Here is a 139,097-nt window from a genome sequence, read left to right on the forward strand (position 1 = left end):
ATGGTTGCCGCAAGCCTGGGGGCTGATATTATCCCCATTCCCAGTCAGGGAAGCTCGGCTCGGAAAGGGTAAGTGTACTGCTGGGGTCAGGGGGTCAACAAGTGGTGGACACTGGTCTTCTCAAGGGAATTGCATGTCACCCGTGACCGTCCCATTCTTTAATTTGTGCAAAGAGGGGTGAGGAAGAGTTCGCGGTAGGGTCTGTATATCATCAGAAATACAGGTGTGTGGACATCTCTGAGATTTGCCTGGAAGCATCCCTGGCTGCTTCTGGGGACTTCTGTCTGCACCCTTCATAATGCTTCCCAAGGGAGCCTCCAGGTTCTCTCAGGGCCCTGCTGAGGGCTGCAGTTGGCTGGTCTGGGAGTGGGTCAGGGATTCAAGGAATTCATCTGGGAATGCTGGTTTCCTTCTTTCTCTGGAAGTGTGCAAGTCAGCTGGCTGTGGTCAGTAATGAGGAGAAAGCCGGTATGCAGTGGGAGAGGGGGCGGGGGACAGAAGCAAAGCAGGAATGAGAAGAAGCTGGAAGGGCTTAGTGGGGTTTGCATGCCGGCTTCCAGTTGACCCAGAGATCCTACCCCATTCTTCCACTTCCTGCAGCCGGGTGGCAGTGTGACATGGCCCCCACCATCCCACACCACCCCACTCCAACTTTCCACGTAAGCCAGTCAGGCGAGCTGTGTCCAGGGAGCGAGAGTATCTTAATCCATAGAACAGAAAGGAAAATATTCAGTCCGTCTATTTCTCCCTGTCTACACACAGAGCTCAGTTTCCAGCTGTTTGAGATACAGATGGATGAAACGGCCTCCAGTGCAGAATAGGGATAAGATAACCCAACTTGTGGGATGGCTGTGAGGGTTGCCTGATGGAACAAATACGAAATACCAGGCCCCACACACTTTCTCATGATACAATGGATACCAGCCCTCTATCTGATAAGATGTTTGCAAATATCTTCTCCCATTCTGTAGGCTGCCTTTTGGTTTTGTTGATTGTTTCCTTTGCTGTGCAAAAGCTTTTGGGTGTCCTTGGTAGGAAGTGGCCATGGATGACATCTAAGGTGTCTTCAGACTGCACACCTCCTGATCTGGAAGGAGGCACTGAAGGATGGGCAGAATTTGGACGCGTTAGATGGGAGAGAAGTGGGCTTTCCACCAACAAGTGGCTGAGTCTTGGGGGTCAGGCCAGAGAGAGACGAGGGCTTGGAACATCTGAGAACACTGAGGAGCCTGACTGTTTATCAGAAGATCAGGTTGGGTAGGTGGGGTTGCTGACCCCCCAGGTCCTGGCCGCCAAGAAGGGAGCCCTGGCTGGAAGCCGTAGGGCAGGGATGCTCAGAAGGGATGTGGGGCCACTGGGCTTTGGGGAAGACTAGCCTGAGAGCTGTCAGACTCCCAGGGACCACCAGATAAAGAAAGAGTTGCTGGAGGCCCTGTGCTGAGGAGTCTGGTGGGCTTAGAAGACTTAGGGGATCCAATGGATTCTGCTCTATTCATAGGATTTGTCAACCTTGCAAGAACCCTATGCCTTTCTTTGGCCTGCCCTTCTGAATCTGCGGACCCCCTGCTCCATGGAGTGCAGTCCCTCACTCCTTGCCTTCCATCCCAGAGTCCAGTGTGTCCCTGGGGAGCTGCAGGGAGGAATGAGAGCTGCTTTGGCTTTGAGACACCATCAGGCAGGTCCATCCCATTTTGTGCCAGTCCTGGGAAGACCTCTAGTGCCCTCTCTCCCTCCCCCATCACAGGGCTAGGGGAGGCTCTGGTGCTCTGGCTGGGCAGTGCCTGGTGGCAGCCAGAGGCAAATCTCCCCCAATGGCTGGATTATATCCGTGTTTGCAGGCCTGGCTGTGGCCTTCTGCCTGGACTTGAGGGCCTGACCAGGGTTTGGAGCCCTGCGTGTGCGGTACAAGGTGGCAGAGATGGGGAGAGCTTGGGAACTTTTTCCACTCACCCCAAACTGGGGAGCTCTCCTGTGCTAGGCTGGTGGGCACTGGGCCAGCTCCTGGTCATCTCAGCCAATGAGAAACTTGTAGCTGGGAAGCAAGTTGGGCCAGGAAGAGAGAGAGAGAGAGAGAGAGGCAAAAGGTGGACCAGACTTACGGGCGGGACAGTGGCACATGGCGGTTTGGAGGACAGTAACGGGGGAAGGAGCACTACAGACAGGGGCAGAGCCTCCGTGGGGCTAGAGAAGAGAGACAAGGAGGAAGAGAGGCAAGGTCTGGCCTGTCCCCTCCTCCCCCGCCCCAGGCCTCTTGTTGTTGCTGAGCTGTTGCAGAGGCCTGTGTGATTTACATCGCGGGTGTGTCCCGAGCACCTGCTGAGCTATGATGACAGACTGTCCAATTTGAACTCCGTTGGACTGGGTAGCCTCCAAAGCTGCTGCAAATAGCTCTGACCTCAGCCATCGGCACGCCAGCCCCACCACTGGCCTCAGGGCTAAGGCTCCAGCCGTCATCACCACCACCAGCAGCGTCTCACTACCCCCATGGAATTACCAGCATCTTAGGTACTGGCCCCATCATTCCCGGCCACCCGATCAGCCTCCCACAAGGTTTGGGGGAGCTGGGAACCAGGACTTGAGTCAGACCTCCGAGGGCATCACCTATGCACCAGTGATTCTCAACAATTTGGGCCCCTAAGGGGACATTGGGCAATGCCTGGAAACGTTGTTGGTTCACAACATTTGGACTGCTGGTGGCACCCCTGGGTAGAGGCCAGAGATGGTGCTAAACATCTCAACAGCACGGAGCAGCCCCCGGACAAGGAATCATACGTTCCCAGATGGCAACAGTACGGAGGCTGAGAAACCCATCTCTGGAGGCCCTGTGATCTTCTGTGGACCTGACTCTGGCCCTCATCCCGAACTGTCACATCATGCTTCCGTTCCTGGACAAGAAGAAATCCTCACCAGTGCATCTTAATGGAAACCCCTATTATTCACACTTCTCGGCCCCCACAGCTTGCATTCAAAAGTGCAGAAGATGAAAAGTCCTCTGTGGCCACCATCGAGAAGGAAGACACACAGGGGCGCCTGGGTGGCTCAGTCAGTGAAGCGGCTGCCGTCAGCCCAAGTCATGATCCTGGAATCGAGCCCTGCGTCAGGCCCCCTGCTCCATGCGGAGCCTGTTTCCCCTTCACTCTGCCCCTCTTCCCCCGTGTGCTCTCTTTCTGTCTCAAATAAATAAATTGGAAAAAATAAAAAAAAAGAAGGAAAACACCCAGAAACAACTGATAGGCGGAGCACAGGTGCACCTGGGATTGAAGTCAGGCTTTCGCCTGGGGCCGGGAGGCAGGGACTGGGCTAGAACCCGGGGGTATAAAGGCAGAAGGAGAGCTCAGGCCTCCACTTGGTGCAATAGCCCAGCCTGGAGCAGCCCTTCCTCTGTGGCCAGTTGGGAACCGGCATCATGGAGTGGATGGTGGTGGCCTTGGTCAGCTTCCAGCTCTTGGAGGCGGCAGTTGTCAAGTGAGTCTGGGGCCTGGCTGCCGTAGCAGGAGTTCGGGCAGGAGTCGGGAGCCCTGTGAGGGGTAACCTGGCCAGGGGCCGCCCCACCAGGCTCCACTCCGGAGTTTCTGCTGGGACAGGGAGGGCTTCCTGAGCAGGTGTAAGCCGGGGACTCATAGGTCGGACGAGCTACAGCTTTGCCCTCATGAAATGTCTGTAACTGAACCAAAGGAGAGTTTGTCTACCAGAAGCCCTGTAAGGCAATAAGAAACGTGACCCCGAGCTTTTGCCATGAAGCAAGATCGGTGTGGTGCTGCCCGGGAGCGTGGGGAGCTAATGCTCAAAAGTCCCGAATGCGCTGATGGTTTGCAAGTGAGGGTTTTTAAGGGGAAATAATCAGAGACAAGGGGCTTGAGGTTGTGGATTCTTCTGAAAGGTCAGGGATTGGGTCAACCTCACGACTGAATGACTTGTCTTTCTGGCACTGGTCTGGTTTCTTTCTTTCTTTTTCTTTTTTATTTGTAAAGATTTTATCTATTTGTTAGAGGGAGATAGAGAGAGTGAGAGAGAGCACAAGCTGGGGGAGAAGCAGGCAGAGGGAGAAGGAGGCTCCCTGCCAAGCAAGGAGCCCTATGTGGGACTCGATCTCAGGACCCCGGGATCACGACCTGAGCTGAAGGCAGACGCTTAACCAGCTGAGCCACCCAGGTGCCCCTGGTTTGTCTGGTTTCATCAGCTGTGACTGGGTGGCCCTCTCCTTCCCTGCTCGGAATCCGCTAAACACCCCAGCAATGTGTGTCAGTGATGCTGTCTTTGTTAGCAAAAGCTGGGGCCACACACTTTGTGATTGTGCAGGCTAATTCATTTCTTACTCTCTTGGGCTTCCTTTTCATTATCTTAAGCAAAGCATCCTGGTGTGTTCCCCATAATCCTTCACTACAGGCTACATGCCTTGCTGAAGACTTAATCTGCTGGTGGGCGCACTTCCAGGCAAAGGAAAAAGCGCAGCTGCTTCCCCATCTGATGAGAAAAGATGGACCTGGGACAGAGTCGGGGTGATTGCTGTCCAAACAGACACTGAACGGCAGGTGTGCTTTCTTCCGCAGAAAGGAACGATGATTTCTGGATAGATAGACGTTTGCTAAAAACTCCCTTAAGGCCCATGATTTATTTAGCAGATGGCACAGGCATGTAAGCAGAGACAGCAGGAACGTAACGTGCACTCGCAGAGATGTCAGGAGAAAGGGAGCGAGGAGGCGTGGCTCCCAGGACCTGGGAGGGCGCCTGGCCTGCACACGGCTGCCCGTCTCACCCATGAAGACCGATGCCTCTGCTGAAGACAAGGCTCCTCGAAGAAACCTGTGTGTGATACGCAAGTTCTGGGGAAGCGGCGAGCCCGAACAACCATCAGTCTTCAAAGCTCAACGTGAATGGGTTCCGTGCAGAATGGGGAGCGAATGCGGGGTCTTGAGGGAATGGGGAATCAGGTGGGGAAAGAAATGCAAGGAGCAGGACTTCTGGAGTCCGGAATGAGCCTGGGTGGACCCACAGAGACCCCTGAGGCGATGGCAGCAAGCAGGTCTTGGAGGAGGAGAACCCGAGGGAGACGGGGGCAGAAGTGCAGACTTCATCAGTTCCAATTCCAGGGCGGGTCTGGGCTCCAGAACACCCAGGCCAACTTCCACTGCGCCTGCGTCGGGAGAAGAGCAGTGACCGGCCCCAGGCCAGACAATTCGAGGCAAGGGCAGACACAGGATCCTTTCTTCTGAGTCCCAGTCTAGTGCTGTCTCCCATACCCATACTGTGTCTCAGTCATCCAGGACCAGGTGCCCGAGGGCCACCACCAGAGGGGACTGGGGTGAACTCTGCTATCTCTGAAATCTTTCTTAAAATGCATATCTCCTGGGCCACCTGGCTGGATGACTCGGTAGAGCACGTGACCGTTGATCTTGGGGTGCTGAGTTCAAGCCCTACACTGGATGTAGAGCTTACATAAAGACAATGCATATATCCTGCCAGGGCTAATGGCCAAAGTCCTCCTTCTCTTCCAGGGAAGGAATTTATGGGATATCTGAGAGCAAAGGGCCAGGAGAGGATGTGGACCCTCGAGATGGGATGTGGGCATGTATTGGGGAAGGTTTTTGTTTTCTGAATCGTGGATCAAGTCCTGCGAAGAGCTTTGAAGAGAGGGAGAGGGAAAGAGAGAGGCAGAGGGAGAAAGAAACAAAGGAAGAGACCTAGGGAAAGAGACATGGAGACAGAGAGAAAGGGAGGGAGCTGAGACCAGAGCAGGAGCGAGAGGGAGACACACACAGAGACACAGTGATAGGCACAGGAGACACGGGGGCTGGGGCCTGAGGGATGCAGTTGGAGGTGGCGCGGCAGGGAGGGATGGAGGAACCAGGACTGTCAGAGGTGCTGTAGGAAGGAGGGAGGGTCCTGCCCTGACGCCAGGCCTCCTTCAGAGTCCCCCTGAGGAAATTAGAGCCTATCTGTGCAACCATGAAGGAGAAGGGCTTACTGGGGGAGTTCCTGAGGACCCACAAGAATGACCCTGCCCAGAAGTACCACGTTGGCGACCTCGGCATGGTCTACGAACCCCTGGCCTATCTAGATGTAAGTCCTGACCCTCCGTGGGGGTTCCCTCTCCTTGGGGCCAAAGACTGAGGCTGGACTCCCGGGGGTGTGCCGTGCTATCTCTCTGTACCCTCCCACCTGGCGCCTGCGTCCTGCTCCCTTCTCTCACACCTGTCAGCCCCCACTGAGGGTCTGTGTGTTCTGGGCAAGTACGGAAGATAGGCTTGGGCCTCTTCCTCTGTGGCAGGTTGTAGAGCAAAGGCTCTGTCCAAGCAGGAGGCTGGGCCTGAGGGTCTCTGTATCCCTCCAGAGCTAACAGCCTGCCCCATGGCCCCCCAGAGTCTGTACCTTGGAGAAATCGCCATCGGGACCCCACCGCAGAACTTTCTGGTCCTTTTTGATACCGGATCCTCCAGCCTGTGGGTGCCCTCGGTCCAGTGCCAGAGCCAGGCCTGTGGTAAGTGCAGGGCTCGCTAGGGAGAGTGGTTGGCAAGGGAGGGTGCGGACCGCCTTGGGGGAAGGGGCAAGCGTGGCAGGGATGGTGGGGCCTGGGGGCTTCAATCCTGAGAGTCAGGGACTTGGCCAGGGTCAAGGGGCATGTGCAAGACCAAAGGAAGAGGCTGGCCCTAGGCCTGGGTGGTCTGTTTGTCTTCCCTCTCACCAACACATGCTCCTTCACCTGCTCCAGTCTGCCCTCTGCCCTCCGGCTCCATCCATGCCACTCTGCTCTGCTCCATTCTGTTCCCTGCAGACGACACCATTCCATCTCACCAAAGTCGACAACAGTCTTTCCATGTCACTCCACTCCGCTGCTTACTAAGTTCTCAGCGCGTGTCTCCTAGACGCAGGGGAGAACAATGCAAGAGCTGGTCCCTGTCTTGTAGCCGTATTTGTAGAAAGGCCAAGTTCCTCTCCTTAATGCTGCCTTGGTCCCTGCCAGAGCCTGGGGGTTTGGGTCCTGACACTTCTAATCCAAAGGGTCCCTCACTGGCCACGTCCAGGTTTTTGACAGTGTGAGGGTGGAGGGAACGCAGGGATTCCCTGGAAGTTCATTTGTTCCCACAGCTGATGAGTGATTTCTCAGGAGGGGATCTGCAAGGAGGGGGCAGGGAAACAGAGAAGGATTCTAGGCCACCTACCTACCAAGGGTCACGGTCAAAGAACAACGCAAGATTCTGCAAGTCAGAGGGGGCTTTGAGGCCAAGCCTGGCCACCCTCACATGGGCCTTCCTGTGCTCCCTGAACCCTGAGACCATGTGTCCTGGGATGCTGGGGTCCCAGGATGGGAGCACAGGCTGGGACTCGGGGGGCAGCCCTCTGCCTGCTGGCCTGTCTCCCCAAACTCTCCTTCCGCTGTAGCCACTCACTCCCGCTTCAACCCCAATGCGTCCTCAACTTACTCCGGCCACGGGCAGACCTTCTCCGTGCAGTATGGCAGCGGCAGCCTCCGTGGCGTCTACGGCTATGACACTCTGAGGGTGAGCCGGGCTGCAGGCCACTCTGTGCCCCAGGATGTGGGAGTTGTCCCCGGGACTCTGACTTGGCCTGGAAGCTCTCAGACCTGAGTCTGATGGGAGTTTAGCCCGAGAACCTGAGAATACAGAGAAAACCTAGTGCTCTACTGAGTACAAACCAGCCGATGAGTACACCAAGTGCCCCTCCATGCCGTCCCCTTCCCACACTGAGCGCCCCCGATGAAGGGGATGACCTAGTCCTTTAGTGAAGGAGCTTAAACTGGGGGAGGGGGGTCAGGGAGAGGAAGATGGTGGAGGGGGGCTGCAGCAGCAGCCAGAGAAGGCCACTTGAGAGAAAACTTGGCTCTTGCAAGATGTGTCAAGAAGGCAAGGGGCAGGTGGTGGGTTTATGGACATTGGGGAGGGTATGTGCTACGGTGAGTGCTGTGAAGTGTGTAAACCTGGTGATTCACAGACCTGTACCCCTGGGGCTAATAATACATTACATATTTATAAAAAAAAGAAGGCAAGGGGCAGGGGTGAGGGAGGGATGAACAAGGGAGCCTCGAGGGTCTTTTGGGGGAGGGTATGGGGAGATGAGTGGAGTTCCACTTGTCATCTCCCATCCCCTGTGTCCCTTCCAGGTCCAGAGCGCTCAGGTCCCCAACCAGCAGTTTGGCCTTAGTGAGCACGAGCCAAGTCCCTATTTCCTCCAGCTTAAGTTTGATGGCATCATGGGCCTGGCCTACCCAGCCCTGGCAGAGGGTAGGAGCGCCACGGCTCTGCAGGGCCTGCTGCAGGCTGGCCTCCTCTCCAGCCCGGTCTTCAGCTTCTACCTGGGCAGGTAAGATACTGCTTGGAGGGGTTCCTGAGCTCCCAGGCAACTCCCCCCATCCTCCCCAGACCCCAGACAAGTGAGCTCAATGCTTTGGGGGTCGGGGGCTTCCCGTCAGGCATTTGGCTTCAGCTCCTACTGTGTCTAGGACTTTCCTCCTGGGCTGTCCTCTCCTGTCCAATTGTCCCCCTGTCCACATCCTTTCCCTCATCTCTGTGTCTGTCCCCAGCCCACTCAGACTTTGCATTTCGTCACCAGTTCAGAATCTTTCCCTCTTCTGGGTGAACTTAGCTTTGAGTAGGCTGCTCATTCTGGATACCTCTTGGATTTACCTCCTGCCCAGAGCTGCAGTTAGCTCACTGCCTTCTGGACACTTCTTTTGTGTACAATCTATTGCTTCATCTCCTTTGATGTATTGTTCTCTCCAGGTCCTGGAGTCTTCTGGTCAAGGTTCATCATTTGCCCCTAATAGGGTGTTTTTCTCACCAAAAACACAAGCCATGCAGCCGCTTAGTGTGGGTGCCCGGGAGCCAGGTGGTGGGGGTGGAGTGAGTGGCCTGTGGGGGACTTTCTTTCCTCTCCAGAGTTAGCCAGCCACCTTCTGGAGATAGTCAGCATCTACTCTCTCACCTTAATCTCCTGAGTCTGACTATCAACAGTGTTACCCTGCTCCTAATGCTGCTGACTTAGTCTCACCTCTGATTACAATTCATTCTGAGTTTCTCCCTTAGGAGCTCTGCCCAATTCCACACTCAGGGTCGGCTCCCAGGGGAGGCTGAAAGGAGCAGGGAATATCCTTCTCTCCTCTTTGCCAAGGCCCTACCTCCTTCCAGTCCCAGAAGAAAAATGATAAGTGGGGCTCAGGGTGAGACTCCCAGTGACATACGACACTAGTAGCAAGAACTGGAAGAGAGAGAAGAAGGGTGTGTGGGATGGGGCGGGGGCCACACAACCAGCAGCTTCCCCAGAGGCCCTGCTTCTGGAACCAGAGGCATTGGGAATTCTGAGGGGCTCAGCCTGGAGCTGCAGTGATAAAGGGGGATACAACTCCTTCCCTAAGCAGACCTAGTGTGAGGGGGAGACACAGTGTTGTCCTTGGGGGCCCAGTCTGAGGGAGGAGACACAGCCCTGCCCCCAGGGAGCCCCAGTCTGAGGGGGAGACACAGCCCTGACTCAGGGAGCCCTAGTGTGAGGGAGGGAGACACAGTCCTGCTCAGGGAGCCCCAGTCTGACGAAGGGAGGCACAGCCTTGCCCTCAGGGACCCCAGTCTGAGGGGAGACATAGACCTGCCCTCAGGGACCCTAGTCTGAGGGGAGACACAGCCATGCTCTTAGGGACCCCCAGCCTGCAGCCAGGGCAGGACCTCTATTTCCCTTTGAGGATGAATGTTCAACAGGAAATCTTTTCTATAGCGATTTCCCTGATTCACACTTCCCTTTCCCTTCTGCAGAGGTATGAGCTCTCAGAATGGAGCAGTTCTCATATTTGGAGGGATAGACCACAGCCTGCACAGTGGACCGATCTACTGGGCCCCCGTCACCCAGGAGTGCTACTGGCAGATTGGCATTGAGGAGTGAGTCTGTGCTGGAGCTTGAGGACCTGGCAGGCTTCGGGCATTTCATGTTATGCACCCACAGACACACACACTCTCTCTCTCTCTCACTCACACACACACACACAGGTAGGTACTGCTAAGAGGTACACATAGGAGACCCCTGAAGGCTTCCCCCACAAAGCCACAGCTATCCTCTGCTGGAGACTGAAGGCCCAGCTCAGCCTGGAAAAGTGGGTGAGGTGGGCACAATATAAATGGGGTAGGTCTGGAATCTCAAACATTCTAAACCCTGTGGTTCAACACTATGTGCTTACTAATTGGAAACTATGATGTATTGGGGGGGGGATTAATGTGGTCATAGTACTTAAACCGTTCAGGGACACTGGCTTCCAGTGTTTCTAGAACCTTCCTTGGAACTTTAAATAACAACGTTCTGTGGCCATTTAGGTGGCCTTGAATAGACTCTGAATGGTGTGAGGCAGGGGGATGGTTGGAAGGACCTCTGCAGAGTCCTTACCTCCAGGTATACCACGATTCTGTGGCTGTGGCTGTTTGTCCCTTGGGGGTGGGGGAAAGCCCACTTCCTAGATGCCCTGAGCTGGAGGTGCTGAAGGCGTTCATCTCCTCACCATTCAGGTTCCTCATTGGTGGCCATGCCACGGGCTGGTGCTCCCAGGGCTGCCAGGCCATTGTGGACACAGGCACATCTCCGCTCACTGTACCCCAGCAGTACCTGAGCGCCCTTCTGCAGGCTACAGGGGCCCAGGCCAACCAGTACGGACAGGTGTGTCTAGTGGAGGCATCCTCCTTCTTTCGGAGAGGCCCCCTGGGAGGCATTTATGATTCTTTTGGGAATAGCCCCACTCTTGGCCTCCATGCTCCTAGCTGTCCCAAAGCCCTGGAGGTGGGTGGGGGGGCGGCCTGGGAGGACTGGGGCTGGGGGCTGGGTCTTGAGCTGGGAGGGTAATGGGTGGCTACTATTGGGGCAGAATTTCCTTGGAGCTTCAGCCCTTCCAAAGTAATGGGTTAAACACTTTCCAGGCTTTGGAGTAAGATCAAACTAACTGGACTGTGGGGCCAGGCAGGGCCCCAGCGGGATCCAGGGCACTGAGGGGTGGGGGTTGGCAGGTCCTCTTAGGTGGGCGATGTGGCACCTGGGGCCTTGCTCCTCTCTGCAGTTTACTGTGGACTGTAACAACATCCAGAACCTGCCCACCTTGACCTTCCTCATCAGTGGTGTGCATTTCTCCCTGCCCTACCACTCCTACATCTTCACAGTGAGTCTGTAGGGACGCGACGGCTGTGAGGAGGGGCCGGGGGCCCGAGATACCGGGTCTCCTCACCACGTGCCATCCTCCAGCTCTTCGTGAGCCCCGCTTAATTTTCTGCCTTCACTGGTTCCAAACCCCTACGCTGGCACGAGGCCACGAAACAGAAGTGCCATCTGTTATTGATTACTATTACTAATGAGTGTGGAGAGGCGCTGGGGTATGGGTTGTGTACTCACTAGGTTAAGCCCTATGGGAAGCATTTTGCCTACACCATCCCACTGAACTGTCAGACCATTTGAGGAAGAGGGTGCTAATTTCTATTTTACAAGTGAAAACTTGGAGGTCCAGAGAGGTTAAGAAACAGACGCAAGGCTACCCAACTAGTCGGGGTGAAACTCAGGTTGGCAGCTGAGCTGGTCTGGCTTCAGGGCTTCGCCAGCAGGCTGACCTCCTCCAGATGGGGAGCAAAAGGGAGGCGGGTGGGAACTTGGGGAGAGGAGACTGCAGACGGTCACCACAGCCTGCTTCCACCCCTTGCAGAAATCCCTCCTACTCTGGGGCTCAGCTGGCCTGTGAGCCCCCAAAGGTCACAAGCCTGGCTCCCTCATTTATGCATTTCGCACTCCTGGCCTGGGGCTTAGGGCTGAGCAGGGCCCGGTCCATGGGTGAGCCAAGGAACGAGCGCTGCCCTTCCGTGTTGTGCAGGGAAATGGCGTTTGCACCATTGGGGTCCAGGCCACCTACCTGCCCTCCAGCAGTGGCCAGTCCCTGTGGATCCTCGGGGGCGTCTTCCTCAGGTCCTACTATTCCATCTTCGACATTGGCAACAACAGGGTGGGCTTTGCTGCTGCTGCCTAGACTCAGCGCCTAGACGCCTGGCTTCCTTCTTCCTCTCCACCCCCGGCCCTGCAGGCGCTACTTCTCTGGAATCAGCCTTCTTTCTCTGGCTTCGGGGCTTTCTGTCCTAATAAATAGTTCTTCTGCATGTTGGTCAGCATGTTGTTTTTTGAGGGCCGATGTGGCCTGTAAGGCAGCTCCTGGTCACAGGAATGGGAGGGAAGACGGATTCAGGGGAAGATGTGCTTCTACTGGACCTGTTCTCCCTCAGGGGCTAAGAGTTTTGTGGGGGTGGGGAGGGGTGTCACTGAGGTTCTAAGAGAGATGGGGCATAAGGTAGGGCTTGGGGAGGGGCCCCGGACCCCTCAGAGCTTGGAGTCTCTCCACAACTTCTCTCTACTCATGGTAATGACATTGAGGCAGGCATTCCTTTGTGACGCGCCAAGGGGCCCTATTACCACAACCCAAAATGCTCTCCTGACCTAATGGACCAAAGGACCGGCAGAACCACCCCAGACAAGCCCACTAGCACTGTGACGAGGGCTCCCATCCTCCCACCACCCAGGCCTTCATCTCCTCACCTGTGATCAAGCTTGCACTGGGAGCTTCTGAGAAATGCTAGATGCCCACGTACACGTGTGACAGTCATGGCTCCTTCCGGAAGGGGGGTGATGCTCCCAGAACCTATTTCCAGAAGGGCTTCAAAAGGTCTGGGCTGAGTGAAACTGATCACATTTTCACCTAGAATCCTCTGCCCCCGGGGGGAGGAAGCTAGGACTGATGAGGCTTGAGGAGGGGTATTACTGGAAAAACATAATGGGAGGGTTGTAGGCTCCTTGTACACATTTCTTTCATCCCATCCTTCACTAGGCTGACCCCAACCTTGCTCCTTATGTGCAGTGGCAGGGGTGAAAGACAAGATCTAAGTCCAGCACTCCATTCCAAAACACGAAGGAAACTGAGGTTTGCCACGTAGTACTTTCTATAGCAACAGCCCACCATCTGGGACCCTACTACATTTTTCCTAGACTCTGGATAAGACAGCATGCTGCACGCCTCTCCTTGGGGTCAGAGAAACCACGGGGTGTATCATAGTGAGCTGTAGTTCGTGACATCTCTGAGTAAGAAGCAAAAAACAAACAAACAAACAAAAAAAAACAACCTTGCAGAAGAGGCAGAAACGAAGTGGAACTTAAGTTCCAAGTCAAAAAGCCATGGCCACGTACACAAGCCAGGGCCCACAGAGTGGGACTACAAATCCCGGCGTTCCTGGCGGAGCCGATGGGAGGGACTACATTTCCCCGCGGGCGCCGCGGTAGGCCCGCGAGGGGCGGGGCGGGGCGGGGCGGACCGCGGGGCGTGTGCTGCCCTCTGCCGGGCTCGGCGGGAAGTGGGTGCGGATTGACAGGGGGAGCCCCGGCGCCCGGCGCGGGGCTTGGTGACAGCAGAGGCGGCGGCCGCGGGCTGGACCTAGGGAGCGGCGGCGGTGGCGCCGACGGCAGCTGGAAGGGCGGACGGGGCGGGCCTCCCTGGTGGCGCGGAGCCGGAGGAGTCCGGGAGGGGGCGGCAGGCGCAGCTCGCGGGCCGGACACCTGAACTTGGGACAAGTTGCCAGAGCCGCGGGGCACAGGCGGCGGACGGATTGACCTTCAGAGCTAGGTGAGCGGGACCGGGGTGCACAGAGGGCCCGGAACCCCGGACCCGGGCTTCCCCGCCCCCATTGTGGGTGCGGGAGACAGGTGGGTGGATGGGGGTGCCGGCTGAAGAGGGGACAGGGAGTGTGTGTGCCGCGCCAACACCAGCTCTGCGGTCCGTCTAGTCCGGGACTCTCCGCACATGGCCGGAGCGAAGCTTTCTACGGAGCCCGGGAGCCCCTCCGGCCCCTCACTGCAGGCCCGGGCTGGGGGCGGCTTCTCCGCGACCTTATGTAACCAGGCGGGAGGGGCCGGGGCGGGCATGGGCCTTCCCGACTCGGGAGCTGGGAGTCGAAGGGGCGGGAGGCGTGGGAGTGAACTTGCAACAAGTTTGAGGGACGTGTGGGCCTTGCGCCTACTCCTTCTCCACCGGAGGCGGCTGGGGCGGGTGGTACGGGGGAGGGCGCCGGAGGCCCGGGAGGTGTGCGGGGGCCGAGTTCGCCCCGGCCAGGCCCAACCTGGATGGTCCCGGGGAGTGGGAGGGCCGGGACGGCGCCACGCCCCCGGGGCTGGGCTGCTGGAGCGGGGCGGGTGGAAGTACCATCCCTCCCTCCCTTCCCGTCTCTTCCTCCCCCTCGGTGTCTTAAGAAGCGGCTAGTCCCCTAGTATCCTGAGCTCAGTCTTCTTCTCCCCTTTGCATTAACTCCGCGACCTCTGGGAACCCCAACCCCAGAGCTCACGCTTCGCGCGCTCCTCTTTCTGCTCCCCGGAGCTCCCAGCCATCTGCCCCAAGTACCCCCACCTTCTTGGTCCAGAATCCCGGAAAACACGCCCCCTTCCCCTTATTCCAGGAGTTCGTACCGCCCAACCCCTTGACGTCCCTCCCTCGAAATCCTCGCGGGGTCTCCTCCCCACCTCCCCAAACCCGGGTGGGCCACAGGGGCATAGCGCGTGCACTTCCCTCCTCGAAGAGAGCGGGTTGATGCCAGCTTTGTCCCCGCCCCTCGGCCCCTTCCCGGCCCGGGGTTCTGGCTTCACGCACCGCTGCCTGGAGCTGCTCCGGTTTGCGCGAGCAGGTTCGCGCCGCAGCAGCCTGGCGCGCCCCAACCCCGCGCCCGCGGGGAAGGAGGGAGGGCTCCCGGGGCGGGGCTCCTCTGCACGCGCGCCCGCAGTGTCCCCAGCTTCCCCTCCCCGTTCCCTGGCGGCCGCTCACTGCGGAGTCCTTCCCACCCCAGTCCACTCCAGCCGGGATTCTCTCGCCTGTCTGTTCCGGGGACGGTTCGGCTCTGTTTCTGGTCTGGACTTGAGCGCAGTTGCCTCCTTTGGCATTACGCCCGCAGGAAGTGTCCGTGAATTAAAACCGCGCAGCCCCCACCCTGAGTGAGGGAGGCTTAGTCCAGCTGAGAAAGGGCAGGGCCCGTGCAGGCCCTTAGTGATACTTCTCAGATGTGGGCTCAGACCCCTGCACCCGCCCAGTCCAAGATTCCACTGGCCCAGGACCTGGCAATTGGTGGGGGAGGAAGGTGGCTCTGGTTTCCTCTTGGGCGGCCAGATGGGGTTGGCTCTGATCGGAATGTAGTTCCTGGCTCTTTAGCCTGTTGGCTCGGAGGCCCTCTGTGTGCCCAGCCTGGTGGAGAGCCTCCAGGCCTTGCCCTCAGGCGGATAACAGTCTAGGGGAGAGATGCCAGCAATAAAGGCTGGTCTTAGACGCGGCCAAAGGGGAGAGCCCTGCGTGGTTAGTTTGCTGGTATGCTAGTACCATGCCTCAGTTTCCCCAGCTGTAGGAAAATGAGCAATTCACTTGGCCCTCTTCTTTCTGTCTGCCCCCCACCCCCTAGACGCTAGTTCCCCCAGGAACTAGAAAGCATAAATGAGAGGCTGTTTGTGTGACTCTGTGCTCTGTCTGCTTTTCTGGAAGGGAGCTGATACTGCTTACAACTCAGCTCTAGTAGGTGCGGACCAATGGGAATCCTGTTTCGGTCCCGGGGAGATGGTGCAGGGCATGGGGCAGGGGACCCTTCCCCCGCTCGAGTGAGCACCAAATCCATGGAGAACCAGATGGGCTGCTGAGGGCTGAGAATTGGGTGACTCACAGTCAGAGGTGGGCAGGGGGTGGGCCAGGGCCTGGGACGATGGGCCCACCTAGGGCCCACCCCCATGGCCAGTCAGCCCCCTTTGAGCCTCAAGGCTGGAAAGTAGGTAGGAGGGGCCTCCCACCCTTCAGGGCTGGCTGTCCTTTGGGGGTCTGGCTTCTGGCCCTCATCCCTCTTGGGGCTTTGTTTATGGCTGTAATTGTATCATTAGCTGGGGTTTTATAGAGTTACTTAGCACCTGCCCCCACAGGGAGTGGCCCAACCACCCCCTGGCTTCTGTCTCTTCCTTTTCAAAGTCAACTTGGTTTCTGCCCATAGCAGGGGTTTCCCCAACCGCAGCAGGCATGATATCCAGGTTAGGCCTTTGTCCTAGGGATGGAGGGCCGTCAGCACTTGGGGCCCAGCTTGGGGCTGCCCTGGACGTGACCGTGGAAATTGGGTTGACCTCCTCTGATGCTGAGGGAGGGAGGTCAGGATTTCCAGAACTGCCACAAGTGTCAACCCCCCACGATGCTGCAGGTGGACCCGTAGGTAACGTGTCTATTGTCCTCTGAAAAAAGAGGGAGGAAAAGGTACACTCCTTCCAGGCTGCTGTGAGGGTTCAGGGTAGAGCAGTGTCTGGTACGTGGTGAGTCTGTAGTGTTGCTCTATGTTTCACTGTGGGGTGCGGGGCGTGTGTAGTTGAGAGGAGTGTGTGTGTGTGTGTGTGTGTGGTGATGAGATGATGGGTATCTAGGTACCTGTGTACAGATGAATCGTCCGTGTGTGTGTCTGTGGGGGTATAACCACATGACATGTTGGTGGAATATTCATCTAGTCTCTTTATGCTATAATAGAACAACATTCTAAGAAAATTCAGTTATAAATAATAGTTGCATTTATTGTCTTTACTTTTTTTTTCCTTAAAGATTTTATTTACTTATTTGTCAGAGAGAGAGAGAGAGAGAGAGAGAGTGCGCACGCACAAGCAGGGGGAGCAGCAGCCTCCTTGCCAAACAAGGAGCCCAATGTGGGACTTGATTCCAGGACCTTGCGATCATGACCTGAGCCAAAGGCAGATGCCCAACCGACTGAGCCACCCAGGTGTCCTGTGTATTTACTCTGTAGAGTGAGGTAGGAGTGATTATTTTCGTTATCCAGATTCAGAGAAGTTAAGCAAGTTGCCTGAAGTCACACAGCATGGAAGAGGTAGGGACTCTAACAGAGGTTCAGCTTCCTCCAGAATCCATGTTCTCAATCTCTCAAGCAGACCACTTCGGGTTTCTCAGGAGTTCTCTCTTAAAAGGTGGGCAGGTGGGGGTCTGGGAACCTTCTTTGCCCCATGCAGGGTCTCCTGCTCTGAGCAGGGGTGTAAACTGGCTGAGGCCTCTGCCCCAGGGCCACACCTGTCTCCTGGCTGTTCTTCTGAACTCTGCTGACACAGGTGACCAAAGGACCTCTGGTGAGGACTCTCCTGACTGGCCCCGGGGAGGAGAGGAGTTCAGACAAGGCTCCCCGGGTCTCCTTGGAAACCTCACACATTAACTTGTGTGCAACCCTCGCTAGGCACTTGTTTACTAGATGTGGGGAAAGGCTGCGGCAGCTACTGAGTGAGAATGAGCAGCCACCAGTCACGAGAACACAGGAGTCCCTTCCCGGCCAGCCGGTATGGGCGTGCAGGTCCCACTGCTCTCAGCCTCCGTCTCCATGGCTGGGAACCTATCACCTAGCCTGGGGTGGGGGGTGCGGTTTCCCCTCTAATGTGAACCTTCTATGGCTCTCTGGCAAAGGCACCAGACAGGAGAGGCTCCCCAGAGGGTCCCCGGGGGAGGGGGACACTGCTGAAGTCCACTCTCTAGAGCATGAGCTCAAGGCTGGCCTGGGTGGTACGACCAGCCAGTTTCTCTTGGGACATAATCAGAGCCAGCACGTACTGAGCCCTGAGCTAAGTGCCACGTCGCCAGGATATTGTTGAGAATAGGAGCTCCAGGGCCAGGCTGCTTGGCTTGGAATCCCACCTCTGACATATCCTAGCTGTGTGACCCTGGGCCAGCTGCTTAACCCCGCTGTGCCTCCATTTGCATGCCTGGAAAGCAAGTGTTAATGCTAGCACCTGCTTACTAGTGCTACAGGGAGGACTGAGTATTGTTTTTTAAGATTTTATTCATTTATTTTAGAGAGAAATAGAGAGAACTCCAGCAGGGGAAGGGGTAGAGGGAGAGGGAGAGAGAGAATTCCCAAGCAGACTCTGTGGTGAGTATGGAGCCCAGCTCAGGGCTCAATCCTAGGACCATGAGCCAAAATCAAGAGTCAGACGCTTAACTGACTGAGTCCCCCAGGCACCCCATCTGGGCTGAGTATTTTTTTTTTTTAAGATTTTATTTATTTATTTGACAGACAGAGATTACAAGTAGGCAGAGAGGGAGGCAGAGAGAGAGGAGGAAGCAGGCTCCCTGCTGAGCAGAGAGCCCCATGCGGGGCTCGATCCCAGGACCCTGGGATCACGACCTGAGCCGAAGGCAGAGGCTTTAACCCACTGAGCCACCCAGGCGCCCCTGGGCTGAGTATTTTGACATGTGCTGCAGGTATGAGACTTAGAATAGCTCAAATGAGACCTAGAATAGCATCGTGCTCAGAGATGTTATTAATCGTAACAGACTCTTACAACTCCTTTATTTCTCTATTTCTCATTCCCAAGTGAGGAAATAGAGGTACAGAAAGCTCTAGTGAAGGAAAAAAGACCTGTGGGTTGCAAACTGGACTCCCCTGCACATCTGACACCCTTGAAAGCAATGCCTTACATGGGGCTTTGTAGCTTTGGTCGCCCCAGCCCCCCTTCATTCCCTGGTGACCACAGCCAGCCCGATCCCTACGGTTAACAAAATCGAATGGACTACAGTGCTTGAGGCATCTCTCCGACCCCCTGCCCTGCCCCGCCCCTGGGGATTCCCTGGGTAGCATCTGGCCTAGACACTCACTACCCACTCCTGACCCATGGCTCGCCCCCCAGTGGATGCCTCAGAGGGGCAGGGGCATGAGGCAGAGCCATTGCTGGTTTTCTTTCCCGGCTCCTAGGTGTGGGCATGCGGAGGAGGAGAGAGGAGGTCTAATACCCCCACCATGTGATGCCGTGGGGATTAATCCAAAATTCCAGCAGGTTTTCCAGAAACCCATGGTCCATATTTCCTTCTCCCAGTCCCTTGTTCATGCTGGTCCCTTCTCCTTCCCACCCCCCTGCGCTCCTCCCTCTAACCAAATCCTCTCTGTCCATCAGGGTACACCTTCCAGGGAGACCAGGAGATGGATCCATGGGTCCATGACTGTAGCTTTGGCTGGATATTATGATCGCCTGGGGAGCTCTTAAAAATACTGGAACATGCCTGGCTGGTTCACTTGGTAGAGCATACCACGCTTGATCTCTGGGTCATGAGTTCAAGCCCTACACTGGGTGGAGAGCTTACTTAACCAAAAAAAAAAAAAAAAAAAAAAAAAAAATTACTAGTACATCTGAATCTTGAAGGAGGAGCCCATATTAAAAATTCCCCAAATGATTCTGATGCCCTTTTTCCAGGGCAACGACTCTCAAATTGGAGTGGGAATCAGAATCATCTGGAATAGTTGTTAAAACGCAGATTGCTAGGCCTTACCCCCAGGGTTCCTGACTGAGTAGGTCCAGAATCAGTAGGCCTAGAAATTCCAGTAGGTCCTGGAATTTGTATTTTGGATGAGTTCTCAGGTGATGCGAATGCTGCTGGTCCCCAGACCATGGTTTGAGAACTCACTGCTTTGCAGTTTCCCAGACAGAACCTTTCTGTCTCCTGGGTCTCTGGTTGCTTTGGGCCTCTGAGGCCTGTCTTCTTTCTGAAGCCAGGTCCCAGGGGGTGGAGACCACTGTGACACCACTTGGTGACTGCTAATCCCTGGTATAATCCTATACTCAGCTGCCTTCCCCACCTTGGCTCTCTGCCTGCACCTCCTGTTAAACTGACCAGCCTTGTGGTCTCGGCATCACCCTCTGGGACAGGTGCTCAGGAAATATTTGTTGCTTGATCAAGGTGAGATGAGGTAGACACCAAAGGACCGCACTGTCCCCAGGAGGCATCAGAACATGGAGTGGGGTCTAAAAGCTCCTGTGAAAGTGCTTGAGGACAGAGTGCCATTGCTGGGTTAGTGGGGAGCTGTCCAAAGTGGTCCTTGGCTCTGCTGAAGTGAGGCCAGAGAAAGACCCACCATGTGACTTGACTTTCCTACCCCGTGGTAGGCAACTATGGCATCACTGTTGAATTGTGTTTCTTAACTACTAATAAAAATGATTAAACACACACAGAAGGCAGCTGAGACCTTCTCCTTCCTGACCCAGACTGGAGATGTTGGCCGGGGTGGGGGGCTTGTCACTGATAGATGGAGGAGTGTCTCCATCATCTTCTAGGAGGTCCTGGGCCTTGAGGGCAGCAGATAGCTGGGCCACCTTGGGGACTCACCCCTGGGCTCTTGGGGTGGATCCTTCCTTGGAAGCCGGAGAAGTCATGAGGTGAGAAGAGGCTGTGACAGGGTCTTGGGCCCTGCAGGGAGGTGGCAGGGTGGGCTTGGCCACTGAGCACGTCAGTCAACAGATGAATGGAACCCTCCAGTGCCAGCATCCTGAGCCCAGAGGCTGGGTCTGTTTTGTGTGATGCTGTATCCCCAGGGTCCAGAAGAGAACCTGGGATCCAGCAGGAGCTCAGTCAGTTTTTATGGAGTGAGGGCCTGAGTGTGAATTGAGCCCCCGTCAAGTGCCCAGAAATGAGGACACAACAGGTCTCTGCCCTGTGGGCAGGGTATCGGTTTCACCATCTAATACTCAGGGATGGGCACACAGCTAGACAAGGAGGAGCTCCCTGCCTCTCCCCACACTCTCCCCACCCCAGCCTGGCCACCTGCACTCCCCGGGATCCAGGTCCAGCTTCACTCTGGTTTAGGGCTGACAGTCTGTCCCTTCCTGTGGAGAGTTTGCCAGCGTCTCCCCACAGCCCCCCCCTACAGTGCTACCCGTGGGTCTCTGGGGTGGGGCTCTGGTTTATTTTCTCCTGTTTGCCAAGGGAAGTCACAGCCTGTCCTCTGCCTTGTTTATAATTGGTTTGGGGACAGCACCTGCCTCAGCTCCCCCCCTGCAGTCCCTGAGAGGTACAGAGTGGCTGGGAGGTGACACACTATCCTGTCCGGCCCCTGTCGCCTCTCGTCCCCTGCCAGCTCTGGACAGGTGTGTTCTCAGTGGCCCCTGCGGCAGGGTGAGGCTGGCTTTGCTGGGGGCTGACTAGGGCTGTGGGGCTGGGGGCCTTAGAAGCTAGCTGGTGCCTCCCCCATATTTTGGAGAGCGGAGGACTGAGGCCTGGGAGCCTGAGGGATCCTCCTCAGCACCCCATGGCCTGGGGCACACTTAGGGTCAGCAGGCACGCACTGAGCACCTCCTGTGTGCCTAGCGCTGTGCGGGAGAGCAGGGTGGGTGGGAATGAGAACACAGCTCCTCCCTCTGGGCTGACAGCCCGGCGGGGAACTGTGGGAAACACAGACGACAGAGAAAGGGGACTGGTGGAAGATAGTACAGAGTTACATATAAATGAATGGAAATGTGTCCAAGCCTGGCCCTTCACTCTGAAAAGCGTTCTTCCTCCGTCCAGAGAGAGTTTTTATGAAAGAGTTGTGCCCGCTTGGCGATCTTGGCTCAGCCCTGCCCACCATCTGGGCCCCCAGCAAGGCAGCTCTATTGCTTCCGGGATCCTCTTACCTGCGGGTCACCTCCACAGACCCAGAAGCTTCCCTCCTGGACAGAGTCCTTCCTTCCAGGAGGACCAGAGGCTGCTGAGTGCAAGGGGAGGCCATGGGAAGGCGCTAGCCGCCCACCTGCCGTTCGGAAGCCCCCAGCGATGGGCGAGGGGGGAGGTACTAACTCGGACCCAACAACTCAGACCTCTTTGGGCCTGCCTGTTGCTCTGCCCCCAACAGTTGACCTGGGATCTGGGCCCATGATTTTGCACCTCCCCCCACCTCCTGCACCGTCTGTCCTCCCCTCTCTCCTTTGCCCCCCATGCTCCCATCCCTCTTGAACCTCCAGCTACTTCCACTGTGTCCAGAACATGGGCCCTCAAAGTGTGTGTGTCTCTCTCTCCTGCTCTCTCTCCCCGTTCTCGCCCTCCTCTTTATTTCTTTTTCTGCCTCCCACCTTTTGGTATTCGGGGGGTCCCTTCGGTGCCTCCCCGGTGTCAGCCTACCAGCTCTGCTGTTGGGGGCCCAGAAAAATGGCCCGGGGCAGGGTGAGATGGGTGTGAAGGTGCCCGGCCCTACACAGCCTGGGGCTTGTGGTGGCTGGGGTACCCTGAGGTGGTGGTGGGGAGATGGACTGAGGGGCAGCTGGCCAGCTGGGGGAGTCCCTCCACAGACAACCCTGGGCATCACCGGGGCATCACAGATCCAGACCTGTGATGAACTATAGATTCCTCTCTGGTTTGTTGGGCCTAATTATAGTGGTTTTCAAAGCCAGGAGTGAGGAGATAATATTAGAACTTCTGTTTCTATTTATTTATATCCCATCCTTTTCCTCCCCTTTTAATGGTGAAATACGCCCTCTCTGCTGATAAGAGCACAAACATGTACGTATGCCGTAATAAGTAACTGTAATCACCCAGGTAACTACCGCCCAGGTGAAGAAACAGAATGCAGGCTTCTGTACCCCGCTTCTGTCCCGACTCCCCTCCCCTCAAAGGTAACCACGATCCTGACCTTTCCGATTATCAGTTCTTGCTTTTTCTTATCGTGGAACCACTGATGTCTGCAGTCTCCATCAGAAGAGTTCAGTTTGGCCTGATTTTGCATTTGATACAGCTAGGATGACACTGAACGCGTTCTTGTGTCAAGGTTATTTCCGCTCCACATTTCGTTTGTGAGATCTGTCCAGGTTATGACGTGTAGCTCTTGTGTGTTCATTTTCACTGCTGTGCTGCGTTTCCCTCTATGAACTTGCCACCGTGTGGCTGTACCCAGCCTGCCACTCGTGACCGTTGGGGTTGCTCTCCTTTTTCGGCTACTGTGAACAGTCCTGTAAGAATGTCCTCGTGTGTGTTTCCTGGTGCACTGGTGCATGTATTTCCCCAGAGTGCCTATAAGCCTGAATGGAATTGCTAGAGCCCACGGTGTAAGAGGGAGAGGCCTAAGCAGACTCCTCGCCGAGCGCGGAGCCTGATCTGGGGCTCGATCCCATGACCCTGAGATCACGACTTGAGCTGAAATCAAGAGTCAGATGCTCAACTGACTGAGCCACCCGGGAGCCCTACCTTTAGTAAATATCTTGTTAAGTGGTTGTGCCAATTTATTCCTCACCAGGGGCACCTGAGAATTCCTGTTGCTCTGGATTCTAGCCAACACTTTGTATTGCTAAAAACTGTTAACTTCTTCCATGTTGGTGCATGTCGCTGTATCTCTCCTTGGGTATAATTTGCATTCCCCTTTTCATCCTTTTTTTATTGATCTGTTTTTGTGGGGGTTTGCTGACCTGCATGATCTATTCATACATTGGTATTTATGAGCAATTTATGAGAAAAGAAGCATGTACTAGGGATGCTCAAAATTTTGTACTCGTAGCCGTGTGCGGTCAACATGGCTGAAAGACTGTGACAATAGTGAATGCCAGGGAGGGCTCCAAGTTGGGAGGTAGGAAGATGGTCTTCAGAGGGGACCCCCAACGGGGTGGCCTCTGCAAGGGCCTCTTGCCCAGCACATCTGGCAGCGGAGGCGGAAGGCTCGAGAACTGGAGCCCTCAGTAGATACCATGCACCTTAGAATCGGCAGGTGTCTGTCTTTCAAGGTCTCCTTGGGTGGTGGTTCTCAACTGGTGGTCATTTTGCCTCCCCGGGGACATTTGGCAATGTCTGATGACATTTTTGGTTGTCACAACTCGGGAAATGCTACTGGCATTTAGTGGGTAGAAGCCCAGGATGTGGCTGAACATCCTGAAATGCTCAGGACAGCCCCCCAGCAAGGAATCCTCCAGCTGCGAGCATCAGTGTTGAGGTTGAGAAACTCCGACCTGGAAACAGAGCCAGGAAACTGAGATTGGCCATGAACTTGCTGCATAGCCTTGGGAAAGTCACTTCACTGCTTGAAGCCTTGGTCCCCAGCTAGGGACAGTGAGGGTGATGAGGGGGCTGCCCTTCCCCTCCCCAAGGCTGCTGTCAGGACTGGGGAGAGGGGCACTTTGGGAGGCATCCCTGCCAAGGGGCATCTGCTCCTTGTTTCCTTTGTGGTACCAGCCCCTCCCCCTTGACTGTGCTCCCTGTCCACTGAACTGGAGGTGTCAGGTGACCAGCTGTGAGCTCGGCCCTGGTTCCTGCTATTCCAGGCCTCGGGGCTGTGGGGGAACTGCCCAGAGGGCCCCAGCCTTTTGATGAGGGCAGCAGAAATGAGGGGCTCTCTGGGGAGCTCCGGGGCCCAGGTAAAACCATTTCTGACTTTGTCCTCAGCTGGGTGGGAGTCCAAGGTTGTGTGGGGTGATAAGAAGTGCCTGTCATACTCTTTATCTGAGGCCCCATTTCGAGTCCAGCCGTGAGGGGTGGAAGCCAGAGGTCATTCTTGGGGGCTCTGTACACCCAGGCCAGCCTCTGTGTTCTTCCAGAGTTGCTATCCCAGGGAGGGCCCAGGCTTGGGTCAGAGTCTAGGTCAGAGTCCCCTGGGCCTCTCTGACCTCCCTGTTCTAGGGCTCATTTTGCCTCAGTGGCATCTCCGGCCTTTTCCATGAACCACGGCCTGCCTGATCTTCTTTCTACTACCCTGTCCCTTCCTGAGCCATACTCTCATGGAAGGGCCCAGGAAACTCACCCACCTTGAGGGACAGGTGACAGACAGTTGCATCATTGCCTGCCTTTCTTGACAAGGAATTTTCCCTGTCAAAGGCAGGAATCCCTTAGGCACCAGAGAGAAACGCTGGTGAAATGAACGTTTGTTTGACAGGCTGTTAAAGAAGTACTTTGGGGGCTGGGGAACCTCTGACATCACATGTAGCAAGAGTGTGTTGTCACAAGTGAATTATTGTGTGGCTGCTTGTATCTTCCCAGAACTTCCTAGAAGAATCTCGGTCTCGGGGTCCCTTCCCAGGTGGGCTATATCATAAGACTATGAACCGGGTGTCTGGAGGCCCTGGGAAGGCCCAAGGGCAAGGTGGCAGATAACGTGGTCAATCAGGGAGGTGGGGGACTATGGGGCTTCAGGCTAAGGATCCGTGCCTCCAGGAGGGGCTGGGAGGGTGTGCAGGTTAGGGCTAGGCCTGCACTAGACCTGGTAAGATTCCTGAAAATTCTTGCCCCTCTCAATCTTGGGGCGGGGCGGCTTGGTCTGTGCCCTGTGGGGCTTGGCTCTGTGGGTCATGGGGTCTGAAAAAGGCTCAGGCCAGGAGGATGGAGGGCTCTGTAGGGGTCCTGGGCCCCAGGGTGGGTGAGTGAGATGGGGTGAGTCGGGTTGGGAGCCTGCCTGCACTGGGTAGTCTTGTGGGTGAGCAAAGCCTTCCGGGCGGGTGTGCGGTTCCCTCTGTACTGTGAGTAATCCTCGGCCACACTTGCAGCTCCCAGGGGATTGTGCAACTTCCTCTCAGACTGAGGTGCAGGGGGCTGGGTGAGAAGCGGTGCTGGGGAGAATGAGGAAACTGGGTCCGGCACCCGGGGCAGGGGCCTGGCCCTGGGCTCTGGCCCCCCAAGGAGCTGAGCTTTCTCGGGGGCTCCTTCCAGGGGACTCGCCTCTCCCAGGTATGAGGGAGTGTGTGCATACGTGTGTGTGTGTGTGTGTGTGTGTGTGTGTGTGTGTGTGTGTGTCCTGTCTTCGGGGAGGCAGGTGAGTGGGGATGAGGCCCCAAGGCCTGCATTGGCATCAGGGTGTCTTCTGAAGGGGATGGGGAGATACCTTGCAGGGTCTGGGTTGGGGAAGCAGGTGGCACAAAGGAGGGGCCTCTGGCCAGATTCCGGGTGGGGACTGGGGATGGTAGAAAGCGGGGGGAGTCAGGAGTCCGAGGAGCTGGCTCCTGCCCCACTTCTGAGGAGCTCTGCCTCCCTGGGCAGCTGAACCCAGCCCTGCCTGCCTGGTCTCCACATCTCCAGGCTTGTTTAGAGGCTCTGGTGAGGAGATAATGAGGTGCGTAGCCAGGCCACACAGTACATACCTCCTTACCTCAGGGATTGGGAGCAGATATTCTGTCGGTCCCGCTGGGTTCGAATTCTGGCCCCGCCACTCTGCAGCTAGGTGATCCCAGGGTAAGTCACTTAGTTCCTTGGTGCCTCAGTGTCCTTGTCTGTAAAATGGAGAGAACAATCATAGTGCCTCTATGTGGGTTCACTCTGGGGACTAAAAGACTTAATTCACGTAGAGTGCTCAGTGCACTGCTTGACAAGCAGTAAGTAGGCACTCTGCACAGGTGACCCTTCTCCTGGTGCAGAAGCATGTTCGGGAACCGCAAAAACCCGCCTGCTGTTCCTGGCATTATTTTTGATGGCAGGGCTTTGCGTTGGCCCTGGGGACGATAATACTAAGCACCCACCTTTCCCAGGCCTTACTGCATTTCAGGTGCTGTGCCAAGTGCTTGCCCTGCAGTAGCCCCTCAGCCCTCAGAGGCTCCCTTTGTGGGGGGGGGGTGCCGTGTCATCACCCCATTTCATAGCCTGGGACATGGAGGCACAGAGAGGGTGAGGGATTTGCCGCAGGGCAGTGCTATCAGTGAGGGGAGACCGCAGAATGGTCCGCTGGAGCCCTGAGATGGGACCTGCCGCCCCATCTCAGCCCCTTTCCTGGGTTCAGGTGGAGGTGGGTTGGGAGGAGGGAACAGGGTCCGCTGTGAAGGCAAGAAGGCTAGCTCGCCTCCAGACCTGTGGCCCCGGGCCAGTCTCCAATCAAGTAGCCAACTAAATGTACCCATGGAATGGCTTTTTAGTGCTTGGAGTTGGAGTGAGCTTCCTGCCAGTGCGCAGACTCAAGAGAGGGGCTGAAGGCCCTCAGCTGGGGGTGGGAGGGTGATGTGGCTCAGGAGTTAGGAACGTGGCCCCAGATTCAGACAGATCTGGCTTTGAATTCTGTCTGAACCATGTACTACTGTGTGACATTGGGCCTCAGTTTCCTCACATGCAAAATGGGGATAGTAAGAGCCCCTACCTCTTCGGGCGATGGTGAGAATAAAATGAGATACCATAGTAAGGTGCTTAGCACAGGCCTGGCCCAGAGTAAGTGTCTGATGATTATACAGAAGGTCATGTGCTGGGTGGGGAGTTTGGGCCACACAGATCTCCCTAGAAGGCTATAATTTGAACTGTAGATCAAGGCCACTAAGGGGACCCTAATTTCTGGCCATGAAGTCAGCTTAGTGAGTCTCAATGAACATTTTTTTTTTTTTTTCAGTGAGAAAGAAGATCTAGAGAGGACATCCAGGTGTATTGCATGGTCTTGGCCACGTGTTGTTTTGTGCAGCTTTTTTTGTTTCAGGTTCATATGTGTGTGTGTGTGTGTGTGTGCTATGCATACGTGTGTGTGTGTGTGTGTGTGTGTGTGTGTGTGTGTGTGTGTACTGGGCCAAATAAAGTATATTTTTTGAAGGTCATGGTCAAGATATTCATGGTCACTTCCTTAGAGATTATCTGCCTCTTGTGCAATGTTTACCGAGCACCTACTGAGTGCAAGACCCAGAGCCACATGCCGGGGTCTAGACTGAGAATTGTGGGCCTGATTCTCAGCATGGTGTATGTGGGTGACTGGGCCCCGTGGGGGGTCAGCTGAGGCAGAGCCTGAGGTGGCCAGAGAAGGCTTCATACATGGATAGGGACAGTGTGTGTGTGGGGGGGGGGTGAGAGTGCCTGGGGTGAGTGGTTGGTGTGGGGTCTGGAGCTAGAGAGCCACCTTGGGAAATGGGGGTCCACTTCTGTGGAGGGCTGCAGGGCCAGGTCTGGCTGGAGTGTCCATGCCAGCTAGAGCAGGGGACTGGGTGGGGGTCATCCCAGGGCACTGGGCAAGGGCTGTGCCCTCCTTCTCTCGCTGGGGTGGGGTGGGGGTAGAGGAAGATTTAGGATTACTGATGCTCCTCCCATCCCCAAGACTTGCAGGACCTACAGTGACTCAGTAAGACCCAGGGCCTCTGCCTTAGCCATTTCCTCCCCTCCCCTGAGCCTTGGGAGCCTCCTGAGCCTTTTCCTCTCTACTGCCCCAGCTAGCTTTAATGAATCTGGCCTGGAAAATGGATCAGTCCTGAGCCCTGGTCCAGGGTCCAGAAGCCTTTCTGCTACTTAGATCTCTGCCCAGGGCCAGTTGGGGGCTCAGTTTCTTCATCTGTAAAGTGGGCATACTAGCGCCTGAGCAGTCGACCTTCTGGTTGGTGATGCTAATCTTGTGACCTGTGTGGATGAACCGGCTATAGGAAGTGTGAAGGCTTCTGGGTGGGTAGTCCTTGTCATCTCTAAGGCTGAGAGAGCTGGGAAAGGTCATGAGCATGTCAGCTGCCTGGCTGGAGAGCCCCCGCCTCCCCACCCCATGACCTGGGGCTGTGGGGCAATGGTGGGGAGAGGCCTGTGACCCATGGTGAGCTGGGACTATCCCCGGCTCTGAGGGGGAGGTGGCCTTTCAGGGGCCTCAGAGGATGAGATCCAGGTCAAACCTGGGTCTGGGAACCCCAGCTTCCAGAGTCCTCCCCTACATGGGGCACCCTCGGAGTCCCAGCTTGGAAGTGTTGCCAGGTGGAGGGGCAGTCCTTGGGGACTGATTGGTGGAGGCCAATATCCAGGAAGCCATGGGTGGCTTCTAGCCTGCTGTGCCCAGGGCCCAGAGGCTCAGATGGGAGCTCCTATAGCAGAGTGTGGTCTCTAATGATAAGGTCCTATATACTGAGCACCTGCTCCCCCGCACGGTGTTAAGCGGTTTTATACATTTGCAAATTTAATCTTCACAATGGCCTAAGACACAGGTCTTTTATTATCCGGTTTTATAGGTGAGCAAACTGAGGCCCAGAATGAAGTCTGTCAGCCAAGGTTACCTAGCCTACTGAGTGGCAGAGCTGGGCTGAGGCTGTGATCTCTGGATTCAGATTGCCAGGGTTGGAATCTGTGACCTTGAACACAAGGGACTGAATCTCTTTGGTCCTTAGTGTCTTGCTCTGAGAGATGGGGATAACAGTGCTTTTACTCAAGGGTTGTTGCAAGAATTACAGGAGGTAATGCAGGTGAGCTGCTGCCCATAATAAGGGCCCAGTAAATATGATCTGCTTCATCATCTCTCCTGCCCACAGCAGTAACCTGCTGGGTGACCTAGGCCAGCTGTCTCCTCTGACACCTTCCTTGTGTAGGGGAGGAAAACTTTTCCCTTCTTCCTTCTAGTTTCTTTGGCTGGCCTAGTAATTAAATCTACATAAGACAGATTGACTGAAGAAAAACAAATTTAATTTTGTACGTACAAGATCCCCAAAGATATGAATGTCTAAGAAGTGAACCAAGCAGGCAGCTTTCATCCCATTCAGAGAAAGAAACAATACATTTGTGAAGAATTGACGAACGAAAGGGGTTTGGGCTTGGGGTAGCTTAATTAGTAAAGAAGTAACAAGGGTTGTTTATAAACCCTCTGGGCCCTGAATTCCCTGTTTCTTGTGTTAAGGGTGTCTCTCTGACTCCTCGTACTGGGAGGGTGACTTTCAGGTGGGAGATTCATTTCCTGCTTTGGGGGACCCAAAGGAAGGGCAGGGTGTCTTGCTAGTCCCTGCTGTCTCTTCACTAACTTTAATTCAAAATAATCATTATGCCAGAGCGACATATTTTGGGGTGGGATGTTGTGTTCCCCTTTAGTTTTACTGAAGTCTAGAAGCTGAGCTGGTGAAGTGCTTGTTATTTCATTGAATTAGTCTTGAAAATAGGTCAGTTCAGTTAAACAGCTGTGTTTCATTTTAGGAGGTGGTGATGTATCTGGGCTCCTAAAGTAAGGCCCATATCGTGTGAGAAATCAGGTATTTAATAAGGCATTTTTATGGGAAGAAAAGAAAACCAAAAATGAGTGACTGGAGCCGGCTGTGATCCCAGTTTTTTAGTTCTGCAGGCAGCTGGTCGAGAAGGTTTTGAGATGTCAGGCTCCAGGCATCTCCAGACGGAGAGAGGGCAGATGGGAGCGATCTGCTAGGTCTTCCTGGTTTGCAGTTTGAGCGTCTCTGGTGGTCTCTTCTGAGTGGCCCACACAGCAACAGGCACAGAGATCACCTCTGCGTGAGTGGTTTCAGTGATTTCTCTCAAGTTTCCCTCAAATTGTTCACGCTCTACAGGGCTTCAGGGAAAAGGGCAGCTTTTGGTCTTGGTGAGTCTACATTAAGAGTGGAAGAACACTGGGGCCGTTAGTTTGGAGAGTTGTAGCCAGGTATTGGAGGAAACAGGTAGAAAAGAAAACTTAATTGATTGTTCCCAGTACTAGAATCTGATATCCAAAGGATGTACTATCATTTTTCATCGAAACAATTTTTTTTCTCTTCAGTTATCCCCGTGACTACCAAAGGTCATCAGAGTAAGACTAACTTGTTTGCGAAATAGGTTTAGTTTGAGTAAACTTAACTTATTATTTATAGAAATGCAGCAAGAACTTGCCACTAACTATAGAGAATCCTTTCATCTGCTCTGTTGGAACTTTTCATAAAGAACCTCAGCGTGGGCTTTCACAAGCCTCTTGAGGCTAGGAAGCTGAGCCAAGGACTTACCTTCAGGCTTTACCTGCAGTAACTCCTCTTTTCTCAAAGTCCGCGAAATATCCTGAGGTTTCTGCACCTGCCAGGAAGTGACCTTCCTTATTCACCTGGTGAGGCTGCTGGGAAGCCTGTAAGCAAGGTACCAGGCTGATATTTCCAAGGGGTTTTATTGGCTTCATAAAGTCAACCTTAGTTCCTTAAGGCTGTCTGGGCATTTCTGAGTCTACGCATGGCTCCCTCAAACATGACATTCCAGTCAAAGCCTTGGTAATATAGCCAATGTTTCCAATGGTGTCCTGTTATTAGAAGAATAGTTGTTTATTGAACTTGTATAAATAACTATATTGTCATGAAAACAAGAATGCTCACGAAGAGTTTTCAAATTCTGGAGGCATCAGGTAGGGAGAAGAAGGTAAATGTTTCAATTTTACTTATAAAGGTGTAATTTACCAAATTGCTGTTAAGTCAGGGTTTTCTTATTTGTTTATTTGAAAGAGAGAAAGTACAAGCACGGGGAGCAGCAGAACGAGAGGGAAAAGCCAGATCCCTACTAACAATAGTGGCAATAAAACAATTTTAAAGGCAAATACAGAAGGTTCTATAGTTATGAGCAAAACTTAGCTCTTTTAATATTGAGAAGACTTAGTTTTCTTAAGTAATCAAAGGCCTGATAATAAAGACAAACGTAAAAGATTAAAAGAAAAAAAAAAAGGAGGGGCAGGGAGGGTGAAAAAAAAAAAGCCTAAGGGGAAAAAAAAAAGGAAAAAGAACTTCTATAATCTCTTATCAGGAGCAGACCAATAGTCCAAGAAAACTTTGTCCTTTTAGCAATTTTAGTTTTATAATAGCCAAACTATTGATATTAAAGCTTAATTTTAAAAACCCTTCCAGTAGCAATTTGATTTTAGCCAGATTGTTCGCACAGGGTAAAATTCTCTCATACTCTCCCTTTAATTTTTTTTTAATGTATCTTCATACCTCATACCTTTTCTAACCAAAAAAACCACACCCTACTTTTTTTGCATAGAGTTGTTTCCCTTACTATTTAGTGGTGATTACACATATCAGTTAAAATGTTTAACCCTTAAGAATTTTAACTTAACCCAGGCACCTGGGTGGCTCAGTGGGTTAAGCCTCTGCCTTCAGCTCAGGTCATGATCCCAGGGTCCTGGGATTGAGCCCTACATCGGGCTCTCTGCTCGGCAGGGAGCCTGCTTCCCCCTCTCTCTCTGCCTGCTTCTCTGTCTGCTTGTGATCTTTGTCTGTCAAATAAATAAATAAAATCTTAAAAAAAAAAAAAGAATTTTAACTTGTGGTGAAAATTAACAAGTAAACAATGGTGAACCGTATATTACACCAGCAGTCTATAAATTGGCAAATTTGTAGATATGTCTTAAAATTTCTAGAAGCATGTGCCTTTTTTAATACTGCAAACTTTTAATGTGGCCTAGACATGTTTAACAGACTGAAATATCTTTAATTCCTCTGTAATAGGAAGACAAAATTAGGTAAGCTTGTGTTCAGTAATTAATGTTTAATGTTTTATCTTACTTAGAAAGGATATCGATATTCAATGAATTTCTGTTATTTAACTTAGCAGACCTAATGGTGGGAGTTACCAAAGGATTTGGAAAACCATTTTTAAAGTAGACATATATAAAACACAATTATTATTGAAAAGTGTATGTAAAAAAAGTCATTAAAAAAGTTTATATAGACACTCTTATCCCGTTCATCTATCTAAATTACCTGTTTTAAACATTACGTTTAGATTACCTACAAAAACTTCATGAGATGTTAGACAAAATCAGACATCATCCCAAATGTTTTCTCACTGACAAATTTTGTAACGGAAAACATAAACTTACTTGACCGTAAACCATGGTCGAGTAGAAGTTGTATGTTTGCATCATAATTAATGCTCATAACTCTGAAGCCACCTCTGTTTTAATTAAGTCAGCAAGCTTCAACAAGCTTTTAAGTCCCAAAGATTATCCCAGATCAGTGTGAACTTAAAAAAAATTGGGGTTTAGTTTTCATAGTTCTGGGTGCTTGTTCCCCCAACTCAGTAGAGCTCTTTTGCAGATTAATTTTGGCCATCACATCTGGAGGCAGAAAAGTGTCATATATCTACAGCATACATACAGACACATGTCAATATACAGAGAGACACAAACAGACTTTATAGCCATTGTTGTAAAATTTTATACGGGAGTCAGGTGCCGTAATACAAAACTCACGAGTTTATACAACAGCTGGATCCAAATTGTGTTTCCAGCGGTTGGGACAGGTTAAGTTTACCCACTCAGATGACTGAAGCTTTTTTTATAGAACGTTTGTGGGCCAGACACTTAAGATTTTTGCATTAGCCCAATTTCCTTTTTTTCTGCACCTGATGAAAAACTTCTCCCTAAAGTTTGCATTTCAAAGAATGGCTCTTAGAAGATGGGAGGGGAAATCCCTATCATGAGGGCACAGAGAATGTATCTAAGTTTTCCCAAAGAGTTTTGGGGTATATTTGCCTCTTATCGGAGATCTAGAGTAATTCCTATTTACATTTTTCCTACTTTTTCTTAAGTGTAGGATAACTCTGTTTCCAATGTCCTGATCTTTTACAGTACTATAAGCATTCTGAGATGAGTAAGTTTGGGGTTTGGTAAAGACAGGTGGGATTCGAAGTGTCTAGAGCCACATTTCTGGCTTTGTAGGGATTGGCAAGACAAAGACAGTTGTTTCCAGTCCCCCAAGGACTGGATTGTGGCCTGAATATCAAGGGGCTGACCTGCCCATCCAACTAAATTTGCTTCTTTATATCAGAAATTTCCAACTGAGATGGGAAAATTTCTACATCGGAGAGATTCTGGCTTTAAAACAGTGTGTCTCAAAGTCTATGTAAAACATTTAACAAAGGCCTTCTTGGACCAATTCACCTTAGGGGGGGAAGCCTCTATTATTGTTCCTATTATTGAACATCGACCTCCAACTGATTCATTTCCTGATCATTTGTAGGAGGGCCTGGGAGAAATTCTAGTCATCTGTTTTCTCTGTGAAGAGGGGGAGGGGTGCTCCCTCCCACCCGCAGGCCATCTGGCTTGTCTGATAACTATAGTATAATCACAGGTGGGAGTAATGCTCCTTAGTAGTGGGCGGAGGTCTCTGTGAGCGGGGTTGTGAATGACCACTCATCTTTCTAACTCTTCTTTAAATTTGGTAGGATCTTCTCAAAGTGGAGACAAAACGATCTTTGTCATTTCGTCTTGTTGAAAAAGTCCTTCTGCTAGCCACCCTATTCCTTTGGGTCTTCTTTTTAATTTGATCTTTCCATAGGTACCAATAACGCAGTTATTTAGAATGAGAGCTCTTGGATTGTGTGTGTGTGTGTGAATATAGAAGTTAGTCCAGTTCAGAGAATCCATAGTCATTGACAAGGAGGATCTTACATTAATCTTAATAGTGACTCAAACCAGTAAGCCTTTTAATGGCTTAACCATGGGGATTAGTGGTGTTCCTAAAGAGGGTGCAAAAGATGCAGCCCTTACAAGATCCGGGAAGTTCACCCAGCTTTAGTCTAAGAAAGCAAAGACCTTTGTCATCATAGGTGGTAATAACGGTATAGTAAAAATGGCGTCTCTGGGGTCTTTCATGGAAACATCATATGTCTGCAGTTACAGAAAAACCTGCTAATTTGTGACCCTGGGTGGGTGCTACTGGAATGAGACTTCTCCGGCTCTACCAAGACAATGCAGGTTGAGATGACCAAGGCCTTTGTTGGATTGAGACCCACTTATGACAGATTGCTCTGAGAGTTGGCCTTGTCAGACGAAGAGAATGCTGCTTGTGGCTTGGTGTCTTGGAACCCCAGTCTATTCAACTGGCCATCAAACGTATGACGGGACATGTGCCTTCCTGATGGTGAAGACCAGAGAGGATATTCTCATGGATCACAAAGCCAAGCTCTCAGGACATAGAATAAGATGAAGGGAAAGGGACCCCTGGTTCTCCTCTGTATGACAAACGACAAAAAAGACAGAGACAGAAGAAAACAGTGACAGTCTTGGGCTGTCAGAGGATTAATACAAAAGTATTATAATACATTTTTACTAGAGTCGCTATACCCTAGGAATTAGTTGACACAAATATTTTCTCTTCCCAGTCTAAATTTAGAAAAGAAAAGGACTTACCACTCTTGTTTTCGCCAGCCCCAACAGGCAGAGATCTGGGGGACTGATGTGGTTAAGAATTTTTACCTTCTGCTGACTCCTGCTAGAGGTCCAGAATCTCTCAGCTGCTCCCAGAGTGAGCATTGTCCAACCAGCAAAGAGCCCCATGTTGGACACCAAAACTGTAAGGGAGGAAAACTTTTTCCTTCTTCCCTTCTAGGTTCTTTGGCTGGTCTAATAATGAAATTGACATAGGCTAGAGTAATAGGAGAAAAACAAATTTAATTTTATATGTACAGGAGCCCCCCCAAATATGAGGCTCCAAGAAGTGAACCAAGCAGGCAGCTTTTATACCATTTAGACAAAGAAACAATACATTTGTGAAGAATTGACAAAAAGAAAGGGATTTGGGCTTGGGGTAGCTAATTAATAAAGAAGTAACGAGGTTTGTGTCTACAGCCTTCTGGGCCCTGAATTCCCTATTTCTGGCAATAAAGGTGTCTGTCTACCACTTGGTACAGGGAGGGTACCTTTCAGGTGGGAAATTTATTTCCTGCTCTCAGGGGCACAAAGGAAGGGCAGGGTGTCCTTCTTGTACCTCCTGTCTCTTGAGTAACTTCAATTCAAAATAATTGATATGCCAAAGTGACATGTTTTGCTCTCCTTCACTTGCCTCTTGTTGAGGATCAGTTGGGATGAAAACCCTCAGTGGGTTATGAGGGACACCTTCATAGAACCAAAGTGCCAAACTCCCTGAACCCCCAGAGCCACTCAGAATTTTGAGGGGCTTGCCACTAACTGCAGAGTCCTGGTGCATTTTGTTTGGGCCTGCTTCAAGCTTTCATGTTTCCTGCTGGCCTTTATAGGCATTTGAGTTGGTGACCCCAGATCAACTCCAGGGCACCCCCGTTCTACTCCAGGGTTTCCCCAGATGTGTTCTGTCGAAGGGTTTGGTGGTCAAGCAGGTATGGGAGACGAGGGGTCAAAAAAGGAAAATGGAAGAGAAATAAGTCAATCAGAGAAGGATAATTATCATATGATTTCACTTTTATGTGGAATTTCAGAAACAAAACAGAGGATCATAGGGGAAGGCAGGGAAAAATAAAATAAGGTGAAATAAGAGAGGGAGATAAACCATAAGAGACTCTTAACTATGGGAAACAAACTGAGGGTTGCCGGAGAGAAGGGGGGTGGGGGGATGCGGTAACTGGGTGAGGGCATTAAGGAGGACACATAGTGTAATGAGTGCTGGGTATTATATGCAACTGATGAACCACTGAAATCCACCTCTGAAACAAATAATACACTATAGGTTAATTAATTGAATTTAAGTAAAATAAATTTTTTTTTAAAAAGAAGGAAAATAAAACCCCAAATGGTTTTCTTTGCTGCAGGACTTGTCAGAGCCTTTGATGTGCTGATATTCAATGTGTACATCCAGTATGTGGTTGTGATATACCGTAGGGTATCTCAAAGGCTTGGTGTTCAAAGCTCCATTTTCCAGATAGAGAAACAGACCTGGAGTGAAGCCTAGAAAATGATTTCCCCAGATCATGCAGTTATCTCTGATAAAGCTGGGACTAGATCCCAGGGCTCCTGACTGCATGGCCAGTTCTTTGCCTAGGACATCCCCTCCTTTCCCTCCTTCCTCCATTCTCCTCAGAGAAATGTTGTATGTAGTGCTGCTCCCTTTCTGAAGGCTCCTTACTTTTTTTCTGGCCCCTTCCCTCTGGCTGCCGGCAGGATTAGAGCGCGTCCTAGTCCCCCTGGGCTTCACTGATGGGAGATGGGACTATGGCCAGCAAACAGGCTCTGGGGAGCTACTTGCCCGGTTAATGCATGGCAATATTAGGCTGCACCCCAGCTGCGGGGGCCTAGCAAGTTAGTTGGGTTTTTTTGAGTCCCAGTTTCCTCAGCTGTGTCAGGAAACTCATCATCTGGTTCGTCATCTGGAGTTACTGAGAGGTTCGCCTCTGACACCCTAAGTGAAGGTACGCTATTTGTTTTCAATTCATGTTCAGATGCCCAGGAGTCTAACTATTCTTATCATCCTTGGGGGGCAATGAGGGAAGAACATGGAAAAAAAGAGGGAGAGCCCCCTGGCTGTGAGATCTAGCATGTTCGCACTCCCAAATTCCGTCTCAGCCCCCACACTTGCTGTCTGCCCTTTAGGCTGCTGCTGTCCGTCTGAGGTCCCAGCTCCCCCACCCCCCCATCACCTACGAGGTGGGCTGGTCTGACTGACTCTGGGACCCATTTTGCGGTGAGACAGGATGGGTGGGAGCTGGGGCACCGTGTCCTACTTTCCTGTGGGGGGAGTTGACATTCAAGTTGGGGAAAGAATCTCAGAGTCTCAGCACAGCTCTGCGTTGAGCTGGGTGGCCTTCTCCACGCCTGCCTGCCCCTTGGTACCGCCATTCACCTAGGGCAGCCGGCCACCTGGCCCGTGGAGGGGGAGGGCATGTGAGCGTGCCCATGCCTCTGTCAACCCAGCCATTGGGGTATGGATCCTCTAGGCCCCCTGTGGACTATGGTGGGCTCTGAGGGAAAGGCCAGGGGATGGGCCAGACTGGGCTGGGAGGTGGAGGGAGACGGAGCCTCCCTGGCAGAGTGTCCTTTCCTGGAGGGCTGTTTGCCTGAGTTATTCTTAGCACTGACTCATTAGAGCGTTTATTTTTAGCCCTGTCTCTAAGTGTTGCCAACATCTGGTGCAGCTAGTACTGAAGGGGATAGGGGTGGCAGGGGCGACCCCTTTGGGCATCGCCGGGGACTGGAGCTACTTGCCGAGGAGGAGGACAGAGTCTTCTACTTCCCGCACCTGTCACGACTCGCAGCCAGGCACACAGTTGGTGTCCTATTTGTGCTTTGTGCCTGGACTGCTCTCCTACTGTCTCATCCTTCCAGGTCCGAAGCTCCTGTGGCTGGGGCGGTGCAGTGGGGGAGGAGGGGGATGAGTGCTCTTCAGGTGGGCTTTCCCAGGCCCAACGCTTGGAGGTTCCAGTTGGCTTCTGACTGCTGCAGAGAGGGGCCTCAGAGGAGGGAGACAAGCCCCCAGCTCGGGGCCCTCGTTGTCGCCCCCACCAGAGGAGGAGCCGGCAGATAGAGGAGGAGTGTCGCTCAGTGGTTAGGTGTGCGGGCTTTGCCGCTGGACCACCTGGGGGCCAACCCTGGCTTTGCTCCTTCCCAGCTGGGTGACCTTGGGCCAGTTGTCCACCTGTTTGTACCTCACGTTCCTTATCTGTGGGCTGTGGATGGGAGTCTGGTGTTTTGAGGATGAAGATAAGAACCGTTGAAGTGTCGGCTAGTAAGTGTATATATAAAGACGTGGCGGTGACTGATCTTATTACTTTTGTTGTTATTATTAGTGATGAGCAGCTCTGTGTGCACCCTCTTTGGATGTTGGAGTGAGCTGGGTAGGCTCTGAGTGAGATGAAGCTGGGGATGGGGCTCAGAGGGGGGCTTACACCCAGGCATCGTAAAGGCGATTTCTGTAGGGCTGCAGTAAGGGGTGGAGAGCCAAGACGTGGATCAGAGCGTGGGCTTTACCCTTCCTGGGTTGAATGAGTTGGTTGACCTTTGTGAACATCCGTTTTTTTCCCCACAAAACAGTGGTGCTAATAGGCCATCGAATTCTTGCTGGGCTCATGGCGGGAGCTGAACCGGAGAGACTGTGCGGGGTGGGGTGCGTTGCTGTGGCCCTTTCCCATGAGAGGGACGTGGTGCTGCTACCTGGGGAGTCAGGAAGGAGAGCCTGGCCTGGAGGCTTGGCAAAGGGGGCCTGTGGTCCTGGCTCTCCCTCAGCAGTGCAATCTGTGCACATCGATGGCTTCCCCCGGCTTCTGTGGGGCAGCACAGAGACCAGAGAAAGCCGGTTTTGAGACTCTTCCTACAAACCCCAGGGAATGATTCGGGGACTGTTTGAGCTCACAGGACGGGGAGGCCCCTAGCTAGAGGCCAGGTGGTCTGGCCCTCCCCCGTCGGCACAGAGCTTCTTCATTCTCGCGGTTTACATATCAAGGTACTAGGTCCATTTTATCTGAAAACAGGGTTCTGCGGCTAGGGCTAGAAACAGCCCAGGGATCTCTGCTGGGTGACTTCCCAGGCATCTTGTCTTCTGGCGGGCATTGAATCTTGGAGGTGACCTGTGCAGGGGGGTTTCAGCATCTCGTGGGCGCTGGTGCCGGGGGTCCCCACGGGGCGCGGGGGCGCAGAGGGGGGCTGCCGAGCACTGCCCTGGCCTGGCTGCCTGCAGGACAGGGATGCCTTGAAGACAACCCTCAATCCCAGAAGCAGACTCTCAAGGGAGGGAGCGAGGGCTGAGATGGGGCAGAAGGGCCCTTGCCTCAGCACTGGCACATAGTAGGTGCTCAAATACCTCAGAATGAATGAAGTGATACCAGGGCAGCCTCCCAGGAAAATGGTACCTCTCCTATGGTGGCCGGTCCTCCCCACCCCTTCCTGTTCCTTCTTGCCCTCGCTCTGTCTTCCCTGTCCCCTGCTTCTTTGACCAGCCCGAAGCTGCCTCAGCCCTGGGGTCCAGGCTCAGCCATGCTCGTAAACTTGAACAAAGACACTTTCTCAATTGGAGCCCCAGTTTGACCATTGGTAAAAGGAGGGTGGTGGGCTCAGCTTCAGAGGGTCCCTTCTGGTGACCAGCCTCTGTTCTCAGGGCAGGGCGCACGCGCGCGCGCGCGCACACACACACACACACACACACACACGCACTCACACAGCTCCAAGAAGTGGGCCTGGCTACCAAAGGTCTCCTTCCTCTCCCCAGGCGGGAACCCCCTCAGGTTCTCCTGAGGTGAGAGTCGTGGTGCAGTGATCTGAATGGGGCCCCCAGGCCATGATGTGCTGGAGCTGGGGCTCGGCTGGGGATGAGGGGGCCCGTGGGTGGGAGGAGAAGAAGGGTGGGCATCTGAGTGTATCCACTGGGCGGCAGCTGCCACCGTGACTTTTGTGTGTGACCTTCTGGGAGTGTGGGCTGCCGCCCACAGGGCACATATTTGTGTCGTTAATGCCTGGGTGTGAGGGGGTATGTAAATGGGGGCAGTGAGGGAGCAAGGGCGTTGCTGTTGCCAGGAGCTGCCAGGGCTCCGAGGAGAAGGGAAAGGGATTTCATGCAAAGGAGCCCTTCAGTCTCTGCATTTTGGCCACAACCTAAGGGATGGGGTGGCCTGGCTTCCTTCCTTCCCCTCCCCTGCCTCTGGCCCCCCAGCTAGCCGCCTGAGGCCCGTGCTCCCCCTCCCCCTGCCACAGGGGGCGGGGACGGCCTTGATCTGCAGTCTGACACCCCTCTCAGGGGGTTTCGGGAGTTCAACTGCACCTGCAGCTGTGGGAGTCAGTGTGGGGACCAAGGGGCTTCTGGGCCTCAATTTCAGGCACTCAGCAATCCCCTGAGCCCGAGGAAGTAGTCTGCAGAGGCCCAGGCTGGGATGCTGTGGTTAGTACCCCATACCGGCCCAGTGGTTTTCCAGCTTGAGAAGACCTGCCAGGGAGGGGACAGGAGAGGCTCCACCTGCCCACCGTCCCTGCCATCCCTGCCCAGCCTGCTGGTGACTCATTCCCCTGGGGAGTGAGCTGGCTTCTCTCCCCTGGGTCACCCAGGGCCCCAGCAAGATCCGGGTGGGGATGGGGATGGGGTTGGGATGGAGGCTTTCTTTCTGGGGAGAAGGTCGCAGTGGACTTTTCTTATACCTCCTCCTGGCTCTGCAGACTACCTTCCTTTTGCCCACAGTGGAGGTCACAGCCCCAAATTACAGAATGGGTCCAATGTGCCTCACAAGGGAGCAGCCCAGTGGGGCAGCTGGATCTAGGACTCCCTAATTCCCCAGTGCCCAGCACTGAGCACGTCCCCATTCCACTGCCTGGGCTCATTGAGGGAGTGGGTGGTGCCCGGCTCTCTAACCACCCCCCCCCAACAGTGGGGCCGAGCAGCCTGGGAGGGGTGGGGAGGCCCTCTCCAGGGAAACGAATTCCTGGCCTGACCCCAGATGCCGGCTTGCCCAGCTCTGCTCCAGGGTAACGTTGGGCATACACACAGCCCCATTGTACGCCTGGGCTCTGTGCCCGCTGTGGGCCTGGCACCAGCTCTGTCAACAGCAGTGGCTCCTCAGTTCCTCCGCACTCCCTGCCAGGACCTGAGCTTCTGCACCCTTGGTGGGGAGGGAGGAGGACCAGTGATCAGGGTGGTAAGAGTGTCCTGAGTGGAGGAGCCGGGACCATCCAGCTACTTGAGGAACCAAATGAATACATTTGTTTCTGTCCCCAAGAGTGGATTTCAAGATCAAGGAGCATTACCCCCCCCATGCATGTCGGGAAACTGTGGCATGGAGACACATCAGTGACTTGCCCAAGGTCACGCAGCTACCAGGCGCTGGAGCTCAGGGTTGAGCCCAGGCAGCCTTGGGGCCAGAGTCTGGGCTGTCTACACCACCTTTTTCCATGTCAGGGTTCAGGAAAAGCCAGGCCTTCTTCTTTTCACAGCCCAACTTTGGGGACTGAGGCGGCCACTTCTGGAAAGTTTATGTTCCCCAGGTGGAAGGGGGCCCAGGAACATGAAGGTCTAGAATCCCCATGTGCTTGTGAAAAGTGTGGTAGCTAGTTTCTGAGGACAGTGTGGGTGGCTAAGTGGGCAAAGCAGATCTCCAGAGCTGGAAGGCAGCTCTGTGCCTCAGTTTTCCTGCTCCATCTGCACCGTGTATCTCCTGTGTGTCTCGCGAGGGCACAGGAATGTAGAGGTGAGGTGCTGTGAGGGCTGGGGCCTGGACCCTTGCACTTTTCCTCTGCTCCACAGACTGGGGGGGAAGCCCCCCTTTCCCAGTCTAGATGCCCCTGGGGGCAGGGTGCCAAGGCTTCCAGTTGCTTCTATTCTGAGAGTCCGTCCTGAGCTGCCCCATCTCCTCAGGTTTCCCAGCCCGAAGGGACCTCTGAGGCCAGGCAGCCTACAGAGGGGCAGCCTGGCTCTAGGCTGTGAGGGGGTCCCGCTTCTGCCTCATGCCCGTGCCCCTCAGGGCAAGATAGCCAGTGCCCAGATGCCACTCTTATGGGGTCTGTTCCGTTTCTCACTTTCTGGGCTCACCTCTACCCCACGAGCCCTGACCCTGGGGCTGGAGAACGGAAACCCCTCCCCTTTGCTCAGCCCACCCTTCTTGTCCCCTGTCGTCCTAGGCGTAGGGCCTGGTCCCCTCCTTCAGTGCCACCTCAGCCTTCTTAAAAATGGACAGGGCATTCTGCAGTGACCACAAGATTGTGCAAGGCCAGGCCTGGGCCGTGGGGACAGGTGGAGGAGAGAGAAACTGGAAAAGGGCACTGAAGCCAGCTCCCTTCCTACCCTACCCTGGAGCCCCGTCTCCCTCCCCACTCCACTGGGGCTCAACTTTCTCCTTTCAGGCTGTTCCCACCGACCAGCCAACACGTCTCCATCTGAGTGGACACATCCACGGGCTTCTGGACACCAGTGGGGGTTGGATGTTCTGTAGAAGGGGGACGGGGCAGGGGAGCAGCTGGAAGCCCGGACTGTGTTGGGTGAGGAGGCCTCCTCAGTGCCTCCCGGGGCCATGTAGGGAGGGCATTCTGGAAGCCTTGAGGCCTGGTAGGGAGCTTGGCGGACTTTGTCTGGCGGACAGTGGGGTGCCATTGGGGGTGATGGAGCAGGGAATGACTTTTCTTTGTTGCTCAGTCCATTTTGTTTCCACTCCCTTGTTCTCTCAGGGCTGTTCTCTTTGTTTCTCCAAAGACAATAAACCCTTCTCTCTGCTCTTCAGCCCCTTCTGTCCGATTCCTGCTCACCCCTCCCACATGTCCATACTCTGTTCTTGGTTTCCTCTGTCCGCCATCCCTGCCTGCTCCCCCTGCCTGGCTTTGTCTGGCTTCCCTCCCCCTCCCTAACCCCTGACCTGGCTTCCCTGGGTGAGGGGCTGTGGGCCTGGCAGGACCTCACGGGCCTGGCATGATGAAGACGGAGCCAGGAGGATGCCCCCTGTTCTGACATAGCTCCCTACACCCTTCAGAGAGTGACCCACCCCCAGTGGTATGGCCAGGGCTCCTGAGAAGGACTTTACTTCTCATTTGTCAGCCTGATAAATGGAGATACAGATTTGTCTAACAGATAAACTGGAGAGTGATAGGCCTTTGTGTTCTTGTTACTAAATTTAGCAGCAAGGATATGGACCCAGATGAGAATCAGACTGCAGACAACTACGGTATCTTTTCTCTCTCCTTTCAGACATCCATCTGCCTACCCATGTAGGCATCCATCCATTCGTCAGGTGTTTACTGAACACTTGTATTAGGGGCTTTACATTGAGTCCTTACAGAAATTCTCCAAGATGGCCATTTTCTGCAACTTACACAGGAGGCTAGGAAGAGCCGGGGAGGTTAAGTGAGTTGCTGAAGGACACGCAGACAATAGGCGACATTATCTGGAATGTTCAGCTCCACCTGCTTCGAAACATACGTTCTGAGTTCTTAGTGTGGAATCAAGTAGCCTCCCTTGGTGTCCTCAGTGTCTAGTCCGCGCGCAGCCTTACCGGCCGTGCTGTGGAATGAATGGGCGTGCTGGGGTTCCGGAATGCCGCAGCTCTAGAGTTCTCTCCTCCGTGCAGCTTGGGGCCAGGAGGCCTGCTGGTCTCTAGTCCTCTTGGCATTTGCCGCAGGTAACCTCATGTTGCCATCATGTCCCCCTGGAATGGAGGCTTCTTCACCACATAAAGTGCAACCTTGGCTCATCCTTGTTGCTTCTGTCCATCTGCGTCTGAGGGCGGTCTTGCCTCTGACGGGGGTGGGGGGAGTTCTAGGTATGCGCTTGGCCACTGCCCCGTCTTCCCCAGCGTACACACCCATCCCCCTACTTCTCCCAACTTCTCTGGATGGCCAGTCCCCTTCTAACGCCGGCCCTTTTACTGGCCTTTCTTTCTAAGCTCTGGAGTTAGCTGCTCTGTTTCAGGTACTGACTGCCTCGTCGGGACCCTGGGGCTGAGACAGGGATGGGAATCCTGGTACTTTGTCTAGGAGGTGACCTGCCATGGGACAGGATGAGTGAGACAGGGAAGGAAGGGAAGCCAGGACAATGTATGTTCGGGAGCAGGGCACCTGAGGCTCAGGCTCACTGGGGACCCCTGTTTTAGAGTGACCCGGGGACGGGGTGGGGTCAGGGAACCGGGTGTTTATTCTCTCCCTGGCTAAGGGCTGCTGGGGAAGGCAGGATGCTGGCCCCCTGGTTCCTGGCTCGAACACGGAGGCAGGTGCTGGCAGCTGGCAGGTTGTGGAGGTATGGCTAGGCCCTCACAGCCTCAGCTGCACTCACAGAACCTGGGCCCAGTAGTCCTGTCTGTCCCTTGGAGCATGTGTCTTGCCAAGCCCTGTTTCCACAGCTCCCTTCTCTCCATGCCCGTGAAGCTGCCCCTCCCAGCTGCCCTGGGCAGACCCTTCCCCTGGAGCCAGTCACCAGCACCTCATTCATTGTGTTCAACAGATACTTAAGGAGCTCCTACTGTGTGCTCAGGGCCATGGATAAAAAGAGGAAGCTGTTAGGATCCCTCCAGGTGCTCACAGCAGAGGAAAGGGACCCAGCGCACATGGGGTCCTTCCTAAGTGTCAGACACCGGCAGCCATTTCCAGGCCCCCCGGGAAGCAAGTGGACTTCTCTAGGGGCTGGACCGAGGTGCCAGGTGGCGCATAGCCCAGAGCCACCTTCAGTCCCCTCCCAGCCTCAGCATCCTGAATTGTGATTGTAGCGGTTTTGCTGACTTCCTTTTCCTTTCTCTCAATGCCCCTGCCTCTTCCCCTCCTGGGGCCACGAGCCCCATGGCTGCCACGTGGTTGTCTTCTAGTGCCCTCCCTCTGGGTCCCTATGAGGAACAGGATGCAATTTGCGGGGCAATGGCGGGGGCGAGGGCTTTATTCAAGGGCATCCTTCTGTGTCCCTGCTGAAGGCTCGGCCCTGGTGCTTGCTTCCTGGAGAGTGGCCTCCTCCCTGCTGACTTCTGCTCCTACCCCGCAGTCTCACACTGTGGTCTCAAGCCTTATGGGGCTCAGGGCATGGGAAGAGTTAAGAGTGGGAAGTGGTGTGTAGGTAAGGCCTTAGGTGTGGGAATGGGGGGAGGTCAGCTGGGGTGGGGCACGGGGCAGGTGCTAGGCCTGATGACGGGTGCATCCGGCCACGGGCCGGCTGGCCAGGTCCTCGTCTCTTTGGCTTCTCCCTCCAGCCACCGCCCATGGCCTTTCCCCTCCGGTTGTGTCAGGGTGTGTGGCGGCAGGAGTCTGTTTGCCCGTGTGGACCAACCTCATGACCTCTGACATTCTCTCCCCCATATCTACTATGCACCTGTCCCACTTGGACAGAAGGGTGGCTGTTCTCTTGGGGCTGGCATGCTGGTAGGAGGGCTGGCAGGGGGACAGACACAGTTTACGTGGGACCAAGAGGTGGACTATGTGATGAAGCTTTCTGTTGGTGGCTCGGGCTGGAGCTGAAGCGGCTTTGGTCCGGGGAGGAGGTATAAGGCAGGTACAGGTGGCTGCCCACGTCTCACTTCTGTGGGGATTGTTGGTTGGGGGAACCTGGGGAGGTGGCTGGGCATGGTGGGTAGGAGATCACGCAAGGGAGAGAGCAGAGTGACGGGCTCCTCCCCCAGCCCAGCATGCACAAAATCTAGGGCTCTTGGTTCCTCTCTCTGCCCAGTTAAGGGAACGGTGCTTCTTGTGTTTGAGGACAGAAAGCAAATGTGGGCCAACTGCTGAGCGAATTTGGAGAGGAAGGCTGCTGTTCTGTCCGAGCTCTGCGTGTGACAGGGATGGGGTGGGTGCAGGCCACTCCCTTGCTCTGTAGATGGGCGGTGATGTGGGGGCCGCTGCTTCTGTGGAGGTGGGGATGGGGGGGGGTGGGGAGAGGTTGGCTGTCGGGCCAGTTCTTCTCTGTCCTCCCAGATGGAGAAGTGGTCAAGGTGCCCCCCTGAGTGTACCTGGGCAGGACAGAAATGAAGCTGAGTTTGGGGTCTGGGGCAGTGGCCAGTATGGGGGAGGCCCTGGGGTGGGCAAGGGCTGGACAGGACCCAGGCAAAGAAGCCCCTGATTTTGTGCCGCTCCTGATGTCCCCAGAAGGCCAGCAGGGGGATGGGGGTGGTGGGGGAGGAGGGCCGGTGTGTAGTGAGCAGAGGACAGCCCTCCGCTGTCCTGCAGCCTCCGTCTGCACTGCTGGCCGCCCTGTCCTGCCCCCACTAGGCGTGAGTCAGACCGAAAGCAGAAGCTGCCAGACATTGCACAGGGTGAAGCGAGGCAGAACCAACTGTGCTATTTTGGAACCTGGTTAATTCCCCTCCTGTTCCCCACCTCTCGTCTCTCAGGGCTCCCACCCCACCCCGGACACCAGCGCTTTGCCTTCCTCAAGGGGACAGTGGGGTTGGGACTAGATTTCCTCTGGCAAGTGTGGGCGGGGGCGCTGCCTGTCCTTCCCCTTGCCAGACCCCTTCCCTGGCTCAGAGGTGCTGGCTTCTAGGGAGCCAGCCTCCCGGTATTGGGGGACAGAGTGCCCCCTCCCGGTGGGAGCTCAGAGCCTGCAGGCAGGGCACCCGGGTGAGATGATGGTCTGCTTTTTGGCGAGGTGCCGCTGGCTCCCTGCGCCCTCCCCCACCCATCTTTCACTGCCCTCCGGCCAACTGTCAGACTCTCCAGAGCTGGGAGCTACAAGGGCTTCATTGGGCCGCCTCTCCCAGCAGCGGCTCTTAGAGGGTTGGGAGGGATTTCCAGACCCAGAGGGCAGATATTTTGGGGCCAAGGGCCTTTCCAGAACCCATGACACCACATACTCTGCAGCAGTCCCCACTGACCTCCTAATCTATGGTTCTTTCTCGGGCATCCTAGGCCTGCTTGAGGTTTTGGCCCTACATTTTAGGGTTTCTTTGGAGCCCGCATAAGCCTGGAGGCCTCTGGCAGTTCAGTCTGCGGTGGTGAAAGAGGTCAGTAGGGTGTGTGTTTCTGAACCAGACATGGAGGTGTGGAGTTGGGAGCTGTCGTGTCCCCACCTACCCTGTGCCTCGGGAAGCAATGTGGTCAGAGAGGCGGTGGGCTCAGCTCTTGTTCTGTGTGTGTCCACGTGCCTGGGAGATGGGCACAGCCTCCTCTGTGTGTTGCTGCCTCGGGGGGACCCTGAGATTGGAGCTTCACCCTGCTATCTACGCCCCCAGCCACCTGGGGTGGGAGGCTTCAGGCGTGAGGGCGGGCCGCAGGCATGGTGCCAGTGACCAGTGAGAATGTGGGTCCTTGTCGACCTCAGGTGCACACGACTTGGGTTTCTCATGGCTCAGATGGATTGGAGGCTTAGGCAGGGCCAAGCAAGGGTAAAGCAGTAAGGAGGACAGAGTGGTCTCCTGGGCCTGCTGCGGGGGCTTCCGCACGCCCTCCTCCTGTGGACCGCGGAACACCCGCGTGCAGGTGCACGCTGTCCTCCCGGGGCCGTGTGAATGTGAGGGTAAGCGTGTGTGTGTACAAGGCTGTGTGTGTGTAGGAGATGCTGTAGGGGGGTGTGTGAGTGGGCGTGTCTCACGCAGCCTGTCCGGCTTGCCTTTCCACTGGTAATCAGTAACCGGTAACCGGTAACCGGTAACTGGATGACTTTCCAGGCTTCTTCCCCATAGCCCCTGACTGTCCCGCTCCGGCCCAAGGCGAGCGCTGAGTGCCCCCATGTTCCTGCCTCCGCCTGTCTCTGCGCCTGAGAGTCAGGGCTGTCTGTTCGGGGAAGAGCCCTGCTGTCCCCTCAGATGTTTCTCCCCACCAGGTGCCTGCACTTCTCACTTCCACCCCTCACCCACTTTCATGCTGGGAACCAGGTAACCAAGCCCCCAGGAGGCTACGAGTGACTTTAATGCACCCACAAGTAACATAGAATGCTCTGTTAAGATGCAGGTTCTGACTCTGTAGTCCGGTCAGCCCTGAGAGCTTGCAACCGGCTTCCAGGGCATGTGAGGCCTGGGGATCCTGCTTTGAGTGGTAAGGACTTAAAAGGCTCTGAACCATCTAGACTTCCTGCCGGACTGACGCTACTCACCCAGCTGGGGAGCTAATACCGGCCACCCCCTAGGTGGACTCCGGGAGCGTCCCAGGCTTCAGCATCTCCATCCCTTCCCCTGCTCTGAGGGAGGTGGCATTATCACCATCCTGTTTTACAGATGGGGAAACTGAGCCTCTGAGAGACTAAGTTCCTGTCACAGGTCACACGGCTGGTAAGTGGCAAAGCCAGACTTGAGCTCTGGTCTGTCCGTGTCCAGAGCATATAAGCATTCCACTAAAGCCCAAATGTCTTCCAGAGAGCTGAGACAGCGGCAGCCGAGGTGGGTGGGTGAGGGGACGGCTCACAGCGGTCAGGAAACTGTCTGGGGTTGGGGGCAGCCCTAGGAGGCTGAGGGGAAGCAAGGACCGAAGGGGGAGTAATTCTGAAAGGAAGAAAGCTAAGTACAGCTGGCATCCTGTCCCCCCTGCTACCCTGAGGGCCCCTCCACGAATGGGCTTGCCATCACCTGCCTCTTCAGGCCCCTTTCCAGACAGACTCCCCACAGAGGCTCCTACCCCACTGCCCTGCTCCCTGGGCCTGCGAGCCTGGGCTGCAGGTGGGTGGGTGTGTGGACTCCTGACTGTGCACCCGGGTCCCATGCCTACCAGCCGTGTGATCTCAGGCAAAGTGTCTGTCTCTTCTGCGCCTCAGTTATTCCCTCTCTGAAATGGGGGTATGTTACTTCTTCCTCACAGGAAGGATGCTTTGAGGATGAAATCGGTGATATATACCAACTCAGAACTGGGCCTGGTGCAGAGTATGAGCTCAGTACGGGTCTCAGGAATGCCTGCGGGTCTGTACCTGGGAGACTGGAGGGCGCCCTCTGGACTCGCAGTGCGGTTGTCAGTAGTTTATTGGCAGGGTGTGAGCCAAGCCATGGCGGGGACTAGAGAGGCCGGTGTGGGGCTGGGGCAGCAAGGACGGAGAGCCCCCCAGGAGCCGGGGCAGGAGACAGGGCTGGTGGGTCAAGGATGCCATGGTCCTGGGCCTAGGGCAGGGCGGGCTGGGGCAGGGGGGCTCAGGTGCCGGGGCTGGGCTGGGAGTGAGACGTCAGGTGGAAGCCAGAAGGCACTCTGGCGTGCTGGCTGCCTGCTCCTCTGTGCTGCCCAGAGGCCCCTTCCTGGCCCAAGCACGGGACTGAAGCACTAGGGTGTGTGCGTGCAGCTGGGATTGCCGTCCCCTGAGGAGCAAGAAAAGCCTAGGCTGGGTCCCCAAGGCTGCCACAGCCCTGGTGTTCCCATGTGCTGGGCAGCAGTGGAAGTGACGGTGAGGAGACGTTCCTGCCTTGCAGGCTGGCTCCACGGGCACGTGGCCTTGGCTGTATCCGAGCTGTTCGGAGGCTCAGCGTGCCCGGACAGAGCAGGAGGGGGCCTGCCAGGGATGCCATCCTGCCCTCTCATGTTATCAGCCAGGTTCCAAGGCCCAGAGAGGGACAGGACCTGCCTGCGGTCACAGCTGAGCCGTGGATAGCCTAGCGCAGGTCTTCTAATAACACCGCGTTCTTGGGAAGCATCCAGATTTCTTGTGCCAAGCCGAGGGAGCCCTTTTGGAACAGACTCATTCCCAAGGGTCCGGACTGTCAGGTCTCATTTTCCTCAGGGAGGGTTGTCAGGGGCCATACAGGCCAATCTAGCATCTGCAAAAGCTCAGCCAGTCTGCCCTCAGCCGAGAGAGGGGGTCCGGCTGGCTGGGATGGCAGGGGGAGGTCAGTGGGGGCTCGGGACACTTGGAGTCCCAATCTCAAGTCCCTTCCCTGCACTTCAGGCCCCTTTTGTATCTGGGGAGCCCCTCCCCCCGTCCCTGCTACAGTGCAGGCCAGACCTCTGTCTGTGTAATCACGTTTCTCTCTAGTCAGCTTGACTTAATCTCTCCCTCCCTCCAAGACCCTCTCACAGCTCATGGGAGCGGCCTCCATGACATGAACATCTCCTGTCTCCTGAGCCCCGGGAACAGATCAGTCTTGGCTGTTAAGCAGAAGAGAGTTTTCAGCAGGCAGGTGGAGTCTGCCCAGCATTTGGGGGCCTGATGGAAGGATATGCAGGCCTCTCTGGGAACCTGGATTCACTGAGGGTGACAGGGGGTGGGACAGGACTGGAAGTTTTGGGGGACGTTTACAGGGGTCTTCCCTCTAGGCCCCTGGCCTCCTCATCTGGGCGGGAGCTGGTGGTGATTGCGCACTCCTGGGCTTGCATGCCCCCTTCACCGTGTTCTCGCAGTGTGACCTTTGACAAGTCACTTACCCTTTCTGAGTCTTGGTTCTCTCAACCGCCAGAGGTGCTGTTTGTTCTGTGAAGTGTTTGTGGGGGGACGGATGATCTGATAGAGGGCCATGCTTAGCTTAGGACAGTGCCCTCTTCAGAATAAGGACTCAGAAGTATTTGCTGAGTGAGAGGACAGGGGATAACTGAGCCTGTGCTGGGTCATTGGACAAGCAACATTCTGGGGCCCCGTGTCTTGTTCTGGGAATTCTGATGGGTGGGATGGGATGGAGGTTCAGAAGAAAGCTGATTTCTCTGGAAGCTTCCTTGTACCTGGGGAGACAGGTAGGTGGCCAGGAAACCACTGGAGAACCAGGCAATGTAGCCGCAGGCAGGGTGCTCAAGGGGACCGGGTGTCCAGATGGTGGGGACAAGGGAGCAAGGGAGAGAGGTGGGGAGTGGCTGCTGCTCACTGAGGGGCAGGGTGAGGGGTATGGCAAGGTATGTGTGAGAGACAGACAGGCAGGCAGATGATCTGCCTGTGTGGCTGGGCTGTGTCTGTGCATATCACAAGGGTAGACTAGGAAGAAAGAAGAAAGGTTTCTAGTTTCTTCTCTCTGTGCTTCCCTCGGCTACATGTCCCCCTGTCCCCCAAAGCCCAGTGGCAGTCTTCCTGGGGCAGGCCTCATGCCAGGGTCCAAGCTGGTCCCTATGGGACTGGACGGGCGCCTCTCTGGTCTGGGATTATTGCCTTTGAAGCCTCTCCCTGTGGCACACAATTGTCGTGCCTTGCCCCGGGGCCAGCGGGCGGGCCAGCCAGGAGGCGCCAGCTCCCACCCTTTCCTGTGGGATGTGAGCTGGGACGTGGGGCTGATGGGCCTGGGCTGTGGGCACTGGAAGCCACTGAGCAGGCCAGGAGCTGTTGTGGCTGCCCTCTGCCTCCCCTCCCCTTCCTTTCCCTCCTCCCCACCAAATGTCTGCATTGAGAGATTGAAAAACAAGCCCCTGGCCGGCCCTACCAGCCCTGCAGCGCCATCCCTGCCTTGGCCTCCTGGGGTGGGTCCCCTAGAGGCAGGTGCTCTGAGTGCTGAGTGGACTGCGTCCTGGGTTTGAGTCTCACTGGGCTGCCACTGATGTGCTCTGTGCAGACCACTCTTCTGGAGCTTTCGCTTCCTCTTAGAATTCACTGTTTGTTCCCCAGTCTTTATTCATCACAAACAGGGGATTGTTCAGCCTGGGCCAAGAGTGGTCCCATTTGGGCCAGCGATTATGTTGCAGGAGAGAGACAGAGGCCCACATCCCACTTGATAGCCTTTCTGTCTGTCCAAGGTTGGGTGACACTGAGCCAGCGGAGGGAGGTGAGATGGGACATGCCCTCTAGGGGAGGGTCCTGGAGGGAACTTTACCCCGGTGATGAAAATGTCCTCCATTTTGATCTGGGGGGGCGGTGGTTACACAGGGGTGCACACCTGTAAGAGTGCACCGAGCTGTGCATTTGAAATCTGTGCATTTTGCTAGGGTGAATTATATCTTGGTTCAAGGGGAAAAGGCCTTATTGAAATTAAAAATAAAATAAAATAAAATAAAAATATAAAAATAAAACAAATGTGTTAAAAGCATGTGCTACTGACCCCATTCTTGCTCCTGGTACCCAGTATGTTCCATTCAAAGACTGCACACTTACCAAGGGCGAGTGTGATTTTCATTTGCTCTTTTTCAATCTTGGAGGCAGCCAGAGGTTGCCTTTCTTGACGTCCAGGGAACCGCTGGACCAGGTAACAAATCACTGGAATTAAGAAGTGTTTTCAGAGTACCAGGCACTGTGCTGAGTACCCTGCCTAACTCCTGGTCTCTTTAGAACCCAGAGGTAGGATTGTTATTACCCACCTGCCTCTCCCATCGCACTGCAGTGAATTATGTGATACCCAAGCTCTGGAAGTGAAAATCTTATAAGAACGCCAGGCTTTTGGAGAGGATACAGAGAGGGTGCCCAGTAACGGGAAAAGCTGGCCCGAGGCCTTCCTGCCCTGTCCCATAAGGAGGGATGAGTTGCGGCAGGGAACTGCTAGGCCCTGCCCCAGCCTGCGGTCTTGTGTGTGTGTGTGTGTGTGTGTGTGTGTGTGTGTGTTTATGGGACCCTTTCTCAAAAGAAACTTAAGAGGAACAGGAAGAGGAGACTGATTGGTCCAGGGATGCCCTAGATGGGCATGGACAAAGGGACAGTAAGTGGTGACATCTCTCCCATGCCCACATTTCTACCCTTGCAGAGGCTCCCGTACCCAGCATCCCAACACTTGTTCTGGGAGAGGTGGTCCTAGCTGCTAATCCCCACTTGACTGATTTTAACACTGAGGCTAGGCTGAGACATTGAGTCAGGCCTGAGGATGGGACTCAAACCCGAGCATTCTGAAGCCAGGTTCTTATAGCATCGGGCAGGGCAGGCTCCTGGGAATCTTATCTGCCCCCCTCCACCCCTCCCCAGCTATCTTTGTGTCTGGACCAGTGGATGACCCCTCTGCCCCAGGCCCTGTGGGTACCTATGTGACCACCTCGGTCATTTCAAATGGCTGTGGCCTAAGGCATAGGGATTGTGTGCACATTTTTTGTTCTGTTTCTTAGTTCATCAGGCCTTCCTTTGCCACTGCCTCTGCCAGAGGGGAGCTCAGAGAAGACAAAACAAACCAGGTCCTGGAATCTTCCCCTCTCTTCCCTTCCCAAGGTTGGAAGGTCATGCGGGGGGTCACGGGGTCCTTCCCCGGCCGGGAGCCTCAGGACCTGTCCGGGAGGCCTTCCTTTAGCAGTTGGTTTGATTTCCCCTCCAAGGCCACTGGACAGGCTCCCGCACAACTGGTAGTGTGTAAGAGCCTGGATCAGAGGGAAACTTCTTCCGACCACAGAGGCACGGAACGCAGTAAATGGTTTAAACAGGCATCCCGGCGGCTGGGCTTGTACCCTTTGTTGTTTCAGCCACGAGACATGTGTTTTTCTGGGAATTCAGGAAATTATCTCTGCCCTTTGAGGAAGGGCAGAGTTTTTTCTGCTTGCATTTGGGGATTCTAGACCATTCCATCGTCCCAGGCACCCGCTGGCCCCCTGGGCTGGCTGAAAGAGATGGGTGACTGAAACCCTTTGCTGGTAGGGAGCTTCTTCAGTGGGAATCCCTAAAACAAAATGTGGCCACTCTTGCCCCAAATGCAAGCAGTGGGGCCTAACTCTAAACCCCAGGGGCCAGCCTCACCATGCATTAGCTTTGTGACCTTCGGCAAGTGACCACCTCTCTGTGCCTTTCTCCTTTCTTGTAAAGGAGCGAACAGTATTGGAAGGAAGTAGGATAGTCCAATAAGGTGCTTTAAGCCCATCTCACACGTAGTAAGTGCACCATTGGTGTTAACTCTTAGTATAAAATATTATTTTCTGATTAGAAACATGTACGTGTTCATGATAGAAAAAGAGTTACATCCCAGAAAGTAAAAGTTAAAAACACACACTCCTGATTGCATCATCAAAAGAATTCTGATATTTTCGTATATTTCCTCCCCAAAGCGTTTTCTACATATAGTTGTCCACAGTGATGATCAGATCTTCTGTACGATTTTGCCTTCCACTTTTTATACTTGATGTATCCACCGCCTGGTTATTAACTGGAAACACACCATTCCATCCGGAGGACTACCACATGATTTATTTAACCATCCTACTGCGGGACATTGAGAGTATTTTTCATTTTTCTCTATATAATATGATGGGCATCTTGATGCAGAAAAGCCTTTTCTGCTGTGTGGGATCACCTTGTCGGGCTGGTGGCTACTCTCGAAAGCTTTGAACCGTATCGCCCTCTCGCTTTTCCAAAGAGGCGGCACCCACCCTTGTCCGCGGTGTTGAGGTCACCTGGTGCCCACGAAGGCATTTTAAAGTCCACCGAGCCACACTTGGGCAGAGCTGAGGGCCATTTGTTCCATTCTTCTTTTAAATTATTGAAGGTCGGGGGGCGCCTGGGTGGCTCAGTGGGTTAAGCCTCTGCCGTCAGTTCAGGTCATGATCCCAGGGTCCTGGGATCGAGCCCCGCATCGGGCTCTCTGCCCCACAGGGAGCCTGCCTCCACCTCTCTCTCTCTCTGCCTGCCTCTCTGCCTACTTGTGATCTCTGTCAAATAAATAAATAAAACCTTTAAAAAAAATTATTGAAGGTTGGGCCTCATTCGTATGTAAGTAAATTTTAATGACAGTATAAACACACATGCTGAAAAGTGCACACATTGTGAGTCGCCGCTTGCATTTTCATAAACTTGACTTCCTGCGTCGCCAACCGTCCATCACATCACAGAACATTCCCAGGGTCCCCATGGCCAGCTGCCCTGGGCTACCTCTCAGGCGCTGCCCCCCAAGGTCCCCCCAAGGGATCCTGACTTCTCACAGAAGATTCATTCGTTTTGCCTGTTTGAACGGCACAGATGTTGATGGAGCTGGGTGTGTTTTGTGCGTTGTTTACTGTTGTCTGCAAGAGGCGTCCCTGTTGTGTGTAGTAGCAATAGTGGGCTTACTCTCATTGTGGAGTAGCAGTCCAGCGTGTGTGTATGTGTGTGTGTGTGTGTGTGTGTGTGTGTGTGTGTACCTTATCCATTTCCCTGGTGATGGATGTCTGGTGTTTTCTGGCTTGGGCGCTATCTGTAGGGCTGCTGTGAACCTTCTGGTGCGTGTGTCCTCTGGTGAGCCCATGGATGCTTTCCTATTGGGCATCCACTTAGGAATGGGGTACATATTTTCTGCTTCCTAAGCCAAGGTTTCTTTTTATTTATTTTTAAAGATTTTATTTACTTATTTTGGGGAAGAGAAAGAGCGTGCATGTGAGTTCACGAGAGTCAGAGAGGGACAGAAGGAGAGGGAGAGAGAATATCAAGCAAGCTCCATGCTGAGCATGGAGCCCGATGCAGGACTTGATCTCACGACCTCGCGACCTGAGCGGAAATCAAGAGTCAGCAGCTTAACTGACTGAGCCACCCAGGCATTCCTTCCTGTTCCAAGTTTTAAAGGATAACCTGGGAGGCAGAAAAATCCCAGAGAAATTCAGGCCCCACAATTAATTGAGGGCTCCTGGCTCCACTTGGAGCAATTTGAGGGGCACTGGGTGACCATGCTCCCTCTGAAGACTCATGTCTGGGGCTGTAGTGGAAATGGAGTTTGACCTGGGTCGTGGCCCTCCAGCTCCAAATGGCATGTGACTTCTGACCCTCCGGTGGTCACTCAGTGTCCGCACCCAGGGTCCTCGGCTGGCTTAACAACCATCACACTGAGGAGGGCAGGGCTTGGGCCAGACTCTTGAGTAAAACTGAAGGAACCCCAGCTTTGGATATGACCAGAAGCAGGTGGGGCCCTCACAGACCCCTGGAAACTGCCCTTTCTTTCCCCCTTGTATGAAAAGAATCATACGAGGCGCCTGGGTGGCCCAGTCAAGTATCCGACTCTTGATTTGGGCTTAGGTCTTGATCTCAGGATTGTGAGATCGAGCCCAGCCTTGGGCTCAGTGTGTTTGGTAGGGAGTCTGCTTGGGATTCTTTCTCTCCTTCTCCCTCTGCCCCTTCCTGCCATGTGTGCTCACCTGCTCTCTCTCTCTCAAATAAATAAATCTTAAAAAAAAAAAAAAGAAGTAAGAATGAATGAGAAACTCCAAGAACACCGTTTACCACTCCCCAGCCCACTGATACCCACTCCGTGCAGCTGGGGGTCCTGGAGGAGCCCAGAAAAGAAGCTCAAGAGTGAGGCCTGTGAACCGGGCAGCCTGGTTTAAGTGTGCATTCTGTTATTCATCTGCTGTGCAGCCTTGGGCAAGTTTTTTCACCTCTCTGTGCCTCAGTTACCTGCCCCCCCAAAACTGGGGGCAATAATAGTAGTCACCTCATGGTGTTGTTTTGAAGAATGAATGAGTTAGTATGTGAAAGCACAGAGACCAGCCCTGCCCCAGGGCAACCCTTCTGCTGCTCCTAGTCTGTTCTACATGTTTCCCTGTTTCCTGTCTAAATGGGCTCAGGCTATACATTTTATTCTATAGTTTTCATTTTCCACTCAGTCCTCAGTCTCTGAGATCCTTCTAGCTGAGGCTTTTCTATTCTGGGGGTCTCCCCCTCTGTGCCTGTCCCTCCTGGAGACCAGTGATTTCTCTCTGTCTTTCCCTTCGCCCTGTCTCCCCTTGCCCTTAGGAAAGCTTCCCAGCGGGTTCATGCTGACGTGTACAGGGTTGATGAGGGCGAACCCCGCAGGGGCTGAAACTGGCCTGACCTCAACCAGAGACGTGCATGGCTTTGGAGGCACATCTGTCTGTTATGGGATGCCTGAGGACATGCTAGGGAGTGCCGCACACCCACCACGTCTCCTTGACAGCCCAAGGGGCAGGTGCCCTTGTTGGCCGCATTTGACCAAAAAGAAAACCAAGGCACGAGAGTGGCTTTCCCAGAGTCCCTGGCCGGTATGGGGGCAGCAGGGGATGGCAGTGGGGGAGGGCTTCATCTGCATCTGTTGGGTTGGGAACCCAGTTGCAGATTGGGGCAGGGGTGATCAGGTGGGAGGTTCTGAGTGAACCGTGGGGCAAGGGAGACGGGGATGGCTGGTGGATTCTGGGGGCGCAGAAAGGGGCCGCTCTCGTGGTCTTGGCTGAAACTTCAGTCCCCGCTACCTTTGCTAGAGGACTGGGGAGACGCTGGGCTTCTCTGGGGCGTTAGACCCCCTGGTCCCCTCGGGGGATGTCACCTGGGGGGGGGGGGGGCAGGGAAACTCCTAGCGCTGGTGTCTGCGGATAGTGGGCACTCCAGGCTTCGGCTGTTACCGAGTGCATGACTGGGGAGCCCTTCCCAGGCCTGGTGGGTCTGGAGGTCAGATGAGGGGGAGGGCTAGGGGATCCTTTTGGTTCTCCTGTGTCCCTCATCCCGGTTCTTCCTGACAGATGGGCCCCGGCGGAGGCTGGCAATGGTCCCTCAGGCGTTGAGAGTGAGCAGGAGTGCTTGAGGGCTGGGCAGGGAATGGTTAGCATGCCCAGCGGCTCTCCTGGGTCACTGCATCTGTCCTCAGATCCCCGTAAAGCCCTCCCTTAACCCTGTGCTCATCCCCGCCCCCGACCCAGGCCAGGCTCAGAGTGACCCAGGCAGGGCCAGGGGAGGAGGCTGGGCTGTGAAGTGAGGAATCAGCTCTGTGACTGGGGTGACAGCATTGATAGTGGGGGCAGGGTGGGTGGGGTGGGGAAGCCTGACTCTGCTGTGCCCCTGGGCTACCCTCTGTCAGAAGACAGTAGACAGGCTGAGGCTTCCAACACCTCTCAAGGCACGGACACCTAGCCAGTCACGATTCTCTGATAGCCTCTCCCAGGAGGCTCGCACAGCCCTGGGTGGGGCTGGTCAGGCTGGGATTCCCGCTGGCATCTTCCAACCGAGCAGACTGAGCAGATTGAGGCTGGCACAGCCAGCGAGAGGCCCAGCAGGATAGAGCCCAGGTTCTCCCGCGGCAGCCAGCTCTAGCTCAGCCTGGGACGGGCACCCAGCCCTTTGTCAGAGAAACAAGGGGCTTGTTCTCCCGAGTCGTCCCCGTGCCGGCTGGCACTGCCAGGCCTGGTGCTACTCCCCCCAGCAGGGACCGACTGAAGTCAGATTGTTCCCGGAGGGGCAGGCTGCCCGGCGCCGAGTCTGTGAGCTTGCAGGAGTGTGGGGCGTGCAGAGGCCTGGCAGGGGGCTGGGCTGGGGTCAGAGCCTGTGAGGTCTGCAGGGCTGCGGGGGTGGGGGGATGGTGGTGAAGACAGGCTATCCTCTGTAGGAGCCCAGAAAAGGGGTAGAGGCTGCAGCTGGGTCCTGGCTGCAGGACAGAGAAGGGGGAAGGAGTGGCTGTCTGATCTTTTCTCCCTGGGGACTGTCCTGTTGGGAGCTGGGCAGAGAGACCCTTGGGGCTGATTCACTAACTTCTGGCCTGGGGGGAAAAAGAAGGGAGGAAAGAAAGTGCAAAGCTCCAAGGCAAGGCAGAAGGTGCGGACCCGCTTTGCAAGGAAGCAGCTGTAGCAGTAGAGGGAGCCCTAGGTTGGGGTCCGGTGGCCTGGGCTCCATTTGTGGCCCTGAGCTAACCAGACATGCAACCCAGGACAAGCTCCTTCCCACCAGCTCTGTGTGGAGACACAGTGGTCAGCAGCTCCCCATGCCCCATGACACCCCCCGCCCCCGCCATGGGCTGGGGAACCACACTGGACTGGGTCCCAGCTCTGTCTCTGTCTCCAGATACTTAAACCTGTGCCTCTGTTTCTCCTTATCTGTAAAAGGAGAATAACAAAAACTACCTCGTGGGGGTGTTTGAGGTTCAAGTGCCTGGAACAGCGCCGGGCACAGAGTAAATGCGCAAATAGATGCAAATTATTATTATCTCCGTGACCTAGTTAGTGGTTTTCAGTGAATATTTGCCAGTACCTTCCACAAGGTACTTAGTGACTTAGTCTGATGTCTGGCCTGAGGCAATGCTACTTTCCTTTGCTACCCACCGGAGGTCTGGCTCTCATTCTTCAGATACCCCGGGCACAGCTCTGGGCTCTGGTCTGTCCTAGAGCTGACCCTCTTGGTCTTGTGTTTATCCTTTACTTCCGCTGTCAGCCTACCAAGTGCCAGGCGCTGTGCAAGACACCATCTTTCCACTTCACAGGCTCACCAAATGTCTGACGTAGAAATTGTTGGCAGAGGAGGAAGCTGAAGCTCAGAGAGGTGAAGTGACTCACCCAGGGTCACACAGCCAAGATAGGGCAGAGCCAGGATTTCAGCCCAGGTCTGCCCTGTTTGATAATGCTGGAAACTTCATGGAGTTGGGGAACCCCTGGTGGCTCTGTACCTCTCAGGGAGTCTCTTAGCTGGGAGGGACTTTAGAAATCACCTAGTCCAGCCATTTCATTTTGTGCCTAGGGAGACAAAGCCTCCAAGGGAAGCCATGGGCCAGGGTCCCTCCGTGAGTTAGGGCCTGCAGCTGGGGTCTGTCTGTCTTTTCCTCCCCCTTTCCAGACTAGGCCTGGGGGCCCACCGAGACCCATCCATGATCAGGGCTGACATCCTGGGTGGTGGGAGCCCTCCCCAGACCCTTGCAGGCCCAGGTACCCTGCAGCGACCCTCTCTGCCCGGGATCGTGATGGCCTGTGGGCTTGCTTTTCTTTTTTTCTTTTTTAAAAAATTTATTTATTTGTTTGTTAGAGTGAGAGAGAGAGCACAGGCAGGCAGAGGCAGAGGGAGAAGCAGGCTCCCTGTGGAGCAAGGAGCCCAATGAGGGACTTGATCCGAGGACACTGGAATCATGATCTGAGCTGAAGGCAGCGGCTTAACCCACTGAGCCACCCAGGCATCCCGGGTGGCTTTTCTCATTCCCTGGACTTTTGACTCCACGAGCTCAGGGACTCTAGTTAGCTTGGGGCTGTATCGCCAGTGCCTGATTCATAAATAGTAGTCATTCCCCGCACACATTTGCAGAACATCTGCCGTGTCCCAGGCCCTGGGCTAAAGGCTGAAGGCACAGCAGGGAAGAAGACAGACTAAGTGCTTCCCCTCAGGGGAGTTTGCATTCCTAGGGAGAAAGAGATAGACAGTGAATGAAATAACTAAGTAAAGATGCATAATGGTTAAGATGGTGATAAGTGTGCTGGAGAAACACAAAGAAGGAAGGGGCATAGGGAGTGTTGGGGGGCAGGTGGGAATTTTGCAATTTTGAATAGGTTAGTCATGGAAAGTCTCTGTAAGAACAGGACTTTTGTGCCTTTGAAGGGGTGAGGGAATGAGTGATGTCTGGGGGAGGGGCATCCCAGACTGCAGGAAGAGCAAGTGCAAAGGCCCTAAGGTGGGAGCGTGCCTACTGTGTTTGGGGGATTATAAGGAGGCTGGCGAGGTGGCCAGAGCTGGTGGAACGAGGGAGAAAGCAGGGGCAGATGGGGTCAGAGGGGATCATGAGGTGGGGATGGAGGGCCTTTTGTGGGAAGGACTTTGGCTTTTACTCCAAGTGAAGTGGGAGCCATTGAGAGTTCTGGGCTGAGGGAGGGACAGGATCTGACTTAAACAAAGGTTTAACAGGATCCTTCTGATTACTGAGCTACGAGTAGAATGTTGTAGGGCAAGAAAAGAGGGAATCTGAACGTTCGGAGACTCCTTCAGGAAGCCAGATAAGGCATGCTACAGGCTGGGCCCATGTCAGTGGTCTGGTCGGGAGGTGGTGGCAGAGGGGACGTATTTGAAGTCAGATCTGCCAGGATCACCATGTGGCATGAGGGAAAGAGAGGACTCAAGACTGACTCCAACGTTTTGGGGCCAACCAGCTGCAATGAACGGAGAAAAGAGGGTCTCCATGTCTGGCCCAGGAAGTGGGAAACTTGGGGTCAAGTCTCAGCTCTGTCACCCTCTTGCTCGGTGACCTTGAGCGAACCCCTTCTCCCTTCTGGGCCTCGGCGTCTGCTCCTGTATGACAGGTGCCGTCCCCTGGTCCCGGCCCTCTCCCGGAGACCTAGAGGGCCGGCGTCTCATAGACCCCAACCCCGCCCCCCACCCGCAGGGAGCCAGTGCCGGTGGCCGCCATGGCGTCGCGCATCGGGCTGCGCATGCAGCTCATGCGGGAGCAGGCGCAGCAGGAGGAGCAGCGGGAGCGCATGCAGCAGCAGGCCGTCATGCATTACATGCAGCAGCAGCAGCAGCAGCAGCAGGCGCTGGGCGGGCCGCCCACTCCAGCCATCAGCACCCCCGTCCACTTCCAGTCTCCGCCACCTGTGCCAGGGGAGGTCCTGAAGGTAGGGACTGTCCTAAGGTAGGGTGTGGACCCCTCCCAGCCCGGTTCCGGGACCCCTAGGACACTTGCCTTCTCCGCCCACCTCCCAGGTGCAGTCCTACCTGGAGAATCCCACCTCCTACCACCTGCAGCAGTCCCGGGACCAGAAGGTGCGGGAGTACCTGTCTGAGACCTACGGGAACAAGTTTGCCGCCCACATCAGCCCCGCCCAGGGCTCCCCAAAGCCCCTGCCGGCGGCCTCCCCGGGGGTGCGGGCTGGGCATGTGATGTCCTCCTCAGCCGGCAACAGTGCTCCCAACAGCCCCATGGCCATGCTGCACATCGGCTCCAACCCCGAGAGGGAGGTGAGTGAGGGGCTGGCCAGTGGCTGCGGTGAGCAGAGCTGGTGCCCACCACTGTGCTTCTGGGACTCCTAGTCTAATGGCAGAGGCGAGGTGCTGCTGTTAGAGTCCCTCCCAGTCTGAGGGGGGAGACACAGCCCTGCCCTCAGGGAGCCCCAGTCTGAGGGGGGGACACAATCCTGCCCTTAGGGACCCTCAGTCTGAGGGGAGACACAGCCCTGCCAGTGAACCCTAGTCTCATAAGAGAAGCCTCTTCTCTTCTTTTGAAAGCTTTGCTAGGGAGAAACAGGAAACTCACAGAGGAAAGCCCAACACACCTGCAAAGTCATGTCCAGACAGAAGGTATACGAAGCAGTCTCCTTGGGCCGCCTGCTCCTTGGGAAGTGCCTTGGCTTTGGGCTTGTGGGACCTGGACAGCTCATCCCCTCTCTGGTCCTTTTTCCTTTTCCCCCGAGATTAGCAGGTTAGGGGAGGTGGGCTCCAAGGTCCATTCAGGTCAGTGGCTGTCCTAGTGCCCCTTCCCTGCACCTTTCTCCTAGTGGGCTCTCCTCAGATGGACTTTCTTTCTTTCAGTTTGATGTCATTGACAACATTATGTGTCTGGATGATGTCCTGGGCTTCATCAACCCCGAAACTCAGATGCCCAACACGGTACTGCTGGCCAGGGTGGGGTGGGTATGTCAGAGGGAGGAGGCAGAGGTTCTATGGTGGCTCTACAGGGTCCTCACCTGGGCAGAGCCATCTTGCCACAGAGATGAGAGTCACCTCTGTCAAATAGTGTGACCAGAGCCCACGGCCCAGCAAAATTATGACTCCAGAGAGAGTTGCCTAGCATGCATGCATGATGGGGCTTCCGTGGGGAGTGGTGACTGGGCAGTTGGGCAAAGCTCTCTGAGTTGGGGGGGGGTGTTGGGGAAGGGGCAGGAGTAGTGGTGCTGGGCCTCAGCAGCGGGGAGGCAGGGAAAGCACTGCTGGAGGGGAGTAGTGTGGCCTTGAGCTGATGAATTCCTTTGAGATCTGGGGCTTCCCTCTTCTACAAAGCATTGGGCGCAGTGGGGACAGGCCTATGGCCCTCACCCCAGGCGACAAGTGATAGGGGGCTGGCTTTGTCCCCTCTCTCCAGCAGCCTCCTGGCAGTGTGAAGGCTCTCTGGGCCTCCCAGGCAGAGGTGAGGTAGCAAAGGGGAAGAAGCCAGCCTTAGAATCAAGAGGCTGAGCTTCTGGCTTTGGCTGTGACCCTGGCAAGTCCCTTAATTATTCTGAACCCCAGTTTTCTCAGCAGCAAAATGGGAATGATGCCATCTATGTGCAGAATTGTGGGAAAGTTAGATAAGGCAAGGAATGGGGGCTAGTTCGGCACGGGGTGACAGATACTCTGAGCAGGTAGAATTGTGGGTGTCCCTGCCCCTCGGGCCTGAGCCCTGTGACCCTGACTCTGGCCCCAGCTCATGCCCCTGAGGGGAAGCCCCTAGATCTTGTAGTAGGAAGTCAAAGAGTCAGTCCCGGATCCCTGCTGCCCTGCAATATTGCCTAGGGCCTTGGCGGGACTGGTTGGGGCCAGCTGAGTCTGAAACCTGCTGCCCACTGAGCACTGAAGGCTTGGAAGAGGGAGAGGGCCAGAGGGCGCAGTGTCTGGTTCTCTCTCTGGTTTCCGTGTATCTGGTGGGGTGCTGGTGTCCCACCTAGGCTTCTGGGCTCGTGATTTGCTCTGCAGGGTTCCTGTGGCAGGAGCTGGGTGATCATTCTAGAGCTCTAGTCTGTCCCTGCAGGCCCCTGCTCCACCCCACACTGGCTGCCCATTACAAAATGCCAGTGTCTTTGCAAGTCCGATCTGGAACTGGTGGCGTCCCCCGCGCTGCCCACATCACACTGTCCGCTCCTGCAGCTTGAGCATCTGGGGGCAACCACCAGCTCTGTCCAGCCCTGTGTCTTTGCTCAGCCTTCCCCACCCCTGCCTGTCGTGCTCCTCCTCGCTTCTCTGCTCCGGACCCAATTCACATTCCACACCCTCCAGAAACCTTTCAGAAACTCCAAAATCGATTGGGTGCTTCTCCTCTGGGCTTCCTAGTGCCTGGGACTTAATCCCCTCATCTGTCACCCCTCAGGGCTGTGACCGGGTCTGATCGGCTCTGCAGGCTAGCTGCTCCTGGAGGGCAGGAGCCACACCTTCCTCAGCCTCCACCCCTACAGACTTTTCCATGGAATTGCTGGGCGCAGAGGCCCAGGGTGGATTCTGACATCCTCAAGCTGGCTGTGGGGACTTTCAGGCTCAAAGTGGGACGTGGGGGACCCTGTACGGCTGCCCCTGGGTGTCCGTGGGATGATGGGTCCCGGGCAGGGGCCCCCCTGGAGAGGGGGTTGCTCACCGCATCCCTCTCCCCACCTCACCCCACAGTTGCCCCTGTCTAGCAGCCGCCTGAACGTGTACAGTGGTGACCCTCAGGTCACTGCCTCCCTGGTGGGCGTCACCAGCAGCTCCTGCCCTGCCGACCTGACCCAGAAGCGAGAGCTTACAGGTACCACCTCCCTATCTCCCAGTGCCCCAGCTCCCCATTCCTCCCTCATCTCCTCCCTCCCAGCTCCTCTCTCCTTCTCCCCTGACATCCAGATGCCGAGAGCCGGGCCCTGGCCAAGGAGCGGCAGAAGAAAGACAATCACAACCTAAGTGAGTCCCGGGCCTGCGCCTTCTCCCCGCCTCCCTCTTCCTTGCTTTCCTCGCGAGGGCTGCCTAAAAAACCTCTCTGACCTGAGCCTTAGGTTGAGGGTAGAGTTTACTCTAAAAAAAAAAAAAAAAAAAAAAAAAGCCGCTCTTAGAAAGACTTCCCTACCAGAGACCTTAAATCCTGTCTGTGAGACTGAATGGGTTCAGCCCTGCTTTCTTCCCACTGGCCCTTTTTAGGAGGGGATAGGAGAGGGACCCCCTGGGGGAAGCGATATTCATGAAATCCCCAGGACTTCAGAATGAATGGGTTTATCATATCGGATTGTTTCCTTTAGGGCGTGGAGCCTGGGAAAGTTCAGCCCTGTAGGGGGGTGGGGGTACTGACTGGCTGCTTTGCTGTGCTAACAGCTGACCTGGTGATTCGGCCTTGAAGAGCCCCTTGGTGGTTCTGGCCTGTGCCTGGGACCCTCATTCCCATAGCAGTCGCTTCTGTGGGTCACTCATTCCTTCCCAGAAGGGCCAAGGCACCCTCCCTGGGCTGGGCCCTTCTCCCTGGTGGGGTCCTCCTCCTCCTAATTGGTCCCTCGGGATTTGTTACCTTTAGTTGAACGGAGGCGGAGGTTCAACATCAATGACCGGATCAAGGAGCTGGGAATGCTGATCCCCAAGGCCAACGACCTGTGAGTGGTTTCTGGTGTGGGGGGTTGGGGGGTTGGGGGCGGGGCAGCAGCAGCTGATGCGTATTTTCTGCACCTGGGGGATTGTTGGTTGCAGGGGATGGGGGGTGGGGGGGGGTGGCTCCTAAGAGCTTAGGATCCACGAGGGAAAGAAGATTCCGTCCTTTGCCCCAATCAGAACAGTTGGGCTGGGGTCAGAGGGAGGGGGGCTTCCTCGAGGAGGAGTTATGCGGGGAACCTTTGGACTTGGGCTGGCACAGAGGGGGCCCAGGGCTGGGAGGAGTGGGAGTGGAGGACAGGTGTGGGTTTTGGCAGCAGGCATGGAAAGCCTAGGGAGGGAGGCTGCTCTGAATTGTTGGCTTGCAGGAGATTTCGTGAGGTGGGTTGTGGCAACCAAGTCAGCTGAGAGGGTCTGTTCCGTGCAGATGGGAGAATGCCTCCACAGATCGGGGTTGGTTGTGTCTGGGGTTTGTGGGCAACGTTGGGACAGGCAGCAGAGGCTTCTGAAACCCAAGCAGGGTTTTACTTTCACCCGTGGAGCGCATGGCGAATGCTTGGGCACTCGTCTGAGCCCGCACCTCCGCTTCTGCCCGGCCCGCAGGGACGTGCGCTGGAACAAGGGCACCATCCTCAAGGCCTCTGTCGACTACATCCGGAGGATGCAGAAGGACCTGCAGAAGTCCCGGGAGCTCGAGAACCACTCTCGGCGCTTGGAGATGACCAACAAGCAGCTCTTGCTCCGCATCCAGGTCTGGCCCCTGCATTTGAACTTCTTAGGCGGCTCTGACTCCCGATGCTGGCCTGGCTCTTGACCTTAGGGGCAGTGCTTACACTTCTGAAACTGGGGGAATGAGAAGGATGCCTGTGAAGAGCGAGGACGGATGTAGTGGTTTGCTAACAATACATCCCCGGTGACTTTGAGCAACAAGGATCGGCTAGAGGTTCTGTTCTGTGAACCCTTCCTTCTGGGACCCAGGCCAGTGGACGGGCACATCTAGAGCCGGCTCTTAAAGCCACGTGCACCTTTTAAGGTGACACTTGTTGCTTCTGTTCACATTTCCTTGATCAGTACAAGTCCACACCTACACCAAACCCCAAGAGGGATGGGAAAAGGCAGACCTACCGATTGGAGAGGTAGGGAGCTAGAACTGTTTGGCTGCCACCCGGAGCTGAGGGTTCTAATCCTGGCTGTGCTCAGGGTCTCTGTCATCTCTGGATCCGAGGCTGGCCATCTATACAGAGGGCACACAGATGGCAGCTTGTAAACCTCTCTGTCTCTCATAGGAGCTAATACAGCTGGCATTACCATCCAGCACGCATGGCCATACTCCAAGGGAAAAATCAAAGTTTCACGAAAGAGCCCTCATTCTTAATAGATGCAGTGCCTTCTGATCGGTTCTATTCTGGTCTAGTCTAGGCAAGTCTGTTTCAGTGAAAACAGAAGGAGAGAGTGAGCTGGTCAAGACTCACTACAGTGGTTTCACAACCCACAAATGCGTTGTGACTTGTAGTTTGAAAACCCCGTGGTCTAGACTCTAGAGCCATCCTCTTCCTGCTTCCCCATGAGCCACGCTGTGGTCTTGGGTGCCACAAGGGGAGGGGCAAGGGCTGCAGCGGGGTGGGGGGGGCTGGAGGGCAGGGTAGCTGGCACACATGGGTGTGTGCCCCCAGCCTTCTTTTTCTGTTCTCTCTGCCCGCCCCCTGCTTGCAGGAGCTGGAAATGCAAGCTCGAGTACATGGTCTGCCCACCACCTCGCCATCGGGCATGAATATGGCTGAGCTGGCCCAGCAGGTGGTGAAGCAGGAGCTGCCCAGTGAGGAGGGCCCCGGGGAAGCCCTGCTATTGGAGGCCGAGGTCCCGGATCCTGAGCCGCTGCCGGTTCTGCCCCCCCAGGCCCCGCTGCCCCTGCCAGCCCAGCCACCTCAGCCGCCGTCCCCATTCCACCACCTGGACTTTAGCCACAGCCTGAGCTTTGGGGGCGGGGGCGATGAAGGGCCCCCAGGCTATCCCGAGCCTCTGGGGCCAGAGCATGGCTCCCCATTCCCCAACTTGTCCAAGAAGGATCTGGACCTCATGCTCCTGGACGACTCACTGCTACCGCTGGCCTCTGACCCTCTCTTCTCCACCATGTCCCCTGAGGCTTCCAAGGCCAGTAGCCGCCGGAGCAGCTTCAGCATGGAGGAGGGCGACGTGCTGTGACTCGGGCGGCCGCCATGCTGGGGAACAGGGGTGGACCTGGGGGCTGGGAGGGCCGGGGCCACCTCCCTCCCACCCCTCGGGCTGCACTGTGTGTGACGTAGCCAACTGCCCTGCCTCACTTCTTCCTGTTGGCCCCCTGTTTGGACTTTTGGACTTAGTGTCTGCTTGGCAGCCTGTGGGGGCAGGCTCAGTACCTACCCGGCTCAGTACTCCCCAGGGATCGCCCTCTTGATGGGGCTGGGTCTGAGTAGGCCTTCAGCCCAGGTCCTGGAGGCGAAATCCTGAGGGGAAGGGAGGGGACAGGTGTGCTAGGGGTAAGAAGAGGTCCTGGGAGGGTTCTGTCTTCTGGGTCTGATCCCCGCGCCTGCTCGTGAAGGACATGTGAGAGCAAGGGGGTTCAGGAAGTTCCTTCTCCGAGGCAGCGACTGGTCCAGGGGGTGCCCAGGCCTGCCTTTCTGGGACTCAGATGACCACAAGTCTGTCCTCCAGCCTGGCATCCCCACCCCCCTTTGGTGCTAACAGCTCTCTACCAGGTGGTGTGAGGGCGGGGGTGGCCGGAAGAGGGGGCGCTGGGTTCCTGTTCGAGCGTGGGGTCACTGCTGGAAGAGCAGCTCTCTCCGGGCTCCCCACTTTGTGCCTTTAGTAAACACTGTGCTTTGTACCTGCTTGTCCTGTCTCTTTGGAGGGGTCTGGGGCGGACACAGCTGGAGGATTTAACCAAGTGCACACCATAATGAATTTAGAATTCAAGTGCCCGTTGTGGGGGTCGGGGAAGGGGGAGACAGAGAGTGGGGAACAAGCCCATCACCTGGTTTCCCTCACCTCTCAGACTTGCCTCAAGGGAAGCTGGAGATGCAGCCCATCTTAGAGGGCTTGGGGACTGAGAGGGTCATTGTCCCTCCTTGTGGCCACAAGATGGCGCTGCAACCTCGCTGGTTCGCACCTCCAGCTGTGGCCCCAGACAGCTGAGCTGGGTGATGTGGGGGATCTAGTTGCTCAGAAACCAAGTCTTCTCTTCTCAGCTGCTGCTTTGGGGAACCCTCAGCCCAGACTGCCCCTCACCCAGGGTGGGGGGCATGTTTCTCCTGTTCCCGAATGCCTGTTCTAGTGGTCACCCCTCTAGATTTTTCTCCCGCCCTGGGTAGGTGGACTGACAACTGCTTGAGAAGGTCCAGCTTCCTGCTCCATGGCAGCAGAGCTGGCCCCTCTGCTCTTGGACAGTGTCTCTAGCAGGACAGGCTCCTTAGTAACTGAGGAGCTGAGTCCTCTGGGTTTAGGGAAAGGGGGACCCAGTGGAAATAATTTGGGAGGAGGCAGGAGTCCCCAACTCTGGGTAGAGTCAAGGATGTGGGCCCTATTCCCTGCTCTGGCTCTGTTCCCATGTGCCTCTGCTCTGAGATCCTGAGATTTGATGACCTCATCCAGGAAGGGTTTGGGGCAATGAGGGGCTGAGTGGCAGCTTCTTGAGCCCCAGCTGTCTTGGGGGAGAGAGAAGAGGGTCTTTTTGGGGCTTTGCCTAGTTCTCTCCCGACTTCCCATAGTCTTCAGTCAGATCAAAATGGTTTTCCCCTCAAGGGGCCCTGACAGGCTGAAGGGGCCTAATTAAAAAAAATTAAAACTCCCAGGATAAAAATGGCTAAGAGGGCAATTTCCTCCAGTGCAGAACTGGAGATCAAATCAGCATTGGAGCAATTAATGTGTGAGAAGAGAGAAGGGAAGGGAGCTGGGCATGTGGGTGCTGATGGCGGCTGGACTGGCGGAGGCTGCAGGATTAATCTCAAGGTCAGATGGAGCGGTGGATGACCTTGTGGAGTTTGAGCCAGCCAAGGGGCACTGGCATCACCCTCCAGGGGCCCCACCCTGCTGTGGGAACCATCCCTGCCTTAGGAACCCTCTCCCCCCGCCCCTACTCAGCCTCTCCTGGACTCTCACTGGGAGATAGCTGATGGACACCGGAGAGCGTAGGGGTCTGGGAACTCCCAAGTCAAAATGAGAACTCTTTCCTACTTTGTTCTCCTTCATCCTGGGGATTCAGTCAATGGAGTGGAGAGCTGCCCTTCTGGCTCCTCATGCAACCCCTCACGACTGCTGTATTAGACCCCCTCCGCCTGCCTGCTGGCTTCCTGTCCCCTAGGTGCTTCAGGGGAGCCACCACTAGCAACCCAGGAAGCAGGGTCTGGACCCGCCTTTGGGCGATACTGAGGGTGTGAGGGGTTCTGACCACAAGAGTGCGCCACAGGTCCAGGACCGGCCCCTGCGGGCGCCCACTAGTGGGGGATAGTGGAATCTCAGCTTCATTGTACATTCCAAACTTGGGCCAGGGTTGGGGTTGGGGGGGGGGGCTCCTGCCAGTTCTGCGGGTTTGGTTAGGACAGGCACAGGTGCTACCTCCAGCATTTCAACAAGCTACCAGCAAGGGTTTCTGTATATGTTTTTAAAAATATTTATTTATTTGACACAGAAAGAGAGAGACAGAGACAAAGACAGAGACAGAGAAGGAACACCAGCAGGGGGAGTAGGAGAGAGAGAAGAAGGCTTCCCACCAAGCAGGGAGCCTGATGCCAGGCTTGATCCCAGGACCCTGGGACCATGACCTGAGCTGAGGGCAGATGCTTAACCGACTAAGCCACCCAGGTGCCTCGAGGGTTTGTGTATTTGAGGCTGGCCTGCATTACCCTTAGCTTGTGGCTGAAACAGAGTCAGGCCCACAGCTCCGGACTGGTGGTTATGGACATCTCTGACTAAACAAGAGAATGCTTTCATTCAGGCTCTTTATTCGTAGACAGACCCCTCCCAGACTTCTGTTCCACGAGGGGGAAATTATTTTTAATTTTTTAAAAAAGATTTTATTTATTTGACAGAGATCACAAGTAGGCAGAGAGGCAGGCAGTGAGTGGGGGTGGGGGGAAGCAGTCTCCCTGCTGAGCAGAGAGCCCGATGTGGGGCTCGATCCCAGGACTCTGGGATCACGACCTGAGCCAAAGGCAGAGGCTTTAACCTACTGAGCCACCCAAGCACCCCGGAAATTATTTTTTAAAAGGTAGAGTAGGTAAGCAGGCTGCTGTGAAACACAGATGGACCCGTCCAACCCCCTCATTTCACTGAAGAAGCCCCCCCCCCAAGCCTTGAGAACAAGCCTTGGGGTCTGGGAAAGGGGTCCCAGCTAGGTGGGGGAAGGATGAGATGCTGTCACACCCTTAGGTCCCAGGTGGGGCCCCAAAGTGGGAGGTGAGGTTTTGGGCATGAGGATCCCGCCATTCTCAGCTCCACTTCTGTGTCTGTCTGTCTTTCCCCACCAGCCGTTGGCTTCTCACCTCCTTGTACCGCGAGGCGCCTGGGACCTGAGTCCCACAGGCTGGTGTGATTCGCTGGTGTGAACACATGGGAGAGTGGCTTTCCACTGCTGCCGTCCATGGAAACTTCCCCTTCTGGTCGTTTGAACAGATGGCCAGGAATGGATGTGGGCCCTGCTGAAGCCTGGTGGGATGGCACTGGCTCTCTGTTCCTTAGTACCTATGTCCTTGGTGTCAGGGCGTCCTGGAAATCTGATAGCCCCTTGCCCAAGGCCTGCTCTGCTATCTCTAGGACAGGGCTATCTGGGAAGCTGGAAGTGGAGTGAAGCTTAGGAGGGAGCAGCAGGACCTCAGAATGTTTTCTTTGGGATTTCCATCATGCACTGCTCCTTTAAATCGAGATTCTTCTTCACTGCTCGGAGAACTGACTTGGATAAGAGTCCAATACACACTCTGGATCCCCCCCTACCACACAAACACATAGCCCCCCCTCAAAAGGAACCCCAAGTGTGACACTCTTGCTCCTAACCCATGCCCCCTTCCTCATTTCAGAGCCCATTGCCCTCCCCCGCCCCTTCTGGGCTGCCTGGCATATCAGCTAGAACAGCTAGAAAGAGCCCCTTGGAGTCAGCGCCTGTCCCTCACCTGCTGGGACCCCCACTTCTCAGGGTCCGGCCCCCACCCTCCTCTCCTGCTCCTTTAGCCACATCTTTTTTCTTGGCTCTCTCTTTTCCGAGGGGGGCAGTGGAATTTATACAATATTTAAGCAGCCAGAGCCGAGTCCAGGAAGATATTATTAATGTAAAAGGGACGGGCTGCAAATGCTTTTGGACCTGGTTACAATTAGAGGGTGATTTTTCTAAAGGTCAATGAATTCAGATAATATCCACAGGGGGGAGAGAAATTTAATACCTTTTTAGTGAATTAATTAATTATAATATTATATCGGCTTGGGGTTCTTTTCCAGAGTGATTAAGGGAGCGATCCGTCTTCGGTGAGGCCGGGGAGCGGCGCCTGCCGCTAGCGAGGACCCTGTCTCGGGGCTCAGGGTGGGGCCCTCTTGCTCCTCTCACCCCCGCAGCAGCTGGGGAGCTGGAGGGGTTGGCAGGCAGCAGGGGAGGCAGGCGGGACCTGGGCCGGAGGAGGGCGGCCACAGTCCCTGGAAGTGCCCTTTCTCCTCAGCCCGTGTCCACAGGCCCAGCCCTCCTCCTGCTGCTTTTGTCTCCGAAGAGCTGAGGACTGGGTTATGGCCTCCTCCTTTCCACTTGGAGAAACCGAGGCCCACAGAACTCAGGATGTTGCCTGGAGCCCTAGTAAGACGGACCAGGGTGGCAGAGTGGGCTGGAAATAATGAGAAGACTGCCCCACCCCCACCGAACCTCCCAAACCGTGCCTTCTGGAAAATCTCTCCCACTGGTCAGAGGCCTGAGGAGCTGCCTGTGAATTCCCCGTTTCAGAATGGCACGTGCCCAAGCCCTGCTGGTGCAATGGAAATGCCCCACGAGTGCTGATAAGTCAAGCTACTGCCAGGCTTGGAGAAGGAATAGCTCAATTTCTGTCCACAGAGGGACCTGAAAGCACCCAGGGCAAGGCGCTTTCCACCTGCTGGTTCATTCATTCATGGGATCAATCGTTCATTCACACAACTCACCTTTGCGGCACACCTGATTTGTCCCGTCGCAGGTAGACCCAGACAGCCCTTCTCGAGCCCCCCACCCACCCCGTCTTTAGCCCCGGTTGCTCAATGGCCTTTCATTCGTTCAGCACCCACTTTGAGCGGCCCCCTGCTGGATGCCAGGGATACTCGGGTGGCTAAGGGACAGCCTGTGCTCTCTAGGAGCCAGTCCCCGGGGGAGGTGGGGGCAGGGAGATAGCCACAGAAACCATAGGGAAGATTCAGCCAGAGGTTTAAAGAAAGGGAGAGGGGACACTAAGCTGAGTCATGGGGACCAGGCTGACAAGGTGAGGGAGGGGACATTCTCACAGGACATAGCATGAGAAGACCAACCATGCCCTCCACCCACAGGTGGAGGGCATGGTTGGTGGAGGTCCAGGCCCAGGCAGGCTGACTGGAAGACTGTCCCAAAGGCCACCAGGTTTTGGGTCTGGAGAGGCAGGGGGCAGCAAAGCCAAACAGGCCTGGTTTAAATGTGGGCTCTGCCAGGCCTTGCTATGTGATGGGCAGAGAGGGGGAGATCTCTGTGCCTCAGTTTCCTTTCCTGTAACGAGGGATTGCAAGATTTAAAGGCTCTTGTGGACATAAAGGAATAACTGAAAGGAAGTGATAGGCCCCAGCATCTTGCCCATGACGTGGCTCCCCACATCACAGCCTCAGATGGCCCTCAATGGGGTGCATGGGTCAGGGCCCAACCCTGCTTGTGTCTTTCCTTTTCCCTCATGAGCTGGTGCCAGCAAAAGTCCCAGCCTGGAGACCTTTCCCGGGCAGGCAGAGACCAGCTTTCCTCTCCCCTTCTCGCTCAGCCCTGCATTTCTCTCCCCTCTCCATCCCTTCCCACTCCGTGCCCCCCTGAGCCCTGGCTGCCCCTTCAGCCCCTCCCCCACCCTCTCCTCCCTCTCCGTGTGCAGCGGGCTGGGGAGGGCCTTCCCATTGTACTATCTTTGGGCCCTAAATTAAAATTGATGACATCTTGAAATGAGTAGTGAGGGTAATTTTGCTTCTGAGCCGGGATGCTAATGAGGCCCCTTAATGGTGCCAACGCGGAGCTGACGGGTCGTGTGTCACGCGCAGCGGCGAGGGGGGTAATGGCCGAGGTAAGTGCCGGTAATTACACCCTGTCTCGCTGTATTTTGGCAGGCCTGGTGGGAGAGCGGGGGCTCAGTCACTGCCAGTGGGGCCACCCCCCACCCAGCGCGGGCCTGACAGCCAGAGATACCCCATCCACCCAGGCAAGCCCCTCATCTCCAACCTCACCTAGGACAAGGGGCCAGGGGCGCAGCTCCTGCATGCTCAGACAGTGTGTGACCTGGCACACATGGTCCCACGAGTTACAGTCACATCACTGTGCGCCACCTCCCGCCTCTTCACCCCCCTCCCCCCGCAGCTTGGGCATGCACCCCTGCTGTGCACACAACACTCACTCACACACTTGCTCACCCACATGCCCCCCCCATACACTGCACTCTGTGCACACACATGGATGCATCCTCAGGACACACACACATACGTGTGCACCCAGCACACTCTCCAATAGCCGTGCATGCAGCCGGTGCCTACTGTGCAACTGGCCCATGCTCTCGGATGCTGCTGGCGCTCCTCTGAGATAGGTGTTCTATTCTCTCTTGATGGCTCAGACCCTGAGCTTCCGGAGAGGGAGCCACTCGTGCAAGATCGCGCAGCAGGGCTTGGGTGGAGGCAGCTGCGCTCAGCCTGTTTTACCGAGCGATCTTGGCCCCTGCCACCTTACCTGTCATATACACTTGCCCTTGTGCCTCTTAATGTACAGACACACATGCACACCTGCACATGAACACATACCTAGCACACACATCCCGTGTCTCCTCCGTGTACCCAGATGCACCTTCCAGTGCGCCGTGCAAACACCACTGACACATGTGGGCACTGGTGTACTTAGCACACGCATGCAGATGTACACATGTGCGTGCATGCTTAGATCACATAATGGTCACACTCCACACACACGTGCTGCCCTAGCCATGAGACCACTCCAGACTCCAGCAGCTCAGTTTCCAAAGAAGAGGACATGCGTGCTATTCCACTTCCCTCTGCAGTATTGAACAGTTGTTATGGCAGAGGGACAGCCACATAAAGGAGCAAGATGCCCCCTCCCACGACCCCTTGCAGAAACACATGCTGGGTGCACACACACACGGGACACGTGCGCACACACTCCACACGCGCAGCAGGCAGCCTTCAGACACATCTCTGCAGGCACGCCGTACATGCGCCGTGAACACACATGCACAGACCTGGCGGCGGGGGTCCCGAGGGTACGTACCCGAGAAACCGGAAACTCCACAAAGCCCATGGGTACTTGTCCTTGTCATCTGTATATCCTGCCTACTGCCCCCCTTCCCAAACATTTACCAACCTGAGATTATAGCGGAAGATAAAAGCACAGACTTTGGAGTCTGCCTGCTTGGGTCTTTGGGCTGGGTCCATCATTTGCGGTGTGACCTCGGGCAGGCTATTTAACTAATCTGTGCCTCATTTTCCTCCTCTGTAAAATGGGGATAATAATGGTGTACCTCCCACCTGGTGCACCTAGCACAGGGGTGTGGTGAGGGTTAAAAGAGTTAACAGATGTAGAGCAGAGCACTTTAGCACCTGGCGTACAGGGAGCCCTGGGGAGTGTGGAGGCGACATGTATCGTTAGGACAACGGTGCTCATCAGGATATGATAAGCACTAAGGAGTGGGCAGCAAAGGTGGAAGAGGCAGTGCCCACCTAAGGCTGGGGTGGTCAGGGAGGGCTTCTTGGAGGAAGAGAGATTTGGGCTGGGCCTTGAAGAAGAACTGTAGCCCCCATTTACTGAGCACCTACTCTGGGCTGGGCCCTGCCATAAGTGCTCTGTATGAATTAACCCTGTGAGTCGTCTGTGACCCCTAGGAGGTGGGTCCTGTCACATCCACATTATGCAGAAGGAGAAAGAGGCACAGGGAGACTTGATAACTTGTCCAAGGACAGGCGGGCGTAGGTAAGAGGAGCAGAGGGCACGGGAATTCCTGGTGGGAGAGCAGCCCGTGTCAGAAATAGAGCAACAGATGGGAAAACACCCCAGAGGGCTTTCCTTGACACACTGTAACAGTTTTCAGATAATGAGAAGCCAGGCAGCATCTGGAAGAACGTTGTGACCTACTTGCTGTGTCTCTTGAAGTGACACCAGGGACGTGGCGGGGTTGTGGGAGGCCGGTGCTGCCCACAGTATGCTAAGACTGGGGCAGCGCTGGGCATCTTCACCCTCTCCCCCTCCTAGGACCCAGCTGGGGAAGGGGTGTGTCATCGGAGCATCTCGGCCCTGGACACCAGGCCTGGATCTCTGGAAGGGGACCTGATAAGGACTCTGGGAGGGCAAGAAGCTGTGGGAGGAGGTGACAAGGGGCAGTGAGCAAATCTCTGTCCATCCCACTCCGAAGGTGCTGGTGCCCCAGGACTCCTCAACAAGGAACAAGCTGCTTAGCAGGGGGCCCGATAGTCCTTCTGACCTGGTGCCCATCAGACCGTCCCAGGGCCCCACAAGCTGCTCTGCTCAGCATCCCTGAAGAGATCGTTGATGTTTCCTCCCTTAGTGTTGGCAAGTGTTGCTGCATCCTGGTGGCGTCTGTTTCAATACCTAAGGCTGGCATAAGTGGCCCAGCCTCTACAAGGCTCTTGGTTCAAGCACTTTGGGACCCTGCCACGCTGTCTCAAATCTTGAGGCCGCTGGCAGAAAATGGAGAGTGGAATCTGTTGCCTCTAGTTGGGTAGTTCTTTGGATAGTAGGCTTATGCCCCTCTGTTCCTTGGCCTCAGTAGGTTCCTCTCTCTTACTCACTCCCAATCCACTTGTCACCTGTCCAGCCTTCTCCCCCAGTGGGCAGCCTTGACTGTAGACACCGAGGTGCTGTTCTCTCAACACTGGTCCCTCGGCCGTGCCTTTGCTTATACATTCCCTGTAGCCCAGTGAGCCTCAGCCCCGCCCACCCGAGACCCAACTCAGAGGCCACGCTCCCCCATGAGTAACCTCTGCCCCTCTTCATCCCATGAGGCCCTTCTTTCATGACATCCTCGTGCCAACCAGGAGAGGCATGAGAGGAGCATGGAGGGGGTGGCCACTGGGGGGTCATATCGTTAGTTGTCCAGATCGGGGCACTCTGAGAATGGAAGAAGTCACTGTTAGTGACATTAGGGCATCGGGTGAAAATGGACTGTTCTAGAAGAAGCAAGATGTGTGTTCCTACATCCACACACAGTGTCACTCCCCTTCCTGTCCACACCTCCGGTAGGATGAGTTGGGGTCTCTGTGTGTCCCCAAGGGGCAGATAGGCTTGGCTGCTGAGAGGGCCTGCTTGGGATCCAGAATAGGCTGAGGGCAGGGAGGGTCACATCTGGGGACAGAAATTTGGGAGAAGGAGGTGACATCTTAGAGACAGGGAAGCTGGAGCTCGTAAGAATGGCTTGCAAGGGTAGACAGTGGAGAGGAAATCCGAAGAGCAGGAGAGAGGGGTAGGGGACCCCAAATCCCAAGTTGCTCTCCTAGAGGTACCAACAACCTCTATTACAGAAAACAGTAAATGCTGCCTTTGTGACTGGCTTGGCAAAGGCAGGCTCTCGTTCCAGAGCTTCTCATGCATTAGCTCCTCCAGTACTCAGCCAGCCTAGCAGGGTGAGGTAGGGTGGGACTATTCTTATCCCCATTTTACAGATGAGGAAGCTGAGTCATGGAAAGGTTGAGAGTGACTTGCCCAAGGTCACACAGCTTGGAAGGGCAGAGCTGGGACTAGAACCCGGGCAGCCTGTCCCTGCTCTTTGAGGGCCCTGCTCCAGGCTCTACAGAGAAGTTAAGCTGTGTTGCTGGGGACAAATGGCTCCACAAGGACTGGCACCTTTCTACTCCAGGTCCCCATTTGGAACACTGGGGCATCTGGGACATTCCGCAGGAGGCCACGGACCAGTGGGAAGTAACTTGGCTTTGAAGTCAGACCCCGGTTTGAAGCTGGGGCCCACACTCACCAGCTGTGAACCTCTTGGGTGCGTGTCCCACCTCATGGAGCCTGCCTCCTCATCTGGAAAGCACCTGCTCCGTTGGGTGTGGGAGGTTCTAGATCTAAGCTGTGGAAGGGAATGGGCACAAGGTGGGCATTTCATGAGTGCTGCTTCCCTCTTCTCACTGGCCAAGCTGGGCCTGCCCTGGGGTCCCCTCACCCCAAGGTGGCACCAGAACACACTTCCATCCTGAAATGGGCCAGGGGTTTTAGAGAAGAAAGGCTGCAGGGTCTTGACTCCAAGGTGCTCAAAATGGTAGAAGTTGGTGTTATTTATATTCTCACCAGAGAGGGCGCCAGACTTCAGGCCCTGGCAGTGGGAACTATTCCTGCGGACACCTCCAGCATCACGATGGGCTCAGGGGCCAGGCTGGGGGGCTGAGGCCTGCCAGAGGCCTCTTAGGTGCCTTAACTGGTAGGTCCTAGAGAAGGGGAGGGAAGAGGGGAGGCTGCTTCCTAATGAACAATTAGTGTCTGCTGTATGGCTAATCATGTGGTTCCGTGTAATTAAGAAGCTAATTAGGGCTGTGTCAATTAAGGCTTAATTAGTCCCCTCTTCGGAGAAGCCTGAAAGACCCTCATGCTGGAAGCTTCTGGAATGGAAGATGGAAGGGGGAGGTGGATGCAAAGAGGTTGTGGAGGGTGTAGAGGGAAGCCCCACTTCCTGTCATACCTCCTCCAGTTCTGGGATCAGTGACTTATCGTCCCCTGGCCCTACCTGCATTGGCTCTGGTCATGGAGATTTGGGGGCCCTGTGAGGCTGTCCCTCACTACCAGTGTTTGGTCGTCCCAGAGCGATGACACCCCTGCATGGCTTCTGTGGAAGTGGGCCCTTCAGGCACTGCACCCCATTCTCCACACTTGTTTTAAGGTAGCTTCAGCTGCTCCCCCTTGAGGAAAATGAGGACACTGGGACCCAGAGAGGTTAAGTAACTTATTCAAGGTCACACAGCCAGTTAAGCAGCAGATCTGGGATTAAACACCAGGAAGGCCAGACTCTGAGACCTGCTCTCAAAATCGAAGCCAGGGGAAACAAGTGCATGGCACGCAAGGAAACACACATGACCCCGGACCCTTTGCCCTTGCTGATGCTTCCCCTTCCCCCAATATCTGGGAGGCTCATGCCTGCCCACTGGATGAGGTCTCCGCTCAAATATCAGAGAGGCTTCTGTGATGACGCTCTGTCCCCAGTGCCTGGGACAGAATAGGTTCTCCATGAGTGTCTGTGGACCGAATGAATGAACAGACCTGTCGTCATGCTTACAGTGACCCAAAGCACGCTGGACACAGGGAAGGTGATGGATAAGTGTTTCCTTCCCCTTCCCTCTTCCACTCTGCCTCCCTGCCCCCACCCCAGCAGGGCTTCCTTTGGGAGGCTCTGGATCTCAGCCCTGGAGATGGAAGGACCAAAGCCTAGAAAGGGTTGGACGGCATTCTGTATCTCTGGTTACACTCCTGCACCGCCTCCTTTCCAGAGCCTTCTATCACTGCTTTCTCCTAATTTCTCTCTCCTCTGACACCCACCTGGGCACCCCATTTTCCCCTGTTAGTCGACCATGACCTGGCCAGATACAGAGCAACACTGGTTACCCCCTGTAGACAGGAGGCTGCAGCTCAAGCTGCCTCGGGCTATGCTGGACAGTGAGGGCCCTTTCTGTGTGTCCACATGGAGGGCACGTGGGACGACAGTTGTGTGTGGAGTGTCATGCTCCGCAGGTTTCCCTCTCACCTCTCAGCTTCCAGCCAGCTGTTTCCAGGGCTCCCCAGCTCCCTCCAGCCTGTTTCACACCCTTTCTGAAGGGGTCCCTTCTCCAACAGCTGGGCAGCATCAGAGCTGGGGGCCAGAGCTGTCCACAGCCTTCCCTCCCAGCACACAGAATCCCCCAGCCCTGAACCCTTCCCTTCTGCCTTGTTTCAAACTTTCAACAACTTTCTTGAAATATAATTTATGAAACATAAAATTCACCCGTTTTAAATGGACAATGCAATGGTTATTCGTCTATCGAAAGGGTTGTGAGATCATCATCATAATCTAATGTTAGCACATTTTCATCTCCCCGAAACAGAACCCTGGATCCATTAGCAGTCACTGTCTGACAAAACTGATCTGTTTTCTGACTCTAGAGATACATCTATTCTGGACATTTCATTAAAAATGGGATTGTTCAATATATGGTCTTCTTTCATTTAGCATAATGTTTCTCCCACTCTTTCTACTATTATAAATAATACTGTGATGAACATCAGACCTTCAGGACCATCAGACCTTGAACATAAGACCTCAAGTACATCTTGAATAATTTCTTTAGGGTAAATTTCATGAAACTTACGTGAAATTGCTATCTCAAAGGAGGGGGCATTTGATTTGATCTATTTCTCATCCCCTTCTGTCTTCACTATCTAATTGGAGCCATTTGGGGTCACCCCTTTTTTTTCTAGTCCCTTTTCCTTCCCCCTGCTACCACCTCCCACCTCCTTTCACCACCCTTGGTCTCTATCCTCCAGATTTTATCATGACTTCGATTTCTAGGAATGTCTTTGCTGGATTTCCCCCCAGTGCTTATGGGAAGCCCACACTCCTTGGTGGTCTTTGATGCTTTACTGCCTCCTGCTTCTCTCCCTCCTTCCTCCTTTTCCTTACTCCCTCCCTTCCCCTCTTTCCCTTCCTTTCTTCCTCGAGGACCTCAATAATTCCACCAGCCCAGCCCACTCCCCTGCCAGAGCTGCCCACCTCTGACCCTCTGCAGTGGTTTCTGTTGGCTTCGCCTCAAAACTCCAAATTCCCAGACCAAATACTAGTGGCTCTGTGCAGCTGTCCCTGATTCCTCAACCCAGAAGCATGGTCTCCAACTTTGGAGCAATGCAGGACGTAGGATGCTGGGTAGGATCACACCTCCTGCCAGGATTCCTCTGCCTGATGTGTGTAGGATGGTGATTCTGGGCTAGGAGAGGCAATAAGCCCTTAGCTCTAGCTGTGCTTGGATGGAGACCCTCAGCATCATCATTCTGGGGCCCCTGGTCATCACCGCATTTCAACAATCCTTTCTAAGCATCTTCTGGAAGCCGAGCCCTGGGCTAGGTCCGGAGACAGGAGCTAAAGAAAGACAAACGTTTGCCTGCAGAGAACCTACAGTTTAGTGGGAGAGGAAACAAGTAAACAGGCCCTTGGAACACAGGGCGGCTGCTCATGCTACCCCCGAGGGCTGGCCCTAGGGGTGGGCACAGAGGAGCCTCTGCCTTCTCCACTTCCAGCCTCATGGCTGGCCAGCAGCATGAGCAGCGGGTGCCGGGGAGGGGGACCCAATGAAGAGAGGAAGCAGAGGGATTAGGCTGGAGGAGAGGAGAGAATGAAACACAGAACAGAGATAATTGTTCCCGTTTGACAACTTTTTCTAATTAGGGACCAATTATGTCCTCAGGTATCTAATTGGGGTCCTGGTAGATTCTCTAATTTGCTAGGTAATTACTGGCCAGTAATTCTACCAGGATGAAATTTGGGGAAGAAACACGTTTTCACAACATTTTGGTTTTCTCCATCATGGGGGCTTTGCCCAGAAAACAAGCTGGATATTCTGAGCTCCCTCTTCTGCCTCCCATTTCTCATGGCTTCCACTGGTTGGGTGTCCCCTTCCTGGTCCCTGATCTCCAAAGCTGCCCATCCTGGAAACCACTGGCCAACACCACAGGATATAGGGGTCATCTGTATTTTTGCCTTTTTAGCATCTGTCCAGCTTTTGATAAGAGAATTAATAAGTGCCAGGAAACTATTCTAGGACACGCGCACACACGCGTGCACGCATGCGCGCACACACACACACACACACACACACACACACACACAGATTTATTTAATTCTATATGGAGATCACTGTGTCCCCCATTTTGTAGATGGAAAAACCAAGGTACCAAGCGGTTAGGTAACATATAGAAATTTGACATAAAGAAATCATCCAAGATGTGCTTCAAGGTTTTATGTTCGAAGATGTCCATAACGATGTTATTTATAATGTCCAACACAAATGGTAAGAGGTGGAACCCAAGCAGGAAACCAGATAGTCTGGCTCTCGAGGCCGTGTGCTCAGGGATGGTGCCACACTGCCCCTCACCACAAGGTTGTTCTGCCTCAGTTTCCTCTGGGACATCATTCCTTCTTCATTTGCTATAGTGGCTTTATTGAGATACACACTGGACATTTATTGCATATATTTAATGTGTACAATTTGATAGAGTCTGATATATGTTTTCACCTGGGAAATCACTCCCACAATCAAGATAGTGAATGTATCCATCCCCTCCAAAAGTTTCCTGTGATCGTCTGGAATCCCTTCCTTATGCTCCTCCCTACCCATCGCCCCTCACTCTCAGGCAACTACCAGTCTGCTGTCTGTCACAACAGATTAGTTGGCATTTTCTAGAATTTTCCCTAAATGGAATCACTCTAGCTTCTTTCAGTAGGCATACTTATTTAGAGATTTAGCCACGCGGCTGCGCGTCTCCGTACCTGATTCCTGTTTGTCGCTGAGTAACAGTCCATTGTAAGGCTCTATCGCAGTTCCTTTCTCTACCCACCTTTTGAGAAACGTTGGGTGGCTTCAAAGTCTGGCTGTTGTAAATAAAGCTGCTGTGAACACCTGTGTACGAGTCTTTATATGGATAAGCTTTCATTTCTCTTGGGTAAATGCATATGCGTGGAATGGCCATGCCATGTGGTGGGTGGATGTCCAACTTTGAAAGAAATTGCCAAACTGTCTTCCAAACGGGTCTCATCATTTTACATTCCCACCAGCAACCTCTGAGAATTTCAGCTCCTCCGCTGTCTCCAGAGTGTTTGTCTGGCCAGTCTTTCCCTTCAGCCGTTCTGATGGATATATAGTGATATCTCCTAGAGACTTTTTAAAAAGGTTTCATTTATTTGTTTTAGAGGGAGAGAGTGTGTGCAGGCAGGGGGAGGAGCGGGCAGAGGGAGAGGGAGAAACAATCTCCAGCAGATTCTGTGCTGCGAGCAGAGCCCAATGTGGGGCTCGATCTCATAACCCTAAGGCCAGGACCAGAGCCCAAACCAAGAGTCAGACGCCCAAGTGACTGAGCACCCAGGCGCCCCTCATTGTGATTTTAATTTTAATTTCCCTGATGGCTAGTGATGTTGAACTTTTTTTGATATGTGTATTTGTCAGCTATCTTTCTCCTTTGGTGAAGTGTCTCTTCAAACGTTTTCCCACCTTTTGGGGGTTTCTTGTCTTCTCTATATTGAGTTTTGAGAGTTCCTTATACATTCTCCATACAAGTCCTTTATCAGATGTGAATTGCAAATATTTTATGCCATTCTGTGGCTTATCTTTTCATTCTCCTAGTGTGTTTTTTAAAGAGCAAAAGATCTTAATTTTGATGAGGTTAAATTTATCAATTTTTTTTCTTTTTTTGTTTGTCCTATCTATGAAATATTTACCAAACCCAAAGTCACAAAGATTTTTATCCTATGTTTTCTCTTAGAATTTTTATAGTTCGAGGTTTTATATTTAGGCCTATGGTCCATTTCGAGTTAATTTTTAAATGTGGTGCAAGATGTGGGTCTAAGTTTATTTTTTTACAGAAAAAATTATTAAAAATTGCTGTTGTTCAAGCATCATTTTTTGAAAAGATCATCCGTGCCTTGGCACCTTTGAAATCCGAATTGTATTGGCACTTGGTTGAAAATGAACTGACCGCACCTGGGTGGCTAAGCTGCTTAAGCGTCTGCCTTCCGCTCAGGTCACGATCCCGGGGTCCTGGGATCCAGCTCCCTGCTCAGTGGGAAGCCTGCTTCTCCCTCTTCCCCTGCCTCTCCCTCTGCTTGTGCTCTCTCTGTTTCTGTCAAATAAATAAACAAAATCTTAAAAAAATGAATTGACCATTCCTATCTATTTCTGGACTTTCCATTCTGTTCTACTGATCTGTTTGGTTAGCTGTTCCATCAATCTATTTTTCTGTCTTGATGACTGTAGATTTATATCAGATAGTTTAAGATTCCAAATTGTTCTTTGCACCCTACAAATGTTGACCTGCATTTTCATTTGCCTTCAGTTCAGGATCTTTCCTGGAGAGCAGAGTGGTGGTAGTGAGGTCAGGAAGCAGTCCAAGGGCCTCTGGCCCTGGGCTGGCATGGCGGGCTTGGCCTCCTGTGCCCTGTGCTTTCTGCCTCCCCAGCCACGGGACGCTCTGCCTTTGGCTTCAATCCTGTCAGCCCAGGCTGGATCTGGAGGCAGAAGCGGCTCAGACTCCTAGAACTGTGGGGGCCCAGGCTGGGAGGATGAGTAGGAAGGAACTCTCAGAGGATCACTGTGGGACACTTAGGAATGTGCAGATACAGATGGGTAGTCATGCAAGGACCCGACCTTCCAGAACTTGGATGTCAGCAGATGGCATGAAAATGACCTCTGGTGGCCTTCACTCTTCCCAAGGGACAGGATCTGATGGGGTCAGTCGACCATTCTCTCTGTCATTTGCCTATTTGTCCTCAGATGCATTCCTTGCTCTTCCTCTGTTCTGCTCACGTCACAGGGAAGATGGGCCTTGGCCCCTCATGTTTCTCGGACTCCATCTTCCCTGCTGAGTTCAGCCAGTGAGGACCACTGGAAGGACGTGGCAGGACAGAAGGAAGGGAGAAGCCAGGACATGTGTCTCCCTCTCTGTTTGCCTGCGGTGAACCCTCCAGAGGCAGTGTGTCCCCTGTGTGGCTCCAGCTCCCCCAGGTGGCCCCTGCAGGGGTGTCACTCTTTCCGTGTGGCCCCGGCTTCTGGGTTCTGGTAACACCACCTCCTCCTCTTTTCTCTCCCTCTCTTCCTAGCGCTGCTAATCTTTGGGGTGCCTCCCGATCACATTGGCTTCTTAGTTCCTCCACCACCCATCAAACCCGTTCCCTGTATTAAATCCTCCCCTCACTCTCCAAACACACACACACACACACACACACACACACACACACACAATTTGCAATACTCTGTACTTTCCTAACTGGTTCTAACTCATAGAGCCGTCCTCCAAAGTGATAGAGTTTTAGGACAAGAGCCCAAAAGATGGCTGCTTTCCTTCGGGGCTCAGCCTCCCATCCCTGGTCCAACCAGGCATGATCAAGTTCAGGGCTGCCCTACACTGTCTAGCTTCAAGGTGTGCCAATCACATAGAGTCACAGTAAATCGTGGTCCCTGGAGGTTTTCAGTAGGAAGCCCTTCTCTGGGCAGTGGGGTTATTTTCACTCAAAGTATAAGCAAGATGCACGCACGGCAACTTTTAGTGGAAAAGAACCACTTGCGGTCTCTCTTCCTAGGGGGATAGGGTACGTCTTATGCACCTGTCCAGTTTTGGCCTCCCAGCAACCTTGCCCTGCTTCTTCGGAAACAAGACGCCTGCTTTGGGAGACTGTTCCTCTCCCCCTGCATGTGGTTCTGATGAGACTCAATTACCGTGCCCCCCTCAACAGAAGTAAACAGATGATCCAGGCCGATCAATCTATGTGTTCAATGCTCCTGACAACAGGGATTCATCTAGAAAATAGACACGTGATCCAAGAGAGCCCCCAGAGTCCTCTCTTAGGATTGACAAACTATATAAAGAACTCTTTTCCTATTGAGTTTGTGCTGCTACGTCTGATTCCTACCCTGCCTCGCTCTCTCCCCTATCCACCAACTTGGAGAAGAACCATCTGCAATGGTAGACTCTGGGGCCAATAGGCAAGGAGTCACCAAGTTGAAACAGAAGGAAGGAGAGAGAGAGACAATCCTGGCAGCCTCGGTCCCCTGCTCCCACTGATTGCTGAAAATCTCTCTTTAATTTTACAAATCACCAGAGTGTTCCTCCTAGCTATGAGAGCCAATAAAATCTTTTTTGGCTTAAGCTGGTTTGCATAGGATTTCTGTCACTAGTGTGGTAGACATAGAGCTTTCTGGATTCCTCACCGGGAGTGAGATTTCGGGGTAACCTCTCCATGCCTCTCATTGAACAATGAATGCCAAGAGAAAGGAAGGAGATTAGTCACTAGGTTTTGTTTGTCAGTTTTATTGAGAAATAATTGACCTACATTGCTCTATGGTATTTTGCCCGATAGTTTGATTTCTATATATTGTGAAATAGTGACCATAATAGGTTTAGCCAACACCTATCATCTCGTATAAATCCAATAAAAAGAAAAGAAGAAGAAAGAAAAAAAATTCTCCTTGTGATGACAGCTCTTAGGATTTACAGTCTTAACAGCTTTCCTATATATCACACAGCAATGCTGGCTACAGTTAGCATGTGGTACGTTCTATCCCTAGCACTTCCTTAGAACTGGAAGTTTCGGTCTTTTGACTGCCTTCCTCCAATCCTCCCAGCCCACCCTCTGTCTCTGGTGACCACAGGTCTGATCTCTTTTTTCTATGAGATTTTTTTCTTTTTTCTTTTTCCTTTAGATTCCACCTATAAGTGAGATCATACAGTATTTGTGTTTCTCTGTCTGACTTATCTCACTTAGCATCATGCCTTCGAGGTCCACCCATGTTCTTGCACATTGTAGGATTTCCTCATTTTTTATGGCTGAATAAAATTTCATCGTACATATAAACCACGACTCCTTTACCCATTCATCCAGCAATGGACAGCTGGGTTGTTTCCACATCTTGGCTATTGTACATAATGCTGCCATGAACATGGGGTGCAGGTATCTTTTTGAAGTACTATTTTTGTTTCCTTTGGCTATATTCCCAGAAGAGGAATTGCCGGATTCCATGGTAGTTCTATTTTTAACTTTTTGAGGATCCTTCATACAGATTTCCATAGTGGCTGGACCAATTTATAATCCCATCAAGAGTTCACAAGGGGGGCACCTAGGTGGCTCAGTGGGTTAAAGCCTTTGCCTTTGGCTCGGGTTGTGATCTCAGGGTCCTGGGATCAAGCCCCGCATCGGGCTTTCTGCTCAGCAGGGAGCCTGCTCCCCTCCCCCCGCCTGCCTGTCTGCCCACTTGTGATCTCTCTCTCTGTCAAATAAATAAATAAAATCTTTTAAAAAAATAAATTAATTAAAAAAATTTATTTCTAAGTATTTTGTTGTTTTCAATACTATCATAAATGGGATTGATCTCTTAATTTCTTTTTAAGAAAATTTCCTGTTGGTGTATAGAAATGCTACTGGTTTTTGTATATTAATTTTATATCCTGCAACTTTACTGAATAGATTGGTTAGATCTAATTGTTTTGGGTTGAGTTTGTAGGGTTTTCTCTATATAAAACCATGTCATCTGCAAATAGAGGCAATTTTACTTCTTTCTTTCCAATTCTGATATCTTTGGTTTCTTTTTCTTACTGGATTGCTTTAGCTAGGACTTCTAGTACTATGTTGAATAGGAGTGATGAGAGTGAGAACTCATCTTATTTCTGGTCTTAAATGAAAAGCTTTCAATCTTTTAACACAGAATATGATGTTAGCTGTGGTTTGTCATATAGGCCTTTATAATGTTCATCCTGTGTCTAATTCACTAAGAGTTTTTATCATGAATGAATGCTGAATTTTGTCAAATGCTTTTTCTGTGTCTATTGAGATGATCACATGACTCTTTTCTTTGATTCTAATAATGTGGTGTATCACACTCATCGATTTGTGTATTTTGAACCATTCTCTTATCTGAAGGATAATTTTTTTTATCATGGAGAATGTACACCTATGTTTTGCACCTATGTTCATCAGAGATACTGGCCTGTGGTTTCCTTTTCTACTAGTGTCCTTTTCTGGGTTTTGGTATCAGGATGATGCTAGCCTTGTGAAATGAATTTGGAAATGAGTGTTCCCTCCTCCTCATATATTTGGAAGAGTTTGAAAAGGATTGGTATTAATTCTTCTTTAAATGTTTGGTAAAATTCACCAGTAAAACCACCTGATCAGTCAAGAGATTTTTGTCAAGAGATTTTTGATTACTGATTCAATATTCTTACTAGTAATTTATCTAATTGATCTAGACTCTAGATTAATTAATCTGTCTCTTTCTTCCTGGTTCGGTCTTGGTAAGTTATATATTTCTAAGAGTTTTTCCATTATTTTTAGGTTCTCCAGTTTGGTGTTCATAAGTCAGTATGTTTTTAGCTATATATGACAGAAAGCCCAATCACAGCAGCTGAAATAAGAATTACCATAGGACGATACTCAGAACAGGCCTTATTTATAAGTATTGTGGTTGCAGGATTGGTTAATCTGTGGCTCAAAGGTGTATTAAGCAGATATTTTTCTTCTTTCCACTCCAGAATCTTGACCTCCTAGACTGTCTCCCTTCATACCCCTAAGGTAGCCCTTTCCACCTAGGTTCCATGCAGACAATAAACACTAAGGGCAGAAATGGGGATATTCCCGTCTTACATCCTAGAGCTTTCTGAGACTTACTTTCAGTTCTCCCTGGCCAAGATGGTGTCACACACCCTTTTCAAAATAAATCACTAGCAAGGAAGTGAAACCATATAATTGACTTTGATCAATCATAATTTACTCCCTGGAGCCAAGGCCCGCTGTCATGGAAGCTCATGGCTGCTTGGAGGTGAGTGAACTAAATCAGGAATCTGTTTAAAAAAAAAAAAAAAAAAAAAAGGAAGCGGCTGTTGGGTAGGGTAGTTGAAACAGCTAGCCATCCCCCAATATCCATTCTCCGTTTCTTCCAAAATAATAGCAATTTCAGTTGGACATAGAGTACACTAGAATAAAGTACATTTCCCAGCCTCCTTTGAAGCTGAGCACGACGGTGTGACTAACTCCCAGACAATGGGAAGTTAGCAGAAGTTGCACACAGCAGCCTCTAGGAATTTTCTTTAAGAGACTTCCGGCACATGGCCTTTGCTCTCCTGTCTGTTCTTCTCCCCACTTGCTGGCAGGAATGTGAACGCCACCACAGTGCACCATGAGAACAAGGGTCATAATAGAGCGGTGAGCTCCAAAGAGCGTGGGGCTCTGGGAATCTCCATGAGCAGAGCGCTCTCCCAGCTCTGTACCCTTGTCTCCAAGCTTCTCTACATGACAGAGAAATAAGCTTACAGCAGACATAATCCTAATGAATATAGGCAGGCAGTCAACACCGTCTGCTATAGGACAGGATGGCCCAGGTGTCACAGCAAGTGAACAGAGAGCCTAAATCATAGCCTAGGACCCCTGACTCTGGGCACATTCTGCTTTCTTGAAAGCAGCGTGGTGAAATGAGACAAGTCCAAGTGCCAGAAAACTTGAGGTCCAGCCTGGCACTGGGCCTCATGAGAGCTACCATCCTGAACATGTCGCTTCTCCAAGTCTCTTTTCTTCTCTGTAAGATGGGGAGAGTGATTCCTGGCCCATGTGCGCTGAGCACTTGCGTGAGCAGGGCATATGATAAAAACTAGACGTGGGTTTCTAACAACAACTGAATGAAGATTAAATAGGCTGTGGACCCTGGTTCATAGTATATATGGTACCCAGCTTCCAAGAGGTGGGGGACTCCGAGGCCGAGTCATCACAGACATTGTGGTGTCCTACCTTGGTCTCTTGGGTCACTCACGGGGGAAGTCAGCTGGCCATCATGTGAGGACACTCAGACAGACCTCTGGAGAGGTGGACACACAAGCAACTGAGGGTCCCTGCCCAGAGCTGGCAGCCACTTGCTGGCCGTATGAGGGAGCCACCACCCCATCGGGCTTGCAGATGACTGGAACTGGTTGACGTCCTGACCGCGACCTCCAGAGAGACCTTGAAGCTGACCCACCTAGCTAAGGCCATGTCCACCTTCCAGACCCACAGAGACTCTGTGAAAGAATAAATATTCATTTTTGTTTCAAGCTGTTAGGTTTGGGTTTATTTGTTTCATAACAATAGATAATCAATGCCGTATTTATTCACTGAATAGGAGCTCCGTCTTCTTCCTGGAGAGGCCCTTGTCTTCTGCACCATCCTATCCCACCATGTGAATCTCACGTCCCACAGTGAGGGCTGAGGACACCGGATTCTGCCTGCACACAGAGTGGGGAAAGGCTCTGGGGAAAGGTTGCGCCGGCCCTATGGCAGCCTCCCTGCTGGCTAGCCCCTTTCTCCCTACCAAGACATGAGTCCAGGTTTGTCCCGATGCCGGTCCTGGCAGACCCAGGTGATGGGGCCACCTGTCGGCTCAGGCCTTATGTGAGTGAGTGAAGTGTTTGCTGGTCAATCTCTGTCTGCCTGCATCTCCATTCTTTTGCCTGAACTCTTCCTCCAGCAGTGCAACTGGGTAGCGAGGGCCAGAAAATTGACACTCCTCTGGGAACGGCCCTCCGCCAGCGACTGCTCCCTTGAATGCACGTGTCCTCCGGGATTGGGTGCTGGTTGTTCACAGAGGTAACCAATGAACACACCCTTTATTGGCTGCCTTCCCTCCCGGTCTCATTCTCTGCTGCTCCCCCGCTGCTGTTTCCTGAAATCCCCTTCTGAAGAAATGTACTTGCCTTGTCTAGGGCCTGCTTCTGGGGGAGCCTCAGCTAAGACTGCTTCTGGGGGAGCCTCAGCTAAGACTGCATGTGGCCCAGTCTGAGCAGAGGTGTAGGCTAACCTGTGAGGAGCCTCCAGGAAAGATGTCCTTCCCCTGGTGAAAGGTGTGAGAGGAGAAGCCCTCGTTTCCCCATCTGTCTTTTTGTCTGTTTGGTGTGGATACTGTGTGTGAGCTTGATGCCTGGGGCTATGGTAGCCACTTTGTGACCAGGAGGGGAAGAAACGTGAACCCCATGCTGAGGATGACAGAGAAGGATGGAAGCCAGGCTCCTTGGAGTCATCTTGGAGCCTCTCGACCGGCTCAGGGTCACCTAGCTCTGTACTTCTTGGTAAGGAGTTGATACATGTCTTTACAGATTAAGCCACCTTTATTTGGTTTTTCGGCTGTTTATAACCAAACTCATCCATTACTGATACATCCATTACCAACACAAGCTTGTCCCAGAAGCATTACCATTGGAATCCACACTCCCTACTACCACCTTGAAGCTCCCAGATGGGGTGGAGAGGGGGCGGGGAGGCCACAGACTTGAACTCCACAGGTGGCTGAGGACCTGGCACTGAAGACAGGGGTCCCAGAGGAGAGAGGGACGTGTGGGCAGCAAGGACAGGGGGTGGGGAGGACAGGAAGACAAACCCCCCATTAATCTGGCCAGGGTGAGCATTGTTATTGTTATTATTATGGAGCATCTCAAGGCTCAAGCTCGTCCTGGCCTGGCCGGGCCCCACTAATGGCCCTATAAATTCCAGCCATAAAGAGTAATGGGGGGAGACAAATGAGATAATTAGGAATAAATCTCACCGAGGTCTCTATTCAGCAGCGCCCCTGGCCAATCTTCCGAGCCATTAGCCAGCCCCTAATGAATGCCAAGCTGCCCGGTGCTCGAGGCTCCAAGTACGGGAGGGACTTGGGATAAGGGGCATCATGGCCCCCACAGCCCACAGCCGGCGACCTTGGGAGGAGCCGAGGGACGGCCCTGCAGCCTGCCTGCATGGCTTTTCTGTCTCCAGGGCCTTGCGGGCACTTTGTCTGCACTGTCCCCTCACTATCTCCCCTCCCCCTTCCATCTCTGCTTCTTTCTCATCAGCCCATCTCTGTCTGCACTGTGGAGCCTTGGAAGGTCTGAGTTAGCAGAAATTGAGGGGGCCACCTGACACAACCGCACCATCTGTCCTCCCTGCCACCAGTCAACCCCAGGGAGGGACGGATCTATACCCTCTCCCCCAGAACAGTCCTGGGAAGAGGGAGGCCGCACCCACCTCCCTTGCCAGCCATGGCAGAGTGGGCAGCTCTCACTCTCACAGCCATTTTCATGCTGGGGCTGGGAGCTCTCTCTTGGTATGTCTGCTCCTGGGTCTTCCTCTACCTGCTGGAGCCCTAGAATAAGCCTCAGTCTCCTCCCGGGCTTTGGATATTTGAAGGCCGCCGTCCTTGACTTCTCTTCTCTGGCCAAGTGCCTGAGCTGCCCTTGACAATTCGGGGTTTCCAGCCAGGCCTCCCTGAGCCAGGCGCCGTCCTGGACCCACATCCAGGAGTCCCGCCCCATTGTGATTTCTGTTGTTTTCATCTGCCAGCCCTTCCCCCCTTTTTTGTTACAGCACCCCTGCCTCTTTGGGAAGCTTCTCCTCCTGGATCCCACATGGTTCTGGAGGGGCAGCCAAGTCTCCTGCCGTCCCTGGCCACAGAGGTCTGGCCCATCAAAGCCCTCCATCCCTTGACAAGGTGGCTGGCCCAGGGATGAGGACCCTGGGGCCTCAAGGTGGTAAAACGAGAGAAAGGTCGGGTAGACACAGCACATGAACATGCCTATCTTTCCCTCTTCATGCCCCAGGGCCCCCAGAGTCCTACCATTTGCAGTAGGAGGGGATGAGGCATACCGAGAGATGGCAGCCTTCGTGGACTGTGGAGGTCAATACAGGCTTGGGGAGAGGTAGTAGCACTGGTGAGGAGCAAGGAAGGCTGGGAGGAGGATTTTCTCTGCAGGAGGTGAAGGGTGAAGGGATGACTGGGTCAACAGGAGGGCTGGGGTCATGGGTCCTCACTATGCCGTGTCTCCACATCATTCCAGTCGAGTCAGGATATGGAAAGGAGCATAAACATGGAGGTGACAAGGGGCAGGGTCTGTGATCTCTGGACTCTTTGCTGCCCCCATGTGTTGCCTGAGGCTCCATTCCTGCTCAGGGCCAGTTCCGGGAGCTACCACACCGCCTTCCCACTGCTCTATCTACAGTAGCTGTCCCGAGAGCCTCGGGGAGCAGCCCTCGATCCCCCAAGGCTGCCTCATCTCCCAGTGGTGGTGGCGGTGGGCAGTTAGCAGAGGCCCCAGGGCATGACTGGTTGTGGGCAATCTGGCAGGGAGGCTGCTTCTGGGAGTCCCCTCCTGGCAGTCCCGCAGCTATGGGATCTGCAGGACCTGAGTCTCAGTCTGCCTGGCTCTGGGTACCAGCACCGGGAACGTCAATTAAATGTGCTAAAGGATGGAGAGAGGCTGCTAGAAGCCATGCAGGCAGAGGGCCCGGCTGTCCACCCCTCCCCTCATTAGCCAGGCCCTAGCTTAGCTGCTTGCTCAGTCCTGGGGCACAATCTTTTGAGTCTGGCACACAAGCTCACCCAGTGGTCATGGGCAGTCCTGGCCAGAGGCAACTTAGCTTGGCCTCACCACCTTCTCCTTGCACAAGTGTGGTAATGCCTGTCTTGGGTTAGACAACTCAGGCCATGAGGATTGGCCAGACAAGAAATCTCCCAGGCCAAAGCGGGGCTTGTCGCCTGATCCACAGATGAAGGGAAACCAGAGAGGCGGGCTCTTTCTCTGAACACCGTGGCAACCGTTACATTTCCAAGTCTCACTGATGTTCTACGGTCTATGCAAAGACACTGAGGCCAAGGGAGAGACCCCCATTCCTTGGGGTTAGAACGGACTCCTAGCTCAGACCAGCCAGGGGGCAGGCAGACTGGGGAGCCAACGGAGAACAGCTATGGAGTGCAGAGGAAGAAGATTCCAGAACTACAGCTTGCCCTGGAGGGGTATCTGGGAGGGACTGGGTGGGTGGGTGGCCTCAAAAACAAATGTCATTGGCTTTCCTGCCCAGCTGAGGGCCACGTGGGCCAGGCTGGGGGAGGCAGGGGGGAGGGGAGGGGTGGAGAGAGGCTCTGCAGCACAGCCCCAGGTTGAGCAGGGCTGCCCGTGGCTTCCGAGGCTTCCGTGGCTGTGCACTCTGAGTGCCCACATGTGCACGTGTGCTGTGTGTACGAGTGTGGTGTGTGTGACTTTGTGGAATGTATGTGACTACGTGACTGTAAGGAGAGTCTGTGGGTGTGAGTGTGAGAGTGTGTGTGTGTGTGCTGGGGAAGGCTGGGTGAACCCTGCTCCTGTCCCACCCCCAACTGGCCCCAACTGGCCCCCACCCGGCTCAGCCTCTCGGGTTTCAGCCACTGTCCTAAAGAAAACAGCCTGGAGCCTGCAGCAGGAAATCGCTGTTTGGGTTGGAAGAGGCGCCTCTTCCTGCCAAGGCCCCCAGGAGGGGAGAGGGCCAGGGAGGGGGCCTTCCTGCCCACCTGGACCAGACCTCAAGCTGGTCAGGCACACCGTGCCCCTCCTCCCGGCCCCAGCCTTGGGGGAGACCTGAGGCGGAGCAGGGACTGCCTGGAATCCTCCCCCCAACTCCCCCATCCCCCCCTCCGCCGTCTGCCCTCCTCATGGTCGAGAGGCGGCGCTCCTGTGGCCTTGTAAGCTGTGGCGTGCCACTTGGATGGGGCGACCCTGTCAGAGTCACAGCAGCCCCACCGTTAGGAATATTCCACAGACACAGCTTGCTTGCACAGCCTTGTTGGTCAGAGAGGAATAAGGGAGGGGGCGAAGCAGGAGCTGGGTAACCGGTGGCCGCTGGTCCTTCCGTGGGACTCCAGGCCACTCTTCGCTGTGCTAAGGAGGATCCCCTGGACGAATGGTCAAGCAATAAAAACAGGGCAGGACAACGTGTAGAGAATTTTGACATCTTTGTAAAAGAGAAAAAGAAGAGAAAATAGGCGTATATGCTTGTGTATGCACAAGTGAGACTTTTGAGGCTTTTGTACTTTGGGTGTGCAATCGCTGAACACAAGTATTCAGATCAACAGATAGATAAGTGAACACTGGGGGCCTGAGGAGATAGGGCTTCTCTCTTGGCTTTGGTCTTGACTCTGTGACCCTGGACAGGTCCTTTCCTCTCTGTGTCCTGAGTGTCCTATGAGATTCTAGAGGTCAGGGAAACCTTGGTGTTGGCAAAGTGAGGGCTGTGTGCCTGTTGGGGGCAGGGGCGGATGTAAGAGAGGCACGTGCTGGTCTGGGCAGTCCTTCTCACCCCCTCTTATTACATCCTTCTGGTGCAACCGGACCCCCTCCCAGTCCTGGGCTGCTCCCCCATATGGCCTTCCTTGAGACACTCCCCATTTCAGCTTTTTCTGAGCTCCCTTCTTCCATCCAGAATCCCTCCGGGCCACTCCAGCCTTTGTCCTGGAAGCAGTGCCCACCAATTTCTCCACCTTACGAGGCCTTCTTCAGCCCTGTCTTCTCCTCAGGATGATTTGAGTCCAACCACGGGACAGTCCTCTCACTCACCCTGGACCCCTCCTGGCTTCCTCCAGGCCCAGGATGGGGAGGGGAGGGCTCAGTCCAGCCGGCCCTCCCCACTGTGGGAGCTCCCTCTCCCCCAGGGGAGCCCTGCAGTACTCAGGGCTGCCCTCCCCACAGACATCAAGGGTGCTAGCCACATGGCCTCCAAGGCTTCGGCTAGTCCCGCCAGTTTTCTTCTTCATCAGGCCCCTGACAGTTGGGAGACTGAGGCTGGGCCAAGTGACCCCCCCTACTCAGGCCATACTTACTCCCAGAGCAGCCCAGGAGCAAGCCCAGGCTGCAATGGGCCAGGGCTGGCTGGGGCAGCACCCAAGCCTCTGAGCTATCAGAGAGAAGGGCTTCGAGAAGCAGGAGTCAGCAAGAGATTAATTAATCAAACCCCGAACACATCTGTTGTTAATTAATTCTATGCCAAGGCTTAACTCTTCCCTCCCTGGGCTTCCCCATCCCTTTGGTATGAAGAAGGAAAAAATGGTGAGGAGTGGGTACCTCTCTTACTGCCTTCGAGGGGAACATGAAGGAGGAGAGGGACTCCAGAGGGCAGGGAGGCCTCCCCCATCATTTGGGGGCTTTGTATGTGTCTGTTGGGGGAGGGGGGAGTGTTTGCTTTTGAGACTAGGGGTTCTATGGACACTACTCATAGGTGCTGAGATGGACAAATAACTTTATTTACAGCAACAAATAGGTCAGGCCCACCACCCTCCATTCCCTCCCTCTCCCCTTCCAGTATTTTCTATACCGTTCCTGTCCCTCCTGGCTTAGCTCTGCCCTCTGGAGGACTTCGGGGGTCACCATACGAGTCAGGCCCCCTCGAGGGTCCGGTAAAGACACCGGGGAAGGGCGTGGCCCAGAGCAGGCTGGGATGTCTCACTTCACATTTTGCTGAGCCTGGGCGGCGGGAGGCGGGGCCGCAGGGGCCGTGAGAGGTAGAGGAGCGCACAGCCCGCCAGCCCCGTCTCCCCCCGCCCCCCTTGCTGCCCCCCCACTTTCACAGTGTTCTGAGGCCCAGGCCGTGGGGCCAGGCGCGGCTCCCTCCCCGGCCCGCCCCCCAGGTTGTCGGCACTGCTGCGGGTCCCGGCACCGCGAGGCTGGGACGGGGCGTGGGGTGAGGGGCGCTGCGGCAGCCCCGCCCCCCTCCGCAGAGCTGGCCCCGCCCCCCCGCCCCACCCCCGGGGCCGCGGCGCGAGGGGCGCTGCAGGGGCGGCGGCGGTCAGGAGGAGAAGCAGAGCCCGCAGCACTCCATGCAGATCTCCAGGCAGTCGGCGGACTCGCAGCAGGCGTCCACGATGCCGCAGTCCAGGTCGCAGGGCAGGTCGCAGTCGGCGCACTCGCCCGAGCCGCAGCAGCAGCAGCAGAGGCACGAGTCCTCGGAGCTGCAGGAGCCGCACGTGGCGCAGTCCAAGACGATGTTGCACAGCGTCAGGAACTCGCAGAACAGGCAGGACAGGATGCAGTGGACGCAGCAGTCTGCGGGCACAGGCGGGGGACAGGGCTGTTGAGACAGCCTGGGGGGCGAGGGACCCAGCCGCAGAGGGCTCACGGCCTAGTGCTGGGCTCCCCTCCCACTGCTCAGACTCATGGGGATGGTGAGGGGCCCAGCTTTCCGGCTGATGACCCCCAGGCACAGAGTTACACGCACCTGCCCAGTTAGCTGCAGAGCGAGGGTCCAAGCCCAGGTGGTCTGGATTGAGTCCCTGCGCTTCACCACCCTGAGTCATTCGTTTACCAAACCCACGTCCTAGCTAGCATGTCCCACGCACTCTTCTAAGTGTCGGCATGAATGAAACTCATGTAAACTTGCAACAACTCCATGAGATGGGGCTACTATTAGCCCCACTCTACAGATGAAGAAACTGAGGCACAAAGAAGTGGCTTCAGAATACACCCAGAATCCTACCACTCTGCTCATCTCACTCCCCACAGCCCCCCCCCCCCCCACTGCAACAACCATCTCTCTGGTTGTCCCAGCCTCCACCCGAGACTATACCTCCCTGCACCTACCCCCCACGCACTAGCCCAGAGGTACCCTTGCAAAACTTCAGTCCAGTGAGTCCCTCCTGTGCTCAGAACCCTCCGGTGGCTTCCACCTCCCTAGGAGTAAGATCTGGTCTCCTTCTGCACTCTGTCCTCCTAGATCACTCTGCGGTGGCCTTCCGTGGGCACCGCAATCTACCAGCCCCACCCCAGCACCCTCAGCCCCTCGCCCTGGCCCACCTTGCCTCTCTCCTGGAAGGACTTATCACCTGCCACCACACTCCACGGCTTCCCCCCCCCCACTAAAATGTAAACTCCAGAGGACAGGCAACTTTGTCCCTTGTAGTCAGTGATACAAGTCCGTAGAAGGTGCCTGACACTGAGGTGCTGAGTAAAGAGATGGTAAGTGAATGAATGCATGAGTCTATCCTTCGGCAGCCACCTGGGAAGTGGTAGATCGAGGAACTGAAACCAGGCAGGCTGGCTCTGGAGCCCATGCTCTGAACCGCTCACTGGGCGGCCAGGATGCTCAGCTGGCATCCCTCCCAGGGGCTGGGCAAGCAGAGGAGTGGCCAGTTCCCCTGACCAGGTGGGCCTCTGCCACAAGGCTGCTGGCCCTATGGGGGTCTCACACTGCCATGGAGGATCTGACTGTCCCACCCCATTTCTGTGTGGAGGGACTGGGGTCTCGTACAGCCGGGACCCCTGCCTTCTACCTGCAAACGGAACAAGGCAGTTCTCTTCAAGTACAAATCTGATGAAGTCACAACCTTGTTTGAAATCCTTCCATGGCTCCCTATTGCCATCCAGATAAACTTTTTTGAGAGAGAGAGGGCGCGCAGGCGCGCACCTCAAGTGTGTGGGGGTGAAGCAGGCTCCCCACCCAGCTCGAAGCCAGAGGCAGGGCTCAATACTCTGAGCCTGAGGTCATGACCTGAGCCAAAATTCAGAGTCAGACCCTTAACCAACTCAGGCACCCGGGCACCCCATTCCCTCCAGATGAAGTCTAAGACCAGTGCAGTTTACAAAGTGCCTCCCACTCCCACAGCTCCTGCCTGTGTGGCATCTCACCGCCCCCCATTCCTCACTTAGAATTTCGTAATCTAGCCAAGCTAGCCATTTCTCACGTCTGTGCCAAGGCTCCCCAGCTAGATTCTCCTACTCACCATTTGAGACAGGCTCAGACACCTCCTGGGCTTTCCCAGACTCCCTTCCCCAGCATTCTGGGCTCGTGTGGGTGTCCCCTGTGTTTGCATCATCTCCTTTCTGTGGCTTTACCACTGTATGTGTCACCCCATATGGTGATGACCTGTGTGTCTTTCTCATGTGAGCTTTGTGAGGCCAGGGACTGGGTCCCCAGCACAGAGCACAGTGCCTGGCTCCCAGCAGATGCCCAGTACATCTTTAAATGAATGAACATTCCCTTCATAATTCAGACTATTGGGCAGAATCTGTTCTGTGGGAAGGCCGATGAACACGTTAGGTGCAAATGTGTACCCAGAATCCTGTTTGCAGAAGACCATGGCGGAGTTCCCCAGTATGGGCAGGAGGCACTTAAACATTTTGGGGTAACGGTTAAGGTGAAGCACCACTGAGCTCCAGGCAGCCATCCCCCACGCCGAATTAATGCCTGGTGGGGCAGGGAAGCTGGCTGCCCAGGGCAGCCCCGCAGGGGACCCCCATATTGCAGGAACGACGGCTGATGTATCCGGGTTCTCTGCCTCCCCACCGCCCCACACGGCCCTCACCATGCCCCCAGTTAAGTATCTGATGCTGCATCCTTTTACTCTGCCAGGTGTTCTGCTCTCATGAAACAGGCGGTCTAAGCCTTGAGGAAAATTGTGTTTCCAGAAATGGAGTGGCTTACGCTGGCTCAGCCCAGATAGTTTCATTCCTTGTTACAGCAACTGTGGGAGAGCATGGGTGGGAAGGGGCTGGTCTTGAGAAGGCAGGTATGCCTAGCTTTCCCCAGCAGGTGTAGCTGGCCAGGTTCCCCGGAAGCAGTGTTAAAACCGGTCTCCTGGGCCCCACCCAAAGGTTCAGATCCAGGATGCCTGGCGTGGGAATGAGCCTGTGCTTCTAACCAGCGACCCATTGAAGAGGCTGCTGCTTGTCCCGGCATCATGCTTGGAGGGACCCGGCTCGGGAGGCCTCTCCCAGGGAGGCAGGGGGCCTTACCTTCCTGCGCCTGGAGGGGGATCTGGGAGGCAGTAGATTTGGTGCTGCCCTTGCTCTTCCTGCTGGCCTGACTGGCGAGAGATGGGTGCGTCTGCAACTTCCGGTGGGCCTTGGGGCCACCTAGGGCACCGTTCCCCGCCCGCCTGGCGCTGCCCAGCTCTGAGGGGTGGCCTGAGCCATTCGCCACTAGTGGGGTGCAGCTCACGGGGTTCCCCTGAGGCTGGCCTAGAGAGATGATGAGAAAGGTTAGTGGGGGTGGGGGGTGCACGGCCTCCCAGAGCTCTGCCCCAATCTTGCCTGCTTCTTTCTTAGATATGCCACAGGTCATCTAGCTGGCCTTGTATTCTGCAGATGGGGAAACTGAGGCCCAGAGAGCAGCACTGACTTGTCAGACGCACACCAGGAAACAGAGTTGAGCCTGGCTCATGACCCCCAGGCCAGTGCTCATTCCAGGAGAAAGAGAGGTGCAAGGCAACCACAGGGGCTCAGAGTCCTGGACCCCACCTTCTTACCCACTTGAAATCCATTCTCCTGCTTTTGGGATCTTGGGGTTTGGCAAGAGTGGCGGTGGTGGTCAGGGTGAGGGGATAAGGACTGTTTGGTTGGGGGGGGGGGGCAGAAGGACAGCAGTGAAGCAGTTAACCTTCACCTTGGCCCCTGCCAAGCCCCCAGCTGTTTTTGCCCTTGGTGTGCTGGGTGATTTATTGGAAACATCTGTTTGGAGATGAACGCCCTGGCCCTGGGCTCCACGGGCGCCTCAGAGCAGCCCCTCTCTCTCTTCTCTTCCACCCCAGCTTCCCTGCCCTGTGCTGCCTCTGTGGGGTGGCTGGCAGAATAAGTCTCCTGGAGCGACCCTGGGGGTCTGGGTGAGGGGGAAAGACCTGTGGTGGGGGATCCCTGAGGCCAGGAACTCCCTGAGTCCCCATTCCAGGGTGAGAGTCCAAACTTCAGCTTCACCAGTGGGTCCAGGGAAGCTGGCCCTGGGGATCCCCCGAAAGCACCCAGTCCCTTTCCTTACTTCAGGTTTGCTCATCTGGATGACATGGTTCTGTTTGCAAGAGAGGGGGCTGTGTGTGTGTGTGTGTGTGTGTGTGTGTGTGTTTGGGGGAGGGGGCTGAGAAGGTGACATGGAGAGGTGGGCCCTCCATGTCTGGGCCCCCTCAGCCGCTCAGGGCTGTTGGCTCCTGGGTCGGACCCTCTGTAAATGCACAGATGTTGGGCACTTCCATCTCTTAGGCACCAGGGTGTGGGTCCCCAGCTCCCTCCAGGCCAGGCCTCTAGGTTTGTATTATAGTAGGAGGAGGTATGAGGGGGAGCGGGCCCTGGAGGCTGAGGAGAGGGGAAGGCAGCGTCACTGCTTCCCCTGACTGAGAGGGCTGCGCCTTCTACGGAATGGTTATAGTGACCTCCCATCATGGAGCACTTACTGCTTGCCAGCCCTCCTTCTAAGCGCTCCACATGCCATTCTCTCACGAAGCCTCTCAGTTTCTCCCTGGGGTGGTATCCACCTTTCACAGATGAGGAAACTGAGTCCCAGAGAAGTACAGGACCTTGCCCAAGGTCCCACAGCTGGAAAGGATCAGATGTGGGCCCAGCCAGATGTGGGCCTGGTCCTGGCCCAGCCAGGACCCAACAGCTGGGACTCAGAGCGCAGAGTGGGGCAGAGGCTAGGAGATGAAGGACTGGGGATGGAGCTGCTACTATCACAGCCATCCCTCGTCTTAGAGCTCATACCTTATACATTTGGGCTGTTGTTAGGTCCAACAGCGTGCCAAGAGCTTTCTGTGGAGTAGCTTCTTCACGCATCTTGATAGGTCTACTGTCATTGGCCCCATTTCACAGATGACAAAAAAACAGAGGCCGAGTTTCCACAGCTAGGAAGTGGAGCAGGGAGGGGATGGAGGTTGGGAGAAAGGAGCTGAGGCCCAGGTGGGGAGTCAGGAGAGGATGGGAGACAGGGCTCTGGAGAAGCTCCATGCTGGGAACCTTTGGCCCTGAGGTGTGGCTGGTGCCTGCATCTGGGTAAACAGGGGTAAGGCCACTGGAAGCAGCCAGGCCTGAATCATCCCGCTCCCCTCTTGGCCCCACGGTGGGAGACCAGCCTGAGTCCTTGGCCAGCTTCCGTGCCCCCTGCCCTGATGCCTAAACATGGGCACAGTGACCAGAGGGTGGGAGTGTGTGGTGAGCTGAGGGTGCTGGGAGGTTCGGATAGACACAGAGCTTGCCTGTGGCCATGGCCATGGGGGTGGCCGTGGGGGCTGACTCACAGAGCAAACACTCGGGCCCACAGACACAGAGGTGTCTGTCCAGCTCCCAGCCAGGCCCCCTCCTCTGCGGCAACGGCACTGACCTCTTTCTCTCAATTCGGCTGGTGGGTGTGTCTAGAAGAGGCTGAGGGCAGTGTGCTAGCAGGATTTAGTAACCCTGACTTCCAGGGAGTCCAAGTTAGCCCCAGATGCCCTGGCTGAAGGCGGCTCCCCGCTGAGCCATGCCAGCTGAGGAGGCAGGCACAGGAAAGAGCCCTGTGCCAGGAGACCTGAGTTCCCCAGCTGTGTCCAGGCTGAGTGGTGCTGCGTGCCTTAGTTTCCTCATCTGTAAAATGGGCTTGGCACTTGCTGTCCTGCTGCCTCACTACAGGCTGGTCTGAAGAGTCTGTGAGATCATTCAGGGAAAGAAAGTTGGAAAGTGCAAATGTGTCTCTAGATTTGGTAGGTCTTATTAATTTCAGACTGCTCTGGCTGCCCCCTCCCCTGCTCCCGAGGGGAATGGAGGAGAGTTCTCTCCCTCCTAGGACCTCCTTGGAGGCCTTAAGCCAAGACTGGGAATAGGCTCCTTTCTGCTCAGAGTAACCCGGGACTGCTCTCTTTCCTTTTCACCCTCGACACCCTGGAGGGTGGGGCTGCGATGGGGTCTGGCTCCTGGCCCTCAGGACCCCCAGATCTCTTCCTCCTTTCATATGGCCCCACGCCCTCTGCTCTTGAACCATATTGCCTGGAGCCTGTCCACCCTCCTTGTGAACTAATGTTATACTGATCATTTTGTATGTGGAGGTCTCTTTCCTAGACAAAAAGGACGGTGACCATGACCTACACCTTTCTGTTGCCCACGCTTCAAGGTTCTGGCCCAGTGCTAGGCTCCCATGGGCACCCACTGCATGTCCACCAGCCCAAGGGATAGTATTCCCTGGCGCGACCCCTACATGTTGCCACTCCCATCCCCTGACCCCTAGGACTCACGTGTCACAGCTTCTGTGGGGACATCGAGGTCAGTACTGTCCAGGGGCTGAGGGGCCCCAGGGCCATTGCCTTGGGGCATGGGGGGTGCCGCTTCCTCCAGGGAGCCTTCCTCTAGCGCTGCCTCCACAGGGTGAGTGGATCTGGTTACTACCTCTAGCCCAGGCAGGAGGGATGGGATCTGGGCTAGAGAAAAAGCACAAGACCAAGGTATATTTTCCCAGTGCCCTTCTGTCTCCCCAGCCCTGGTCTCCTTCCCGCAGCCCAGAATGCCATGAGCCCCCTCATTCTCTGCCTCTCTGTACCAGCTACCCAGCCCTTACCCTATCTGGCAATGGTGCCAGGCTCCAAAGTGGAAAACTCCCAAAAGGCAAGGCAGGAGTGCTCAAGGGTGTGTGTGTATATGTGTGGATATGAGTGTGTGCACGCACACACTTGTGTCTGTGTGGTTGTCAAGGACAGGGGCCGGAGGTGGGCAGTAGAAAGGGACGTGAAGAGAAGCACGGTGCAGGAAAGGACAGAGAGATGGCAGTGATGGAGGGGCAGGGACAGGCATCCAGAGTGACAGGGAGAGGGAAAGAATCAATGGGACAGTGAAAGGCAGAAGCAGAGAAAGCAAGCATCAGAAGGCGGGTTTGGGTGCCGAAGGAGGGAGCCCCCAGGAACCCAGGGACAGACAGCCTGAAATGTGAGGGAGACTCAGCAGAAAGTCAGTGAGGGGGAGGCAGGGAAGGGTGGGATCAGGAGCAGAGGCAACAGAGACGAGAGTGCGGTGCAGACAAGGGTGAGAGGGACAGACAGGTCAGAGAGAGGATGACAGTGGGAGAGTCAGAGACCTGGGGTGAGGAGAAGGATGGGCCTGAGGCGGACGGCCAGGCAGGAAGAGAGGCAGGGAGCCGGCCCAAGAGGCTGGGAAGAGGCGGACCGCAGCCACATGTAATTACAGTGACCAGCTCGGCCCCTCTGCGCAGGGTGGGCGGAAGGCAGAAATGGAGCCACCTTCAAAACCCCAGCTCCAGAGGCAGCAGGACTAGGGCCCTCCTGGGCCCAGGGGAAGAGGAGGGGGGATGGGAGGTGAGGGAGGGAGGCAGAAAGGGGCCTGGGGTCCCATCCCTCAGTGCCACCAGGGCTGTAGGAAGGCCTGAGGGTAAGCAGGAAGGGTGAGCTCAGGGGCCCGGGGCCCGGCCGGCAATTACATGGTGCGGGGTGCAGCCCGAGCCTCTCATCAGACCCCCAATTGTGCAGTCAGGGAGGACGAGGGCTTCGAGGGGGTGCCCCCCCCACATGCCATGTTGGGGGCGGGGGAGACGCAGAAATGAGAGACTCAGAGAGACACAGAGACCACAAGGACACAGGGAGAGGAGAGCCACAGGCAGACAGAGAAGGACAGAGAAAGAAAAGGGCAGGAACCCAGAGACTAAATGTTCACCACCCGCCTGTGCACACCACACAAAATGACCGAAAGAGACACACCCAGGGCGACGAGAGATAGACAAAGACTAGTCTTGGAAATAGAAACCGACTCAGTCACAGAGAACACAGGGGCCTCCACACACTGGATGTGTCTGAGCTGTCTCCAAACGAAGCCCAGCCAGGACAGGAGGCAGGAGGCCCCCATCCGGGGAGCCAGTGAGGGTGGGGGAGGCAGGTCTGGGCACTGGGAGCAGCCTGAGAGGAGGGGACCAGCTAGGGGCTCAGCGGCCCCACCCCTAGGGGGGCCCTGAGCAATCCTTGTTCCAAAGAGTCCCGTCCTCCATGGCGAGGGGACCAGGCCCTAGGGGACCCAGACAGGTAGCACAGAGACAGCAGGCCCGAGGGACGTGCTCACACCTGCCTGGAAAAACAGGCTGTTTCTGAAGACAGGAGCTGGGGCCCTGGGCTCCTGCAAGCTCTGGGTGTGTGTGGCAGAGTTACAGGTAGGCACCCCTCCCGGTGACCCCGGCTGCTCCGAGGAGGGAGGTGTGGGCTCCATCTAGCCCCCATCCACTCTTGGGTTCAGTTGAGAGCCCCCTCGCTCCTGGGTTCATGAGACAGGAGTCAAATGGCTTTTGGAAGATCACAGGGCTGCGGCAAGGAGAGTAGGGGTGCTGAGATGACACGCAGGAGAGAGGGCGGAGTGATGCCTGCTGGATGGTACCTCTCCCAGCCCGGAGCCTGGGCTACAGCTCAGCCGGGGCTCCTGGGGGCTAACAGCAAGCTGGCATGAAGATTGAGGCTCAGAGCTTGGTCCTGATTTCTAGGAAGGGAGGGGCCTGCCCAGTTCCAGCCTCTGGCCCTAGAGGCACCGGGCTGTGGCCCTGATGGGCAGTGTGGTCTCTCCCGTGTGGTGCGATGAAAAAGGCCTGGCGAGGAGCTGGAAGGTCCAAGCCCTGGCTTTTACCAGTAGCCAGTGTGGGCAAGTTACCAGGACTCTGTGCGTGTAAAGGGTGGTGGTGGGGTGCCTGGTGGCTCAGTTGTTAAGCGTCTGACTTCGGCTCAGGTTATGATCCCAGGGTCCTAGAATCGAGTCCAGCATAGGGCTCCCTGCTCAGCAGAGAGTCTGCTTCTCCCTCTTCCTCTGCCTGCTGTTCCCCCTGCTTGTGCTCACTCTCTCTCTGCGTCAAATAAATAAAATCTTAAAAAAAAAAAAAAAAGGTTGGTGTACTTCATGCTTATCCCTCAGGGTTTCCAAGAGTAAATGAAGTATGCAGGGGGCCATTCATGAACCTTCCCATCCACCAACCCTCCTTTCCTCCCTTCCCCCCCTCCCTCCTTCCCTCCCTTCCTGTGCTGTTTGGTTTAACATTTATGAAGCAGCTATGATGTACGTTGCAATGTGTCAAGTGCTGGGAACACCAAAGTGAGGAAGAGGAGGTCACTGTCCCAGGAGTCGTCTGTGGGGGGTGGAAGGGTCGTCACATACACTGAGGGGTGAGAGGCATGCTGGGCTGTGGAGGCACAGACCCAGGCACTCATCCCAGGGGTGCGCAGGCAGGTGCATGTGTGTGTGTATCTGGGAGGCTTCCTAGAGAAGGTGGTGCCCACACTGGGTCAGCAAAGAAGGGGGAAAGGACTTTTCCAGAAGAGCAGCAGGAGCCAACCCCCCAGGGTGGGTGGCTGCGCGTGAGCAAGGGGACCCGCAGCCCCGCCGTTTGGTGGTGTTGAGGCTGGGGAGCTTAGAGAACTGGGGCCTCGTGGTGGCTTCCCAGGATCCCTCCTGAGGTCCCTGGGGTGCATGGAGATGACACCATCAGTCCTGTAGTAGAAGGAGCCAGGACTGCAGCTCTCCTGGCACCCGTCCACTGTTGGAGAGGGATGAAGGTGAACGGAGGGCTTAAGGAGACCAGTCCCGATCTCCGCCCTCCTCCCCCAGTGTCGACACTCTCTGGCAGCCTCTCCTTGTAGGTGACCTACAGGGTTGGTGACCTTGAGGCCTTGGGAACAAGGAGACAGCCCAGACCAAGTCCCGAGGAGGCCCTCCTGAAGGGAACTGCTGTTCTAGGGTGAGCCTCGCACCTTGGGAGGGTATCAGGGAGGAAGGACAATCCAGTCCAGTCACCTTGACCTGGAAATACAGAGAAATGGGTCTTTTGGAGCCAGGAGGTGACCCAGCAGATGCTGGACAGACGAGGAACCCGTGCTGAGTGGGCAGAGACACGGAAGCAGAATGAGAAGGCATTAAGAAGTGGTGGGAAGAGCAGAGCTCTGAACAAGGGATACTATCCGGAGGGCCCGGTGCAAAGGGACAGCTCTCCCTAGAAGCACACAGAGCAGAAAAGTTAGACAACAGGGCGCCTGGGTGGCTCAGTGGGTTAAAGCCTCTGCCTTCGGCTCAGGTCGTGGTCCCAGGGTCCTGGGATGGAGGCCCGCATCGGGCTCTCTGCTCGGCGGGGAGCCTGCTTCCTCCTCTCTCTCTGACTGCCTCTCTGCCTACTTGTGATCTCTCTGTCAAATAAATAAATAAAATCTTTAAAAAAAAAAAAAAAGTTGGACAACAGGTGAAGCTCCAGGCCTCAAGCATCAAGAGACCAAAGGAGCCCCACTTTCCTTCCTGTGACCATGAGCCCCCACTGTTCAGCCACAGAGGGAAGAATGTCTCAGTGGAGAAGCTCCCAGAGGAATGTTCCAGAGGATAGAGATGCGGAGAGGGCTGGAAGGAAGCGGTGGCCAGCAAAGGCCAAGGGCTCTGCTATGCATGTGCAGTTCATGTGTGGCATAAAGGTGCCTGCCCCCGATCAGGACCCCAACCTCCCCGGGGGTGCCATCTACCCGCCCAGCCACATCCCTGCTCCGTCTGACCAGAGGGCCACATTTGTCTAATGTGCACAGGGGGTCACACATGCTGGTGGTGTCTCTGGGCTGAAGCCGCGGCCCCGTGCTTCTTTCTGGGGTCTCCATCTGCAAGAGGGGAATGTAGAAAGGCAGCAGCCTCTTTCCCTCCATGCACTTTCCTCCCTAACATGGGATAGGTTTGGAGCCAATACCCTGAGTTCTGGAAAGATCTCCCAGGAGGGAGTGGAAACGTGCTGTTTAAGTCCATAAGCCAGGAGTGCCTGGGTGGCTCAGGGGGTTAAGCTTCTGCCTTCAGCTCAGATCACAATCTCCCAGTCCTGGGATTGAGTCCCACCTTTCGTCTCGTCATGGAAGGGGGGGAATCCCTGCTCAGCAGAGAGTCTGCTTCTCCCTCTCTCTCTCCCTCTGCCTTTCCCTCTGTTTGTGCTCACTCTCTCATGCTCTCTCTAAAGCAAATAAATAAATAAAATCTTAAAAAAAAATAAACTCAGGGGCACCTGGGTGGCTCAGTGGGTTAAGCCTCTGCCTTCGGCTCAGGTCATGATCCCAAGGTCCTGGGATCGAGCCCCGCATCAGGCTCTCTGCTCAGTGGGGAGCCTGCTTCCTCCTCTCTCTCTCTGCCTGCCTCTCTGCCTACTTGTGATCTGTCTGTCAAATAAATAAATAAAATCTTTTAAAAAAATTAAAAAAATAAACTCAGAAGCCCAAGAGGGAAGGCCAAGAGACTCACAACTTGGGCAGAAGCCCGGTAGGATCCTTCTGGCTGCCTGCTGTCCACCAACGTGAGGGGTGCTCCTGGCCCGAGGAATGGGGGGACACCTCTTCCAGGTGGGATGGGTTCACCTCAAGCCTGGAAAGTGCCCACAGGACCTTTGTTCTGGAGCTCAAGTCTCTAGTCGCTCAAGCCCAGACCTCTCCCTTGTCTTGTGGACAGTGGATCCAAGCTTCCCCTGGGGAGCTCTGAATACCTCTGGAGAGGTCCAAGATCTCTCTGCTCAGAGAGTAGTGACTAGAACCCAACACTCCAGTCTCTCCTTGGCCTGGCATTCCCGTCTCAGTCTATATCTTCAGCCCGATGAATGGGCAGGGAACCTGTGTTCTAGGCAGCCTCACCATTCCATGGCCCCAGGTCACCACTGGGCCTTCTGACCAATCCACCCATGCTTCTGTTGTTCCTCTTAACCAGAAGGTTCTAACCCTCTCCTCTCCCACTCCCCAAATCCAACCTATCCTTCAGGGTCTAGCTCCAGCTTGCCCTCTTCCTCTAGCAAGCCTTCCCTTGATACTCAAGCCAACGGTCCCTCTTCGGAGTGGTCCATCGACTGAGAACTTGGCACCCACTTAGCATGCTCTTATTACTGAGAACTTGGTAGTGAAATCCCGGCCCCTCAGCCAAATTGCAGCCCTCCCTAGCTCGATCTCTTGGGGTAGCAGCACAATTCACCCCTGCACCCACAGTGGGCACTCAGCGAATGTCTGTTGCTAAGGACAGAATCTTGGAACTGGAAATGCCCCAGGTCAGGGGCAGAGGAGAGAATGAGGGGGTGAGGACTAGAGGTGGCTTTTGGCTTCAAACCCCAAGGAGGCGAGAATTTGGTCTCATTGGATGCATCTTTGTGATACACCAGTCACAGTCCCCGCCACTGGGCTGAGGACTCAAGAGGGCCTGAGCTGGCCAGTTAGGCTGGGTTGGGTTGGTTTTATTTTAGGTCTGAAGGCTCCAATTCCCCAGGAAATTCAATTTAGAACCAAGAGCAGGAATGTGACGCCTCAGTGCTGGACAGAAATCTGCTGTGGGTTAGGGAGCCAGGCTCTCCGGGGGCTCGCAGGGGTGGGTGGGGAGGAGGCACTGGGGGGAGCCGAAGGTGTGGGGGCTTGGCCACCTGCCCCAATCAGAGGTGCCCTGAGTCCCCTTGCACCCTGTCTGCATCTTGGGCAGCTGAGGGCAGGGGTGACTTGGTCCCTGGCTGTCCTACCAGCCAGGCCCCCAGGGGCAGTGCTCAGCAGGGAGTGTGGGGGATTCTGGTCTCTGCTTCAGGCGTCTGTGGGGTTTTGGCTGGGTCTCCTGCGGTTTGGGCTTCCTGGGCAGCAGGGCTCATTCTCCCAAGGCGGCAGAGCCAGGCCTCCTTGAGTTATGAAAGCCACATTGTCTGGCCCAGCCCAGGCTGGGGAGGGGGCTCTCTGGGCCGCTGGAGGGTGGGAGGTGGCGCCTCAAGTTACAGCCTAGGGCTTTACCCCTCCAGGTGGCCCACCCTGCCCCAGCAAGTGGAGTCTCTCTTCTCCCTGCTGGGACTCAGAATGGGTCACTCCGGGCAGCAGATCTTGCAAGGAGGTAGTGGGGGAGAGAGCAGAGGAAAAGGATAAGCAGAGAAAGAAGGCAGAGCAAAGGGAAAGGGTGGGAGAGGAGAGGCCCAGACAGTGAGGAGGGGTGAGAGAGGCCAAAAGGGAGAGAGGTTCCCAGACACAGAGAAAGATCCTTGCTGGTCCCGCCCCAACCTCTCTTTCCAGGCTGAAGGAGTCCACTTCTTGGAGGGGCTCATCCTCCAGAAGTCTCTGCTCCAGGGGCCCCACCAAGAGGAGAGAATCTGAGGGCTAGCGGGGATGCTCAGTAGACACATTAGTCTGGCCAGCCATCTCCCACTTGTCCTCGCTCTGCTGTAGGAGACGCCCCACCGGGCCGGGGCTGGGTGTGCAGTAGGTAGACCTGGGGAGCCGACAGCCTCTCCAACAGGCACATAGGCCCAATGGGCAGATGTGCAGACAGAAGCCAGAAAGGAGAAGCTACTTGTCCGAGCCCATGCAAGGAGTTAGTGTCAGTGGTCCAGGACCAGACCTTCTTATTCAGAAACTCAAAGAGGGGAGAAAGGGAGAGTGGGGGTGGGTGAGAGGAAGGCGGAAGACTGAGACTAACCTGCTGGGACTGAAGTCCAGAAATCTGGGCCTAGACTCCTGCTCTCCATCCCGCTGCTCCTGGACAAATCCCAGCTGCTCCTGACTTCTCCCTGGCACTGCGGGCCACTGTGAGCCTCAGCCTTCATGGGCACAGTCAGGAGAATAGACTGAGAGCCGCAGCCCCAGAGTGCCTATTCTATACCCCTCAGGGAGTCACAAAGCCTTCCAGGGTTGGGAGGCTCCTGCAGAAATCCCACTGGGGTTAAAGACCCTGCGAATTGGGGGTAGGGGCATTTCACTCCGGCTGTGGGCAGTTGGTTGGAGTGAGTGTGCGTGTGTGTGGGCTTGTGTGTGTGTGTGTCTGGGCGGGAGGCTGTGTGTGTGTGTGTGTCTGGGCGGGAGGCGCGCGCCTGCAGGGTGGGAGCAGCCACAGGCCAGGCCCGGTTGGGGAGGAAGAGGAGGGAGACAAGATGGCAAGGAGGGGAGGGGCCAGGTCCTGGAGCTGCTTTCAGCGGACAAAAGTTTTCGGGAAGCGCTAGGCTCTCCTTGGGTTGGGGGAAGGGAAGGAGAGAAACTCAGACACCCCAAGCCGTTTGAGGCCCCCATAAATATTTACACACTGGGCAGAAACGGTTGGGACACAAATCCCAGACGGACAGACACCGCGGTGTGTGTGTGTGTGTCTGGTGTTGGGAGTGGGGTAGATGGAGCCAATTTGGCAGAGCCGCTGTCTCCATTCGGCCCTGCCCCCATCACCCCAGCCCTCTACTCTCCTTGGCCCTGGTCCCCGATACCCAGTCTCCTCATTCCCACCTCCACCCAAGCTCCCCAGAACAGTCTCCCCGCGTCTTAGGGAGGAAGAGTGAGAATTAGCAAATCCCCCCATCAACTCCCCCAACCCCCATTCCCTCCCCACCGCCTGCCCGGCCCAGCTGGGCCGCCTGCCCCGCTCCCTTCCAGACTCGTTCTCCATCCGCGGTCCTACCTGGCCCCGGGGCTGCGCTGGGGGCTCCATGGGGCGCGTCGCAATGAGGGGGGCGCTGGCCACTCACCTGGGACATCGGCCCGGGACCTGCCAAAAAGAGAGCTCAGCGGGCGGGGACGACCTTCCCCTCGCTCGAGCAGGGGAGAGGGGGACGCGCAGGGGGTGATTCGGCCGCAGACCCGCGCCTCCCCACTTTCCAGCGCGGCCACCGACCAACTTACTCGTGCAAGCTGCGCGCTACTGGCTCCGCCCGCGGGGATCACTGCGCTGGGGCTGTCATGCGCGCCTGCTGAGGGCGCCCCAGCCGAGGGGCTGCTCGGCTCCCCGCCGCTCGCCCCGCGCCCCCCCCCCCTCACTCGCTCCTTTCTCCCATTTCGGCGCCAGCTCGAGCCGCTCGCCCCCTTCCTTCCTTCTTCTCTCTCTCCGGCCCCCTCGCTCCTCCCCCGCTCGCCTCTCCCTTCCCTCTTCCCAGGCCCACCCTCTCCCCGCCCCCTCCTCGCCTTCCCAGTCGCCCCCTCCTCCCTTCCCTCCCCCCCCCTTCCCCAGTCCCTTCCAGCGCAGCGATCGGCGCTGCCTGGGCCGGACACGTCTGTCCGCGGGGACGCCGCAGCCCGAGCCCCCACAGGAAGCCGACTCCGCGCGTTTCCTCCGCGACCTCGGAGCTGGGCCCCTGTCTCCCCAAATCTCCGCTCGGCCCAGGCCCAGCGTCCCGAGGGGCCGCCCGAGTAACTGCGCCTTCGCTTTCTCCTGCTCTAAACTCTGCAAAAGTTTGCGGAGAATCAGGAGAATGAGAGAGAGAAACCTCTCTGACCACAGCCACCTCGAGCCAATTGTCTGAATAATTGCGGCCCCAAATCTCGTAGTCCTAAAGACAGGAGTCCTTCGCCCACCCTGTCGGTCTCCGCCCTGGGCGGGGGTCTCACAGACCTCGTGCCCACCCCGCCAGAAGCTGTCCCTCCGGGAAATCCAGTTAGTGACCATCTAGCCTCCCGCGTCCTGCAGCAGCCCCGAGCATCCTTAATCCCCCCAGCCCTGCCAGCTGTGCGTGGGAATTCGTGTCAGAAGACCAACTTTGGAGGCAAAGAGAGGTTCTCTGAGTTCAGCCCTTCTTTTGGCTCCAGACGGGAATCCGAGGCCTTCCAAGTTGCGGGTGCTCGGGGAAGGAGGAGAGAAGGGGCCCCTCCAGGCAGGGACAGCCCGACGGCACATCTGGAATTGTGAGCTGGTTCCCTCCTCGGGGCCGTGGGGACAGGGAGGAGACGCCTTCAGGCAGCCCCGGGGGCGAGGACCCTCAACGTGACCCCGGGGTCAGGTCCCTGAGAATGGGGGAGTGCTTGAAGCCTGCGCCCCAACGGCTGGTGCTGGGAGCGCCCCTGGGATGGTCCTCAGGTAGGGCCGCCGCTGGGGTGCCAGCGTCTCGGCCACACTTGACCCAGGCCGCCTCGAAGCCGAGTCTGGGCGCCCCACCACGCCGGCCAGTGAGCAATTAGGGAGGCGGCGGCGGCGGCGGCGGCGGCGCCGGCGCCAGGCCAGTTCCCCAAGTCCCGCCTTCCAGCCCGGGCCCGAAGCAGGGGGTTGGGACATGGGGGGCCGAGTGAGGGACTCGGGGCCTCTCCTTGGCCTCCTCCAGCCCCCGCGGTCGCTACTTACGCCGCTCCAAGGCCCCTGCGGTGCCGTCGTGGCCAGGACCGCCGTGACCCCACGGCTCTCTCCGCGCTCTCGCCACCCGCGGCCGCCGACCTGAGAGGAGCCCAGGTGGCTGTGGCCGGAAGGGGGGCTCCCGGGCCAGGAGGCGGGGTCCCGCTCGCAGGGCCCGGCTGCCTGCTGCGGGGCCCGGGCCTGACGCCCCGGGAGCCAACCCAGATCTGGTTGCTGTCTGAGAGCTCTGAAGAGCAGAGTGGACGCCCCCTTCCTGGCAAGGGCTGAGTCACCAGGACGCACCCGCGCCGGGGCTCAGAGACTGCTGCATTCTTACCGGCTTACCTGGGCCTGCGGCAAGGACCTCGCCCTCCTCCAAGGGGGCGGAGAACGTTGTCTCCAGGGCAGCGCCCCCTTCTCTTTCCGTTCTCTCTGGCATATACGCCCCCCACCCCAACCACAGACCCTAGCGATGCACCCCTTCTCAATCTTTATCCCCGCCCTTAAACTCTGGATCAGCTCAGTCCCCCATCCTTACTGTAAGTTGCCTGCTTGAGCTCAAACTCCGAGGAATCTAGCCCAGTCCTAATTAGTATGTTTGGTTTGTTGGAAATGTAAAATACGCTTTAAATTGAATACCACATACCCTTTTACAGGTGCACTCAGTTTGTGAAAAATCAGCAAGGTGAACATTTAAGGCACACCTGCTTTTTTCGTTTGCCTATTACGCTTAAATAAAAAGCTTTAAAAAAATCAACATTCCAGGACAGAGCCTGGTAGGATGTGATGGCCAGGTGGTGGCCTCCACAGGGCAAGGGACACAGTTCACGTTCCTCTTGCTTCCCTGGAGAAGTCTGTTCATCTCTCTGAGCCTCAGGAGGGATGAATATTGGGGCCCTGGGTGTGGAAATCAATCCTTACACTGTTACCCAGGGCCAGGACTAGGGTGAGGTAAATGGGGCACTTGCCTAGGAAGCAAAATTTAGAAGGGTGATCGGATAAATAACACTTTAATCCAATATTTTAGTATTTAAAAAAATACCCCAACAAATCAGCAAATTACAGTCCTGCCTGCTATCTGCGCATTTTTAGAAATAAAGTTTTACTGAAACCAGGGCTGGGGTTAGAGGGAAGCCAGTGAAACAGGGTCATGCAAGTGCAGGGCTAGGTCCTGTGTTGATTTAAAATGTTCGCAATTAGCGCATTGTGGATTTTTTGCATTAATTTTGATTTTTAGACATATTGCAGGAAAATACTGTTTTTTAAATAAACTTAATTTATGCTCCTTCTTTTTTTTTTGAAGATTTTATTTATTTGACAGATAGAGATCACAAATAGGCAGACAAACAGACAGAGAGAGAGAGGAAGGGAAGCAGGCTCCCTGCTGAGCAGAGAGCCCGATGATGTGGGGCTGAATCCCAGGACCCTGGGATCATGACCTGAACCGAAGGCAGAGGCTTAACCCACTGAGCCACCCAGGTGCCCCAGGAAAATATTGTTTATCTTCATTACTGTGCACCTGAGCCAAGCGTGTCGATCACTCTAGGCCTTGTACACCACTCTTCCTGAAGCATCTGGCTAGGACCCCAGGGTAAATGAGCAGAGGTTGAACTTGCCCCTTCCACTGACACACACCACCAGGTGGGCTCTGCTCCCCAGCCCAGGCCTAACTTTCCCAGGGCCCACTGATCAGTTCAGAGTATTAAATGCCAAGTCCTTACAGTGCCCTCTGGCCTCCCTTAGATGGGTTCTTCCTACCTTCACCTCCATCTCTCTCATTCATTCCCTTCCAGGTTCCCTGCTTCCTGGGTTTGTTTTTCTACTTGCCTCATGTGGTTGCCTCAGGGCCTTTGCTCTTGCTCTTCTTTCTGCTCAGAACGTCTTCTCCTAGATCTTCCACGGCCTCCTTTCTCATTTCCGCATTTCTTCTGCTTGCATCACCTTCTCAGAGAGGCCATCCCAGGCCCCTCACTGTCCCCTCACACCACTAATCTTCTCAGACCTTTCACCCTGTTTTCTATTACATTTGTTTGTTTATTGGCAGAAGGAAGCTCCAGGAGAGAGGGGACTCTGCCTTGTCTGCTGGTGTATTCCCTAGAATCCTGTTTGCTCCAGACTGTCAGTAGACAGTTCCAGTTTCACAGGAGGCCTGAGGGGATAGGGGCTAATGCAAGTCACACAGGGAGTGAGTGAGTGAGTGAATGGCAAAATTTTACTAAATCCCGTTTCCAGACTCCCAAACCAGTGTTCTTTCCAGCCTCCTGGGGCTTATCCTAATCCCCTCCCCCTGGAACCCTCCCGGGTGACAGTGACCCTGCACAGCTCTCCCTTATGGTCTTGCATACACAATGCACTCCTAAGCCTGGCCTGGCTCCAGCCCATGGTGTCCACCCTTTCCCAGTGTCCAGCAGGCGTGCACGATTCTTCCTGGCTTCCTGTCTCTGGCACAGGGCCCATCGGGAGCGGCTGGGCTGGGTTCTGCAGCTGGACCACAGCTGCGGTCTCTGCCATGCCCGGGAGAATGGAGGACAGGACATTATGGCGCAACCTCTCAGGAGAGGGCTGTGTGGAAGGGGATGTGTTTGTGTGTAGTGGGAGAGGCTGCTGTATGGGAGCTGAGAACCTCCAGCTCCCCTCCCTTACTCCTTCTCTGAGGGGCACTGTGTGGGGAATGGGTGTCTACTCCCCCCGCCCTTCCTGAAAGAAATGGCATGTGACGGAATAAGGGGAGTTCATCCTCCAGGGCTGGTTCTATCCCTCTCTTCTATTCTTGGTGGTATGTCACATTCAGGAAACATGAGTTGGGCATGTTCTCTAGGCCAGCCCCCCTGCTAGACATTTCTGGATTTGTTGCTTCCTTGAAAATCCACATGGTCTGGATAGTTATTAGACCCATTTTACAGATGAGGAAACTGAGGCCCGGGTAAAGTGACTTACTCCTGGCCACACAACTAGCAGTAGATGTGGCTGGGGCTTGTGCCACATTTTCTGAGGCCACGTGCAGTGCTCATTCCAATTCCTGACTCAGCCTTTAGCACATGGAGGGACCTGTGACATTTTTCCTAAGGTGTCACCGCCTCCAAGCAGCTTGCTGAACATGGAGACATGGTGCTCTGCCGCCCACCTCTGTCTCATTGGTTCACTGGGGATAGCAGGTATGTGGCAGAGTAGAAATGAGTTGGTTTGGTGTCGTGGAGCCCCACCTCGTCCACATCCTTGTTCAGTCACTTCTGCCTAGCAATGTGATCTTGGGCAAATCACTTGAACTTTCTGGGTGGCCCATTCTGGAAGGAGAGTTCCTACCTCACAGCAGGGGAAGGGATTAAGTGAGGCCCTGGTACAACATGGCTGTCTCTCAGTAGATGTTCACAGTCTGGCCCATACTTCCCTCCTCCATGCTCACCCAGCAGCAGGTGAGGGGAGCTTCCGACGGCACAGTGTCTGTGGTTCTGAGTATGACACGGTGCTTCCCGTGTGACAGGCACAACAAACAGCACTTTGCATTAATTCACCAATTCAGTATTCACAGTAAGATGGGGCGCCTAGGTGGCTCAGTGGGTTAAAGCCTCTGCCTCCGGCTCAGGTCATGATCCCAAGGTCCTGGGATCGAGCCCCACCTTGGGCTCTCTGCTCAGCAGGGAGCCTGCTTCCCTTCCTCTCTCTCTGCCTGCCTCTCTGCCTACTTGTGATCTCTGTCAAATAAATACATAAAATCTTAAAAAAAAAACTGAGATCAATATTCACAGTAGGAAGTGTCAAATAATACTAAATACCGATATTTCTCCCATTTCACAGATGATGAAACCAAAACACAGAGGGGTTGCGCAACTTGCTCCCGGCCAGCTGCCCTCCACAGGGTGCCATCTTCCCTGGGAGAAAGGAGGTGGCTCAGGTCATCCCTGGTCCTCCACTCCAACACAGGACCTCTTTCCATTCATCCTGTGATAAGTGGTAAGTTAGTAAACTCTGGGCTGTTATTCACATATAAATGTCCTCTTACTGTGGCCTCCAAACTCTTTTTTTTTATTTTTAGTAATTCAACTTTATAGCAATTATAAATGAACCTGTTAAAATTTTCTGGACAGTGCCAGAATATGGATTTTTTTAAAAATAGTTTTTAGAGGGGTGCTGGGGTGGCTCAGTCGTTAAGCATCTGCCTTCGGCTCAGGTCGTGATCCCAGGGTCCTGGGATTGAGTCCAGTGTCAGACTCCTGGCCCAGCAGGAAGCCTGCTTCTCCCTCTCCCACTCCCATGCTTGTGTTCCCTCTCTCACTGTCTCTTCCTCCCTGTCAAGTAAATATCTAAAATCTTAAAAAAAAAAAAAAAAAAGAGGGGCGTCTTTGTGGCTCAGTGGGTAAACCCTCTGCCTTCGGCTCAGGTCATAATCTCAGTGTCCTGGGATCAAGGCCCGCATCGGGCTCTCTGCTCAGTGGGGAGCCTGCTTCCCCCTCTCTCTCTGCCTGCCTCTCTGCCTACCTGTGACCTTTCTCTCTCTGTCAAATAAATAAAATAAAATCTTTTTTTTTTAAAAGATTTTATTTATTTATTTGACAGAGATCACAAGTAGGCAGAGAGGCAGGCAGAGAGAGGAGGAAGCAGGCTCCTGGCTGAGCAGAGAGTCCAATGTGGGGCTCGATCCCAGGACCCTGGGATCATGATCTGAGCCGAAGGCAGAGGCTTTAACCCACTGAGCCACCCAGGCGCCCCTAAAATAAAATCTTAAAAAAAAAAAAAAAGAATGTCATGTAGTGGAAACATATAGTTTGTAGACTTTTCAGGTTAGCTTCCTTCACGTGGTGATGTGTATGTAATGTTCTTCCGTGTCTCTTCATGGTTTGCTAGCTCATTTCTCTTTAGTACTGAATAATGTTCCATTGTCTGGATGTACCACAGTTTATTTTCCTCGCTCACCTCCTGAAGGACATCTTGGTTGCTTTCGTGCTTTGGTAATTACAAATAAAGACGTTATAAACATTCATGGGCAGGTGGACATAAGTTTTCAACTCATTTGGGTAAAAATACCAAGGAACGTGATTGCTACATCATATGGTAAAGAGTATTTTAGTTCTGCAAGAAACTGCCAAACTGTCTTCTAAAGTGGCTGTACCATTTTGCATTCCCACCAGCAATGAATGAGAGTTCCTGTTTCTCTACATCCTCACCAGCATTTGGTGTTTTCAGTATCTTGGATTTTTGCCATTCTAATAGGTATTGGACACTCATGGACCAGATGTGTACAGGTATTTCCTTGCTGCTTTCACTTACACTTCCCTACTGACATAGGATGTGGAGAATCTTTTTATATGCTTGCTTGCCATCTGTAGATCTTTCTCAGTGAGGCGTCTGTTCAGATCTTTTGCCCATATTTTGATTGGGTGTTTTATTTTCTTATTATTAAGTTTAAAGAGCTCTTTGTATTTTGGATAGCAGTCCTTTATCAAACATACCCTTTGCAAATATTTTCTCCCAGCTTATGGCTTGCCTACTCATTCTTTTTTTTTTTTTTTAAGATTTTATTTATTTGACAGAGAGAGACACAGAAAGAGAAGGAACACAAGCAGGGGGAGTGGGAGAGGGAGAAGCAAGCTTCCACTGAACAGGGAGCCCGATGCGGGGCTCGATCCTAGGACCCCAGGATCATGACCTGAGCCGAAGGCAGACGCTTAACAACTGAGCCACCCAGGTGCCCCGCCTTCTCATTCTTTAAAAGTGTCTTTGGCAGGGACGCCTGGGTGGCTCAGTTGGTTAAGCAGCTGCCTTCGGCTCAGGTCATGATCCCAGCGTCCTGGGATCGAGTCCCACATCGGGCTCCTTGCTCATCGGGGAGCCTGCTTCTCCCTCTGCCTCTGCCTGCCATTCTGTCTGCCTGTGCTTGCTCTCTCTCTTTCTCTCTCTCTGACAAATAAATAAATAAAATCTTAAAAAAAAAAATAGTATGTCATTTTATAAGTGATGAACCTGAGCCTTAGAGAAATAAATAGGTCACAGCCTATAAAAAATATAGTAGCTATGGGACGCCTGGGTGGCTCAGTTGGTTAAGCAGCTGCCTTCGGCTCAGGTCATGATCCCAGCGTCCTGGGATCGAGTCCCACATCGGGCTCCTTGCTCATCGGGGAGCCTGCTTCTCCCTCTGCCTCTGCCTGCCATTCTGTCTGCCTGTGCTTGCTCTCTCTCCCTCTCTCTCTCTGACAAATAAATAAATAAAATCTTAAAAAAAAAAAAAAGTGTCTTTGGCAGAGCAGAAGTTTTTCACTATAATGAAGTCCCGCTCATCAACGATATCTTCCTGACCCTGCCTTTGGTGTTGTATCTAAAAAGTCTTCACCAAATCCAAAGTCTTGTAGGTTTTCTCCTATGTTACTGTCTAAGAGTTTATGGTTTTGTGTTTTCATTTAGGTTTATGGTTTTATTTTTAGTTCATTTTTGTGAATTGTGTAAAGTCTGTGTCTAGATTCTTTTTCTTTTCTTTCTTTCTTTCTTTTTTTTTTTTTTTTTTTTTGGCCTTTCCAGTCTTTCTAGCACCATTTGCTGAAAAAGCCATCTTTGCTCCTTTGTGAAAGATCAATTGACAATATTTCCATGGGTCTATTTCTGGCTTCTCTTTTTTGTCCCATTGTTCTATTTGTTTGTGCTTTCCCCCGTACCACACTTTCTTGATCACTCTAGTGTGTGTGTGTGTGTGTGTATGTGTGTGTGTTTTAGATTTTATTTATTTATCTCAGAGAGAGAGACAGAGGAAGAACACAAGCATGAGCGGGGGGAGCGGCAGACGGAGAAGCAGGATCCCCATTGAGCAGAGAACCCAATGCAGGGCTCCATCGATCCCAGGACCCTGGAATCATGACCCGAGCTGAATACAGATGCTTAACTGACTGAGCCACCCGGGAGCCCCTTGCTCACTGTAGTTTTATAGCAAGTCTTGATGTTGATAGCATTGGTCTTCCAACTTTATTCTTTTACAATGTGTTGGCTATTTTAGGTCTTTCGCCTCTCCATAAACAAACTATTTTTAATAGCTTTATTGAGATGTAATTTATATACCATACAATCTACCTCTTTAAAACGTACAGTTCATAGACTTTTGGTATCCTACATCATTAATTGCTTTAAATTGTGATAAAATACATATAACATCAAAAATTTTCCACTTTTATTGTTAATTGTGCAATTCACTGGCATTCCTTACATGCAAAATATTGTACAAACATTGCCACTATCTATTTCCAAAGATTTTTCATGGCTCCCAATAGAAATGCTGTCCCTCCAAGGCTGTAATTCCCTGTGTTAGCTTCCCAGGGTGGCCATGACAAAGTACAAAAGACTAGATGGCTTAAAACAACAGTGATTTATTGTCTCTGCAGTTCTGGAGGTGCGGAGTCTGAAATCAAGGTGCCAGCAGAACCACGCTCTCTGACAGCTTGAGGCGGGACTTCTCCCTTGCCTCTTCTAGCTTCTGGAGTTTGCTGGCAATCCTTGGAGTCCCTTGGCTTGGAGACATATCACTCTAGTCATGTGGCTGCCTGGTCCCTGTCTTCACATCATCTGTCCTCTGTGTCTGTGTGTCTCTGTGTCCAAATGTCCCAGAACAGCAATCATATTGGATTAGGACCCACTCTAATGACCTCCACTTCGTTCAGTCCACACCGACCCTATTTCTCAATAAGAGGGATAACTCACATTCTGGGGTACCCAGGGATAGGACCTCAGTACCTCATTTTGGGGTGACACAATTCAACACATAGTACTCTTCTTTCTTTGGGGGCATCTGGGTGGATCAGTTGGTTAAGTGTCTACCTTCGGCTCAGGTCATGATCCCAGAGTCCTGGGATCATCCCCGAATTGGGCTCCTGCTTGGCAGGAGGCCTGCTTCTCCCTCTCCCACTCCCCCTGCTTGTACTCTCTTTCTCTGTGTGTCTCTCTCTCAGATAAATAAAATCTTTAAAAAAAAAAAAAATACTCCTGGTTTCTTCCTCCCCCCAGCCCCTGAAAGCCTCCTATGTACTCTCTGCCTCTTATGAATTTGCTTATTCCAGATATTTCATGTAAGTGGAATCCAAGATTGGTCTTTCTGTGTCTGGTTTATTTTACTTAGCATGATGTCAAGGTTCATCCATGTGATAACATGTGTTGGACCTTCATTCCTTTTTATGGCTAATATTCCAATGTATGGAGAGACTACATTGTTTACCCATCCATGTTTTTGATGGACACTCAGACTGTTTCTGTCTTCTAGCTGCTATGGATAGTGCTGTAGTGAACGTGGGTATACAAGCCCTTCTGCTTCCTCCAAACTGTTCACAGGGCAACTTTCTCAGTGCAAACAAATTGAACGCCAGTCCCAATGTGCCTACTGATTTACACATTATATTCCTGTGCTGTTGTGTCAATATAAAATCTCGATGCATTGGGCGTCGAGATTACTGAAAAAGAAAATCTTAAAAAATAGGTAAGTAAAAATATTAAAAAAGAAAAGTAAAAAGGTGAGACAAAGAGAAAAGAGGAATAAATGTGGTATAAATAGAAGTCAATGGAAACAGGTGTTCCTTCCAGAATCCCACTTTGGGGGCCATGAAGCACTGTTATTCCTGAAGGAATCGATATCATAGACAGACAGACTGGTCTTAACCTACTGGTTGTAGCTTTTCTTGGAGTCCATATTTCTTTGACAATCTGATGAACACTATGGGCACTCTCCCCAGAAAACTCCCCCTCAAAGAAACATAGTTTTTCCAATACATGTTTGGGAGAGTCACAGGCTCCCAGAAAACTTCATTTAAGATTATTTGCCTTAATCTGAAGGACCACTCTAGTGGCATGTCAGGCTTCTGCAGGGAGTGGTGTTTGGAGGTAGGGAGCGAAGATTCTATCTTCCTCTGTGGCCCTGTTCTGAGTCTAAAGGTCTTTGAGGGCAGTCTGACATTATGGAAGAGAACAAACAAAGCAAAGCAGATGGGAAGTACACAGAGTCAGACTGAGTCAGGTAATCAGAAAGTGCTTCCAAATAGCCATGAGAATAACACAGGATGGCAGGGGCTGAAAAAGGTGTTGGAAGTGAAGGGGGTGTCCTGGTCCCTGAAGATGCCCATGGTCTCCCATTGGGGTGGCAGGTGGTCTGGCCTAAAGCAGTCACACTGATGGGTGGGAATATATCAGGGTCCCACTAAGGGGGAAAGTCAGTGAGAGTTTAGGTTTGGTTTTGGGGTTTCCCTTCTGCTCTGAGCTTTGTAGTAATAAGAAGCAGAGCCTTTTCACATTTATCATCTCACTTTCTGTCGTCTGTAACAACTAGTTTCCAATCAGTAAAACAGAGACCATTCTAGGTGCTTCAGGTAGAAGGCGGTTGCATGCAGGGAATGGGTCACAGGCGTCTTGGGAGGGAGGAGGCGGTGCTCAGAGGCTGGGAAGCTGCTAACACCCCTGGGCTGGGGCCCCCAGGCTGCATTTGGCATTGAGCAGCTGGGAGCGCTACCCCCCTGCTCTTGCTACAGCGGGGTCAGCTGCCACTGAGCAGCACCCAGGGAGCCCTCACGCGCCCACGGAGCCTGCCTGCTGAAGCGACTCCCCCAGTGCCCTCCAGTTCAGGAATCACCTGCAGCAGTGGCTAAGGCTGCTTCTCTCTTCCCGTCTCTCATCCATTCTTCCCATGGGCAGATCCTAATTGGAGTCTGGGCAGTGTCCTTTTGAGGCCTCCAGCACCTGCAGCACCCAGAAAGGCGGAGCAGGGGTGGGGGTTGGGGGGATGAGACTGAGAACCAGCCAGCCGGAAAGGCAGCAGCAGGCCCCAGGCCCCTAGGGCAGGCCGCCACTGGGAATCGGCTCCCTGTCCGCCAGTGTCTTTGCCGCCTCCCCTCGCCAGAGTCTGACCTCGGTGAGGACAGGGTGCTGTTTGCTCACCACACTTCCTCTAGCCCCTGGAACCAGTACCTGAGTCAGGAGGGCTCCATGGAAATGTTCTCTCTGACAACTCTGTCCTCTCGCAAATAGAGAGCGTGAATGTTCTCCGCTTTCAACATACAAAGGAACCAAGGTCCATAAAGTCATGACTTGCCCAAAGGGACGCAGATGCCCGGACATGCCCGCCTGGCACGGCTCCGGAAGCCGGTGGCAAGCGCTGGGCTGACTCGGCAGCTGAAGGTTCCCCGCTCCCTGTCACGCCTCCTGGTCTGGCTGCCCCAAGCAAGCCAGGAGCCACAGCGTGGATGCCTCCTTCTAGTCTCCATGTGCTCCCAGAGCTGAGGCAAGACCTCCTCAGAGCTGGTTACTTTCTTCTGCCCCAGGAAATGGGGCGTCGTCGTGGTTCTGCCAGGACCACCAGGGAGGTCAGGTGATCTAGGCAGGGCCTGGAGGAGATGGGGCGGTGGGAGGCTCCAGGCTCTGGCCCCTCCCCCTTCCCCCAGTCTCTGGCCCCTCCCCCTTTCCCCAGTCTCTGGCCCCGCCCCCCTTTCCCCAGTCTCTGGCCCTGCCCTCCCCTTTCCCCAGGGTGGAGCTCCCCACCACCGAGGCGCCGGTACACTTCTGGTGACCCGATATGCCAAATCAAACATTGTCACGGGGGTAGACACGTATGATCGGCAGAGGAAAATGGAGGCATTAGACGAGGGGTCTGTCTGAGGGCTTCTCAACCTTGGTGCTATTGACATTTGGGGACCAGAAAATTCTTCGTTTAGGGAGGGTGTCCTGGGCTTTGCAGGATGTTTGGCAGCACCCCTGGTGTCTACCCACAGAAGGGAATAGCACTTCCCCAGGGGTGACAGCCCAAAATATCTCCAGACATTGCCAAGTTTTCCCTGGGGGGAGAGAAAGCGCTGTGCTTGAAAAACTGGTTTATCCCCCAAATGCAGGACATATGTCTACACTGTGCCCAGAGGCCAGGAGTGGTTCTGTCTGGCAGGAAATATAGTCCTTGTCCCTCAAGGGAAAGAGGCACAATCCTGTTCCTGGTCTCAGGGAAAAGAGATCCTAACCTCCAGGAGCTTCTGCGTTAATGGCGGATATTGGACAGCCCCCAGAGAAGCCAGAAACGTGGTGATTAAGAGCGTGAACTTCCGGGCACCTCGGTGGCTCAGTCGTTTAAGCGTCTGACTTTGGTTCAGGTTGTGATCTCTGGGTCCTAGAATCCAGCCCAGACGCAGGGTTCCCTACTCAGCGGGGAGACTGCTTGTCCCTCTGTCCCCCTCCCCCTGCTCTCTCTTTCTGAAACAATAAATAAAAATCTTAAAAAAAAAAACAAAAAAACAACAACAACTTCAGAGGCAGAATCCTGGATTCAAATGCTGGCTCCACCATTTATTTACAGAACAAGTTACTTCCTGTGCCTTGGTTTCTTATCTGTAAGATGGGGATAGCAATGCCACCTATCTTGTAGGGTTTTCTTGAATTATTTATTTATTTTTATTATTTATTTATTTATTTATTTATTTTAAAAGATTTTATTTATTTATTTGAGAGAGAATGAGTGAGAGAGAGCACGAGAGAGGAGAAGGTCAGAGGGAGAAGCAGACTCCCCAAGGAGCCGGGAGCCCGATGCGGGACTCGATCCTGGAAGTCCGGGATCATGATGAGCCAAAGGCAGTCGCTCAACCAACTGAGCCACCCAGGCGCCCATATTTATTTATTTTTAAATAATGGACTGTGTTTTAGAAAAGTTTGAGATTTTTAGAAAAGTTGAGAAGCTAGTACTGTGTTCCCATATATGTCATGGCCAGTTTTTTCCACTGCTAATGTTTGTTACAATCAATCAACCAGTAGTGATACATTATTATTAAGTAAAGCCCGGAGTTTATTCAGATTCCTTAGCTTTTACCTAATGTGCTTTCTGCATGCTGGGATTCCATCCAGGACACTGCATACTGTGAGTTGTCATGTCTCTTTAGGCACCTCCAGGCTGTGACAGTTTCTTCGCCTTGTCTTGCTTTTGATGATCTTGAAAGTTTTCAGGAGTACTAGTCACATGTATTGTAAGATAGCCCTTTATGGAATTTGTCTGATTTTTTTCTCATTATCCAACTGGGATTCTGGATTGGGGGGAGGGAGGGAAATCATTGGGGGGGGCAGTCCCCTTTGCATCATATCATGTCCATATGGTATATGATCGATGTGATTTATGACTATGGACATGGGCCTGGATCACTGGGCTGAGGGCCTGCTTGTCAGGTTTCTCTATGGAGAAGTTACCCCTTCTTCCTGTGTTTTTTGGAAGGAAGTCACTGTGCACAGCCCACGCTTAAGGAGCCAGGGGTGAGGGATGCTCATAAGGAATTGTGAAGATTGAATCCGTTAAGAAATGAATAGTTCTAGAACAGTGTCTGGCATGTGCTGACCCTTACCTCATGACTTGCTTTTCTGCTGGTGATGGGGAGGTACTCTGAAGAGGACACTGGACAGTCCCCAGGTGGAAAACAACTTGTAAGACTGTGGTAGGCAGAATAATAATGTCCCCTCCCCCAAAGTTGTCCCAGAAATGTGTGAATAGATTCCCTTACGTGGCAAAAGGGACTTTGCAGATATGATAAAGGGTAATGGCCTTGACGTGGGAAGGTGACTCTAGGTTATCCAGGTGGGCCAATCTAATCACATAAATCTTTCCAAGTGAAGACACTTTCCTGGCTGTGATCAGAGAGAAGGTACACAATGTGATGACAGAAGGCCAGAGAGATGGCAGCAGAGGGACTCGACCTACTGACCTACCGACATACCACGCCAGCTTTGAAGATGGAGGAAGGGGCCTCGGGCCCCAGAAAGGCCAGAAGCCCTGCCATGAGTTTAACCCCGTAAGACCCGTATTTGACCTCTGACCTACAGAACAGGTATGGGGCTAGAATTGGAGAGAGAGTCATCAAGCAGTGACTACTTCCTAACTGTACATGAGTCAGCTTGCAGGCCTCTTTCCCTGCAGGCTCATTGTTTGCTAGCAGTAACCACAACCAAAAAAACTCTGATGGTGATTCTACCATTTCTCGAGGGCCAGCTTCACCTTAGTTCAAGACTCCCTCAAAAACAATTCTTTTTTTTTTTTTTAAAGATTTTTTATTTATTTGTCAGAGAAAGAGTACACACAAGCAGGCAGAGAGGCAGGCAGAGAGAGAGGAGGAAGCAGGCTCCCCGCCGAGCAAGGAGCCCGATGCGGGACTCGATTCCAGGACCCCAGGATCATGACCTGAGCCGAAGGCAGTGGCTTAACCCACTGAGCCACCCAGGCATCCCTCAAAAACAATTCTTATAGATTTATCAGAATATTGTCAGAGCATCTGAACTATCCTACAACCATGCATTCATTCATTTGTCCATTCACTCACTCATTCATTCACTAAGCAATCATTAAACACCAACCGTTGAGGCTCTGCCCTCCAGAAGCTTTCTGTAAGGGGATAGTGGGGCATAGACAGACATAACCAGAACCTTGGGCTGAGTAGGAGTGGGGCTTTTGGTCAGCCTGTCATGGCTGTTTACCTGGGGAGAAGGCACGAGGCTGTGGGCATCTGGGAAGGCTGCAAGGAGGTGGTGTGTTCAAGTTGGGTCTTGAAGAACAGGGATGATGCCAGTGGCATTCCAGGTAGGACAAACAACACAAGCAAAGACATAGAAGAAGGGAAGAGAGGCCTGTGGATTAGCTCTCTTATTCCTCATAGCATTTTAAATGAGTAGGTACTATTATTATTCCCATTTTTAGAAGAATAAACCGAAGCACAGAGCAGTTGCATGACCTCTTCTAGAGCACATCCAGCTTATGAGTGGTGACCTGGGGTTGGCATCCCTGCAGCCTTACTGCAGAGATCCTGCTTAATCTTTTCATCACATGCATTGAGGAAATACAAGCCTAGCGGGATGAATGTAGACCGCGGGAGCCAATGAGCGAGCTGCATTCGTTCATTCACTGCCATTCATCAAATATGGACAGAGTGCCCAGTGCATGCCGGTGAGCTCTGTGTCAGGGAAACCAGGGTGACTTGGCAGCCTTCCCTCAAGGACCGCCCATCTGGAGGAGGAGGCAGGTGTGAGGTGCTAAGCCACCTCACAGTGCCATGAGTGGGGAGAGATGGGCACGGAGGAGGTAGAGCATAGAGGCCAAAAGCTGGCTCCTGGGAAGCCTCTTTCAGGAGGATGGAAGTGAGAGCCAAGTCAGTGAAGGAGACAGGGAAACGTGGTCAGAGAGCTTCAGGGGAGCCAGCAGGCAGAATCAAACCCACCTCTACCATTTGCAGGGCTGGAAAACCACGAGAATGGCCATCAGCTCATAGCCTGCCACCTTTCTTTTCACCCTCTCATCTTGTTCTGTGGAGTGAGGGGTCTCATATTAACATGCGTGCCCATCCCAGCCCTATGGCCAAGCTCTTTCCACTCTCGCCATCTGCCAGCAGTGTCCCCGATCACCCTCCTCAGGCCCAGAGTACACAAGTAGATCAGGTTCCACCTTTTAGGAGGACACACTGAGGGAAGGGAGGAAGATCTTACAGACTCTGCAAGTGGATCTAGGGCTGTTTGGGCAAAGAATTCCTAAATATTGGGTACCCAGTGTGTGGCCTTGAAGACAATTCTGTGCTCTAGGAAGGCATGTTTCTTTGGCCCCAGGAGCAACTTGTTCTGTCAAGGAATCTGCTTGTCTGGGCCCAACAGCCATTTTGGATAACTCATAGAGGCCCGAAAAAGAGGATTCATCCAATGTCAAGTTCTCTGGAGAGGTTGAGTGGATTGAGGATTAAGATGTGGCCGCTGCTGCTAGAAGGTCGCCTGGGCTTTGTGAGAGGGCGGAGTGCAAGCCACGCAGGCTGTGGAGAGATGTCGGGTGAGCATGAGGTGAGGAGCAGAAGTGGAGAGTACAGAGCCCTCTTTCAGGAAAGTTGGCAGGGAAAGGAAATAAAGCCAGAGGAAGGGAGCTCAAGGGGGAGGTAGGGAAGAGGGAATGTTTTTATTTGTTTGTGTTTAGAAGGCAGTAGACAGGAATATGTTTTAGTCTGAAGGAAAACAGTCTGTGGAAAGAGAGAGGGTGAAAAATCCGGGAGAAAAAAGTGAATGAAGGGAAAGTATAATCATAAAAGATCTTTTTACGTCATCAGCCAGGGGATACGATGGCCTTAGGAAAAATAAGAAGAAGAAGGGCTCCTCTTTCTCTGAGCAAAGAGGAGAGTGGATTGAGGGAGCCTGGGTTGGGTGGTCCTGATCATCCCTGAAAGAATCCACATTTACAGAACACCCAGTCACTGGGCGCTAGGCATTGTTTTAAGTATTAAGCTTATAAAATCTTACCCATTTCTCACAACAACCCTTAAGATCAATACCATTACTGTCCTCTCTATTTGACAGTAATCTAAACAGAGGCACAGAGAGGATCTGTAACCAGCCTAAATTAACACATCTAGCTAGTACTGCTTTTAGATGGAGGCAGAGGGGCCTCTGACATGGAATCTGCACCTTAGAGGGCTCTGCATGTCATTGCCTCACAAAAATAAATTTATTAACAGAACAAGACTTCAGTTTCTGGCTATAATGAAGTGAAAGAGACTGGATTTACTCTCCTACCCTAAAACACGAGGACTCCGGAAAAAATACTTGAAACAATGATTTTTCAGACTTTGGACAAAGGCAGCTTAGGACTATGATCCCCTGAAAGGGGAAACAAATGAGGTGAGCCCTATAATTACCCCAATGCACTGCCTGAGCCAGTGTGCAGGCTTCAGTGCAGGGAGGAGAGAATCCAAAGAGAGCTTGGATGTCTTGCTGATTGAGAAGACAGATTTAGAATTCAAGAGGCCAAGATGCTAGAATTTATAGGGCAGAGTCCCAGGGAGGGGGAACTGAACATATATATCCAGAGATCTACAGAGTTGTCTTCTTGAATCTCTGGCAGAGTACTGATTTACACATACATGAAAGGAATGGCTAGGGAGTTACCAGAGGCAGAGCTATGCCTGTAGCTCACACAGGGTAGGGATTAGTTTGTGTTCCCAAAAGGCAGAGTAGAAAGACTTTGCAATACATGGGGTATAGTCCTCAGAGCAGTATTGCTATAGGAGAGGTCTAAATTAACCTTAGACTAACAGCTACTGTCCTAAAAATCTTAAAAGCAAGGATCAAAAATACACATCTTATTCCACGTATGTTAACTATGTGCCAGAGCAAAGTCCAATACTACCTAAATTTGACAAACGCTGACAACAAGCAATGAAAGATCCACAGTGCTAGCATCTAATCACAGTACACACCATTCCCTCAACATAGACACAAAAATCCTAACCAAAATTTAGCAAGTCAAAACTAACAATGTATAAGAAATAAAATACATCATGACAAAGTGAGGCATATATCAGGATTGAATGAATTGGTTTAATGTTTGAAAACCCATCAGTTTAGGGGTGCTTGGGTGACTCAGTGGGTTAAGCCTCTGCCTTCCACTCAGGTAATGATTCCAGGGTCCTGGTATTGAACCCCACATCAGGCTCTACGCTCAGCAGGGAACCTGCTTCCCCCTCTCTCTCTGCCTGCCTCACTGCCTACTTGTGATCTCTCTCTCTGTCAAATAAATGAATGAAATCTTAAAAAAAAAAAGATGAAGTCCTTAAAAAAAAAAAGAAAGAAAACCAATCAGTTTAATGCAGTATATTAAACATACTAAAAAGAGGAAACTTCTATGATCATGTCAATAGATGTAGAAAAACATTTAATAAAATTTAACATTTATTTCTGATAAAAACTTATAAAAAACTAGGAATAGAAAGAGATGTCCTAAAGCTGATAAGGAGCAAATAAACAAACAACAAAAGGCATGCAAGGCAGTAGAAAGTATGGGGTGCCTGCCTAGCTCAGTCAGTAGAACATGCAACTCTTGATCTTGGGGTTGTGAGTTTGAGCCCCATGTTGGGTGTAGAGATTACTTAAAAGTAGTATCTCATATATGTGTGTGGGGAGTGTGTGTGGGTGTAAAGTATGACCTACCATCAGGGGAAAAAAATCGCTCAGTAGAAAGAGACCCAGAAATGAAAGGATGAAGGACTTAGCAGAGAAGGACATGGAAAGAAATAATATAAATATGCCTCTTATGCCTCATGTGTTCAAGAAGATAGAGAAACACATGAACATTATGAGGAGAGAAATAGTGTAAAAAAATCCCAAAGTGATTTCCATAAATGAAAAATACATATCTTAAATGTTAAAACACACTGGATGTGATTAAAAGCAGATTTAGATACAGAAGAAATGATCAGTGAATTTGAAGATACAGCAATATAAAACACCCAAAATAAAGCCCAGAGAGAAAGTAATAATGGGAAAAAAAAATAGAACACCAATGACATTCGAGATAATATCAAGAAATCAAACATATGAGTAATTGGAGACCCAGGTCATGACAGGGAGATAACAAATATATTTGAAGAAATAATGGACAAAAGTTTTCCAAATTTAAGTGAAATTAGTCAGAGAAAGACAAATACCATATGATCTCTCTCATCTGTGGAATTTAAAAAACAAAACAAATGAGCAAAGGAAAAAGAGAAAGAGAAACCAAGAAACATACTCTTAACTATAGAGAACAAACTGATGGTTACCAGAGGAGAGATGGGTGGGAGGATGAGGGAAGTAGGTGATGGAAATTAAAGAGCACATTTATTATGATGAAAAAAATAAATTAAAATAAAATAATTCAACCACCCCAAATTTCCAAATTTGATAACAGAGAAAAACAACAGATTCCAGAGGTGCAATGAACCCAGGAGGAAGAAACATAAAGAAAACCACATGAAGACACAACATAATCAAATTACTGAAAACCAGTGACAAAGGGCAAATTGTATAAACAGCTAGAACAACAAGGGCATGTCTCATACAGAGGAACAAAGGAGAAGAATGACAGCCTACTTCTCATGTGAAACTATGCAAGTCACAGGAGAATGGAGGGACATCTTTAAAGTATTTTAGTACTTTTAAGAAAAAAAAAAAAAGAAACTGTCAACCCAGAATTCTATACATAGTGAAAATATCTTTCAAAAGTGAAGGCAACCTACAGACAGAAAAGATGGGATCTAGAATACCCAAAGCAAGGCGGGGGGTGGGGGAAGGCTGGGTGGCTCAAGTTTCTGCTTTCAGATCAGGTCATGATCCCAGGGTCCTGGGATGGAGTCCCACATGGGGCTCCCTGCACAGTGCGGAGCCTGCTTCTCCCTCTCCCACTGCCCTGCTTCTGTTCCTTCTCTCGCTGTGTCTCTCTCTGCCAAATAAATAAAATCTTAAAAAAAAAAAAAAAAGAATAGAATACCCAAAGGGAATTTGAGAAGAAGTAAAAATTAGGAAGACTTGCACTAAGGGATTTCAAAGCATATTATAAAATTATAGTGTGGTATTCATGAATTGGTGTTCATCGATTATAATTTGTTTTTTCCTTTTTTAATCATAATAGATAATGTTAAATATTTTTAAATAAAAATAAGAAAAGTTAAAAGAATCTAAATAATTTTAAATTTGCTACATTTACTTAAAAATGCATTTGCAATAAAATATAGTAAAATATTGTATACTTTGAATATGCTTACATTTTACTTTTAATCTGTCATGCCATTTCCATCAATAAAACACATGGGAATCAATTATAAAAACATGACTGGTGATCTTAATGAAATTAGTGCAAGAAATATAAATGTTATAGAATCAATATATAATAATTTATGAATTGTGAATATTTTATTGATTACTCATCTAAATATTGCCAACCCATCAAAGAACTCCCATGCATTTATAATATTAATTACATTCAGTCATTTTTATATTTTATATTTCTCTGTCTCTCATAGAAAAACCATACCTCTGTGTGTGTGAACACACACACACACACACACACACACACACACATATATCTTTTGGTTATAAAGAAAATATATTTGTCTACCTAGGAAGTTGAGAGTTATTTTATGTAATGGTTTGTTGGCTTTATTTGTAAGGTTTAACTGTCAAGATGGAGAATTTGGGGACCTCCTTTGCTGTCTTGCCCTGGGCTGCAAACATGAAGGGTCGGGCTGTGTCTGGCAGGTAATAGACCCAGGACCTCCCCCAGGTGGTCTGGCCTCAGGAACAAGAGCTTCCCATTGCACCAGACTGCCTGGGGAGGGTATCTGGTAAGAGTAAAGCACAGAGAAGTTTCTGGAAGAGGACTTTGGAGATGTTGAGGAACCTCTGTAGGGAGTGGAATTTATGTTGAGGGGGGAAAGTTTGTCAGGTGAGGGAGGTAAAGAATACAGATTAAGTATGGGGGCTCCCAGGCAGCTTTTCCTCTGGGGACAACAGATTCACTAAAAGGGCAGGGAGTGTCAGGAGAGAGTTTGCAGCTCACACTGGGAAATCCCTGGGTTCTTACCTCCCTGGCTATCTTCATCCAACTCCCTATTAGCCTCAGGAACAGAAAGCCAATAAAGCTTGGCAATTATGCAAATAAATACAGGGGAACGGGCATTAAGGAGGGCATGTGATGTGATGAGCACTGAGTGTTATATGCAACTGATGAATTCCTGAACTTTACATCCAAAGCTAATGACATACTACATGTTGGCTGATTGAATTTAAGTAGAAAAATAAAAATAAATACAGGGGAAAGAAGGTAACATCTTACAGTCTGGCTACATACTGTTGCCTGCCAGATACTGTGATGGCCAGCGTCAGAGAGGTGTTACAGACAAGCTAGACTTAAGCAGATTTTCTCTTTGAGGGTATCGAAGGATTGCAAAAGAATTAAAAATGCGAAGTTACTTTTCACCATGCCCAGGTCCACCAGGTCATCTCCAGGACACCAGTGACCCAGCCCCTGTTGTCTGGGAAACACTGCTCGGGGCCACCCTCCAAGAGGGTGCTAATCCAAACGGCCACCCCAAAATCCCACCATTCCCTGTCTACCATTGCTTTAATGTTATGTGCTGGGTACACTGTTTCCAAGATACTCCCCAGCACTCCCCAACACTCTCCTGTTCTTGCGGCAATATTGCTCCTCCTACCAGGAAACAAGAGCGATTCCCCATCCCCCGCCCCTTGGTTCTTGGGCTGGTCTTGGGACTTGTTTTGACCAGTAAATGCACCAGAAGTGATGCTGGACAAGTTCCAGCCTAAGTGTTAACTGACCTCTTCTGACTGAATTCTTGGGAGTCCTGGGCCACCTGGCAAGAAACCCATTCTGCCGGAGCAAGAGGTCCAGTGAGGGCCCACCTGTTCTGGCCGCCCCAGGTGAAGTGTCAGCTGAATGCAGCCAAATGAGTCACCCCAGCTACCACAGCCCCGTTGAGCCCCGGGGATCCTGAGACATCATGAATAGTTGTTGCTGTTGCTGTTGTTTTGTTTTTTAAGATTTTTTTATTTGCCTGAAACAGAGCACAAGCAGGGGGAGCAGCAGAGGGAGAGGGAGAAGCAACCTCCCAGCCGAGCAGGAAACCTGATGCGGAGCTTGATCCCAGGAACCTGGGACCATGACCCGAGCTGAAGACAGACTGACTGAGCCACCCAGACGCCCAACAGCTGTTGTTTTAAGTCACTAAGTTTTGGAGTGGGTTTTATGCGGCAACAGACCACTGAACCGTGGGCCAAGCCCTGCTAAATGCCTTGCTCGTGTTATTTATTTAATCCTCACAACATCCTGAGCGAATATTGCCTTTAGCAGTTGAGAAAAGCCAGGCTTAGAAGGGTGGCAACCGCCCGGCGCCGGGTCTCACAGCTAAAAAGTGGCAGAGTGTGGATTTGGCCCTAAGTCTGTCAGACTCCAAGGTGGGCGGGACAAGGGGATGACTAGGAGTGCAGAGGAGGGCCCATGTTCTCTTGAGAGTGGGGAGGGAGAGACGGTGCTGCTCACGTCCCTCCCTCTTGCCCCCGGATGGAAGGCAGTGGGGATCCTGGGCTCTGTATTGGGGCAGTGGGGAGGGGGTTCAGGGTAACTCCCAGAGCTCTTGGAGGAAGGGTCTTTGTAGCCAGGAGCTCTTTGACCCAGGCAGACCTTACCCTGTAGCCTGTCTGAGACACCACCAGACTTCACACCGTCCCAACTGGATATTGTCTCTGCAGAGGTCTTCTGGCTCATCCCACTCACCAACCTGGGGATCCCCATGGCCAGGGAAGGACAAGGTGCCCATTAATGACCCAGATATTTCCTCAAGCGTAGAGAGCAGGGTGGTCTTGCTAAGCCCACACTGGGATTCAGAGTCAGGCTAGGGGCAGAACTGGGTGGCTGGATGCCCCCAGGCATCTGCTTGTATGAATTTACTAATGCCCAGGTGGGCATGCCTTCAGAGGTCTGGGGAGGAAGGGGGGCATTTCAAGTGCAGTTTCCTGGGATGCAGGGAGAGAGAGGGGTGGCATAGCCCCGGAGGAGGCTGTGGCGCCTTGCTCTCCACTTCTGGTCCAGTCTTCTTCTCTGGAGGCTGTAGAGAGTGAAGGCCACATTTCTCAAAACTCACAGGCAGTTGTGATGTGGGTGCAAATTCATTGCCGTCTAATGTCCACGCACTCAGCGCTCTTTGTGGGTGCCTTTGCCCACAGATAAGGTGGTGGGAATGTGCTGTTTTTCCTGCAACACTGTTCCAGGCACCTTTCTGTAGCATCCTGACTGTTGAGAAGCTGGCTCCGCTCACCTCTCCTTCTCCTGGGTGGCTTGTCTTCCCCCTTCACATTCCTGCTCCTCTCCTTCTAAAGCTTCTCCCCGAGAGAGCTGTCAGCTCCCAGAACTGTCGCTTCTGTGCCCATGAGAAGGCAGCCCCTGGAGTTGCGGGAGCGGTGGACAGAGAATCCAGAGGTTGACAACATGGCTTTGGGGCTGCGACTCACTGGGGGTCACATCATTTCTTCTCTGTGGGCTCCTGTTTTTCACCCTATAAAATGACAGACTCAAAACGAAAGTTCTCTCCCAGCTTGAGCCTACGGTGATTCATTCCACAATCATGTAATTGAGGGCTTGTGGTTGGACAGGTACTGGGCGGGTGCTGGGACAACAGAGATGAGTGGGGCCTGGCCCTTGTCCTTGTAGAACTCACTTCTCAGAAGGCAGGCAGATGGAGAGGCATGGAATTAGAACACAGAGGGCTGCGGGCTGTGGTTGAAAGCATCAGCTAATTCTAGAAGCCTTGGTAAGAAAAGCCAAGGTCTCCTGGCCTCCTGGCCTCCCCTTCCCACTCCCTGGGCACTGCCACTCTCAGTTCTTTTAGATGATTCCTTTGAGTTTGGGCATCATATCTGTAGAAAAGAGATGTGCATTGCTGTTTCTGGATTTTTCAGTTTTAGGTACCCATTATGGTCTCCCCCTATAAGGTGTAGATGAAATTCTCTTTCAGCCTCTTTCCCCATATAACTGTCCCCCAAAACCCTGCTTGTCTCCCCATCTTCCCAGGATGAATTATGGTTATATAATCCTCTTAGTTAGATCAGGGTTCAGTGTTTTAATTATTATGGCAAAATGTTATTTCTAGCTAAATCATATACATTATTTGCCTTTTTTCAACATTTTCTTCCCTCTGCAGTTAATGGTCCTTTTTTATTTGCTTAGTTTTCTTTATACACATTAGTGATTCATCCCACTCCCCCAAATCTTTCCCAGTGCCATAGGTTTTCATCACAGTATGTTCAAATTTTAGGTATCTTTTGCATTTTTAATTAATTAATTAATTAATTAATTAATTTTACCTTCTGCATTTTATCTTCTTGAAGAAATCCCTCCCAGAGATCTTTGACTCCCCCCCAGCAGACCCAGCTGGGTCTATTCCTTGTATGGGCCCCTAAAAGCTGGCTGCTGCCTTCCTATTCCCTTTTCTTGTATTGGGTGGATCCACTCTCTCCCCTTCCACTGTGGCAAGTGGTAAACCGGAGTTGCAGCTTTTGGGTCATTTGCATGTCTTGATGCATTTTTATCCTACACTTAATTAGCAGTCTGGCAGGGTATGGGATTTTAGCTTGGAAATAATTTTCTCTTAGAACTTCAAAGGCAACAGGTGCTCCATTATCTTCTCCAACAGCGCTGTTGAATACCCAATGCTATTTGAGTCTTGGTCCTCTAACATGACTTGTTTTTTTTTTCTCTAAAAGTTTGTAGGATCTTCTCTTTGTCTCTGGTGTTCTGACCTTCCATGAGGATGTGCTCTGGGGAGGGTACGTTTTTATGCACTCTTTGGTTGATTCAGTTTGAAACTCATGTCATTCCATCCTGGGAAATGCTCTCTTCACTTCCCTTTTCAGAGATTTTCTCTCCACCGGTTTTTCTCTTTCTAGATTTCCTTTTAGTTAGATGTTGGTCTACCTGAACTGGTCCTCTAGTTTCTTTCTTTTTTTTTTTTTTCTGTTTTCCTGTGTTGTTTTGTTTGCAGTAGTTTGGGAAAGATATCTTTAACTTTCCAGCTTTCCATTTTGTTTTCATTTCTGTTTTATTTTTAATTTTCATTTTCTTCTCCAAATGTTTAATTTTATAGCATGTTGTCTTTTTTTAACCTCTCTTTCCCCCCTCCCTTCCTCTCTTTCTTTCTGTCTTTCTTTTGTTCTTTCTTTCTTTCTTTTTTTCTTTCTTTCTTTCTTTCTTTCTTTCTTTCTTTCTTTCTTTCTTTCTTTCTTTTTCTTTCCTCCTTTCTCTCTCTCTGTCTCTGCCTCTCTCTTCCTTCCTTCCTTCCTTCCTTCCTTTAAGAAGTACTCTCTATGCCCAATGGGGGGCTCAAACTCATGACCCCGAGATCAAGAGTCACATGTTCTATGGACAGAGCCAGCCGGGCATCCCTAGCACATTTTCTTATTGCATGGGTGCAATATCATATTTCTTTTCGAATAAATGACTTGAAATTTTTTTCTTCTCTTTGTGTAGGAGAGTTCTCCAAGTAGCTTCTATTTGCTTTGATCTCTCTCTCTTTCTTTTTTCATATTACTTTCCTCATATGTCTACTGATCCCTGGATTTCTATTAAAGAATGGGATTCTCAAAGTTCTGTGCAAGTGGGTAGGCCTTTCTTTGCTGCCCTGGTCTTTAGAAACTGCAATGTCAGAGTCTTACACTTAATTCCCCCGTGGTGTCCCTGTCTTAACTATATCAGTGTCCCCCAGCCCAGAGACCTTCTGTCTTACCCTCTCCAGAATATGCATCTCTCATGGTCTCTGATGGGACTGGGCAGGGAAGGGACCTGCCTGTTCATGGTGGGGGAGGGGTTCTGGAGGACAAACTGCTCCTTAAACTGACTTTCTCCCGGTTTGCTCTGTTGTTTGCTCGCTTGTTTTATTGTTGTTGTTTGGTTTTTAATAAGAGATTTTAGTTTTTAGAGTTTCATCTTCACAGCAAAACTGAGGAGAAAATACAGAGAATTCCCCTATACCCCCTGCACCCCCCAGACACACAATGACCCCACCATCAACATCTCCCAAGAGAGCGATTCATTTGTTACAATAGATGAACCTATATGGTCATATCATAGTCACTCCAAATCCGTAGCTTACATTAGTGCTCCCTCTCTTGCTGTTGTACATTCTATGGATTTGGACAGTTGTGGAAACATGTATCAACCACCATTATCTCATACAGGTTAGTGTTACAGGGACTTTTTTCTCCGCCCGTGCACGTGGTTCTTGGTCACTTCCCTTCCAAGAATGAAGAGGTAGACCAGACAGAGGTGCGGGAAGCGAAGCAAGGTGTATTGAGGGATAGCAAAGTCATTGCACAAATCTCCCGAAGAGAGGGGGACCAGAGAGGGTTGTCACAGAGTTTCTAAGTCCTGAGGATTTTATGGGCTTGTCAGCAGGCTGTTTTCATCTCATGAACCGCCCCCCTGCTCCTGTCATCCAATCAGGTTTTTTTTTTTTTTTTAAATATTTTATTTATTTGAGAGACAGAAATCACAAGTAGGCAGAGAGGCAGGCAGAGAGAGGGGGGAAGCAGGCTCCCCGCCAAGCAGAGAGCCCGATGTGGGGCTTGATCCCAACAGCCTGGGATCATGACCCGAGCTAAAGGCAGAGGCTTAACCCACTGAGCCACCCAGGCGCCCCTCCAATCAGGTTTTTAATCACCTATCTATCTTATGGGGAAGGGCAGAGGGCTCCTTCCAGGGCTGTGTAAAGTCCTTTTATAGGTGGTTTCCAATTAGGGCGGGGGCGGGGAGTGGAGGTAGGGGGGCCCTTGTCCCTGCCTACCTGCCTTCCAACTATCCTTCATCAGTAGTTTCACTGCCTTAAAAATCCTGTGAGCTCTGCCCACTTATCTCATCTTCCTCCCTACCCCCTGGGAGCCACTTACTTGTTTACTTTTTTAAAATCCATTCCTACCCCTACTTCTAGAGATAACCCTGTCAGCCATGGATCCCTGGGCCTGAGTGGGGAGGCCCGTAATGTGGGGCTGGGCGCCTTTCAGCTGTCCTCCCCTCATTGCTGGCTCAGGACTCAGATTCTTCTGCCATCCCCTCTCCAAACTCCAAAACTTGCTGTCCTCTTCTGCCTTGTTCTCTTTGTTTCTAAATGTCCACATCTTAAAAAAATAAAAGTCCCTCTACTGTAGTTTAGCAGGACTTCCAGTGGGTTTGAAGAGAAATGCATGAGCTCCATCTACCATCTTTGATTACAAATCACTTCCACTGGATTTTTGGTTGTTACCTCAAATTCAACCCAACCCCCACTGAACCCTCATGTCTTACCCGGAGAAACTCCTCTTCCATCTCTCCTGACTTCCGTCCATGCTTCGGCCACTTTCTCTTACCTTAGGGGGAGACCACAGGGCCCCCTTCTTACCTTTGTCTCCTGCCGCCTGTCTGTGGAGCATCTCCCCTTCTCCCTACTTCCTTTCTGGCGGTCTTTCCCTTTCCTTCCCTCTCTCTTCCAGGCCACTACCCCAATCTGCCTTCTCACATCCAGGGAGTAAAAAGTCCAGATTTCTGAGTTGGGCAGGTAAGTGTCCACTATAGGACTCCAACCTGCCTCTCCGGGCCTCATTCTCCTGCCACTTCAGCTGGGCGCTGTCACTCTGAACATACCAACGCCCTCCTTTGACGATCCTCAGTCTGGCCGTGGCTCAAATGATGGCCTCTGACGCGCAGCAACTCTTTACCCCAGGGAAGTCGTGCATACCCTTTTTGGGTCCCAAAACTCCAACAGAATGTTGTGTCTGCTTACATATCTGCCTCTCTTTGGGTTCTTTAGGGGGAGGGACTGTGTCTTAGCCATCTTGTACTTCCAGGTCCCAGCTTGGTGCCTTGTGTGTAATAAGTTCTCAATAAACATCCTGTGTCTGAATGATTGACTGTAGCGAGGCTTTATCATCTGTCTACGCCACTGGCTTTGTTGTCACCACATTAATCACAATTTTATAAGAAGATCTTTTTATTTTTATTTTATTTTTTAAAGATTTTATTTATGACTCACAAGCAGGGGGAGCAGCAGGGGGAGGGAGAAGCAGGCTTCCCACGGAGCAGGGAGCCCCATGTGGGACTCGATCCCAGGACCCTGAGATCATGACCTGAGCCACAGGTAAACGCTTCACCCACTGAGCCATCCAGGCGCCCCAAGAAGGTCTTTTAAATAATTGAACTCCTTGAAAGTGTCATAAGAAGGACCTTCTCTGTGTCAGTGCTCCATCAGCCCCCCTGAGGGCAGGGCCTGTGCCTCGATGTTGCTGTCAGCACCCAGCACTAGGCATAGGGGTGCTCAGTAAAGATTTGTTGCTGGACTGGGTGGGCTCCAGTACGGGAAGATAAATGGGCCAGTTTGTGGGGACTTTCTGGTATGGAGGCAAAATCAGGAAGCCCAGCTGGGCCCGGGTCAGACCTGATGGGGGAGGGGCATATGACATCGAGGACCAGAGCAGCTGCTGGGAGAGGGCCTCTGGGAAAAGCCAATCACATCCACGTGTTCTTTGAGAAGCTGGAAGCAATGGAGGATGAGGACAGTGTTAGATGGTGAGAGATAGAAAGGGGGGTGAATAGCAATTGGGTGGGGGTGGCAAGTGCAATGTTGGGGGGTGCTGAAGTAGGTGGAAAGGCCTCATCCCAGTGGCTGCGCAGCCCCAGCCCTCCCTCCCACGCCCCACCTCCAGTTCACTTGAGGACTTTTACCACAGAGTATGTGTGTGAGAGCCACCCTGGTCTCCAGTGTGCCGGGTCTTCCCTTCTCCCCCATAGTGTCATCGGGGCCACGGACGGGCCCAGGCCTGGGCTCCAGGATGGGATAGGATGGGATTCCCAACCCCCGCTTTCCCCCGACATGAGTCCCACGACTGTTTCCAGACTCCCCTCTTCCTGAGCAGCTGGGCCTGAGTCCTGGGGGAGCTAATGAGTAATGAGGAAGAAGGAGAGAGAGAATTGCCTTGTCTGATGGAGGAGGGAGGGTGGGTTCTCACACACATACTCACTGAAGTATACAGTTTGGTCCTCCTCTGCCCTCTCCCCAGCTTAAAAATACTCAACAGTATCATTACTCAATCATTACAGTTGAGAAAATCAATAAGAAAACCTTTCCTTGGGGCACCTGGGTGGCTCAGTTGGTTAAACATCTGCCTTTGGCTCAGGTCATGATCTCAGGGTCCTGGGATCGAGCCCTGCATCAGGCTCCAGGCTCAGCAGGAAACCTGCTTCTCCCTCTCCCTCTGCCTGCTGCTCTGCCTACTTTTGCTCTCTCTGTCAATAAATAGCTAAAATCTTAAAAAAAAAAAAAAAAAAAAAAAAAAAAGAAGAAGAAGAAGAAGAAAAGAAAAAAAGAAAATCTTTGTTTGGCATTCCATGCTGCGTCCTCCTCCCCACTGCCTCCAGGGGTCTGCTCTCTCCTCTCCCCTTGCTACTACACTCATTGAGAGAGAGACCCCCACCTCTGCCCCCATCTCCTTTCCACACACTGACTCCTGATCTCATCCCTATCCTTGGAAACTGCTGTCTTAGGGTGCCAGAGGCTTCCCATTGCCAAGTCCCATGGTGGTGTTGGTGGGGGGCTCTTCCGGCCCTGAAGCCCATGGACCCCACAGCCCCATCACTGCCTCAGGACTGCCCTCCCTCCTGGCTCTTCCTCCTCCTTGACTGCTGACCACGGCCACCTTCCTTCACAGCTATGTCTTTTGCCCTAGTGCCCGATGTGAGCTCAGATGTGCCCCTCAAGGAAGTTCTCTCTCCCCTTCTCTCCGGTCCCTCTGCACAGGGGCAGCATGATGTCCTGCCCAGCCCGCAGGCCCCGTTGAATACTTGACCTCTTCCTTGGCCCTATCTTAAGCCCAGAGGGGTTGTGAGGATGAGATTTCTACGGTATAGGACCCAAACCTTGCGGCCATCCTTTTTTTGGGTTTGTTTTTAAATGAACTCTTCCAGCCTAACAAAAGGTACAGGGAGAAAGAGGATGAATTCCTGTGCCCCCACTCCGAGCTCAAGAATGAATTATCCTCAATATACTGGAAGCCCCTTGAGTGCCCCACGCCCTTCTGTCCCCTCCCC

General features: G+C 53.3%; 3 protein-coding genes and 2 long non-coding RNA genes across 8 annotated transcripts; 2 read left to right on the forward strand and 3 right to left on the reverse strand.

Annotated features, from left to right (window-relative positions):
* Nucleotides 1-3,203: 3,203 nt before the first annotated feature.
* On the forward strand, nt 3,204-12,009 carry LOC111147505 (progastricsin). Its single transcript, XM_022503527.1, has 9 exons — nt 3,204-3,465; nt 5,910-6,060; nt 6,361-6,478; nt 7,381-7,499; nt 8,120-8,319; nt 9,762-9,884; nt 10,503-10,650; nt 11,045-11,143; nt 11,843-12,009. The coding sequence occupies exons 1-9, from the start codon at nt 3,407-3,409 to the stop codon at nt 11,993-11,995; spliced, it is 1,170 nt and encodes a 389-aa protein (XP_022359235.1). The 5' UTR covers nt 3,204-3,406; the 3' UTR covers nt 11,996-12,009.
* LOC111147506 lies at nt 4,594-7,484 on the reverse strand. 2 transcript variants are annotated; one of them, XR_002640632.1, is made up of 4 exons: nt 7,422-7,484; nt 6,701-6,859; nt 6,370-6,473; nt 4,594-5,134 (listed from the first exon to the last, which is right to left on the reverse strand). It is a non-coding gene; the product is annotated as an uncharacterized LOC111147506 (long non-coding RNA). The 2 variants fall into 2 exon arrangements; XR_002640631.1 differs by having other exon boundaries at nt 6,370-6,859.
* Nucleotides 12,010-12,109: 100 nt separating the features above from the next.
* LOC111147507 lies at nt 12,110-15,140 on the reverse strand. Its single transcript, XR_002640633.1, has 3 exons — nt 14,651-15,140; nt 12,556-12,777; nt 12,110-12,174 (listed from the first exon to the last, which is right to left on the reverse strand). It is a non-coding gene; the product is annotated as an uncharacterized LOC111147507 (long non-coding RNA).
* Nucleotides 13,560-67,102, forward strand: LOC111147504 (transcription factor EB). 3 transcript variants are annotated; one of them, XM_022503524.1, is made up of 9 exons: nt 13,560-13,633; nt 60,332-60,563; nt 60,652-60,906; nt 61,477-61,554; nt 63,298-63,418; nt 63,511-63,567; nt 64,169-64,244; nt 64,843-64,990; nt 65,953-67,102. In XM_022503524.1, exons 2-9 carry the CDS (start codon nt 60,354-60,356, stop codon nt 66,439-66,441), a joined length of 1,434 nt encoding a protein of 477 aa, XP_022359232.1. In that variant the 5' UTR covers nt 13,560-13,633; nt 60,332-60,353; the 3' UTR covers nt 66,442-67,102. The 3 variants fall into 3 exon arrangements, with proteins under 3 accessions (XP_022359232.1, XP_022359233.1, XP_022359234.1); XM_022503525.1 differs by lacking the exon at nt 13,560-13,633 and adding an exon at nt 25,293-25,447; XM_022503526.1 differs by lacking the exons at nt 13,560-13,633; nt 60,652-60,906.
* A 27,626-nt stretch (nt 67,103-94,728) lies between these two features.
* Nucleotides 94,729-110,777, reverse strand: LOC111147818 (MyoD family inhibitor). Its single transcript, XM_022504068.1, has 5 exons — nt 110,729-110,777; nt 109,079-109,165; nt 100,933-101,115; nt 97,697-97,921; nt 94,729-95,011 (listed from the first exon to the last, which is right to left on the reverse strand). Exons 2-5 carry the CDS (start codon nt 109,152-109,154, stop codon nt 94,755-94,757), a joined length of 741 nt encoding a protein of 246 aa, XP_022359776.1. The 5' UTR covers nt 109,155-109,165; nt 110,729-110,777; the 3' UTR covers nt 94,729-94,754.
* Between the last annotated feature and the right edge of the window lie 28,320 nt (nt 110,778-139,097).

Source organism: Enhydra lutris, unplaced genomic scaffold (assembly GCF_002288905.1).
Source record: "Enhydra lutris kenyoni isolate GAN:26980312 unplaced genomic scaffold, ASM228890v2 scaffoldscaffold17, whole genome shotgun sequence".
NCBI classification, from domain to species: Eukaryota; Metazoa; Chordata; class Mammalia; order Carnivora; family Mustelidae; genus Enhydra; species Enhydra lutris.

Coding starts and splice junctions, on each gene's coding strand:
- LOC111147505 (XM_022503527.1), top strand. CDS start 3,407: ATGGAGTGGATGGTGGTGGCCTTGGTCAGCTTCCAGCTCTTGGAGGCG. Junction 6,061..6,360: donor AACCCCTGGCCTATCTAGAT/GTAAGTCCTGAC, acceptor ATGGCCCCCCAG/AGTCTGTACCTTGGAGAAAT. Junction 10,651..11,044: donor AGGCCAACCAGTACGGACAG/GTGTGTCTAGTG, acceptor TCCTCTCTGCAG/TTTACTGTGGACTGTAACAA.
- LOC111147504 (XM_022503524.1), top strand. CDS start 60,354: ATGGCGTCGCGCATCGGGCTGCGCATGCAGCTCATGCGGGAGCAGGCG. Junction 61,555..63,297: donor AAACTCAGATGCCCAACACG/GTACTGCTGGCC, acceptor CTCACCCCACAG/TTGCCCCTGTCTAGCAGCCG. Junction 64,245..64,842: donor ATCCCCAAGGCCAACGACCT/GTGAGTGGTTTC, acceptor CCCGGCCCGCAG/GGACGTGCGCTGGAACAAGG.
- LOC111147818 (XM_022504068.1), bottom strand. CDS start 109,154: ATGTCCCAGGTGAGTGGCCAGCGCCCCCCTCATTGCGACGCGCCCCAT. Junction 97,922..100,932: donor CCCCACAGAAGCTGTGACAC/GTGAGTCCTAGG, acceptor TCATCTCTCTAG/GCCAGCCTCAGGGGAACCCC. Junction 95,012..97,696: donor CCCCCTCCAGGCGCAGGAAG/GTAAGGCCCCCT, acceptor CTGTGCCCGCAG/ACTGCTGCGTCCACTGCATC.